Source organism: Piliocolobus tephrosceles, chromosome 6 (assembly GCF_002776525.5).
Source record: "Piliocolobus tephrosceles isolate RC106 chromosome 6, ASM277652v3, whole genome shotgun sequence".
NCBI lineage: Eukaryota > Metazoa > Chordata > Mammalia > Primates > Cercopithecidae > Piliocolobus > Piliocolobus tephrosceles.
In genome coordinates this window covers 157,399,965-157,535,086 of record NC_045439.1, presented here as the reverse complement: position 1 = coordinate 157,535,086, position 135,122 = coordinate 157,399,965, and the positions used below count along the sequence as shown (strand labels likewise).

At 51.4% G+C, this 135,122-nt stretch overlaps 1 protein-coding gene and 2 long non-coding RNA genes across 3 annotated transcripts; all 3 read right to left on the bottom strand.

The window, feature by feature from the left end:
- Positions 1 to 13,439: 13,439 nt before the first annotated feature.
- KLF13 (Kruppel like factor 13) lies at positions 13,440 to 63,782 on the bottom strand. The gene is made up of 2 exons (XM_023195664.1): positions 62,840 to 63,782; positions 13,440 to 19,234 (listed from the first exon to the last, which is right to left on the bottom strand). Exons 1-2 carry the CDS (start codon positions 63,414 to 63,416, stop codon positions 18,945 to 18,947), a joined length of 867 nt encoding a protein of 288 aa, XP_023051432.1. The 5' UTR covers positions 63,417 to 63,782; the 3' UTR covers positions 13,440 to 18,944.
- LOC111528823 lies at positions 39,917 to 46,134 on the bottom strand. Its single transcript, XR_002727167.1, has 2 exons — positions 45,482 to 46,134; positions 39,917 to 44,414 (listed from the first exon to the last, which is right to left on the bottom strand). It is a non-coding gene; the product is annotated as an uncharacterized LOC111528823 (long non-coding RNA).
- Positions 63,783 to 110,611: 46,829 nt separating the features above from the next.
- Positions 110,612 to 126,036, bottom strand: LOC111528826. Its single transcript, XR_002727168.1, has 6 exons — positions 125,862 to 126,036; positions 122,821 to 123,134; positions 118,762 to 119,767; positions 118,270 to 118,453; positions 113,897 to 113,974; positions 110,612 to 111,097 (listed from the first exon to the last, which is right to left on the bottom strand). It is a non-coding gene; the product is annotated as an uncharacterized LOC111528826 (long non-coding RNA).
- Between the last annotated feature and the right edge of the window lie 9,086 nt (positions 126,037 to 135,122).

Below are 135,122 nucleotides of genomic sequence, written 5' to 3'. Positions count from 1 at the left end.
GTCCCCTCACAGACCTGCAGCCCCACACAGACCCCACAGTCCCCCACAGACCCCACACCCAGGCCCCCACAGTCAGTCCCCCACATCCTCCCTCAGCCCCCCACAGCCCAACACCCAGCACCACCCCCACAGCCTCCTCAGTCCTATTCCCAGCCCCTCCACAGCACCACACAGCCCCCACCAGAGGCCCACACAGCCCCCTCAGCCCTATAGAGTCCCCCAGAGCCCCTCACAGCCCCCTCAACCCCACACAGCCTCCCACACTCACCCATAGTCCCCCACATTATCCCTCCCCTCTGCCCCATAGTCCCCACAGCCCTCCAACCCATAGAGAAGGCCCATGCAGTTGAGAATGTACATCCTTTCCTGACTCAACAGCCTAGTAAGGGTCAGGACAAAATGCCATGGCCAAGAGTGCCACGAACAATGCCTGGGGACAGGATGGCCAGAAAGGCTCCCACAGGACATGACCTGTGGTCTGGGTCTTAGGGGATGAGTGAGATTTGAATAAGCAAGCCTGTTTCAGCTCAGGGAGCAGACCAGAAGAAAAGAAGGAAAATAAACACAGAGCTAATACTGAACACAGAGATAAGGGACACAGAAGCCTGATTCAGTAAATCCACCTTCAACTAATAGGAATTCCAAAAGAAAAGAATGTAGAGGGAGGGCAATTAACAATACAAGATTGGAGGCAAGCATTGCAGACCTAAGGAACAGACCTAAGGAGACATGGGTCTGCAGATGGAGTGCTCCATGGAATGCAGGATCAAGGAAAAAATAACCTGCCTCTAGAAATATCTGAACAAAAGTGCCGAGCGACAGGGAGTAAGATTGGCTGATAGATTTCAAAGATGGTAAAAATAAAATGTTCACTGCAAGGGCTGAGAACTGCAGTGCATCAGATCCCCATCAGTAGCAATAGTTGTAAGAAGATGATTGGGAAGTAATTTTGAACCTTGTTTTCTACACTAGGCCAAATTATGAATCAAGCATGGGGTAGAAAAAAAGATACTGTTAGACCTCCAAGGACTCTAAAAAACAGAAACCCATCCTCCCATGCATCCTTTCTTGGATAGTTACTTGAGGATGTATTCCAGCAAAGTGAGAAGGAAAGCTAAGAGAAAGACCTGGGATTGACTCTTGAGTGATCCACCAGGGGGTGGTAAAGGGAGTCCGGGACTGTGCTCCTACCCAGGGACAAGGAGTTGGGGTGGGGATCCATGGGGTAGGAGAGGGAAGGGGAGGTCTTGAGAACAAAAAGGTGGCAAAACTGAGGCCATGTCAGAGGCACATTATTATTCTGTTATTAATATTATGTGTTAATAAGGAAGAAAGGCAATTTAAAGCTCTAGGGAAAATGTATATAACAAAATTCAGCTTCAACTATAAAGCAAACTAACATAGGATAGGATTTTCAGTTTCTGAGGGAAGGCAAAATGAGTTTGCCCCATTTGCTCTGGATGCTAAGAATACCTTCCTTGTGTGGTTGGACAGGGTGGTGATGGTGGTGATGACTTTAGGCCCATAGAGAAAGAAATGTCCCCCTGGCCCAGCAGGTAGCTGTGCAGTGAGTAACGTGTAACAGTGATATGCCCACCTGCCCATGAGTGTAGAGGCTCCCACTGTTGCAGTTTGAATCCACTGGGCTCAACTTTTATTATAGACAAAGCTGCAGAAGTAAAGGCTGAGGAGGATGGTGTTGTGGGACCTAGAGAGAGTGGATAGCACAGGCCATCCTACTATCACCTTCCATGAAGGGGAGTTAAGACACAGACCAAAGGTATGGTAGTAAACACAGGGGAGTAAGAGCTAATGTAAAGTTTCAGAGATAACCTGCAGAAGGTTAAAACACTCCTCTAATGTAAACACAGGGGGAGGAGGGAGAAGGTACAGAGGGCAGAGGGGACTGGAGGTAATTATAGTTGATGCTTGAACGACACAGGGGTTGGGACCGTTGATCCCCTCCCCCATGAAGTCAAGAATCCACATAAAACTTTTGACTCGTCAAACATTTAACTACTGATAGCCTGTTGACCAGAAGAAGCCTTGCCGATCACATAAACAGTTAATTAACACATCTTTTGTATGTGAGATATGTTATATTCTGCATTCTTACAATACAGTAAGCTAGAGAAAATAAAATGTTATTAAGAAAATATAAGAAAGAGAAAATATATTTAGTATTTATTAAGTGGAAGTGGATCATTATAAAGGTGTACATTCTCACTGTCTTCATGCTGAGTAGGCTGAGGAGGAGGAGGAAGAGGAGAAAATGGTCTTGCTGTTTCAGGGGTGGCAGAGGCAGGAGAAAATTTACATGGAAGTGGACCCACGCAGTTCCAACTCGTGTTGTTGAAGGGTCAACGGTATTCATCTTTCATATTAGGAAGCCAGTATATTTTGTCAAATACTCATAAATCACAAAGTAGGAGGACAAGTATTTTATTGAAGCTGAAGGGAATAATGACAAAAACAAATTAAAAACAGAAGCAATAAAGTTTAGTCCCAAGGTGGTAGAACTGGTGTGTGTGTGGGATGGGTAAAGAGACATTCTATCATTTGTGCTTTCTTTTTGTTTTTTGTTTTTTTTTGGTATTTTTTAACCTTGTTCATATGTGTGATTAGAATTCCTGAATTTAAAAAATAAAACCAACAGTCAAATTACTTCCAAAGTCCTTGAACATCATGACTCAATACTCCATAAAATAAACATATTTTACTGTTCCTTTTTCTTTTTTTCTTTTTTTTTTTTTTGAGACAGAGTTTCGCTCTTGTCGCCCAGCCTGAAATCTTGGCTCACCACAACCTCCACCTCCCGGGTTCAAGTGATTCTCCTGCCTCAGCCTCCTGAGTAGCTGCGAGGGATTACAGCCATGCACTACCGCACCCGGCTAATTTTGTATTTTCAGTAGAGATGGGGTTTCTCCATGTTGGTCAGGGTGGTCTCGAACTCCTGACCTCAGGTGATCCGCCCGCCTCAGCCTCCCAAAGTGCTGGGATTACAGGTATGAGCCACCATGCCCAGCCTTACTGTTTCATTTTTTAAATCATTTTCACTGGCTCTTTCTCAGTTTTACAACTGTCAGCAACTGTATACAGAGCGTGCATTCTTTACCTAGACATGAAGGGAAAACAAACAAAAACAGTTTCTAATGCTTTCTTAAAGGACAGTGCCAGCTGATAAGAAGAAAAATAACCACCCAGCCCCATCATGTTCAGACACTTCCAGGTACCAGGGCAGATGACTTCGACTCCAGGTACCAGGGCAGATGACTTTGACTCCAGGTACCAGGGCAGATGACTCGAGGCAGCATCCTTACCTAGTCTCAGATCAGTGAAACCTGCTCTTGTTTTAAAGGCCTCCCAGCAGGGAGCTCAGCCTGTCTCCTCTCCAGCTGAAGCAGTTCTATTTTTATTCCACGCTGTTGGATGGCTCGTGTCCAAGCCAGTGGCTGTGCTCCAGGTGCCAGACTCCCTGGCAGCACCCCTATTATGGGACAAAGCTCTGCCTGGTCCAGACAGCAGCCTGGCCACAGCCTGATCACAGGCTAGTCACAGCCCTGTCACAGACATCTGTGCACACTTCAATCTGCCCATTGTGGGGACAGCCTGCAGGCCTGCCTGAACCTGGCCAAGCCCTGATAACAGGCAGGAACCACATCTGTGAACCATGTCACAGATTGTCAAACTGTCAAACATTTCACACCTAAAGTGAATACAGAGAAAGGAAAAACAAGCCCCACTTTCCCCACCACCCAGTTCTAGTACAGGCAGACCTCAAGATATTGTGGGTTTGGTTCCAGACCACTGCAATAAGCAAATATCACAATAAAGAGAGTCAAACACATTTTCTGGTTTCCCAGTGCATATAAAAGTTATGTTTAAACTATACTGTAGCCTATTAAGTGTGCAACAGCATTCTGTCTATAAAAGCAATGTACATACCTTAATTTAAAAATACTTTTTTGCTAACAAATGCTAACAATCATCTAAGCCTTCAGCAAGTTTTGGTCTTTTTCCTGCTGGAAGGTCTTGATTCAATGTTGATGGTTGCAGACTGATCAGGGTGGTGGTTGCTGAGGGTTGTGGGGGGAGCTGTGGCAATTTCTTCAAATAAGACAACAATGAAGTTTGCCACACCAATTGACTAGTCTTTTAGTGATGGACTTCTTCGTAGTGTGCAATGCTGATAGCATTTTACCCATGGTAAAACTTCCTCCGAAATTGCAGCCTGTCCTCTCAAACCCTGACACTGCTTTATCAACTAAGTTTATGGAATATTCTAAATCCTTTGTTGTCATTTCAACAATGTTCACAGCGTCTTCACAAGGAGTAGATTCCATCTTAAGAAATCACTGTTTTTCCTCATCCATAAGAAGCAACTCCTCATTCATTCAAGTTTTCAAGTTTCATCAGAAAGGACTCTATTTTCCTGAGCAGTAGGTCTCAAAGTGGGCTTCAAAATGTTCAGTAAGCCATGCTGTAAATAGGTGTGCTGTCTTCCAGGCTTTGTTCTTCCATTTCTAGAGCATAGGCAGAGTAGATTTAGCGTATTTTTAATGGTCCCAGGATTTTCCGAATGGTAAATGAGCACTGGTTTTAACTCAAAGTCATCAACTGCCTTAGCCTCTAACAAGAAAGCCAGCCTGTCCTTTAAAGCCAGCCATTGACTTATCTTTAGCTTTGAAAGTCCTAGATGGGATCTTCCTCACATAAAAGTCAGTTTCATTTACATTGAAAATCTGTTGTGTAGTGAAGCCACCTTCATCAATGATCTTGGCTAAGATCTTCTGGATAACTTGCCGCAGCTTCTATAGCAGCACTTGCTGCTTTGCCTTGCACTTTCATGTTGTGCAGATGCCTTCTTTCTTTTTTCTTTTATTTAAGATGGAGTTTCACTCTTCTTGCCTAAGGTGGAGTGCGATGGTGCGATCTCGGCTCACGGCAACCTCCGCCCCCCAGGTTCAAGCAATTCTCCTGCTTCAGCCTCTCAAGTAGCTGGGATTACAGGTGCACACCACCACACCCGGCTAATTTTTTGTATTTTTAGTAGAAACGGGGTTTCACCATGTTAGCCAGGCTGGTCTCGAACTCCTGACCTCAGGCGATCTGTCTGCCTCGGCCTCCCAAAATGCTGGGATTATAGGCGTGAGCCACTGCGCCCATCCTAATACCTTCTTTCTTTAAACCTCATGAACAAACCTCTGCTAGCTTCCAACTTTTCTTCTGTAGCTTTGTAGCTTCTCTTAGCCTTCGTAGAATTGAAAGAAAGTTAGGGGCCTTGCTCTGAATTAGGCTTTGACTAAAGGGAATGTTGTGGCTGGTTTGATCTTCTATCCAAGCCACTGAAACTTTCTCCATATCAGCAATAAGCCCATTTCACTTTTGTGTCATTCATGTGTTCACTGGAGTAGCCCTTTTAAAAGTTTCTTTGAGAACATTTCCTTTACATTCACAACGTGGTTAACTACTTGGCACAGGGTGCCTAGCTTTCAGCCTACCTCACCTTTTGAAGCTTCCTCGCATGGCTTCCTAAGCTTAACCATTTCTAGCTTTTGATTTAAAGTGAGAGACCTATGACTTCCTTTCACTTGAACACTTAGAGGCAATTGTAGGGTTATTAATTGGCCTAATTTCAATATTGTGTTTCAGGGAATAGGGAGGCCTGAGGAGAGAGGGAGAGACAGGGAAAGGCAGGTTGATGGAGCGGTGAGAACACACACATTTATCAATTAAATTTGCCACCTTATATGGAAGTGGTTCATGGCACTCCAATTGTAAGAGTAACATCAAAGATCACTGATCACAGATCACCATAACAGATGTAATAATAATAAAAATATTTGAAATATTTTGAGAAATACCAAAATGTGAAAATGTGACCAAGACATAAAGTGAGCATGTGCTGTTGGAAAAATTGCACCGATAGACTTGCTCAAGGTAGATTTGCCACAAATCTTTAATTTCTAAAAAACACAATATTTGCAAAGTGCAATAAAATGGTGTGCACTAGAACAAGGTATACCTGTAAATCCTAAATAAATCTAATGTTGCAACCCCCTTGGGCCCCTCTCAGTCATCTTGTCCTGACTTTGGGATTTACCTTCATCATGTGGTTTCATACTCTTGGTCTATAGATACTCATCAGTTCAGGCTGCTAAAACTAATTATTATAGACTGGATGACTTAAGCAACAAACATTTACTTTTCATAGTTCTAGAGGCAGGGAAGTCCAAGATCAAGGTGCCAACAGATCCAGCGTCTGGTGAGGGCTCTCCTCCTTGTTTGCAGACGGCCACCACCTCCTTGTATCCTCATATGGCTGAGAGAGAGATCATCCCTCTCACATCTCTTCTTGTGAAGGCATCAATCCCATTCATGAGGATTATGAAATCATGAGATCCACCCTCATGGTCTAATCTCCTCCCAAAGGCCTCACCTCCTAATGCCATCCTAGTGAGGGTTAGAGTTTAACATGTGAGTTTGTCAGGGACACAGACACTTAGTCCATAGCAGGTATGGATGCATGAGCAGCACACGGCATTGCTTCGTGTGTTTGGTGCTCCTTTAGCAGCCTGCTTTTGTGGTAAAGCATTGTTTTTGGTGACTTTGGGATGACGCCCTCAGTTCTACATCATCCCTTTGCACCAATGTGTGGACAGCCATTGGCGTGTCTGTCCTTGTGTAGACATGTTGAGGGCATTTGGGGTGTGTCCAAAAGTACGGTCATGAATGTTGGTGGACGTCTTTTGGGGGATGGAGTGGGGACACCCTGCACCAGCTTACCTTTGGCAAGCTCTTAGCCTCACAAAAGTGCTATTGTGAGTTTTAATGACAAAAGTGATAGCTGAGTAGTTTTGAGAATTTGGAGAGCACACAAAAATAAGTAAATACAAGTCCTCTGTTATCTTCTACCTAAAGGTAACAATTGCTTGAGTTTGTTCTGTCTCTTACCTGTCCTTATGTTTTTGAGAAGGAGCCTCACTCTGTTGCCCAGGCTGGAGTGCAGTGGCGCGATCTCAGCTCACTACAACCTCCACCTCCCGGGTTCAAGCCATTCTCCTGCCTCAGCCTCCTGAGTAGCTGGGATTACAGGCACCACCATCGCACCCGGCTAATTTTTGTATTTTTAGGAGAGGCGGGGTTTCACCATGTTGGCCAGGATGGTCTTGAGCTCCTGAGCTCAGATGATCTGCCCACCTCAGCCTTCCAAAGTACTGGGATTACAGGAATGAGCCACCTCACCTGGCCTACCTACCCTTTTTCTATGCATTTAAACATGTAAACACAATATAGCTATAGAGAAAATTTTTTTTAATAAATCGTGATCATGCTTCTATACTGTTTTGCAACCTACCTCTTTCACTTAATAATAGATTGGGTATTGGTGATTATGGAGGTTATGTGGTTCATTGAATTAATCTCGTATTCCTGGACATTTAACCTATTTGAAACATCTTGATATTTTATTTTTAACAGATAACTTTCTTTTAATGTTGCTCTTATGTGATATTCGCTGCATTCACAAGAACATATGCAGTGAAAGTGTAAGTGCGGCCCTATCCTCAGCACTAGGCTGCTCGTCATCGCTGACGCTCCTGTGTGTGCCTCTCCTGGCCCTGTGACCCTCACTGCAGAGGCACCTGAGTTCTCTCGGAGTTAGAGTTTGTGTTTCCATTGTAATCCGGGTTCCGCAGACTAGCAGCTGGTCTTCCCAAAGTGGAAGGTTCATGTACAAAGTCCACTGGGCCATGGTGGAAGAGCCCTGCAGAGCCCGGGAAGGAGGCCATCCTCCCTGCTCTGAGCGTGTCCAGTCCCCACAGGCCAACAGTCAATCTCAGAAAACCCACCGGAGTGTGTTTATGGTGAAAAGACCAGGAGACAGATAAGAGACAAGGAGTAGCTGTGTTCAGGGTAAGCATGCAATAACCACTTTCCCAAAATACAATCGGTCAGTGACCCTTGTGTCGCTGGTGTTGAGATGAGGACTCCTCTTAGGAGGTGCAGAGGAAGTCTGCTGATTATGCAGGCCATCTCGATATTTACTGTCAATTCATGAGTGAATGATTACCCAATTGTGAGGCTGGGGAAGACATTATGATGGGGTCAAGAATGAGCCCTGGAGCTGGGGTCAGGACAGAGCTCCTCAGGCCTATCATGTGTTTGCAAATAAGGGCAACGCTCATCACCACTTGGTACTCTCTGTCTCTAAGTTCCAAGAGGTCTGAGTGAGTGGATGTGACATCTACACACATTGGCAGCCTGGGCACGGGGAGTCGCACAGCTATGCAGGAGAAAAGGCTTTGCCTGGTTGCTTGGCGGGCCCTAAAGGGAGGTCTGAACCTCACAGTGACTGGGACTGGGCCCCCTGAGGGCAACTTGCTCATCTTCTTAGAGGACATTGCATTGTACACGAGGCTGCCAGGTACAGGCACACAGACTGGCCAGTGTTCAGGCCCCAGAAATGCAGCAGCCAGAAAAATGCTAAGTCACCAGCCCTGTGTCATGGGGCCCGCCAGTCTTCTGGGCCTGGCCCACAATGCCACGGAATAGACAAAGGCACCCCTAGACAAGTTAGAAGCCTTTAGAACTCAGAGCTTAAAAGGCAGCTGTGGCTGGTGGTCCAATCAGATCAGGATCCCCCCGTGACTTTTGCCAGCTGTGTGACCTTGAGAAGGCCATTTTACCCCTCTGAGCCTCGTACCCTCTGCAGCCCTAAGTTGGGACTACTCACACCTCCCTCTGCGGGTGCTCAGAGGGCACAGCTCAGCAAGCAAGCACCTGGCCCAGGACCGGCCGGCCAAGTGGCTGCTGCCTGGCAGGCATCTGGGACAGGGAGTGCAGTGTGGGACAGCCTTCCTCTGTGCCCCCGGTCAGTCCCAGTCTCCATCCACAGGGATCACTTCCCAGTGGCATGTGAGAGTGGACGCCTGGCCTGGGGGCCTGAGTATCTGGCATGGGCACAGTTCCCAGCATCTGACATCTCGCAGCCCACCGTGAACTTCACCATGACCCTACACAGACCATGCCAAGCTTGCTTCCCAGGTGAAGGCAAGGCAAGGCTTAGGGAAAGCTGCGTGGCAGCTGCTCAGAGCGGAGACACCAGACCGTTCTCCAACACTGTGTGGTCACCGCCCTGAGCAACGGCTGTGCGGGCAGCAGCAGGTGAGCTGGGGTGCAGGCCTTCAAGAACGAATCGGCTTTTCAGAACTGTAGTGAAGTGACAGTTATTTTGATTATTACTCCTTCTTTTTAAAGCTGAATAATTGATGGGGAATACTATGAAGGACAACAAAACACAGGTGGAAGAGATACTCAGTCCAGTTTAATTCAACTGTGTTTTGTGGCCCTTGCTAGGGCCGTGGAGAGTGGGATGCAGGCTCCTTCCACTATGCAGGAGTTCATCAAGCCCTGCAGCCTAAGCCACCACTTTGCTCTCCCCAGCCCAGGGGAGTGCAGGAAGGACATGAAGGCTGGGACGGATAGGGGGGCTCATCCTGGACTAGCTGGGGGTTGGGGGTGGCCTAATGTGTAGCCACATCTCAGCCTCACAGGGTCATCACAGAGGCCCTTATAAGAGGGAGGTCAGCAGATCAGAGAGGAGATGCTACTCTGCTGGATTAGAAGATAGTGAAGGAGGGCACAAGCCAAGGAATGTAGGTGACCTTTACAAGCTGGAAAGGAAAACAGACTCCAGAAGGAAGCAGCCCTGATGACACCTGGATTTTAGCCCTGTAAGACTTGTTTTGCACTTCTGACCTCCAGAGCTATAAGAGAATAAAAGAATAAACTTGTGTTGCTTTAAGCCACTGCTTATGGTAATTTGTTACAGAAGCAACAGGCGATTCTTTTTTTTTTTTTCTTTTTTTGTGAGACAGTCTTGCACTGTTGCCTAGGCTGGAGTGCAATGGCACAATCTCACCTCACTGCAACCTCCGGCTCCTGGGTTCAAGTCATTCTCCTGCCTCAGCCTCCGGAGTAGCTGGGATTACAGGCACCCGCCACCACTCCAGGCTAATTTTTGTATTTTTAGTAGAGACAGGGTTTCACCATGTTAGCCAGGAGGGTCTCTATCTCCTGACCTCGTGATCCACCCACCTCGGCCTCCCAAAGTGCTGGGATTACAGGCATAAGCCACCGCGCCCGGCCAGCAACTGGCAATTAATACAGACCTTGTGTTTCCAACACTGTCTTCTGTTCAAACCTGCCTGTCCTATGTACCATTGGAATGCTGGTCTCTGATGCGTAACAGTGCAGGAAAGTTGGTGCAGAGATAGCAGCCCTACCAGGAGTAGCCGCATCTTTACTGCTTTGCACATAGGAGACCTTTCAGGAAGGGTGCTCATGGCAGGAATTTTATCATGGCCTAGATGAGGTTTGATTGGGGGTGACTGAGCCACCCATGTCCCCAGAATAAGCTACACATTGCCTTATCTGTTAGTCAAGGCCTTCTGCAGCCAAACCCAATCCAGAAAAGGCTAGCCCACACCCCAACATGACCGACAAGGCTAGGAGCAAGTGTCAGAGGGTCTTGATGATCACACCCCAGTGAGTCCCCTTGGAAAATACTGTGGCCCTTCCTCCGAATGCTAACCAGGCCCCCTTCCAGAACACCAGTCCCTTCATGGAATTCCTGGCAAGCAGCGTGTCAGCTCCTGCTTGAATGCCTCCAGTGACAGGGTGCTCACTGCCTACAGGCCAGCACCAAGGGATGGAAAGTCCTTTATTTATTTTTTTACTTGTTTTTTTTTTTTTTTTTTTGAGACGGAGTCTCGCTCTGTCGCCCAGGCTGGAGTGCAGTGGCCGGATCTCAGCTCACTGCAAGCTCCGCCTCCTGGGTTCACGCCATTCTCCTGCCTCAGCCTCCCGAGCAGCTGGGACTACAGGCGCCCACCACCACGCCCGGCTAGTTTTTTGTATTTTTTAGTAGAGACGGGGTTTCACCGTGTTAGCCAGGATGGTCTCGATCTCCTGACCTCGTGATCCGCCCGTCTCAGCCTCCCAGAGTGCTGGGATTACAGGCTTGAGCCACCGCGCCCGGCCTTACTTGTTTTTGAGACAGCGTTTTGCTCTTGTTGTCCATGCTGAAGTGCAGTGGCGTGATCTCGGCTCACTGCAACCTCTGCCTCCTGGGTTCAAACGATTCTCCTGCCTCAGCCTCCCGAGCAGCTGAGACTATAGGAACATGCCACATTTTTGAATTTTTAGTAGACACAGGGCTTCTCCATGTTGGTCAGGCTGGTTTTTGAACTCGAACTCCTGACCTCAGGTGATCCGCCTGCTTGGCCTCCCGAAGTGCTGGGATTACAGGCGTGAACCACTGCGCTGGGCCGGAAGTCCTTCTTTAGAGGGGCAGATGTCACTGTGAGCCTTCGCCAGGCTCTGCCCTCTTGGGGAGTGCACCCCCGCCCTCCACCAGATGCTTCTCCTCACCTGGTCACTATGCAGCCAGACACAGCACTTCACCTAACTGTCACAAACTGACTTCTAATCCAAGTCTTGAGAAATATGGAAAAAGGGTCAGAGCCAGGAGTGTCCTGAGGCTGACCCCTCAGGCCTGCCTCCAGGATGCTGTCATCTCTGACAGGATCTGTCAGCCACAGACCCTCTCTGCCACCCAAAACTGCTCTGTGACCTGGTCCAAAAAGAAAGTGTGAGAAGAAAATGTGCTATGCGCACGCCACAGACACTCATACATTTGTTCTTTGAACGCCAGGAAAATCTATTGCTTGCTTTTTTTCTCCCTCTTACATTACTGGGGGCCTCTGAAGGCCTTAGGAGACCCCTCACTCCTGGGATGGGGGCTCCATGAATGGTGGGGACCCCAGTCTTCTGGAAAGAAACCCCAGGAGGGGTTTCAAATCTTGGCAGTGACATCATAACTGACAGGCTTTTTTTTTTTTTTTTTTCTGTCAATATTTTTTAAGCATCTGGGATCCTCTCGACACAAACCTATTTATGGAAGCGGTTCCACCCTGCAGTTGCTGCTATCTGGGGAAGTTCCTGAGCAATAAATGGCTCTGAGAAGGCGGAACAGTGGCTGTCCTGGGAAAATACTCCAACCAAGAATGGGCTCCAAATGTCTCAGTACCAAAAAGACTTTTGTTTGAAAAATGTGTGCTTGTTTTTATGACTGTTCAGTATGTGCCTGGGTGCATTCATTTCACGCCTCCCTGCCCCCAATCTGATACAGAAAACAAACGTTCATCAGGCAATGCCAGCTGGTGTCGGGGTAGCTTCGGGAAAAACCATGTCTGATCAACTGCAATGCCTGCATTTGTTAGTAACACTTCACATTTTGTGGTGGTTTTCATTTACCCTATGAGCCGGTAATCACAGGCCGGGTATGGTGGCTCAATCCTGTAATCCCAGCACTTTGGGAGGCTGAGCGGGTGGATCACCTGAGGTCAAGAGTTCGAGACCAGCCTGGCCGACATGGTGAACCGTCGTTTCTACTGAAAATACACATATTACCTGGGCGTGGTGGCAGACGTCTGTAATCCCAGCTACTCAGGAAGCTGAGGCAGGAGAATCGCTTGAACCTGGGAGGCAGAGGTTGCAGTGAGCTGAGACTGCACCACTGCACTCCAGCCTCCGTGACAGCGAAGAGTGAGGCTACAGAGCGAGACTCTGTCTCAAAAAAAAAACAGGTAATCATGCACAAACAACGTACGGCCCAGATGCAGCGCTGGTCTACCCCTGGGTGACCCTGAGATGTGGCTGCACCAGCACCTCCCTTCCACATGCTGTAGCTAGAACAGGGTTCAGGCCAGACCTCCACCCCAGCAGCCACCTCCTCCACTAGCTGCAGGCTTCCAATTGCCTCCGATGATGTACTCTGGGACAGCCAGGGGCAGTTAGTGTTCCTTCGGGACTTCAACCGGCTCTGCTATCAACAGCTGCCTTCCTACTCCCCAGACTCCTAGGGCCCTGGGATCTGTCCTCGCTGCAGCACACTTTGGGGTCTGTGCCCATGGTAGGTTGTAAAAACTTTGGTAGCTAGAAACAGGTGTGTTTTCTAGACTCCAGGCTGAGGGGTAAGGCAAGCAGGGCACATGGGATTGAAAGAAGCGCTGGCTGCTGCCCAGGAAAAAGAAGTCCAGGTGTTCTGGGGGGACTTTGAGGGAAAGGCGCTGTGCCCTTTGAGGGAATCTGCCATTGCCACATCCCTTTCTCCTCCATGCTCTTTCGGATGGACGGAGGGGTGGGAATGTGATGAGCTGAAATAGCCTCCCATGGGCAGGAGGGAAGCCAGAAGAGCACCCACTCCCTGCAAGAGCTCTTCTGCAAAGCCTTCCTTCCAAAACAGGACCCGCCAAGTTCCAGGCAAGCTTCAGTCCCTCAGTCAATTGCGACTGCTTGATTTTGTCCATTTCGGTTCCCTTCCCATCCCAGAGCCTCTGCAAGACATGCTCTTCACACAAACTAGCTCCAGCAAATAAAATAATGAATCATAAATTTTATTTCAAAATGTAAACGTCACTAAACATGCATACACGTTAAAACAATAAAATTTACAATTTCGTTAATTTTTCTTTTTGCATAGGACATCATTACAATATAGAATCTATGCCATACAAAATACATACAAAGTTTTATCCGAGCAAGCCAAGGCCAGACTGGGAACTGTACAACTGTAATACTTCACTGTAGTGATCCAGGAAGATGAAACATGGCCTTCAGAATTATGGTGGGTGCTGGTTAAAAAAAAGTTCCTACAGAAAAGAAAAACATGAGCTCCGTGGAAATGGTCTTGGACCCTTGGATTCTGCCTTGGGCTTTTGGCAAACGATTCCAGAGAAGCTCCACCAATGGCTTTGGATGGGAACGGGTTGCCTGTGTGGGCCTGAGGCAGCTGAGGCCCGGAAGCATGCACCCAACACATGCACACAAGCAATTCCCAGTCACCAAGGAACCACCGCAAGCCCCAAACCCGACAATGACAATGCATAGTTGCTCAGTAGTGCCTCCTTTCTGCTGAGGCTGACCAGCCCCCGAGACCCCAGCACTCGGCACCAGGGGTGGAACCCGCACAGACGCTGGCGCTGATGAGCCCGTGGGGTGTCTGGAGCCACATGGGAGGTGGCCCCTTGCTCCTCTCAGGGCAGCCAGATACAGGGGCTCCTGTGCTGTGTGTGGCCTCGCAGGCATTCGGCTCACACACCTGGTTTCCAAATAAGCACGCGCTGAGGCCTGTCCACAGGCCCTCCAGGAGAGGCCAGAGAAAACAGGACCCTGAGGCCCGGAGAAAGCTGTTCTCGCGCCCCCGCCCCACCCCCGGGACTTCCTGCCTCCACCCCCCACCCCTCTCAGGAATGTGTGACTTGTAGGGTAGGGGAAGCTACTTCTCTCCCATCCAGTTCATTTTTAAATAAAAGTAGTAAAGTTTTAAAGCTGTATGAGAAAGAGAGAGGCAGGGCAGGGCCAGGTAGCCGCACTGCAAGTCCGAAATCCGTAGAAACCAAGCGCGGTCCCTCTTCCCTCATGGACACCGGGCTCCCGTCTCCGGCCGAATTCAACTCTTCTGGTGCTGAGGGACACGACGGCAGGCAGGAGGCGGCACCTCGCCCTAAAGGGTACTCAGGTGTGTGTCAGTAGTAAGCTGGACTGTGCATCCAAGTTCTGGTACAAAGGTCTCTGGAATGTGTCTCAGACAAGTCTTCAGAGCCTCAGAATCAGGAAAATTAGTAATAGGACCTGGTTCTCCCTGGGGTAATCCTGATCTCAAAAACCATCAGCCCACGCCTCAGATTTTAGCTTTGGAAAATATGGTGACCAGAATTGTATATGGAAACAGTCAGCAAAAGATGTGGATAACCTACAAAGCGTTTCTTACTGGTTGTGATGTGACCAACACATCACACTCTTTAAACCTTCTAGCACTGTGTCTTTGACTAAATGACCTTTTTTAAATGGGGGAAAGAAAATCAGTGACACCTGTCAGAGGTCAAAATCGTCAGGTAGCCCTGTAAACACAGCCACAACCAGAAGTGGAGAAGCAAGGCCACACTATTGCTCAGATCATATCTTCCAGTTGGGTGGCACCCCTGCCCAGCTGAGCGCCTCAATGGGTCCCTAGGGAGTACCAGGGCCCTGTGCAGTCCATCTTAGCACTTGCTTCTGGCAAGAAAGAGGGTGGTCTTCTGGACACACCAGGTCAGGAGACAGAAGACTTGAGGTCAAGTCTTGAGGCAGAGTGGCCAGCCCTCTCTGCCCATCCCCGCCTCTGAATCACCCCTCACCGGTCTGAGCTGTGGGCAGGGTGCGGCAAGGCCTGGGATCGCCATTGCCTCAGATCTTTGTACCTGGAGGCTGCACCATGGCGAATCCTGCACCTGCCTCGGTGTAGGGCCTGGGAATAAAGTCAGGATTAGGAGTGAGGCAATCTTGCACTCCAGTGTCGTGGGTAGGGGTGCAGCAGGATGAAGGGAGGGCACCTCCAGGACGATGTTCCCATCCAGGACATCTCTGCTCGTTCCTACGCAGCACCCTGCAGGATAGGGTCCCAGGGCTCTTTGAGGAAAGGGCTGTGTCCTTCTGTTTTCCTGTATGGCTGTAGGATCCAGTAGGCATTTGGGGAGCTGACAAACATTCCCCTAATATGGCTGATGTAAAGAGGGGCTTCCTTGTCTGGGACATGAGCAACACCAGCCCCTTGATGGCTGAGCCCAAAATCAATTTTAGGCCTTTTATAGGGGAACTCTCCCTTCACTCAGGCAACCTTCATTCTGAGATCTCTGCCCCTATGGACCACTAGAACTGAAGTCCCAAAGTAAGGGTTTGAGTTTTCACTCTTATTTATGTGAGTCCTGTGGGTTCCTCGACCCCACCAAAACTGGCAAGCATGGCCATAAACCACAAAAATGGAAGACCCTGAAATAGATGCAGTCTGGGAAAACATTCTGCATGTTTGAAGAAAACGAAGGCTGTTTCAGGAGGGTCCGCCTTGTGTGCCCACTTCACCGGAGGCAGCGCTCCAAGGCCCACCACCCTCTTCCACAGGAATCCCTCACTTCACGATGAGCTGCACATCCGCCCTCGAGGACCCGTGAACTGTGCCTGAGATTCACGGGTTTCTCCCCGCCCTTCAAGTGAGGTGAGTTTAAAACCCCAGAAGCTTCAGGAGGGTCTGGCCAGGAGTACCCAGCAGGATTTCTCTCCTGGTGCCCTACCCACCCCCATTTCCCAGTCCAGGCCGGGGCCTACGGACCACACCCTGCCATTAAACGAGAACCACTTTGGGAAAGAAGACACACTCTTATGCCAAAAATAGCCAACGCCTGCATATTTCTGTTTTAAGGCAATGTTACCCTTCCATCTATCAGACGGAACAGCCCTGGGTCATTTAAAGGAAAAATTAAATTAAGTGCTCTCTTTGGAAACAGCCACCACCCGCTTCCCTCCCCCACCCCCCGCCCTGCTCTAAAACAAACCAGCTCTTCTTTTTATTCCAAGATGACTAGGTGTAGAGTCCTATCTTTTCCTTCCGATGTGCAGACAGATGTGGAGCTAGAAAATCTCCTTCCATGACTCCCTGGGCAGATCACAAGGACGCCCGGCCCCGCCCTGGAGAGCGCCGCGCCAGCCTCGCAGGGGTGAGCCGCTCCCCCTCCCTGCCTTGGGGAACGGTGGACGGTGAGTGCACCAAAGGACTTTGGAATAAAATTCCTGAACCTGGAATGTGAATTCCTGAGACATAAAATGTAGTCAGAGTGTGGCTTTCTCTGCCTCACACAAAAACAACTTTGGGAGGGACCTCACTTTGGAACTGGGCCTGAAGATCCTTGCACCACAAGCACCCAGGGCTCTCTTCTGTCAAGGTCCCTACCGGATATTCCACTCTCTCTCCCAGACCCGATGCAAGCAGGGCTGTCAGGGAGCCCAAACACAGCATGGCAGCCAGGGTGGCCAGTTCCGCATCCAGTGTGGGGGTGACCCTCTCCCTGCCAGTTCCCACCGCAGCAGAAACAATGCTACTGCCCAATTTAGGGCCCATCACTCTATCTAGAAAACACTACCATGCTGTCGGCCAATCCCAGCTGACACACAGTGGTGAGAAACGGGCACCTGACAGCGTACTGTGCCTGAGCAGACTGAGGGTACCTGTCCACTCTGGAGCCAGCCAAAACAGTGGCCAGCAGCTGTGGGCAGTGGCTAGGCCTGGGTCCCGGGTTTGTGCTGCACCCCATACCATGGTAGGACTGAGTAGAAGCAGGATGGCCACAACCAAGGCACGCTGGGCCCAGGAAGCCCATCTGCGGCCCTCTGAGGTCCCAGAGCCGCTCCTTTGCATCAAAATAGGTACTCATCAAAACAGGTATCTCTGGCAAGACACCCTGAGTCCACCCCAATCCCCCCACCCCCCAACACACACGCGTGTGTGCTCACACGCGCGCACACACACACGCACGCACGCACACACTCTGTCCTGGGCCCTTGTATTTACAGGCCCCAACTCTCAGGAGGAAGGGAAGGTGGTACCTGGGCCACAAGCCTGGGGTCGACACTCCAGCCATCTGCAGAGGAGTGTGCTGGACCACAGCCTGACTGACCCGGCCCAGAGCTCCAATCCCAGCCCAGGACCCAGCTCTCTGCTCCTCCTCTCCTGCCAGGAGAAGGCTGGTGATGGGGCGCTGGAGCAGCCCCACCGGCTGGGTATGGCCTGGAGCCTCCAGGCAGGACAAGGAGAAGCAGGAGGAAAAGGAAGGAGAAGTCCGGGGACACGGAGAGGCTGGAGGTTTGCTAAGTCTGAGGTGGGGACATGGTGGGTCTGAGAAAAGAGTTGCCCACAACTTTCCATCTGGCATTCCCCGGGGAAGAAACAGCATGCGCGCCCTCCGACAGATTTCCTGTCACAACCGCGCCACTCCTGAAAAGGTCCAAGTCACAATGTTCCGGTCTCTTGCTACAGAAGTCTCTGTGAAGCACGGTGCGCTGCCACAGGCACAGCCGCTCACACAGGCCATCTGACGAGGGGGCCCATGACCTGCCCACTGTTTCCAACAAACGTGCCCACGCCGGAGAACTCCGGAACCGGATGTGCCACCAGGAATTTCGAACATCTTTTTACAAGACCAGAATTCCCCATCAGAGGCCCAGGTATAATAGTGACAGGGTCCTGCGTGCCTTCTGCAGGGACACGGAGAAGCGGAGTCCTGGCAGGTGTGACCCCGGCCCCTGACTCGGAGGTTGGACGGTGCAGTGCCACGCTCAGCCAGGGCCGGCACCCTCTGCTTCCAGTGCTCCCTAGCGCCGTAGGAGAGGGCTCCCGGAGGCAGAGTGTGAGGCAGGCAGGGTGCAGAGGGCTGAAGGCCCCCTCCACTGTCCTCAAGGTGGAGTGCTCCTCCAGCCGGGGACAGCTTTAAGGCATCCCTCTGCAGGGGCCTGTCTCAGAATCAGCTGCGTTGCAAGCCCGGCCAGGCTTGTTGGGCAGAGGCCAGAGGCTGGGTGGGGGGCCAGGGAGGAAGAGGTCAGGCCCGCTGCTTAGGAATCTGCCATGGAGGCACAAACGTCAGTGACCACATCTGCTCCCAACAGACCCACAGGCTGGCCAGCCAGCCAGACGCTGAGCTCCACCAGACTGGCTGGCCTGCTCTGTCCCCAGCGTGTTCCCAAACCTAACAGAAAACTCCAGAGTGCAAATCTATGTACAGAGTAAGGCGGCAGGAAGGGGTGTCCTCACTGACCTCGTGGAACGTGTCCATCCCTGAGAAAGGGGGTTCAATACCGCTGAATCTCAACTTTGTGGGTATATCTGTTGTGCAATTGGTGGGTGGTGTTTTTTGAAATTTTTTTTTTTTTTTTTTTTAACAAATTTGACACCTGAGGTGAAAAAAATTGTTTTTTCGTGGACTTCACATCAAGTTCTCTCTCTTCTTTCTTACAAAAGGAAAGGCCAGGGACTCACGAGGGGGTGGGAGCGGCTGCTCATGGCTGTGGCGGGCTCAGGGCGAGCTGGCCGGGCTGATGGTGGGGCTGCTGGCGTCGGAGCGGCTGTAGTCGCTGAGGGAGCCGGTCCGCGAGCCCCCGCCGCGCCGCTGCAGCATCCCCGGGTGGAAGTTGGCGTGGCGGCGCGCGTGCTTGGTCAGGTGGTCGCTGCGCATGAAGCGCTTCTCGCAGATGGGGCAGCTGAACTTCTTCTCGCCCGTGTGGGTGCGATAGTGCCGCGCCAGCTCGTCGGAGCGCGCGAACTTCTTGTTGCAGTCCTGCCAGCTGCAGGCGAACGGCCTCTCACCTGTGGACACAGGGGCAGAGCGTCAGTATCCGCACCTGGCCCCGCTGTCACACCCTCTCTGGGAAAGGACCCGCAACACCCAACACCCCGATCTCTATCACCCCTCCCATGTGCCCCACCTCCAAGGGCTCCTGTGACAAATCCATCAGGGCAGAGATGAAGGTGGCCCCTGCCCTCCCACCCACGCCTGGGATGGAGGCAGAGGACACGGCCTAGGATAAAACAGCATTTCAGGTGCTGAAGCTGCAGGGCCCATGGGTAGGAACGGGTCAGGGCCCCACGCTCCTGGCAGTGGACCCCCTAGGTACACCACAAAGCAGGCTGCACTACGCACCCATGCAGGGCCAGCGGTCTCCAATGCATGGGGGTTGCAGGCCCATGCCCTGGCTTCACAGGCCTCCAGGAGCCCAGCCGCCCATGTTGCTCCGTGGGAGCCACACTCTGGACCCCGCAGGACAGGAAGGCAATTCCCATTCTGACCCTCCTCAGTCTAGTCTGTAACATGAGAGGGTCAGCCTAGGTGAGTTCCTGGGCCTGGAATTCTACGAACAGTCTGCTGCTCCTTCTCTCACAGAAGTCCCAAAGTGGCCAACCAGGGATGGCTGGCAGAGCAGGAGAATGAGGCAGGCTCTTGCATCCCAAGCGTGGTGACATACAAGGGCTTGGGAGCAGCCCAGAGCACCCCATTAGGGGCCTATGCAGGTGGGGTGGGAGGTAATCAAGGTAGGCTACGGTCTGGATGCTGCTCCCTCCTTCCCATCCCTCACTCAGACTGGGAAACAGGCCAGCGTTTACCCAGGCAAACTCTTAACACACAGAACTCTCAATCACAAAAATGACATCAACTGCTCAGGAAGAACCAGGCTTGGGGGGGGGGGCTCTGGCACCCCAGAAAAGAGCCCTTCTGGTATTAGGGGTGGCCGCAGGGCTGCCGTTCCTACCTGGTCACTTCCCCTCTCACCCCCACACAGACCCTAAAGTGACTGCCAGTCATTGAAGCTGGTCTACCCATGTTCAACAGAGGAAACCCACTCACCCACCCACCTTAAACACAAGCAGATACCCAGGGATGGCCAGACAGCCAAGGAGAACCAGCAGCATGGAAGAGAAAGGCCAAGCGCAATGCAACCACCTACTCTAGAGGAAAAGAGTGAAGCCAGGAAACAGAAGACAATTTTAACTTGAAACTTCTGCATTCTCTGAGGAATCTGAGGCAAAATTTGATGCAAAAGCAAAGAGGATACAATACAAAGGAAGTTCAAAGAGCAAAAACGACCAGGCACGGTGGCTCATGCCTATAATCTCAGCACTTTGGGAGGCTGGGGCGGGTGGATCACTTGAGATCAGGGGTTTGAGACCAGCCTGGACAAAATGGTGAAACCCCGTGTCTACTAAAAATACAAAAATTAGCCAGGTGTGGTGGTGTGTGCCTGCAATTCCAGCTACTTGGGAGGCTGAAGCAGGAGAATTATTTGAACCTGGGAGGTGGAAGCTGCAGAGTCCAGACTGCACCACTGCACTCTAGCCTGGGCAAGAGAGTGAGGGTCCATCTAAAAAAAACAAAAAAAGAAAAAACAACAAAAAAAACCAGCAAAACAACAGCATTCAGAAATTGAAAACAGCATTGTGTCCACATAAAACCTTCATATAAAAGCTGGAAATATACTCAAAGCAAATATATGAGAAAAAAACAACAAAAAACAGTTCTGGAAAAGATGTGGATGTTGCAGTGTTCCGTCTCCTGGCACTGCTGAAGCAGGGGCCATGTGTGGGTGCACTTGTTCTTTTTATTGATTTTACATTTTGGGGGAAAAGGTGTTGGGGGGATTCAAAATCAAGTAGCACCACGATTTCCCAAATACATGACAATTACAATCAAGTGAGAAAACAGAAAATACGGAGAAGAAATTACAAAAGAAATAACAACAGTCTCTGTCAAAGAGTACAAAAAAAAAAAAAAAAAAAGAAGAAAAAAAAAAGGAGACAGGAGACTAACAGGAGACAGGCTGCACTGAGGTGGACCAGGTAAGTGAGTTAAGATCTCTGCCGCGAGAAGCTCTGCAATGTCAGAACACTGAGTAAAAACAGGAGCGCTCTCAGCTTAATAGAGAGGGGGAAGAAACAAACACCAGGTCATCCACAAAGGAACAAGGCTGGGACAGACACCAGACTTTTCCTAAGTCACAGTGGATCCTGAAGACAAAGGAACAGGGTCTTCCAAGTTAATGTCTCACACACTCCAGATAAAATGAGATAAGACCAAGGAGCTAGGGACATGACTGTATAGTAAAGGGCCACCTCCTGACAAGAGCGAGGCAGAGACCTGGGAGGTCACTGGAGCACAGGACCAGGACTCACGGGGGAAAATTCCGGGAGGAAAGTGAGTTTTGTGCACCACAGAGTACCATCAAAAGGCTGGATAAACTTCAGGATACAGTAAAGACACATCACTCTTCTTTGTTTAAAAGAAAAAAGAGAGGCAATTAGAAACTCCAGGAAAAATAAAAGACATACAAAAAAACTGTGGTTCAAATTAGATGTAAACAAAAATGCCTCATGATTATGGGTCAAGAGCTCCGAGCCAAGCTCGGTTCTAGGGATTTTTCCTATGCTCTATTATTTATTCTTCACAACTCCATGAGGTGGTGGCACGAAATGTAATCCCAGCACAGGCCCTGCTGATGGAAGCAAACTTTACACAGCTGTGGTCATGCTAACCTTAGCACTAGCTGTCAGTGTTTCAGAACCAATCCTATAAACAAAGGCCATACAGCTGACCTGTAGGCCCAGCAGAGAACATGGATTTAAGGGAAAAGTCGGAATGCACAGAATGTGCAAAGAACATACTTAAATGAAACACAGAGTTTTAAAATTACAAAGATAGTCAAAATAAGTAAGATAATACATCCATCAATTTAGGAAGAGTTGGAGGGGAGGGATAGGAGTGAGGTAAATCCTTAAATTTCATGGCAGGGGGGATAACAGAGAATATCTAAATTTGATAAATCAAGAAACAGCAATAAGATACAGTTCATTTATAGCAGTAACCATCAAGACAACTAAAATCAGAAAAGAAATGCTCTCGAGGGAGTGGGGCTGGACTAGTGAGAGGATTTTTGTTGTTGCAAGCTCCTCTGTGTTATGGGTATCTCTATCTATTTATCTATCTATCTAATCTGAGCCAGTCTTGCTCTGACACTGCAACCTCCACCTCCCGGGTTCAAGTGATTCTTCTGCCTCAGCCTCCCAACTAGCTGGGATTACAGGCGCCCACCCACGCCCAGCTAGTCTAGTTTTTATATTTTTAGTAGAGACAGGGTTTCACCGTTGGCTAGGCTGCTCTTGAACTCCTGACCTCAAGTGATCCGTCTTCCTCAGCCTCCCAAAGTGCTGGGATTATAGGTATGAGCCACACACCTGCCCTGGGTCTTAAAAAAAAAAAAAAAAATCCTATGTATTTGTTTCTTCCATAACAATAAGAAGAAATGTTTAAATATAGTTCCTTAAATATCTAGTCCAGTATTTCCCAAAACATGTTCAAAGAAATGTTATCATTGTATAAAACTATTTATTGCTTCCAGAATAAAAAATTTTCTCAACCAAAGAGTGAAAATGTTGCACGGTAATTCCACTCTTGGAGATTCACGTCGCACACTATTCATCAAAAGCTTGGGAAAGGCCAGCATTAAATGGTTTAGCATTAACCATGTCAGGTCTGACAGATGAGGTTTCGACCCTGTGCCCTGAGCTGTGACACTATGGCCTCGAACAAGCTCCTTGCTGCCTGTAGTAGGGTGGATAATGGTCCCCAGAAAGATAGAGCCAAGTCATAATCCCCAGAACCTGTGCATGTGATCTTATCTGGAAAAAGGGTCTTTGCAGATGTAATCAGGTAAGGATCTGGAGATGAGCTCCCAAGTGTGGAGGGTGGGGAGGAGGGGGAAGGGAGCAAGTGAGAAGAGGGAGAAAGGGGGCAGGGGAAGGAAGGGGAGGCATGGAGCAGATTCTCCCTCAGAGCCTCCAGAAGGAATTAACCCTGCCAACACCTTGGTTTCTGGAACTGTGAGACAGTGAGTTTCAGTTGCTTTTCAGCCACCCAGTTTGGTAATGTGTGACAGCAGCCACAGGAAGTGAGCACACCGCCCCATCCTCACAGGGCGGTCCAGACAGTGATCCCGAGGGGCGGTGCATGACTGGCCTCAGCACAGTGCCTGGCACGTTCCAAAGGTCCACTCCTGAAATCTCAGCTGTTACTGTTGCTCTTGGTCATTAGCCCTGTCAAGTGAGTCTCCCCAGATTTGGGCCTGTTGGTGTGGGGGGAAGCCACACTCAGCCTTGCTTCCTAACAGCTCTTGTGAGGAGCCTTGTCCTTTAGCTCCTTCTGCCTGCAGGCCGGAGAAGCATGTGAGGTACACAGAGCTACAGATGGGCACATGATGTTGGGGCCGCAGAGAAATGCAGCATCCAATGGATTGGGCGCTGGTGCCAGGCAGCCTGGAGTGGAGGAAGGCGGGTGTCTGGTGCAGCCACTCTACCAGCACAGCTCTTGGCCTCCCTGCACATCAGGAGCTTTATGCTTTGACAGGGGACATACTGGGTGCCTGGCCCAGAGACACGGTACTGACCCAGGCAGATGCAGGCCCCACGGCTCCATTCTCTGCTCCTCCCTCAGCCTGCTGCAGAGAGGTGACAGCCAGTGAACTGGCCCACAACAGGAGTTATGGCTCAGGCCAGCAAGGAGCAGCAGCACCAGGTCTGGCTGGGTCCCCTGGTAGTGACACTCAGGCAGCACCCAGGAGGCTGACAAGGAACAGCTCAGAGAAGGGAGAACAGGCTGGGGCGGGAACAGGGAGCAACATGCCCCAGGCCACTTTCACCCACAGGGTCCGCAAGGAGCCCCAGGAGCTTTCGTGTATGTGGGCGAGAGCCACCGCTATTCATCATATTAGAAATTAGAAATTAAAATGGAAACAAAGTCTTCAATCCAAGCATGCATTCCAGTCACTGCAGAGGGACAGTGCTGTCACACATCTTGTAGCATCTGCAACAGCTACGGTACTCTTTTGGGAGAATGAGGCAAACAGTGCTATTGTTATGAAAACAGTTTTGATCTCATGGCCCCTGTGAAGGGTCTGAGGCACCTGCGGTGTCTTCCAGCTTCACTCTAAAAACTGCTGTTCTGGGGACAGACTCCAGGGGGGCTGTGTGCAGCCAAGTGCAGTGAGCACAGGGGGGCACCCAGTGAGGCGAGGGGCCAGCCAGGCCTGGCACTTCAGGGAGTGAGCCCACCTCTCATTCTACGCAAAGGGAGCCCATCGGACTAAACAAACCCAAGCACCCTCCTTGCTGGGCTCAAACCCTTCATCTGCCTCCACCCGGGCATGTCATATGGAGACAGCAACAGCAGGACAGGGACTCAACAGGGCAGAGCTCCCTCTAGCTCCAAAATGACAAGATAAAGGGTAGGAGATTCTAGACTCTTGCAGAGGAGCTCCTAGCCTTCCAGCCGGATCCCAGAGCCACTCCAGCTCCCCCGGTGGGAGGCCGCAGGGGTTCTGGCTGTGTGTGCCTGCGCCTGTGCACGGGGTGGGGGTCCTGAGACAAGGTGGGATTAGGCCTTGTGAGGAGGCTGGGTGAGAGGAAGGGGGCTGGGGTCGAGCCTGGAGGGCCGCTAGGTGCCCTGGAGCCTGGAAGGGAGGCTGTAAGAGGACCGGGGGAACTGTGGGGAGCTGGGGGAGGGGCTACGCCATGCCGGGGTTTGGGGGTCCTATGGGTGCCCGGTAGTGGGGGACTCTTCGGGTACCAGGCTGCATGGCGGGGGGATGCAGGGTGGGGGGCCGCGCGGAGTTGCGGGTAGAGTGGGGGGGGGGGGATTGGAGTAAGGTTGGGCGGGGCAGCTGCTCAGGGCTGCGCGTTACATAAACGTTCCCTGGCGCCACAGCGAGGCCGCGAGCGGAGCAGCGCCGAGTGAGAGCAATTGCCTCATCTTATCAGGGAACACGGCGTCCCACATGCTGCTCTTGCCCAAGCCGCAGGCCCAGGCGGGGACGCGGGGACAGCGTGTTCCCTCAGAGAGCCAGGCGGGAGGGGAGCGCAGGGGCTTTCTCTCCTTCAGCTGAGCCCCCATCCACCTCCCCCTCCCCCACAGCAGCCACGTGCAAATGCAGCCAGCTCAGGAGTGCGCCTGCTCCAGCTCAAAGCCTGAGCTCAGACTGGGGCTGTGGCGCGGACTCCACTCTGCTCTGCCCACCTACGCAAAGGGCACGCTCCAAGTTATCTCCTGCGATCCAGCCTCAGCCAAACTCCTACCCACCACCCACAGGTGAGTGGGCGCCCCGCCCTCCACCCGGCTCCGGCTGCACCTGTATGAACCACACTGCAGATCTTTCTGTCTGTGAACCTCCTGTGGGAAGCCTGTCGAGGGGTCATTTTTCCAATGTTCCCAATGCCCAGCACCAAGCTAGGGCCAGAGCAGCATCTGCCGCAAGGGCCTCTTCTTCTGGCCTCCTGCTGGGTCTTCTCTGGGAAGCCTCACTGAGCTCCCCTTCGTGGAAGGGAGAAGGGAAGAAATGCAACTCCTACCGGGAGGTCCTGGGAAGGCAGATGAGCTGGCACCCTCACAGGGATGTCTTGGATACAACAGCAGACCTCTGCAGCGCAAAGGCCCATGTGGGTGTGTATCTGGGGGCAATGGCAGGGGCAGGGCTGGTCAGACCCAAAGGGAGCCATGGGGAGAGCGTTCCAAAGAGAAACTGCTTCCCCTCAGGCTCCCAGGCCACTGCCCCCAGTCTCCAGCTACTCCCCACCAGTGAGTGGGCTGTCATTCACCGATGGACAGCTTTGCCCTGTGGGCACCGGTCTGGGGCCACTTCTAGCTCCCAACCTCAAGACTGCCATGTTTTTCACTCCAGGGAAGCCTGTTCACCCTCCTGCTGGAGCAGCTCGGCACACAGCCAAACACAGGGGTTGATCAACTGCTGGCCTCCGGTGAAACTCAGGCACACGGCCTCGGGGGTGGCAGAAAGAAAGGTCTGGCGTCTGTGGTGGGAGGTGGACTTCCTGACTCCTTTGGAGGCCATTTGGCTGCCCTGCTGGTCTCTAGAAGTGTTAGTAGTGGTTTATGAAGCCACATGGAGCTGACATGCACATGGCCTCCCAGGAAGTCCAGGCTGGAAGCTCTTACCCACCCACTGAGCAGGTAAGGGAAGTGAGGCCCGAGAGGAGACAGTGAGCTGTCACTCAGCTGGCTGGCGCCGGAGCGAGAGCCACAGCTGGGATCTGCCTGTGGCAAGGAAGCAGCCTGCCCCACCCCGACTCCCTTGTCGATGCCTCAGGGACTGTCGTCCAGCCTGTTTCTGTCACCGTGAGGGTGAAGTGGAGAATACACGGGACACATGCCTGCTGCACAGTGGTGCCTGGACGAGATAACAGTGTTATCACCTATGGGCCAAGGGGCCCCAGGAAGCATGTCTGTGAGCCGCGCAGTAAAAAGGACATGGGGGGCACGTGTGCCCCGTCCCAGGAAGCTCTAGTCACACACTACTATCCGATCTTCACATGCAAGAGCTGGCAGGGTGCTGAAGCCTGGCTGGAGACTGCCACAGTGTCGGAGGGAACGCTGCTTCAACAAGAGAATCCTTCTTGGGCAAATGTGTGTCTCTACATTTCTACAATGCATGTGAAGGTATTTTTTAAAGTAGGCATTTTTCTGGTGGCTTTGCTTTGTTTTCGAATAGGATAGCTTGATCCTAAAAATTCATACAGAAAAACACACAGGAATAGCCAGAAAAAATCCTGCAAAACAATGACGTGGGGGAAACGAGACCACCAGGATTCAACACAGTTTTGTAAGATGATCACTGGCCAGTGAAGCCCAGAAGAAATGGCAGAATTAGAACGAAAGGCAGTGATAACTGCATAGGATGGAGTGACATTTCCAACCCCTAGGGCAGGGAGCAGTCAATATAAGGGAGGAGACCACCCCTCATATTGTCTTATGCCCAATTTCTGCCTCCAAAGAAAGAAGTAAAAACTAAAAGGCAGAAATGAAATCCACAGGCAGGCAGCCCGGGGCCACACGCTGGGCCTGGTAGTTAAAGTTCGACCCCTGACCTAATCGGTTCTGTTATCTACAGATTACAGACATTGTATAGAAAACCACTGTGAACATCCCTGTCCTATTCTGTTCCATTCTAATTACCGCTGCATGCAGCCCCCAGTCACACACCCCCTGCTTGCTCAACTGATCACGACCCTCTCACGTGGACTCCCTTAGAGTTGTGAGCCCTTAAAAGGGACAGGAATTACTCCGGGAGCTCGGCTGTTGGGAGACGTGAGTCTTGCCAAAGCTCCCGGCCGAATAAAGCCCTTCCTTCTTTAACTCGGTGTCTGAGGAGTTTTGTCTGTGGCTTCTCCTGCTACAAATACACGTATCAGGACGCTTCGGTAGCATCTGGAAAGGTTGGGTTCATTATACCGGCATAAATTCTAAATGGGTCAAAGATTCAAATGTGAAAAATAAAACCACAAACATTCCAGGAGAAAACTGTAAGACAGAAGTTGCTTCTATGAATCAAAGTCCACAAACCATAAAAGAAAAGACTAAAGGCCGGGCGCGGTGGCTCATGCCTGTAATCCCAGCACTTTGGGAGGCTGAGGCAGGAGGATCACCTGAGGTCAGGAGTTCAAGACCAACCTGGCCAACATGGTGAAACTCTGTCTCTACTAAAAATACAAAATCAGCTAGGTGTGGTGGCGGGTGCCTGTAATCGCAGCTACTCAGGAGGCTGAGACAGGAGAATCACTTGAGCGTGGGAGGCAGAGGTTGCAGTGAGCTGAGATCACACCACTGAATTCCAGCCTGGGTGACAGAGCGAGACTCAGAATCAATCAATCAATCAATCAATCAATCAACCAACTGCACAAAAAAGTATACTATACTTTTCCATGAACAAAGTCGTCATAAACAAAGGCAAGAGATAACTGACAAAACTGAGAGAAAAAATATTTGCAGCTCCTATCACAAATGGCTAATCTCCAAACCAGAAAGAACTCACAGGAATTTTAAAAAGAAAAATATCCAGCAGAAAAATGGGCAAAGCCAATTCATAAAAAAGGAAATACAAATGGCTCTCAAGTGCCTGAAAAGATGCTCCACCTCATCCATCAGGAGCTAACGGCAAATGAAACACACTGAAATGCAGCTTGGTAGCCATCACCTTGGTGAGGCTGCAGGTAAGCAGGCATTCTTTGCTGATGGGAGTACAAACTGCTACAACCTCCATGGAGGGCGATTTGGCAATACCTGTTAAAATTAGCAACGGGCACACCCTTTTATCCCACATCTGAACTTTTGACATCCTAGCCTACAAACGCATCTGCACATCTCCAAAATGGAATATGGTCCTGATTAGTCAATGCAGCAGGAACCTGAAAACAACTCATGTCCTTCCACTGGGGCCTGTCAAATAAATTATGGAACGCCCATATAACAGAATACTATCGCAAAGAAGTAGAACGAGTTCTTCACAAACTGCTGTGGAAAGATTTCCAAGCTGAGTGAAGAAAACAAGGTTGAGGAGAGATGACCAGCGAGGATCTACGTGCGTCTTGGCCTCTACGTGCAGAGGGAGGGTCCCTAGGAAAGTAAGAACAGAGATCACCCAGGGGAACACTGAGCAGATGGAAGACGAGGAAAGTTGACAGAATTTTCCCTGGGGAAACTACTGAAATCTTTTAGAATCTGAAACACATAAATGCATTTCCTATTCAAAAAGTTAAATTCAAAACAAAAAATCCATAGCAAACTAGAAAGCGCTAGCCATCAATAATGCCCATTTAAAAAGCAGACACTCAACACTCTGGGCACGTCACTGGCCCCATTCTGTATTCCCTGTTTCAAAGCACATCTCCTCATATTACCCCAAGAGCTCTCTTAAAATAACAATGGTCGCCCAGGCAGATTCTCCTCAGAATGTGCTGGGCAGTGTCTTCCAGGATGAGAAACTCAAAAATAGCAATAAAGTCCAATCTAGCTTTGTAGGAGATGCTCCCAGGGCAGGGCTCCAGGGCTTTAGAGCCCCTGGGTTACACTGCAAACTGTCCTATTGGAGGAGGGTGCTCCCTGATAAATTCTTTGACAGGCCTAGCAGTTTAGAACGGGTCAGACTTAAAAGGCTATGGGTGACAAATATTCAGCAAAGGATTTAAACAGAAGCAGTTCCAGGGTTGTAATTACACGTCAGAAGCTCCCTTCAGGCTTCTGAATATCACACTCCTGCCATAAGACCACTTTGTGACACCACTGTGGGCTGAGTATTAGCCCAGGTGGGTGGGGCAGGCACTGGCAGCTAGGACAGCCAAGTCCATCTGGCCACTAGGATGCAGACCCCAAGCGCCGCTGCAGGGGCTCGTGAGGAGTGGGAAGCAGGGCATCTGCGGACTCCTGGGAAGGGAGTTTCTCTTGCACCAAAAGAGAAAAGGAAGGCAGGAGGGGGGGGGGGAAGAAAGGGGCAGGGCATGGGGGGGGGGGGTAAAGGGACACAGTCTGGAAAGGCCTCTCGGGCCTGCCTCTGGCTGTGACGTCTGGGCAGGGGTGGGGGGCACCAGCCTCGGCAGTCACACAGGAGATCTGCAGAACGTCACAGAGAAGTCCAGCTGCTCCTTGACATGAACAAGCACCTGCACAGCCAGCCCCAGCTCTGCACTCCAGGGCCCGTGCTCCCGGCCGGCTCTCTAGGCAACCGAGGGAGGGGCCCCTGTCTGCAGAGCCTTCGGCAACCATCGTGGCCCACTTCCTCTTCCTGTGTCTCCCCTCCCCCAGCCTTCATTTCCTCCCCCTGCCCTCTCCTTCTGTGTCTCCTGGGCTGGGGGGACCTTGCTGGCCGGGACCCCACCCTGCTAAGCTCTGCTGTAGACACTCAATGGCACAAACAGCTGCATGCACACTCTTTACAGGGGCGCAGCTTTGACTTTTGGCCTGCACTGGGCTCACCTGACTCTACCAACCCGGAGAGACGGGGAAGTGTTGATGTGAAACCCACGTCAGAGGTAAGGCACCAAGTGACCTCACCAAGGTAACACAGCCAGAAGAGTGGGGCCTGAGGCTAGGCTCCACCAGGAAGACGGACATTCTCACAGCCCCTCCCCAGCATGGAACAGGAACACTGCTGCCCACGTTCACAGTCCAGGAGGAGCAGGCAGGGGCACCCACCCACTGTGCGGTGAGGCCACCCTCTACCCCCCGGGGTCCCTGCGGCCCCCACAGTCAGCTTCTACTGGGCCTATTTCACTGCAGGCTTGCCCAGGCTGGGGGCATGTGGGCCTGAGGACCTATGGGGGACCTCCACGGTCCCCAGTTCCCCTGCAGCAGGAAACCACAGCTGAGGAACGAGCCGGGCAGTTCCCTGGGAAGGGCCGAGGGCCACCAGGCAGCGCACTCAAAACAATGGCACTCAGAAGCCCTGGAGAGGCCTCGGCGGGCTCCTCTTCCAGGCCCAGCACCTGCCACCTGGCCGGCTCCAGGTGCACAGCAGGCTCAGTTTTCTCAGGAAAATGTGGCAAGGTTTCCAGCAGAATATAACAAAACGATATATTCTTCAGGGTTGGTTCCACAAAGCAAATACATTCCAATTAAAATGAGCTTGTAATTTGGACGATGGGCCTAAAAAATGCCTTTGGTTTTTTGAGGGAGCTGAGGCAAAACAACAACAACAAATGAGATAATGATCTGTTTTTCTCTGGAACAGGTGAACAGTGCCAGGGGCTTCTGCTAGGAACTTCCAGATCCCCAGGAAGGAGCCAGAAAGCCCCCAGGCCTCTCCCGCAGCAGCCCAGGCCCATGGAGCCACCAGGGGCTCTCTCGGTCTTGCCCACCGGGAGCAAGTTGCCCCCTATCTTTTGGGAAAGCCCTTGTGTCCAAAAACCCTCTAGCAGAGAATAAGTGACCTGGCAGACCCAGGCCCTGTCCCTCAGCCCTGCCCACAGGTCTAGTAGCCCCCTCCATCCTGCTCAGGCTTGTCGCAGCCTAAGTGCATTGGAGAGAGGGCCGGTCTGAAACAGAGCCCCACTGCCTGCCATGTGGGGAGACCAGTGCTCTGGGGGCCACCTCTCGTCGGGAGACAAAGCTCACCCTCTTCCCGGAACAGGCCTGCCCACCGCGTGTCTGTGCCCATACCTTCCTCCCTGCATCCTGCTGGCCCTTTTTCCTATGCCCTTCCCTGTCCTAGCCTAGAACAGGGCCCTAACCTTAAGGGAGCTGACCCCAGGGACACCAGCCAAGAAGAAAAGCAGTGCCACACTCTGCACTATCCCATGGCTAGGCCCCCAGAAGCTTCAAGGTTGGAGTGACCCCCTCTGCAACAGCTCTGTATGGGACTCCAAGACCTGAGGCTACCTAGGTCTGCCTGATGCCAAGGGAGGACTAGCAAGAGCTGGGAGGAGCCACTGGGGCAGGAACACTGTCCTGTGTCCTGCCTGCCTCCCTCCCCCAGGACCACAACATGGTGGGCAGGGGGCTCAGCGCTCCTCGAGGTTGTCCCCAAGGTCACTGGAACCAGGCTTCACAATCTGTTGAATGGGGTGGACGAGGGAGAGGAAGGCCATGGAGACAGCCCAGCTCTCTTTCTCAAATGTTCTTCTGAACCACTGATGTGAGCCGCTCATAAACAGCCCCCAGGAACGTGGACAGGGAAGAAAACAGACTACCAAGTGGCTGAGCCCCACCCTCAAATGCACACATGAAATGCATATGCCAGAGCTCTCATTGCAGGAAGGAAACAGAGGTTACCTCAGGAAGATGGAATTTGTGTGTGACTCTCCTTTCTGCATTTCTGTCTTCATCAAATGAATCAATTTGGACAGCTGGAATTAATGCAACAACACTATATAACAAAGTGGTGTATGTACACACACATACCTTTTACCCAAGCTCCAGCTCACAACTGGGACTGCTTCCACAGAATCCAGCACCCCAGCTCCTAAGAAGGGAATAGCGCTAGTTTGCATGCACCAGTACACTGCCTGGAAAGGTTAAAAGGACCACATGCCAGAATTTCATAAAGGTGTTTGCTCTCCTTTTGCTAAGGGTTACAAAACACATTTGTAAATTTCCGTTCTCAAGGTCCGTTTTAAACACAGCACTAATAGAATACCAGTGGTTTCTGCCAACAGAAGGCCAGAAGCCACCTGAGACAAGGGCTCTGGAGTTTCTCTTCTTCACACACACCCCTGAGTCACAACTCTTGTTGCTCCTGAAGGAATATGTAGGGAGAGGTATATCTGTCCCTTGCCCCAGAAGCTTCCAGACCATGGATTGCTGCAAGTGAAGGCCTTCTCCAGATGAATGTGCTACCTCTGGACTCATGAGAGCTGAACCCAAGGAACAGACATTTCCATTTCCTTTGCACCGTGAGAGCCTCATCACTAACTGCCTCCCAAGGGGAGCCAGGAGCATCTTCCCTGAGCGCAGTGGGGTGACGCACGTCCAGCTGACCCCTACTGCCCCCACCTTTCCTCTGCCATCTTGAAGGGAACGTTTCCTGGCTTCAGGAGCCAGTGTGCGGTTAGCACCCTTGTTCTGGGCATCGGGAGGCAATGTGACGGCTTGCACACCAACACAGCCTTGATGGCTGGTGATAGCCCAGGGATGACATTGCTATCCACCTCTTCAGAGATTTTCTGAAACACCAAGGCAAGACAGGAACATGAGGCTGGAATCCACAATTACAGAGCCAGGTTTATTTAGCTGATAAAAATGCTCTTCATTTGAGGCTGATCAAAAGTAAAGGCAACTTGCATCTAAAATACATAAAGAACTCAATCTCAACAATAAGCAAACGCCCAATTTAAAAAATGAACAAAAGATCTGAACACTCAATCAAAGAAGATAGATGGTAAACAACTGTGTGAAGAAGTGCTCAGTGTCATTTGTTATTATGAAAGTTCAAATTACAGCAAAGAGGTATCACTATACACATTTACGAGAATGGGTAAAATCCAAAACACTGACAATACTAAATGCTGGTGGAGCAACTGGAGCTCCCATCCACTGCTGCAAGCATGTTAACCACGGGGGAGCTGAGCAGCCACTCGAGGAAACGCTGTTTTGATGGAAACTGTAGGAATGCAGACAATCGTGACTGTACTATAGTCAACCTGCCAACCTTAGGTTTGGACTCTCTCCTTCCTCTGCACAACTGTCGTCTTGTGAGCTGCCTTCAGTTGCTTCCAGGATAGTGCTGGGTGTATCTCTGGCAAACTCCTGGATAACACCACTGGGCAAGACCCCTGCCTAGTGCTCCCCTTATCCTCCCATCTCTCCCCAGACCTCCTGCACTGGACCAAAGGCCTCACAGGAACTCTGGATAAAGATGGCAGGTCAGGCACAGGCACCCACCACCTTTCCAGCCCCAGATCCCACTACAATGAAAGAAAGTGGATTTTAGCAGACAACAAAACATAAAGAGAACAACAACAATAATCTGGAAGCAAGAAATTAGAAAGACAGCAGAGAAGGCAAGAAAGCAATCCACATTTCCCCATAAAGGCTCAGGAGTCTCTGGTGGGGGTGGGGGTGCAGCTAGTGGGGGGCACCTGGACACCAGATAAAGCAGCTGTGGACACAAGGTCTTTCCCCACCCTACAGATGGCTGCCTGCCCTTCCTGCACCTGCCAGGGACCCGACGCTGACTTTCTGGGAGGGTCCACACAGGAGGGAGCTCTGGACCGAGGACTCCAGACCCAGCTCAGAGTGGGGCAGCCTCCCGAACCGGGGTGTGAGGAACAGCCCGCTCACTGAGTACTGCCTCCCAGCTTCTCTCCCGTTGCGGCAGCAGGAGCACCTTCCCTCCCCCAGGCAGGAGCAGAACACTCATCTCGGGGGAAAACGCTGAAGGAGATGGCCCAATAGACCACCCACAGGAGGTCACCATCGCTGAGCCCGCTGGGCACCCAGGAGCCCCCACTCAGCTCAAGGGTCTCTGGGCTATGTCACCAGACATCGGGGATCAGCAGACAACGCAGAAGAGCCTGACGTGGGTGGGCGAGAGACCCAGACCAAGGAGCAGAGACAGGTGATGCGGAGGGAGCAGAGGCCACGCAACGGGAAGACCTCCAGAGCTGTCACTAATATCCTCACCGCACAGAGGGCCTGGTGGAAGCAAGAACTGCATGCGCCTTTAAAAGGGAGGCCCAGAAACCCGAGTTCAAAAGTAAAGATACTGAAGGAAAAATGTGGCAGAAATAAAAATCCCAATAGCGGGGTTTGGGAGAGAACACTGAGAGAATTTCACAGAAAACAGAGCAAAAATACAAATGGATGGGTAAGAGAGAAAAAATACGAAAATGTAAGGATCAGTCCAACAGCTCCAAATAAAAGAAACTGCAGGCAGCCCTGAGAACACAGGAGGTGAGGTGGGCCGTGAAGAAAATGGCAAGAATGTTTTCCAGATGCCACCCAAAGGGCCCGCTGCAGAGGACAGAGCTTGGCCGAGCACCTCCATGTATGTGCACACCTCCAAGCCCTGGGTAAAGGCACAAGCCCAAAAGGCCCTGAGAGGCAAAGAGACCAGCAGGTGCACACAGCCAGAATCAGAACAGCTTCAGTCTTCTCCACAGCAACATCAGAGCTCAGAGACTGCAGCAAAGCCTTCCAAACCCCACGAGTAAACCATTCTCACCTATGATTCAACCCAGAGAAACGTGAATCAACCTCAGACCAGGATCAAGACATTTCCAGACATATAAGCCTTAAAACAATAGCCTCCCATTCTCCTGAGTGAATTAACGCAGGAACAGAAAACCAAACACTGTATGTTCTCACTTACTTTTTGAGACGGAGGCTCGCTCTGTCGCCTGGGCTGGAGTGCAGTGGCGCGATCTTGGCTCACTGCAACCTCTGTCTCCCAGGTTCAAGCAAGTCTCCTGCCTCAGTCTCCTGAGTAGCTGGGAATACAGGCGCCCGCCACCACACCGGGCTAATTTTTGTATTTTTAGTAGAGACGGGGTTTCACCATGTTGGTCAGGCTGGTCTTGAACTCCTGACCTCAGATGATCCACACGCCTTGGCCTCCCGAAGTGCTAGGGTTATAGGTGTGAGCCACCGTGCCTGGCCCGTTCTCACTTATAAGTGGGAGCTACACACTGAGTACACAGGGACACAAAGGAGGGAACAGCAGACACCAGGTCCTACTTGAGTGGGGAGGGAGGAGGGTAAAAGATTGAAAAACTACCTATCGGGCACTATGTTTATTACCCGAGTGAGGAAATAATAACATCAAACCCTGTGGCATGTAATTTACCCATGTAACAAACCTATACATGTAACCCCGAACCTAAAATAAAAGTCAGAAGGAAAGGAAAAATGGCCTCCAGTGCACCCCTTCCAGGAGGCTATGCAGCAGGAGCTCCACCAAGCAGCAGACGGCAGGGGCTCCAGGAAATGGGGCCCAGATGGTAGGGAGGGGTCCCAGGATGACAGCCAACCCCCGCAGAGATGTTACCCAGGCCACACAGAACAGGCCACACTGGGTGTGTGGGGACACCTGGAGGGCTAGGGGTGTGGGGACAACAGCACTGGAAAAATCAAGCAGAAATGGCAACTATTGAGCCTCAGGGAAAGAAACACGCGTAATGTATGGGTCACCTGCAACTAGCATTTACTGTCATGATTCCCAAAATACTGCATGCTGGCTCCATCCTAAGTATCTAATTATCACGTGTGGGGGAAGGGTGCCTGCAGGCACTCATGTGCCATCATGGGAAGTCAGGAGATAACGCCCAACACTCTTCTACCATCAAGAAGAGCCCCTCTGAGCATGTTATCGAGCTGGGAAAGGTAAATACCAAAGGCAGTAGCTGAAGAAGCTGGCAGAGGGTGGGGGTGACCTGCTTATCACAGTGAGCGTACAGAATGACTGGATCCTTAAGCTATGTGTATTACCACATGCACTACTATAATACAATGTCTAACATAATTTACAAAATGGGATGGGTGTAGCATTCTCGCCAGTCCAGCCTTTCCTTAGAGCATCACTTTCTTCTCCTAGTAGCTCCTCTTCAGAAGCCATTAGAGGGTGCTGGCCCTGCCATCTCCCCAAGGCATGTGGAGATGACACCCTGCCCTTCTGCTCAGGGGAGATGAGGGACCGTCCACAGGAGACACTGAGCACCTGGCCTCTTCCTCACTATCTGTGTTACCTCAGTAGCACTGTTGATTGTTTCGGTTGTTGCTGCTTTTGATCTCATAAACACCTGTGTCCTGGTTGCCTTCTTTTTACCTACGGACTAGTTTTAACTCCAGGCTGAGGGATGGCGAGATGAGCTCTATCACTTCTTTAAATGGTGGCTCCAACCCCAAGCTAGGGGGTTTTAGGGCTGGACCCATACAATTCCCAATACCAAGTCATGTGGGGTGACTTCAGGCTTTGGATTCTTCACTCCACACTATTAGCCCAGTATCAAAATTAGATGTATCAGGCTTTCATTTGAAGATGTAAGGCACTAAAATATTTATGGACAAACTGATACCGCATCTGGGATTTCCTTCAAAACAACTGGAGGGGCGGTGGCGGGGGGGGGGGGGCAGAGATAAGACTGCAGGGGGCTAGCAGGTGCTTAAAATGTGGGTGTCCTGAAGATGTGGGCATCTGTCTGAAGTTCTCCAAACAGAAGTTTAAAAACTATTAATATGACCGGGTGCAGTGGCTCACATCTATAATCCCAGCACTTTGGGAGGCCAAGGTGGGTGGAACACTTGAGGTCAAGAGTTTGAGACCAGCCTGGCCAACATTTCGGTGAAACCCCATCTCTATTAAAAATACAAAAAATTGTCTGGGTGTGATGGCGGGTGCCTGTAATCCCAGCTACTTGAGAGGCTGAGGCAGGAGAATTGCTTGAACCCGGGAGGCAGAGCTTGCAGAGATCGCACCATTGCACTCCAGCCTGGGCAACAGGAGTGAAACTCGTCTCAAAAACAAAAACAAAAAACAAAAAACTATTAATATATGGACAGAGATTGCAACGGTAGGCCCTGCCCGGAGGCCACTCCTCCTAGCTGGATTTCAGCCCATCCCTCCTCTGGCTCTCCCCAGGCCTGCTCACCAGCACACCATGGTTTGGGGTTTGGTCAGCTGCTTCCCTGCCTGCCCCTGGCAAGCAAAGTCCCATCCTGCAGGCCTGGGCTGATGTCCCGGATTGGACGTTGCTCTCAGTCAACCGCAGCCTGACACTCACTGGGAGGGCAGAGTTGCGCCAGGCTCCGGGGCCATGCTGGGTAGACTGGACAGGCCCGAGGCCTCCACACTGACACTGTCTCCAGGGCCTGGCTGTAGTCAAGTGCCACATCTGACCCCACGCTACCACCTGGGTCCTGGAGTCGGAAGGGCTCAGGGGAGTCAGGGACTCTCAGGCAGGGCCATGGGGGTGTACTTTTTTCCCCAGAAGCAGCCTGGTTTCTGTTTAAAAGAAGGAACTGCGAAATCCTCTTCTCCTCTGAGGCCCATGCCTGCAATACAGGGTCCTCGGTTAGAGAAGGGAAGGGTGGGGGGCTGCCTGCCGAGAGCCCCCTGCCCCAGGCTTGGCCACAGTGAGCCACCCACAGCCCTGCCAGCTCACTGTTGGAACTCTGGCCACAGCCACCGCAGCCCCCCTTCCCAGCAGCTATTCTTGGTCTGTGTCTCCCTTTGGGGGGAGGATAAGGGTGGAAATGATCAGCAGCTAAAATTAGCAAGAGGCAAACAATTGAGGCCAGGAATCTGAGGTCAGCTGAGGACAACAGTTTGTTCTCTGCAGCCCCGAGGTGGTTTTAGCAATAAAGGGAATCGAAAATGAAAACAGATCTGGAAGCACCCCAAGCCCTGGTGGGACCAGGCCCAACATGGCCAGCCCCAGGTGGGCAGGCCAGATGGCAGGGACTTTGCCCAGTCCAGACCCCCCAACCTGGGGCTCCCCTCTTCACAAGGGGGCCCTCTACAGCCGGGAGGCAACCCCCAGAGCACCTGCAGCTATGGTTACAGCATGCCTGGGACAGGTTTCCGATGCACTTAACGTGGGTGTGACTTCCTCTCCAGGGGAGGCCCAGCACAGGTGGCTGTAAACACCCCCAGTAACTGCTGGATGACCAGGGCCACAAGCCCTTGCTTTGATACCTCCAGGCACTCCCCCTTTAACAGGCCCCAGCAAAACTCCCTAAGTGACAGACCAGGAAATCAGGCCACAAAGTCAGCAGATGTGGAGCCACCCTTGAGACCAGGCCCCTGGCCCACGGTCTCTTCCCTGTCACCACCTCTGCAGTCCCTCCTCCCCTGGAAGGCCCACCCAGAGCAAGCTGCACACTCCGAGGTGGCACCGACAGAGCCCACAGTCTAGGTGGGCTGCATGGTGGCTGCAGACAGACGGGGAGGTGGGTCTGGCCTCGTCATGCTCCACAGTCAAGAAACTGCCCTCCCCACAAAAACTCCAAGTAGCCACCCTGGAGGTCCCAAAGCTAGTGGTCTCTGGGTTCTATCTGGTGATGCTCAGTCCTAAGGGAACTTGGCTCAGCCTAGGATGCATGGGATTAAATATAGCCTTTTATTAAGTTTTTATTCACTGATCTCTGCCACCTAACAGTTTGCAAATGTCAGAAGAAATAAATCAGCACAGTGGTCATAATTCAGAGCTGGGAAGCACACAGGAGGCTGGAAATGCACAGACCAGGTCGCTGGACCCACAGCCCTGAAGATACTGCTCCTGTCCCCAGGACAGAGTAGATGCTGACAGGCCCTTCCATGGGGCCACCATAGGGCCAGGAGCCAGAGGCACACCAAGTGGCACCACCTTACAGACACTAATCTCAGCAGCTGCTGAGGCTGCTGGTCGACCTCATGGCTCATGGAGAAGGCAGGCATGGAGCCCATGGCCAGCCCACACCTGGGCCAGGCAGAGCTCACACAGCCTGTCCTCACTGGTGCCGTCAGGTCTGTGCATTCTGAGCGGGACCAAGGGAGCCTGTAGGGCAGACACTGGGACTGAGGGAGGTAGAAACCCCTGAGCGTGGCCTGCAGCAGGCCAGGCCTCCGCTGTGAGACAATCTCACCTTTCCCTGAACTGCAAGATCTCAGGACCCAGCGTCCAAGGCTGGAACACAAAGCCTCCAAGATCTGAGGGTCCAGGGGAGGCCTATTTGGAAGAGTCTGAAGCTCCCAGGTACAGGGCAGCCTGGGGACCCCTGTTGTGTAAACTCTACTTAAACAGTGACTTCTGTTCCGTTCACAGCAAAACCCTTTTTTTTTTGAGACGGAGTCTCACTCTGCAACCTCCACCTCCCGGGTTCAAGCAATTCTCTGCCTCAGCCTCCTGAGTAGCTGGGGTTACAGGCGTCCGCCACCACACCCAGCTAATTTTTGTATTTTTAGTAGAGATGGGGTTTCACCATATTGGCCAGGCCAGTAGTCTTAAACTCCTGACCTCATGATCCACCCACCTCAGCCTCCCAAAGTGCTGGGATTACAGGCATGAGCCACTGCACCCAGCGTGCAAAACCCTTTTAACAGTGTTGACTTGTGAGTGGAGGGATTAAAGTTAATGATTTTCCTTTTTATTAATGTTTCTTGATACTTTCCTGTTTCCCAAATCATCCTTAATTAACATGTTCCACTTTCACAAGTAGAAATAAAAACAAGTGCCAGGCACTCCAATGATGACCTTTTGGCAAGGCAACTTCTTACAACAACAGGAACACACTTACATCTCACCCCAGCCCAGGGCACCAAAAGCAAGTCCACGATATGGGCTAAGCAAAGACTTTCCAACGCAGGTTTCCCAGGCCGTGGCCCAACTCAGAGTCTGCGCCAGGTCCAGGGATGGTGGATTTGGGTCATTTTACAAAGCAAGTGGTTCCTGGAGACACTGGGGAACTCTTACTCGGAAGTCCATCCACACTCCCTCCTAGCCTCCCTGCTGTCACCGTCATTATCATGTTCTGACACAAAGGCCATTAAACATTAAGCTCCTTACTTACTCCAAACTGCTGCTGGGCAAAGAGTGCCAGGCCTGCATTTGGCCTGGCCATGGGCGACCTCACGAGCTTGCTTAGCCTCACCTTCTCCACTGGCATGGCCACCTCTAAGGTGCTTCTCAAGGGCTGTACCCAGACCAAAGCTTCCTTGCGGATCCTTCAAGGTCTGAAAGCTGAGCCAAAGAGCCAGTCCTTGTGTAAGTCCCAGACTTCACCAAAAAAAGAGGGTGAAGTTGGGCCAGAGACCACCCTACATGCCAAGCTGCTTTCTCTAAATACCCAGTGGATGGAACAGGTACAAAGAACCAAGACTTGGGTGTCATTTCCTTTATCCTGAACCCTGCAGGGGCATAACTTCCTACATTTCAAATTTTAAGAGTTTGGTGAAGACAGAAGCGAAGTGGAGCATCCTTGCCCAGAACCACAGACTCCCTCCTTTGAGATCTGTAATGAGATGACGTTCACAGGTGTCCACCTGCTCAGCCGAGAGACCACTGTTCTCATTAGGCCCAGGCAGAGGAGAGCTAGGGCGAGGTTCCGAACAATGGACCCATGTGGTCGGCATCCAGGTGCCCTGCACCCTTGGGGGCCTGCTTGGCCCATCCCCTCCCTCCCCAATCCCAGAGCTTCATCTTTCTGTCCAGGATCCGTGGGTCCAGGCTGCCCAATATCCTACCACGACTGGGGCAGACCCTGGCCCCTTCCTGTCCGAGCATATTGGCTTAAAAACAGGGGCCGCATGCTATACCACTCTCTAAGTCTGGAATGGCCGAGAGTTAGGGGTCATTTTCTCTAGGGTTTCACTCGGTGGAGAAAAGCACATCATCTCATGAAATGGGATTCATCCCATGAATCACAAATTCGGCAAAGGCTAGGCTACTCTGAGGACTTGGCAGCTTCAGCAACACTCTGAGTACTTTTGGTTCCGCCAAGAACACATGGCTGGTTACATTATACCATTCAACTTCATGTGGAATTCCAGGGACATTTGAGCTCATCTGCTTTTCATTAATTCACACCCAAGTTCACACTGGCGGGAGGGGACCTGGAAGCTGTGAACCCTCTCCCCCAGGAAGCCCTCCGGGCCCAGGAGAAACAGGCTTAAAGCAGCCTGAGGACCTGAAGCCCCCTGCTCCCAGCATGGGTCACAGGCGCAGGGGCACAACAGGCTTGGCCCATACCGACCTCACATGGGCCCGGAGGACTTCTCCTGCAGACACCAGCCTACTTCCTCCCCACTGCATGCTAGGCACTAAGAGCAGAGCACTGCCCTTGCACTCATGTAGCCAGGACAGTGAAGTATCAGAGGCAAGGTGGCTAACCACAGGCTGGCACCAGCTGGAGCAGACTGGGTCCCAGAGACTCACGTTGAGAGTCAGTGCAGAATGAGGCAAGCGCCCTCCGGATCCCCAGGTCCTCGGCACGGTGGCCGTTCCATCGAGGAAAGCGCTGCTGTACCACTGCCGCCTGACAGGGCACCTGCCTCTCACACGGCCCGCCAGTGTCAGTCCATCCCAGGCTCTGGGGAAACACGTCATAATCTGCACAGGTGGCTCACAGGGAAAGCAGCGTCAGCCTCCCCTCCCTAAATGGGCAGCAGCATTGCCCTGGGTCCTGGGATTCCCCCAGATGAAGTGACAGTCACAGCCTGTGGCCCTACAAAGTTAAGGGGCAAAAAAGCTGCCATGAATGGGGGGAGTAGGCCTGCAGAGGATACCGTACCCCACCGCACCTCGCCATCTGCACTCCGTGGTCAGGCAAGAACGCTGAGCACGATAGGCTGAATGTCCGTGCCTCCTGAAACCCGCACCCTGCGGCCCTAACTCCCGGGGTGACGGGTGGCCTTAGGAAGTGGGGCCTTGGGAATGTGATAAGGTCATGAGGACGGGGCCCTCCTTATGGGATTAGTACCCTTAGAAAGGAGACCCCAGAGAATCCCGTCGTCCCCTCTACCATGCGACGTTATAGTAAGAAAACAGCTGTCTACGAACCAGGAAGTGGTTCCTCACCAGATACAGAATCTGCCAGCACCTTCATCTTGGACTTCCAGCCTCCAGAACTATGAAAATAAACTTGTTGTTTATTTGCCACCCATCTCCAGTATTTCTGTTACAGCAGCACACTGGGCCTCCGCCACGGCCCCGGGGTGGTGCTTCAACTCTACAATGCCAGCACCGAGACACCCCGCTGGAGCCCAAGGCACTGTGGCCTGAGATGCAGTCAGGACTCCAGGGTCTAAAAAATGCGGACATCGGTGGCGAGAGCAGGCAGGCTGCCGTGACTACAGGGCCACACCCTTGGCTACCAGGAGGGGCTTCCTGGGCTCCATGTTGGCAGGTTTTCAGTGAGAACAGGGCCAAGCGACAGTCCTGTCTGGGAAGGAAAACTGTGGGTGCCACTTAATTTCTTCTTTTAGCTTTTCTGTACTTAAATGGTCTGTAGCACATGTATACTTCAATAAAAAGTACGTGGTGCGGCGTGCGCGTGTGCCTATGTACCACGCATGGTTTTTTCCTTTCGGAAGGCACTGGAGGCTGGGCTGACATAGCCAGGCCCTCTGGGTTCTGCCGCCCCTTTAGTGCAAACCAAGATGAAGAGGGGCGCCTGTGCTCCTGTGTACTGCTCCCTCTTCCAGGCATCACCCTCCAGTCACCCTCCGCAGTCGTTCTGACAAGAGTAGCAAGCTTCCTGTCCCAGCTCCACAGGCAATCCACGGGAGGAGGAATGGCGTCCTGTCTTCCCACAAAGCCTGTGTGTTTTCCACTTTCCTCCACCAGCAAGTGCACCTGGGGTTCGAGGCCTGCCTCCCGCCTTCAGAAATAAAGGTCCCAGAAAGTGCAGGAAGAAGCCTCCACACTGAGGGAGCCTCACGTGGCGTGGCCAAGAAGGCCAGGCTGGAGACAATGAAGCCTGAGATGTGGAACGCACTGAGAAGCGCAGCGCTCTCCCTCGTGTTGGGAGGTGTCATCCTCAGGGGGTGTGGTCCAGGAGAAGCCAACAACACACCTTCCTGTTCCACCAGCCTTGCAGCCACTACAACAGAGGCAGCCCCCAACCCCTGCAGCCTATATGCCGCCCCAGGGCCCCAGAGGCTGGAGGGCGTGGGAGGGCAGACATAAGAGGTTGGGCCCCCCTCAAGCTGCTGCCACAGGATGGCAGGATGGGGGCCTTTGGGCCCAGCCACTGAGACACCCGCTTCTCCTTTAGCCATTTCTTGCCTTGACTTCCCAAGTCACACTGCCCCTGCCTCTCCCCTACCCTGCGGCTCCGCTGGCTAAGGGCCTGCTATAGGAAGCCCCATCCCTCATGAGCAGCACTTCCAAGGCAGAGTCACCCCCTGGGCCCCACATCCTGCCTCTCATCACCACAGTCAAGGTGGGGCCCCTCCCAGCCCAGCCTGAGGGTCCCCTCTGACGCTAGCACACACAGGTTCTAGAAGGCTTGCCACCCACGCGCCGCAAAGCCTGGGTAGGTCCTCTCTGCCTCCAGTCTCCACTGCCCAGCCCCAGCCTCACCTTGGGGGAAGCCTTGTTCACAGCTCCCCTTCCCCACCAGGAGAACCAAGGACAGCCTCTTCCTGAGGTGTGATGTCCTGGTGGGGCTCAGCAACGAAGCTGGTCGCCCTGATCCCTCCAGGGGGTTCCCAGGCCCTGCCAAAGAAGCCTTTGTCTGAGAAGGCTGGTGCTACCAGCGGAGCAATGAAGGGCGAACGCCTGCTGATCCCAGGAGGGTGTCCCAACCCTGAATTCCCTGCTTGACCTTCTAGCTTCACAGGTCCTCAAATCCTCCTACCTGCTTGGACTTGGTGCCACGCCCTGTCACAGACCTGACCTCGTCCCAGCCCCGATGACAGCCAGCAGGTGGGGGAACCAAGGTCCTCACCCATGCTTGCTAACACAGTCTGCTCCTGCCCCCAGACTCAGGACCCTACGCTGCCCCTCTCCCCTGCTGGCCCATCCAAGCCACACGTCCAGTCTGCGTCTTCCCAGACCGTCCCTGATGCCGCCAGCACAGAGGGTGCGGAGTGGTGGCAGGCAGGAGCCTGGCCTGCAGGCCAACAGCCCTCCTACGGCAAGCAGGAGCCCTGGCCCCACCACCAAGTGCCTGGGATGTCCCTGTCTAGAAACAGAAAGATTTCGAGGCACAGATGGTATTTTCATTTCTTCTTCCAGTTGAAGGTGATGCCTTTAAAAGAGAAAGAAAGATACGGAAGTGAAGGCTGCTGTGTGGACACAGAAGTCAGCCTGCAGGGCCTGCAAGGAGGGGACGCCCCATTTCCTGAGAAAGCGGGGGCAGGGGGCAGCAAGAGGCCTTGGGGCTCTGGCCTGGGGGCTTTCTACAGCTGTGTGGGTGGCCACAGTTCCAGGGCGGCTGCATACTGGTAACGGGTGGGGGGTCCATCATACTCTTTACCAAAGAGGATGGGTCAGGTTAGAGTGGACCAGTCGAGAAGGGGAAGGACAGCAGCTGCTGTGCAGGAGCTCAGGCCTGTGGCCAGGGTGAGGGGCCCATGTGGAAATCTCTCCTTCTGGCCTCAGAGAAAAGCAGAGGACAGGAGGTCAGGGGAGAAGGCTGTGAGTTTCGGAAGAAACGAAGAGGTGTTTTCTGGAAGCCACAGATGGGTAATCTTCCCAGAAACAGGGTCAAGATCATTGGCCTGGTGTTCTGTGCACAACAGCTCTGGGTTCCCGTCAGGGTGCGCGGGGGCTCCTCAGAGAAATGCCTGGGCTGTGGGCCTCTCAGCATGAGGCAGGCATCTGTACAGAGGGGCTCACGCACGCCTGTGCCAGATGCTGGCACACAGGGGCACACTCGTGGAGCCGCACTCCCTCTGAGCTCAGACACTCTCCCTCTAGAACCAGAACCCCTAATAGTGCCTACACACGGCACCCTCCAGGCAAAAGAGACAACCAGGGGTGAGAGGTGGGGAGCAGTTGCAGCCCTCCCCAGCAAGTCATTTGCCCCCGGTAAACTGACGGTGCAAATATGACCTCGTGTGGCCCACCGCATCTGACGACTTTACATCAGGCTGGCAGGGCAGACGCCCGGGTCAGAACTAAGCACACTAAGCCCTGGCGTGGTCAGTCTCAGGCTGCGGCCTCACAACTGCAACAGCCAGGAACCATGCTGCCCACGTAGGGCCGGCCACTGGGAGACAAGAGCAGGGCAGGGTCCCCTGGTGAGGGGTCTGGGGGCCAAAGGAAGGGTGCACCTCCTGGGCTTTCTCCACCCCACCCAATCCTCACACTCACGGATTTCCTGTCAGTTTCAGGAGGGGACCCTGCCACACTCCTGGAGATCCTCTGCTGCTCGCTGCTGGGCACGTGGTGGTCACTCAAGGCAGGATCTGCCCCCAACTCCAGTGCTTTCCAGGCAGGTACTCAAAGGGGCAAGACACAGGCCAGAGGTACAGGAGGGCAAAGGCAGGCTGGGGTGGGGACACAGGCCTCCAGGCCCCCAGAGCAGCACACAGGGCAGGGCCATAAGCCCTGCCCTCAGACACCACGCCCTCAAGGGACAGAAACACCAGCCAAGGCCAGGCCCCTCATGACACTCAGGCAATAAGTGAGGAACGCCCAAGACCCTGCTCCACCCCTGTCCGCCGACACCCCACAGTCCCAGCCCGATGCAGCACGCCTGCCTGTCATCTGTTCTGCTCTTCTCCTGGCTCTGTCTGGGATCTCACAGCTGCCTCCTCCTGACCAGCCCTATGGAGCCCAGACCCACCCCCTGACCTGCTCAAAGGTGGGGAGGCCAGGGTGGCACCCTCAGAAGGGCCAGGAGCGGACCCTGACTCACACAGCCTGGAAGGCACCTGCCCCAAACTGCAACAGCTCAGACTCGCTGGCCTGTCCCCAGGGTTGGCGTGCACCTAGCCTGGCTGTCCTGGGCTGAACCTGGGAACCTTGGCCTGCTCCTGGTTACTTGCAGCCCCTCCCTCCCCACTCAGGCGGCTTCCTTGGGGAACCCAGGGAGGATCCCGCACAGCCCCAGGACAAAGTCAAAACTCCTCCCATCCCCATCCTGCCCCACCGGCAATCCTCCCAGCTCTTTCTGCACCGGATTCCAGGAGATTTTGTAAAAAGAAAAGTTCCATTATGTTTCGAATGAAAATCTGAAAATCTGTAAACCCAAGGACCAGAACTCCTTCTCCACATTCCTACAGCAAATTCTATAATGGTCCCTTGGGGGATCTCTCCCTCCCCATTGGCCCAAACCCCCACAACCCAGAAGAGAAACAGGGCCCTTGGCCTGGCCCAGCCCAGTCTCAGCTTCTAAGCAGCAGGTGACCCTTTTTGCCGTGGGCCAGCCATGACAGTGGGGTGAAGTCACCCCCAAAGGCCACCAGCCAAGGCACTGAGAAGCCAAGCTTGGCAAATGCCTGCGGTGGCTGGGGATTCCTGGTCTTGGTGCCTGGCACCCCTGCCACCTCCCCTGGAGCCCCTGCCAGCCAGACACATGAAAACGTCCAGCCATGGCATGTTTTCAGAGTATACCCTGGCTTAAAAGGCAGGTGAAGGAGGCCACTCTCTGCTGACACTCCTTCAGTCCTGCCCCAAAGAGGGGCAAGCCTAGGTGCCCACTATCCTCCTGACACAGGCTGGAGGGGCGAATCTGGGATGTCTCCATCTGCACAGAGATGAGTACGGGTGTGGGGAGAGCCTCACCTCTGGAGCTGGAGTGACAGGCCCCGGGTGGTATGGGTACCCAGAGCCAGCAAGAGGTAACTGCTAAGTATTGGCAGGTGTTTGTCCCAGGGGGTTGGAGAACACCCCCCAGGGCCAAAGTCGCCCGAGAGCCAGGCCATTTGTGCAGAGTAAGTATTTAGGGCAGCAACCAGGCATGGGTGACCTGCAATGTGTGGCTCTCCTGTCTCTGCTGTGGTCTCACAGGGAGAAACACTGAACACATTATACAAAGACTGACAAGTGACCAAAAGTATGGGTGGGGACGGGGGATTAAGAGGTCTCCCAGGGAAGACTAAGGAGCAGGTTAATTCGTACACCACAGCCTCAGACCTCTCCAAGGAGACCTTCCCTGTGGAGTCACAGTGACCCGCAGTCAGTGGGAATATCCCCACACCCAGTGGGAATATCCCCACGCCAGGACTCAGCTTGGCCTGAGGGCTGTGTGCGCTGTTGGAAAGCCAGAGCTGACCAGCTCTTAACGACAACAGGCAGTTTAAGTAGAAAACTTTTCCAGGTCATTTCTTGAAGCTGGAAATTATCACCTAACGTGAAATCCAGTTCTTGCTACTGTGGTTCAGGAGACTGACAGCAAGGGTGTGCACACAGACTCTGCCAGGGCCCGTCAGCACCCAGGCCCCTGTGAATTCCCACTGAAGGCTGGATGCACCCCTCGTGCCTCCGTGCCTTCTCCCTTCAGGTGAGCAGCCTGAAGGCTGGTCTCCTTCCCACTGCTGCGGGCCGACACCTGGTGGGAGGTGTGCCGACTTAAGACTGCAGGAGGCTGTTTGGGAGGCCGTGTGCACCCAGCCTGTCTGTGGGCACTGCGTCCCGCCTTAGGGATGGGGACAAGTCTGAAGTCCCCAAGGCATCTGCCTCTGCAGAACATTCAAATGTGGCCACCCCAGACCCTGCCACTGTTTCTCCCAGGATGGTGTCTGCTGCACACCTGAGCCGGCGGGCCCTGTGCAAGGGTGCAGGACAGTCCCCAGCACAGGCGCCACTCTACACCCAGTCACTCAGAGCAGAAGAGAGAAGAGGCCACTCACGACCACAAGAGCAGAGCACGAGACAGTATGTGCCTCAGCGTCCTCCTTTCCCCAAGCACAGGAGCCTGGCCAGCAGGCGGATGTGGAAACCGCACGGCCAGGAGAGGCCCCAGCCCCTCAGCAGGCTGGCCCTGCCTGGGGAACACGCACGAGTGTCCGCAGAGCAATCAGGTGCCGGGAGATCGAGGAAGGCCATGCTCTCCTTACTCACTCCAAATGTTCACCCCCGACCACAGGAAGCACTTCCATACCAAACACACTCACAGGAAGACGGAAATAAAGCAGGAAAGGGGTGCAAAGGCCCGGTTCAGCAGCCATGAGGCCAGCCTCAAGAAGGCCTCGTGCTTCCCTTTAGGAAACAATCCTCATATTTGCAAACACAGAACTGCTGCCCCAAAAAAGAAAGAAAATAAAGAAAAAAATACATATATCCGCAGATGGCCCAAAGCTCATGAAGGCAATTACTCCCGTAAACAAGAAGTGGAATGCCTGTGGAAACGAGCGAAGCCCAGGCGAGACACAAAAATAGCAAACCTAAGTCCTGAGTGGGATTCTCTGGGCTGCTGATGGCTGAGATGCCGACGGCAGCGATGAGCTTGCCCCACTTGAAGGAGCTGTGTTATACAGTGGTCGAGTGAGGCAAGTTTTGCTGCAAACAAGATTTCTGTTGTTCTCTACTGAAGAGCTGTCAGTTAAGAAAGCCATCATGGTGCCTGGGCCTCGGGAGGGGAGGCGGGCCACCCAGCAGGGCACTGCGTCCCTGGGAGGGCAGCCGGCATTGTCACCCAAGACTGCCTGGTCTCAGAAAGTCCCTCCGTTGGGGTGGGGTCGCTCGGCAGGACTAGCATGGCCACCTGCAGGCACAGTCTCTTCTGTCCCTGGGAGACTGCCCAAGACTACGGACACAGGGTGCAGGGCAGCCTTCAAGGCCACCTCAGACAGGTGGACTTGTCCAGAACTGTTCTGACTTCTGGGAACTCAGTCTTCCACCTTGAGGTTGAGGTTTCAGTTCAGCTACTTCTGCTGATTAAAGAGTTTGGCCAGGTACAGCTTGTTGGTACCCGAGAGGGGTTGGTTACCTGGTAACACGTGAGGCTCACCTGAGACGGGGTCACCACTCCCTAGTCTGAGCATGCCTGATGCCTAGCAACAGGGTCTCCATAGCAACAACAGGATGCTCACAGCAGCTCACAGACTGTACCACTTTTCTGCAACCAGTTTGGGTTTATCCAGGAGGATACAGACACAGAAGCGGAGGCTGGAGATGCCGGGAGCTTCACCCCACATGCTGTGTCACAGGGTGACTCTGGGAAGTGGGGCTCGGGCAGGCTGTGAGGATCCTGGAAAGTGACCCAGCACCTGCTTTAACACAGTAGTTCTGGGCTGGGTGTGGTGGCTCACACCTGGAGTCCCGGCACTTTGGCAGGCTGAGGTAGGAGGATAGTGTGAGCCCAGGAGTTTGGGGCTGTGGTGAGCCAAGATCGTACCACTTCACTCCAGCGTGGGTGACAGACTGAGACCCAGCCTCAAAAAAAAAAAAAAAAAAAAAAAAAAGTTCTGAATTGTCCCAGCCTCAAAAGAAAAAAAAAAGTTCCAAATTGTCTGAGAAGACAGCAAACCTGTCTGTTCATTCAGGTGCCCATGAACAATACTGCAGGGGGTGAAATTCTGTTCTTGCAAGTTAATCACCACTTACCTCACCCGACACACACATGAACACACACGCACACATCCCTCCTACTGGGTGCCTCACCCACGTTCTACCCCTCTGCTCCTAGAGGCAGCATGACCAGACCCACTTCCCAGTGAAAACCCAGAGCTGGGTCCAGCCTGCCCCACTCCGAGGCCAGGGCTCTTCATCACTACGCCACAGTGCCTCTGTTCAGATCACAAAGAACGATCAGACAAGAAGGCCTTTCTCTGATGAAAAATAAAACACCGAGAGGCTCCCAAGGAAGGCCACGCAAACACAACATCTGTGGAGTCAAACTTCCACGAGGTGGTCCAATAAGACAGACACAGCAATGACTTGGGGCTCCAGGTCCAGAGCCCAAACTGTCGGGATGAACACAGAGCACAGGGGCGCTGGATCTCCCGAGAAACTCCCAAGTGTGCTCATGTTTTGGACTCCTTTAATACGTTCCAATACTATTTCAATACCTTCGACTTGAGATCTTTTTGTTTTGTTTTTAACACAGGATCTCCCCGTGTCGCCCAGGCTTGAGTGCAGTGGCAAGATCGTGGCTCACTGCAGCTGCCACCTCCTGGGCTCGAGTGATCCTCCTGCCCGCAGGCTCCTGAGCAGCTGGGACTACAGGTGTGTGCACCACCATGCCTAGTGGAGTCTCATTACGTTGCCCAAGCTGGTCTCGAACTTTTGGGTTCAAGCAATTCTCTGGCCTCAGCCTCCTAAAGTGCTGGGATTACAGGCATGAGCCACCATGCCCAGCACGAGTTTTTTCTTAAATACTATAAAAAGTATATTCTCCAGGAAAAAAAAATCAAATTCTGCATACATCTTTGAAAGGGGTGATGTTAGCAGGACTGTTTCTGCTTTACAAAGAGAGAAAAGATGACAAGAAAGTGAGCACCCAGGTGAGGAGGGATGCTGGGGCCCTCGCCACAGCCCTGTGCCACCCAACTGCAGGAGAGTTGCCTGTTCAACAGGGAAGCCTGGAAAGGCCAGGAGGCTTGGGGTGTGCACAAGCAACACCAGGGACTCATGCTAAAACAAATGCAGCAAATCTGAACTTTTCTTTGTAGTGCTGAGCTCCCTTGGCAACTGCCACGGCAGCTGCTGCAGAGAGAGAATTTTTGGGCAGGTTCATGCCTGAGGATGGCCGTGAGGGCAGTGGAGAGAGGACCCAGGAGCAGCCCAGCCCAACTCAGCACATCCTCAGCCTGCCTCAGTCGTGAGAAGGGACCCAAATAGACCTGCAGGTCTACAATGAAGACGAGACCCTGGAAACAGGCCTAGAGGCAGAGAGGCTCACAGGACACACCACCCACCAGGGCAACCTGGGGCAGCCCTACTGATAGTAAAATAAACAAAGCCACTTCCCTGGATCCTCACCTGGCTCCTCCATGGGGCGGGTGACTCTGTACAAGATAATCCATGGGTGGGCAAAGCAGGGAAGCCCAGTGAAATCTAAGGTGCAGGGTCAGGCCTGTGTGAGAGCCTGCGGCTGCATCTCCCACAGCAAAGTGCCACCTGGGGCACTCCCACGAGACAGCAGGCGGGGGGGCGGGAGGCCATCCACTGGGCGCAGCCAGCCCAGGCTACCTACGTGAGCAGTTAGAATTTAACAGCAATCACCAACAAGGTATAAACAAGCACATGCCCTGACCTGCAGGGAGGGGGCCAGGCCTCTGGCAGGAGAGTCCAGCACTGGGTGGGAGGGTGCTCCTCGGGCTCAGTCAGACTCATCAGCCTTCAGACAGCTCCTGGAAGCACCAGTGATGGGTATCTGAACACCCAACAGGGGAAAGGCAACTCCCCAAAATTTTCCATGGAACTTAATTAGCCTCAAAGCCAATAAAATCCTGGTGTGGTGTTTACGTAAGAACGCCTGGTCCCTGGATTGTGGCCAGTGCTCTCCCAGCCTCCCGTGCCAGCTGTCGGCAGCGGGGGGCCCTCTTTGCTGCCCCCGCACTGCCTCACCAGGGCCTCGCCACCGTCTAAAAGAAAAATCAATGAATCACTAAAACATTCCTCCTATAAAGGGAAGACAAATGTTTATTAAGAAATTATAGAAACCAGGTCAGACATTTTGGTATCTTAGTCATTCTTGCTAATTAAAAAAAAAAGAAAAAAAAAAAATCAAAATAGAAACCCATCCTGGAAACTTGAGACAATGGGAACGTCTCTAGTCAGGAGCACTTGGAGCTGCGGTGCAGCCCAGTTGCCAAGGCAACCCAGTGTTTACCTCCAGTTCTGCTGTGTAGGAGGACCCTGACCGTGAGCAGGGACAGTCAGCCAAGCTACCTCCTCCCGACACCCCAAGGGACAGGCCGCCAGGGCATCCCCAGAGGGCGGAAGGAGGAAGCCACAGCCTCCCCCACAGTGTCTCCCAGGCTGAGCAGCTACAGACAGCACAAAGGAGGGGTACCTTCCCCCTCTCTCCTCAGGCCCCCTGGGGTCTGCTCCCCTGCATACCCACCCACCTGCTTGTCCTGACGGCTGGAAATCCCTCGAGACTCTTAAAGAAATACTGAGATCCCAGAGTACAAGGGGGAGTAGAGGAAGTGAGAATGGGGCCACACTGAACCTCAGCTGGGCAGCCAAGGAGCTCAGTTCCCATCCATGAATCCGGCCAGGGCCAGGATCCCAACAGGTTGCTGGCCCCCCCGGTTTGCAGAGGAGGAGCAGAGAGACCAGGGGGCAGAATGGCCCAGGATGGAGTGCCCCATCAGGGACTAATGGCACACACACTCGGGCATGGCTCCAGGGTCCCACCCTCCATCCTGAAGGCTGATTCTGCCTACACAGCCACGGCTGGGCATCACTGCTGCTTCCTACCCTGCTCTTGTAGAGACCAGCCCCACTGGGGTTCATGGGGCTGGGAGAAACAAACATCGTGCTGCAGACCGCACCAGCTGGCCAGACGCCTCCAGACTGGGTTACTTCCAGTGGAACGATTGGTCTGAGACTTGGCTGCATGGCTGACCACATGTGCATGTGCATACACAAGTGCACACACACACACACACACGCATGCAAATACGGGCATATACACACACGCGCACACATGCACACACTCACATAAGTATACATCTTCCAAGGTCATGTGCAGTGCTACACCTGCAAAGGGATTCAAATGCTTGGCTCATAATCCAGGGCAACTAGGAAGATCAGGGAAACAAACTTTGAAGTTTCTCAAAGGCTAAAGTGAGTGAGCTTAAGAATGATACAATTTGTCCAAAGCAAACTGCTAAAGTGTACCACCCAGCCCATCATTAGGGAAACTTCAAATCACAAGCTCTAAGTAGCCAAGGCTGTATTTCCTGTAAGACTCTAAAGCCTGACAGTAATTCAGGACAACCACCCACCTGCTCGCCAACACAGCAGCTCTACACCTGTGACAGTAGACACTGAAGGGCTCCTGCTCTGTTAGCCGCAAAGGGGACACGGTGTAAAGTGCTACAACGAATTTCAACCTTGATAAAACACGGTATCCTGCAAAGTCCCTCAGGCTTACCCAGAGAATGCCCTGGCACCTTAGGCCAAGCGGCAAAATACAGCCATGCACCACATAATGACGTTTCAAACAATGACAGTCCACGTGGGATGAGAGGCTGGTCCCATAAGATGATACCCCGTTTTAATTGTACCTTTTCCATATTTAGATACAAAATGCTCACCACTGTGTTACGTTGCCCACAGTATTCAGGACAGTACCATGTGGTACAGGCTTGTAGCCTAGAAGCAATAGGCTACACCATACAGCCTAGGTGTGCAGTAGGCTACGCCGTCTAGGTATGCATAATAAGTACATTCTATGATGTTCACATGAGGACGAAACTGCCTAACGACGCATTTCTCAGAACGCACCCCTGTCATTAAGCAACCTATGGCTATAATTTTAGAAAGGGCCTGCCATGCAAGCAGGAAAAAAGGGCACTCTGGAAAAGATAATAAAACCTTGGGCATCTTCCCTCTGAACGTACAGCTGCAAGCGGCCAGAGTCCCCGTGGGTCCTCACGTGCTGCTGTGTGAGGCGTCCTCCTGCCCCCATCCCTGCTAAGAGACAAAAACGACAACTGGTGGACGAGCACAGCAGAATCTTTCCACGTGTAAGGCGGGCGGAGGAAGGAAGTGAGATCCCAGCAATGGGATGGAGGGAATCTGAGTCCCTGCCTGCCCTGCCCCGGGCCACTTAGCATGCCTAGCAGGAAAGGGACATGGGGGCAGATGGCACCCTATAGATGCCTTCAATGACCAGTAGGCAAACCAGATATAGCCAGTCATGCAGGTGAGGACAACGGGCAGTAAGTCGGGAGAGCAGACAGGCCAAAATACGCAAAGCAAGACCATGGAGAGCCTGCCAAACCCTCAGACTGTGTGTCACATTTACATATCCCAGATTCAGATGTGTGGCAACCATGTCATTAACTCCCATTTATCTGCCCTGGTCCATGAAAATGTGTTGGGGTTTGTTGTTGCTATGATGCCCGGGTGCACCCCAAGGTGCTGACTCTGGCTCCCAGATCCTGGCTTTGAGCAGCACCCCCAGCCAATGGCCCGGGTGAATAGCCTTCACCTTTCTGGTAACCCGAGACCAATGACCTGCTGGACCCATGCCCTCTACCCCACTCCCAGTCGACAAAGGAGTCAGGTTCTGAACTTACATATGCCTTTGCTCTATTTCCAATCCCCTTTCTAACAATTCCTTGCAGACACCCCATTCATGCTCCGCCATTAACTTTAACTTCCACCCATAGCCCTAAACCAAGTTCCCTTTCTTCTTCTTCTTTACAGTGAGCATTTAGACAATAAAAGAGTTAAAGACAAGTAGAAAGTCTCAGAGAGGGAGTTTATTAGAGGAGGAAATTCTGGCTGTATCACAGGCCCTGCACATACTTAGGTGTGGCCCAAGGACTCTCAGATCTCGCTAACCCATGCATACCTGTTAGATCTCCAGGGAGCACCTGACCACCTCCCACATACCAGGACATTTGGCCTCCCCATCCACAGCTTGGACCCACATATGGAAGCACAACGCCCCTGCCATGCCCGGTGGCCATAGGCCTTGGGGTCACTGCTTTGTTCACAGCCTCTCCTTACTCCAGGAGGAAGGCAGATGAGTCCTCCAACGAGGCCAGACCAGGAAAGGATGGTAGACGCCCAAGGATTAGCTGCCAGTGCTCCAAAAGGGAGTGAGGAGGCCCCAACCAGGGCCCTGGCCACTCGCCAGGCTGCTTAGGCATCACCTCATCTCCCATGTGTGTCTAGTGGACGCTGGAGTCAGGGGAGAAGTCCGTGGTTCCTCTGAGCCCACATCATCTTCTCCCCACTCCCAAGCTTCCTCCCACCTGGCCTGTGCTCACAGGAGCCAGGCACGTGCCACAACTCCACCCTTAGAAGCTTCTCCTGAGACAGGAGGCCGAGGTAGGCTCTGAGCCACATGCTCTTTGGTGAGTGATTTTTGCTTTGGGCCTTCAATTCATGCAGAGCTCTTTCATGATGCAGTGTGGGCTCCAGCTTCAAGGAGACAAGCCTGTGCCCTGTGCCTGGGGACCCAGGGTCACCCATCCATGCAGAGTAGGCCACACCCCTGTGGCACCAGCACAAGGACATTTAATCTGAGGCATCAAGCCTCAGTGCTTCTCCAAACAAGTCACCTTGGGACAGACTGGCCAATGGCCACGGAGTGTAGCCAAGTTTCTGGTTAGCAAGTGTTTTTGTGATGAACTTCAAAAACGGAGAACAATAAACAGAATCCTCCCCCTGCCAAACGCTCTCTCTGTCTTGTTTGTCCAGAATGATGTTGGTAAAAACCAGGGACTGATCAAGGCTGAGTTTCTGGTGCTTGGTGCCATGCCGTGCCCTCCCCCCGCCCCATCCCTGCCACCACACACACACACACACACACACGCACGCACACACACAATGCCCAACAGCAAATGGTGATCACGGCCTGGCCCCGCATCAGGAGGGGAACTGAAGCAGTGTGGAGGACACAGGAGCCCGGTCCCTCTGCTGGGTGGGGCAGCAGGGTGCGACGGCACAGCCCCTTCACCACAGCCCCAGTTTGAACTGAGCAAACTCCATGTCTCACCCAAGAGCCTGACTCACAAACAGCTGATCCACATTGGCTGGGGGTGAAGACGGACCTAAGATCTAAAACTGAACTAGATATCAGAGGTTCCACATAGCCACTATGCTCCAGGCGTGCATGCTCCTCCGTTCAGCAAGCATGAGCAGGGTGCCACATCCACTCACACACACACCCACATGTGTTTATACACACGCACGTGGATATGGAGGCATACGTGTGTGTTCACGGCCAAATGGCAGAGCTTTTGGTTGGGTGAGGATTTCTTCCGTGCCCAGCGCCCAATTGATGCCAAGAGTAAAACAAGTTCAAGTTCCCGTCATATTGGCCCAGAAAAGTGTCCAAAGCCTTCTGAACTCAGGATCTCCCACCCCAAGGGCTGCACTGGTGGCTGTCTCCATGACCCCAACCCCAGCCACACAGCACAGTGGCTGCTTTTGAATCGCCAAGCTGGAGAGTCTATTCCCATCTCGACCGGAAGTTGACTTCTCAAGAAAATAATCCCATTTGGGGCTTTGAAAAGAAAGAAAAACAGGCTCAGGTGTGTGGACTTAGGACAATTTTTGTTTACTTCTTGAAAGCACATAAAGACCCGGACTTTGAAGGTGTCACCCGTCGTAGGGCCTCCCCAGCCCTGGGAGACAGGCTGCCTGTGGCCACAGGGCCAGCATTCAGGCGGGCTGACCAAGAACACTCTCACAGCTACCCTTGAGCTGGCTATTCATACCACCTGGAGCCACTTTCATTCAAAGGAAAATCAAGGTGCCCTGCTTGTTTGGGGAAAGGAGCCCCCAGGCCTCCTCCAGTCGGTCCTTTGACTTCGAAAGCCTTCCAAAGCTGAATCCAACCCCCAACATCTGTCCAGTCAAGGAAGTCGGAAGATGGAGTAGAAACCAACCAGCTGGATGGAACGGGCTGAGCCCGGTCGCCCACCTTAACCATGTGATCCTGCAGTGGGACAGGCTAATATCCCATGCCCCCGCCCCCATGATGCAATGGAAGTGCCCAACATCACCTGTGCCATATTTTGGACCAAAATTTGTTTAAACCAGACCTGATCACGGGAAACAATCAGACCAATCCAGATTGTGAGTTGCTCTATAAGACAACTGGATTCGCGCCTTCAAATGCCAGTGTAATATAATAAAAGACCAAAAGACGGGAAACTATCCTAAGCGAAGAGAAACTAAATAGGATGACCAAACACAACGTGTGATTGACTGGATCCTGAATCCTATAATGGACATTTTAGGAATCACCAGGGGAAGTGAATATGGACTGTATATCAGATAATATATAAGTTAAAGAGAGAGGTGAGATGGAAAAGGGAAAAAAATATAGACAAAAAATTAATTTTTCTTTCTTTAGAAAGAAAAAGGGAAGGAAGGAGAAAAATGTGGCAAAATATGATCCAATGACCCTATGGGAAGCGTACTGGAGTGTTCACCGTACTACTCCCTCAATCTTTAAGCAGCAGCAAAAATCTGTGCGGGAAGCCGTGTACCGGGGACTCCCAGGTTTCTGCTACCACAGGGCCCTGCTCACCTGCAGTCACCTGAAACACTGATCCAGACAGGAGTGGCGTAGGACACAGTAGGTACACCCACCTCAGGAGCGCCTGCCCAGGCGCAAGCCCCAGTTCCGATCCCAGTTCCACCCTCACTTACGGTGTGACCTTAGGCATGATTCCTAAGGCATGGAGGCCTTAGCTTATTTGAAATTTAGTAATAATAAAAGAGCCTACTTCACAGGGTCCTTGTGAAGATTAGATAGCTTGATGTAAACTAATACAAACAGAACGATGCCTAGCCCCTAGAGCAAACAGTCTGGAAGTCTTAGGATTGTGAGGGCTGAGTGCACCATTCTAGAAGCTTTTATTTTTAAAACTATTTTAACTGCTTCCTGAAATCACAAACTGAACACACTTCACAGTGCCTTGGTATCAAGATCCCTGCTAGAGCGTTAGTTATTCCAGGGTCTCTCATGCAGACCTCAGGGACTGCTGTGGAGACACATGTGCCCCTCCACAAATGGCCCCACGCTTGTTCCAGCGCTGGTTGACTGCAGGGCTTCTTCATGACCCATTTAAACACACAGACTTACACACACATATGTTAACAACCTGCTGGTTTGTTTCCTCCCCTGCCTTTAGCTGCTATCCATGTCTTTCGCCCTTCCCCAGTCACCAATCAGATTAAAACTACGTGTAAAGTGGGAGCCAACAGGACCTAAGGGCAGGAGGCTGTCAGAGCTTGAGAAGTGGGCTTCATGGCACCTACTCAGAAGGATTGGGCCCCCATCTCTGCTGTGTTCCAGACATGTGAAGCCCCAGACACAGGCTACTAGTTTAGTGAACTGCCTCCTATCAGTTGGCTCAGGCAGCACGGCCTCCAGCCCACTTTCAGCGGAGCGGGGAGAGGGGGCAGACAAACACCACACCAGCCCCCAACCAACTGCTCCGGGGCTGAGAGCCCACCACACACTCTCCAATCTCTGTAAAACCAGAACTGAAGATGGCCAGGAGAGCCAGCCACCAGGCGTGCGGGAGTGACAGTAGTTTTGCTGGTACTGTTTTAAATGTTCTCAATGTTCTCACACATAAAAAAGGAGAACGGGGAGAAGTAAACATTTTCAAGAAGGTGGAGTGGTGACACAATAGGTCTCTCCCTCGGGGGGGGGGGGGGGGGGACCAACAACTGCAGTCTACTTCCTTTAAAAACATAACATAGTAACTCCACAACAAATTTCACCAACGCTTATCAACCCTGTTAATACCACCCCTAGGTCTCAATCCCACAGTAATGCCAGCTCCCCTGCACCAAGACACACACACACCAGAGTCCACTGAAACACAACTTGTGATAGCGAAAAACAAAAAAAGCAATGTAGCTGTCCTGTCCATAAGTGAAGGGTAAATCAGTTACAATACAGCCATATAACCACATCTTGGAATACCACGTGGCTGGGAAAAAGAATGAAGATGCCTCATTTAAGCACACACACAGAACAAAATGCCAGCAGTGGGATGTTTGCTAGGATCCTGTTTATGCATGATTCAAAATGTCCATGGGGATACACACGTATGCATACGTGCAAATCCATCTAGAAGGTCTGTAAAGAAAAACACCAATGTGGAGTAACAGTGGTTTGGTGGTGGTGCAGGCTGGCACCTCCCATGCTGCATACACTTCTGCACTGTTTCAGGAGTTTCACAACTAGGGCCACTGGCAACCTGGGACTGCGAAGGTGTGAGAGGGAGGGGTGGAAGTGCTGAGCCACTGGCCTGTGTGGTCTCTGAACAAGGCACGGGCCACCAACAAGCCTGGCTTTACCCTGGGTAAAGGAGATCCCACCCAGATGTCCTCTGCTCTGCTTTCCGAGGCAGCATTAGGGAGCATCTGCAGGGTGCTCAGGCAACAGTGTACTTGGAAACAAGCCTCTAAAGCCAGAGTGTGCCTTGGGGGAGGGGTCGCGATAATCTGTCAGGATCAAATCCCTGCTTCAGTGGGTAAAGATAAATTTCAGGTTAACCCCACCCAAATTATCACAGGAAATGGCTGACAGAATGTGATCTTACTCTACTTCCCTCCTCCACCCCAAACAGGGCCAGGTGACCACAAATATGCCTGGGGTTCTGCAGGAGGGAAGGCTGTGTAGGCCACTATGCTCACCTTTCCGTGGAACCCCCAGAACCCAGAGAGGGCCCAGCATGCAGAGAGACGTTTTTGGCTCCAGTGCTGGAGGGAAAACAGGGCACAGAGCAGTTTTGAAAACAATTATTTTTGGGAACAAATAGGTAGAAATGTATTCAGGGTTTCTTTGCCAAGAAAGACCAAGTGGCCATTCTGCTGGGGGCCTGCCAAGTCTCCCCATTCAGGACAACAGGCAGGACCTCTCCAGAGGCAGGATCTGGGGAGCCAGTCTGCCCTCAAGAGGGCCCCAGCCTGACCTATCCGAAGGTAAGTCCTTGAATTTCTGCATCAAAGCACCTCAGTCTCCAAGAAAATCTGCTCCTGGTCTTGCTACTCCCCTACGCCCCTTTTAGCAAACTTTCCAGATCTGGACTGGGAAGTTCTAACTGGCCAAATAATAAAGTAGCACAAGCTGCAAAGACGCTTTTCTAGGTTTGGTGTTATGCATTCGTTATAACATCAACAATAACCTAAACGTGACAGAGACCAATGTGTCCACAGAATAACGCCTGGGAGAGTGGGAGTGGGAGATCACACTGCTACACAGCTAACCAAGACAGAAAGCTCTCAGCATGCAACTGTTCAGACAGTGGCGGTGGAAAATCAGAGCTGAGCCGCGGCCAAGGGACCACAAGTGCCTCCAGAGTCAAGGCTGACCCTTGCATTTCCCAAAGGGTCTTCACATACTTGACCTCATTTCCCTGAAGACTTTGCAGGTGGTCAGGGCAGACATCACTAAGTTGCAGGGAAATCCGGGAACCGGTCCCTGGTCACAGAGGAACAGCACAGAGCAGCTGGCTACCTTCCTGGGTTTGATATTCACCCTCTGCCATGAAATTACTGTGGATCCTGGAGATGCGGGAAGCGGGGCGGGGGCACCTTCCCGCACCTAATAGAGCACAGGGTTCGGCATGACCTCCGTCACTGACTGCAGAGACCCCACAATGCTGCTACAGGCCCACAAACCACGGACACCTCAGAGCCCATGGCTGCAGCAAAGCTATCCCCTCGTGGCCCGCCTTCTCAGTCATCCCTGAGGCCTGCCTGGGTTTCTTCCTTGTGGAAGATGCTCCTCTTCTCCCTTGAGGAACACCAGTTACTTATGCTCTGTACACCTGGGCAGGAGCTGGAAATGGGCTTCCCAGGGGTGCCCTCCGCCAGGTGCTAAACCAGACTCCCTCCAGGGGCAGGTTTCTGGGCAGTGCAACCCTCATAATGGGTCACCTGGGGTACCGGTAACACGCATTCCCAGCTGCAGGCTGGAACTGTGTGTATTAGGTCGGCATCAGGGGCCTGGAAATCCGCATTCTTCCCAACTCCCCGCCACCCGGCTGCCGGAGCCCTGTACACTCCCGACTTGGAGGCCAGTTTCCACCCTGGAGATAGCACTTCTGATGTCTGCACACCTGAAGGGTGGAACAGTTTCTCTGCTTCAAGAATGGACACTGTAGCACACTGCAAACGCTCAAACGGTTGGTTCCATTCTCTTTTGCCTGCCTTCGGTTTTCAGGAGCTCCGAGGAAACTGGCCCCACCTACGGCGGGAGGCCCGAGTCTCCAGCGCCCCTGCACCAATATTCTAGTCAAGGGGCTCACGCGGGGCCAGAGCCTGAAGCAGGAGGTGAACCCACCAGGAAGACATCCCAGGGCTGAGGCCCTGACGAGCCGGCCCCGCCCACCACGGCGAGCCCCTCCCCTCGGCCACCCCCCTCCTCAATTCCCAGCTACCGGTGCTGCCGAGCGGCAGGCCACCCCGACAGGGGCTGTAGAAAAATTTCCCGAACATTAAGTATCCCGCCCAACACGGGCATCGTCACCCAAAGCGGATCTCAACCCCAGCCACGCCCCAAGCGCTGCCCCCCCCCCATACTCAGGGTCCACCTGGAGCGGAGCCCAGCCTAGCCTTGCCTGGCCCCTCCCCCAGGGCCACACCCACTCTGCAGTCGCGTCCCGAGCTGAACTCGGAGTCCACACTGATCCCCACCCCCAACCTGAGCCCCCACACCCTTAACTGACCCCGAATGCCTAGAAACGGCCCCGCTCTCACTCTCTATCCCATCACTTGCCACGCGGTTTGGGGCGGCCACAACAGCCTCCCGAGTGAAAGTTAGTCCGAAATTCGAAAGCCTCACCTGCAGACCTCGGGCCCTTTCAGTTCCAAATGTACCGGGAAAAAGGGGGGCCTTCAACTCTATGGTCTCCAAGGCTGCAGGTTCTTTTTATGCCTTTTAATCACTACGTGAACTATTTTACAAATAAGAGACCACCACCGTTGGTCACAAGGCAACAATATTCAGCACATGGGTTTTGAGCCTGCCCCCAGAAGAGGTGGGTGTCACAGAAGAAGTCACGTGAGCTCAGGGGAAGCATATAATTCTTCACACCAAAATGGGGGAGGATTGCCGTCCATTAAAACGTTTTCATCTTTGTGTTAAAAACGAAACAAAAAGGGGGGGAAGGAACCGCCACAGATGAATCAAGTACAAAGTATCGGGCAGGGCGTGGGAACTGCTGCCGCTGGGCTGGCGGGGGCGGGCGGTGATCCCCAGGCTGGAGGCTCAGCGCCCGCCCTGGCGCAGGTGCCGCCCGCCGCGCACCGGCCCAGAACAGGTAAGAGGTGGGCAGGCGAGAGGTCAGCACAGAGGACAGGCAGCAGCCAGGGCATTCCTTTCCAGAGGGAGCTGCGAGGCCGAAGAGCCCTAAGGCCGGGCGCGTCCCCGCCGGCCGGCTGGGCGGGGGCTCCCACAAAGAGCCGCAGGCGGGGAGCGGGAGCCGGGACCGCCCCCCGCATCGCCCAGCGCCGCCGCTGACTCTGGTTACGACAAATTAAACCTTAGAGCGCTGGAAAAATTACAAGAAGAAGAGAGCGGAGAATGTGCCGAGTGGCGAAGGAAGCCTTGTCCCTACGTGAACTTCGCCCGCCGCGCGCCGGGGGCCGGCCCCTCCCCTCCTGAGCGCGCGCCCGGGCGGCGAGGGAGGAGACTAGGAGGGACCCCGGAGAGCGTCCCCTGCCCCCGCTACCGGGCGCCCCACCGTCACGAGTGCCGCCTGCGGTCCACACCCAGGCTGTCCGCACCTGCCAGCACCGCCCCCCGGCCGGGCGGGGTCCCCGCCCCCGACCCAGATGACTACATCCGCCCCCGCGGCCCCACCCGAGCGCGCCCGGGGAGGGGGCGTGCCCGGCGGGGGCGCGGTCGCCTGGCGGGCGCCGGCTCCAAGAGCCAGGACCCGCCTCGCAAGGCGCGCGGGGCCAGCCGCGGGTTGGAGCGGCGGGGGAAAGGGCGAAGCCCCGGGCGTCCCGGCCCGCCCGGCCCCTACCTCGCGCCCCGCCGGCGGCTCCGGGGGCGTGGTCGGGCAGCTCGCGCCGACCCCGTCCGCGCGAACCGGGCGCCCGCGCCGCCCCACTGACCTGTGTGAGTTCTCAGGTGCGCCTTGAGGTGCGAGGATTTCCCGTAAACTTTCTCGCAGCCCGCGTAGTGGCACTTGTGCTTCCTCTGCGGGGACTCGAGGTCGGCGCGACTTCGGCCCCGCCGGCCCCTTTGTCTGAGGCCGGGCTCGCCGCTCCCCGCGGGCCCCGGCTCCCGCTCGGGCTCCAGCCCCGCCTCGGGCTCTGGCTCGCTCCACGCCGGGCTGGGGGGCGCGGCCGCCGCGCCTTCGGCGCCGGGGGAGGCGGGCTCGGGGGCGGGCGGCGGCAGGCGGCAGGGGGTCCTCGCCTTCCGGGCCGCGGCGCCCTCCCTGCGCTCCGCCGGGACGGGCGCCGGTGCTTGCTGGTTGAGGTCCGCTAGGATCCGCGCCACCACGAAGAGCGAGGCGCTGTCCTTACCGTCGCGGCGCTCCTCCACGCGGGGCAGCGTGGGGGTGGCGACCGCGGCCGCGCCCTCGGGCCGGGACTCCGGCCCCTCACGCGGCCCGTGCACGACCGCGCGGCTCGACATGGACACGAGGCACTCGGCGGCGAAGTGGTCCACATAGGCGGCGGCTGCCATGCTGCGGGCTGGGGCCGGCGGCGGTGCTCTTGCTGCGAGGCGTCAGCCGCGCATCCGCACCCACGGCCTCGGGAGAGCGGGCGGGGGGCGGGGGCGCGGCGCGCCCTCTCCTCGGGCTGGGCTGGGCTGGGCGCGCAGCCGCCTCTGCCGTCACCCGCGCGGCTCCGCGTCTGCGAGGCGCCGGCCCGGCCGGGCACCGAAGAGCGAGCGCATGGGGGGCGCGGACGACTGGGGTCCCCGCGCGTCCTCAGGGGCGGCCGGTTCTAGGGATGCCGAGCGGCGACGTTAGGGACCACCACGCCAAGTTGCGGCCGCAGCTTCGCCGCGCATTGTGGCAGGCGGGACAGCTGCCGAGCGCGCCGCGGCTCGGTGTGGGCGGCCCGGCCCCGGGGGTGGGCGGGGCCGGGGCCACATCTGGACCCGACGTCAGCCCCCAGCCACATCCTGGCGGCGCAGGTTACAGGCGGCGGCGGCGGCCGCGAGGAGCTGCGCGCGCGGAGGGGGCGGGGAGCCCAGAGCGCGCACCGGAGGAACGGAGCGGTCGCGTGCCCGCGCCTGGGGAAGGGGGCGTGACCGTGGGCCGGGACGGACGCCATTGGCCCGTGAGTGCACGGCCAGGCCAATCCGGGCCGTCAGAGGGGCGTGCCCGGTCCCGGGGCCTGCGCGCGCCAGTGGGCGTGTCCCCTGGGCCGGTGGGAGGAGGGGCGGAAACTGGAGCGGGGCGCGGTGACGCATGACGTCCGGGGGCGGTGGGCCGGCTAGTCGCGGCGCGGAGCGGCTGCCCGTACCCCCCGCGGTGGGGACACAGCGGGCACTTCCCTGCCGGAGCTTTTGTGTGGTGGACAGCCTTCGCCCCCGGCGTGGAGGGGAGTGCTTTCTGGAGGGCGCCATTTGTTCCTCCCGCGATGGGCGCCGGCGGGGAGGCGTGTCTGCTCGGCCGGGCGCGGGGCTGCCTGGGGGCGGAAAGCACTCGCGCCGCGCCCTCAGCCGCCAGCTTGCCGGGTGGCGGCGCCTAGAGCCTCAGGCCGCTCGCCCGCTCCACGCCCTTGCCCTGCAGAGCTCCGGGAGTCCGGGCGGGGCAGTTCCTGCGGGAGGGACAGACTCCTCGGGCTCGTTCCTGGCGGCCGGGGTCCAGTGTGCGGCCGCGCTGCCCTTGAGCTCGGGTCAGCCCGAGCAGGACTGGTCTCGGCTGGCGGTGAGCCTGGCAGCCCGGGTGGCGCGCCCACCGCGGCCTGTGCCTCCAGAAGCGAACTACGTGCCAGGGCGGCCGGCGCCGCTGCTGAGGGAACGCGGGGCCCCTTCCTCCCCCTCTCGCCCCAGGCCCGCTGCCAACTCTTCTAGGCTGCCCCTCTCCCACCGCGGTCGGGGGGGCTTCAAACGCCACCAGCTGCGAGGACCCCGCCCACCGCGCCCCACCCACCCGCTGTCTGGGCCTCTTGGAGGAAATGCTCGGCTGCGTCCTGCCCTCGCCTCCCCGGCCCGGGCCTGGCCAACTTGCCCTTGACTCTCACCGGTAACCCCTACTCCAGCCCGCGGCCCCAGCCATTCTCCAGGCCTGGGCTGTCCTCGGAGACGACGGTGAATAACTTCCCACTGCCTCGGAAGCGGGCTCAGCAAACCGCCTACTGCCTCACCCCGGTGCATCGTGCTTAATGGACATTGGAAGGAGTCGGCCACCCTTGCTGTGTTCTGACAGGAGCCTGGAGAATGAAGGAGCCCGGGCACTCACCCTCAGTGAACCCCAGCAGTGGGAGGGGGGTGCCATTCTTCTCCCAGAATTAAGGTTAATAGCGGAGTTCAGGTTCTCACCAAATTGATTTGGGGTTGGGGCCCCGTAAGACTGCTTTTCAGGTAACCGACGGGGGACCGAAACAGCCATTCCGGGTTGCGTGTTATGGTGAACAGCAAATTGCATGGATGTTTGAGCACCCTCAGTATCTGTAACTAAAACCCTAAAATGCGGTCTCGCTGATTGAGTTGCTCCCTTCTGGGTTGACTAAAGGTGCTGGGCTGGGTCTGGGCCCTCTAGGAGGGTCTGTGCTTGGCAGAAATCACGTTTCTTCCAGGCAGATTGTGTTGATGACATTTAAGAGACGTGTGTCCTGACCAAATAATGATTCGGAATGTTCCTCCATTCCCACCACATGTCACAGTCAGTCACTTCTTAAGGAAGGAGTGGTCCTACACCAGCTTATCAGCCACCCATACCCTCCTGGCCCATTTCCAGCCAGCAGAATTCTCCCCAATCTTCAAGGTGGCACGTCTCTCCACTGGGTCACCCCAGCCAGCATACACAGTGGTAGGCCTACTAGAGTGTGCACAATTCTAGGTATTGGACTACTATAGCCATGAACAAAACAGGCCTGCCTTGGGTGAGGGGATGCCCTGCGTGGCCAAGGGTCCTCGGCACTGATGCACCACCTCCAAGAGTTTCCCAAGAATGTGGGTGCCAAAGAATTTTGACTGTATTCTGTGGCATTCTGGATAGAAAACTGAGCCCCCTGGCCGGTTTCTCAAAAATCCACCCAAGCGTTTGATGATTGTCGTGGTGTTCACTGACTTTTTCCCAAACCTGCATGGAAGTGTCTTCCGGACAGACACAGCTCTTCCCCAGAGAAAATCTCGTAGCTAAGAGTCCATGTTTTTTTTGCTAAGTAAGATTTTGACAGAGATGGCCTATGTATATGTGAGGACTGGGCCGTCTCATTTCAAATGGAAGCAACAGAAAAGCAGAGCAGATGTGTTTGGGGAGTACAGAGACTAAAGACGGAAAGGGTGGTTGAGTTTCTGGGTAAAGTTGGTGGATGGTTAGTATGTGTTGACTTTAACTTCCTTCTGGAGCATTTGTTAGAAGGCAGAAATCCACAAAGAGAGAACAAGAGAGGAAGTAACAGCAACACAGTTTTTGAAGCTAAAATACTTAGCAGATTCAAGAAAATGAAACCCTGAGATAGTAGCTAGGAAGGAAAGCTAAGAATATACTCCATGGAATCACCCAGAAGGTTCACTAATGGGTGGCACTACGTACCTCAGAATGTGAGAGTAAACTGGGGTGAAAGTAAGGTTGGCAGAACGTCTGCTTGAGGAACACTCAGATGCCCATATTTGCACCCCAATTTCATGCAGCCTGACAAGTGCCCCTTCCTTGTTCTGACAAAAGGCTGGATATTTATGACCTGAAAAAAGTAAAAGGCAGCGTCTGGGGTGGGTGGACACCAGGCACAATTAAGGACAGACATACAGTAATAGGATCAGGCGATTAAATGCACACATGGATACTGGATGCTGAGACCCACAAGCCCCTTTCTGGGATTTCAGAATGCAAGCAGCCAGGAGACTAGACGGGTCTTTCCTGGGGGAGCCAACCATGCCAAGGGGAAACACCCAGACGTTCTGACATTTGTGGCTGCCCGACTACCCGATAGGGAAGGCCACAGTTAACACCGCCACTCATGTGCACAGAAGTTCTTGTCAGTCTCTCAGTCCCTCCCAGGCAAAATACAAGCAGGCAGCCAGAGCTGACCGGCATCTCAGGAAACCCTATGTCATGAAATACAAAGTTAGGATAGAGTTTTAAAAAAGCAAGTTGGAAGAAACAGTCCATGCAGAAGGAAGTAAACATCAACAAAACCACCAATAATGTCATTAAATTTTAAAAGACATACAACCTGTGAAGGAAGAACATATATACAGAAACATTCAGGGAAAGAAAAGTGTTCTTGAGATGTTTACAAGGTAGCAGAAATGTAAAAGTGAAAAATCTCCCTGAAAGTAGAACCGAAATTAAAAAAAAAAAAAAAAAAAAAAAAAAAAAACGGAAAATAGAGAAAAGCTAAATGAGTGGACCAACCAAAAAATTTCATTGATCAATGAATAGGGACCCCACAGGTGATCAGGGAAAACACAAGAGAGAAAATCATCAATGAATTATTAATTCAAGAGAGGTCTTCATGGATGTAAGCTGAAAGGGAGAGAACCCTACACAGTGGGAAAAAATAGCTCTATGCCAAGACATATCATTGGTGAATTTCAGAGTGCAGGGAACAAAAGTGTCCTGATATTAAAACAAGTCACATACGGATAGTCGGGTCAGAATGACCGTGGGCCTTTCCACGACAACCAGTTGAAGTTAGAAGGAAGGGAACAAAGCCGTGGGAAATAAATGAAAAGGAAAATTATTTTCCAACCTTCACCCAGCCAAACTATAAACCAAGTATTTTCAGATGCATGAGATTTCAAAAACTTTATCTCCCATGCATCCTTTCTCACAGTAGGAAGTCACCAGAGGTTACACTTCATCAAAACAAAGATGTAAACCAAGAAAGCGGGAGACATGTGATCCGGAAAGCAGGGAAGTCACTGCAGGATGGAAGGGAAAGGAAGTCCCAGGTGACAGCTGCCCAGCCAGGTGCAGAGGGTCAGCAGCCCAGGCTGGAGCAGATCGGCAGCTCCAGGAACAGTTTCAAGAGAGAGGATGAACAGAGTCCCTGTATCAGTCGGGAGAGGCTGGGCCACACTGCAAAGCTCAAAGGTTTATTTCTGGCCATGCTGCGTGTCCATAGGGAGGCACCTGGGGACAGCAGGTTGATGGAGCAGCCTCTGTGTAGAATGTGCTGGTTGCCACACAGAAGACAAGGGATAGCATGGACCCCAGGTTGTTAGCTATCCCTTCTTTCCCACACACGAAATACATTTTACCCCTCCCCAGGTAGGCCTGACCCATCTCACATGCCTTTTTAGTCCGGGTCTAGAGGCCGGAGACAGGATAACAGGAATTTGAGGTGACGGACATTCTGTGGCAGCCAGTTCAAAGCCCAGGACCCCTGTGGGAGGAACAGTGGCTTCTCCATGTGGCTCATGTGGTTCCTCTTGGTCTAGAGACCTATGGCCTAAAGATGAATTGTCTGGGCCCCCGCTGCTCATATGCACACCCAATGCTGGAAGTACAGAGAGATGGAATAACACAACAAACAGCCTAATTCAGAAAAGGGAGGAGGGGGAGCCATGCAGTAGACAGTATCCGTAGCAATCCTGAAACCCTGCTGGGCAGATATGGCCCCTGCTCTAAAGTGAGACTAGTCCTTGAATAGTCTCAAATCTGCTTGCTGTGGAGTTTGGGGATGGGGCAACCAGGGGCTTTGCTCCGCCCTCGGGAAGTTCTTCCCTTTGCAGTTATCCTCCTTGGCTGCACGTGACGTGGACATTGGGGAAATATGTCCTTTTGCTTTTGTGGGCTGAGCAGTTTTCTCAGCCCATTTTCTGCCTGTAGAAGGTTGGAGACCAAGAGTTATTTTAAGTTCCAGCCACAGGTTGTATTACTCCTAATTTTGGGCACTGCTAAGTTTCTTGAAAATGTAGTTAACATCTTACCTAGTCTCTTTGCTTCCACTTGGTTTCATTGTCAGTATCCACTCACAGTACTTTTCAAGACATGCCTCTCTCTCAACTTGATTGCAGATCCTCTGAGCCTCTCAGTCTTTGATGGTAGAGTAACACCCTTAGTCTCTTTTCCCTGAAGCTTTTAAGTTATCCAGTGTGACAATTTACCAAATATTATGCCATTCAATACATGGATGGCCATGCTTCCAGCCTTCAGAATCCATTTTCCCACTACCTGCTTGATCAGCCACATACCTTGGTTTCTGTTGCAGCAGTGCCCCATTCCTGGTTACTATTCTCTGAATCAGTCACGATCAGCTAAGTTATGTTACAGTAACAAATAGTTCCTGAAGCTCAGTGGCTTAAAATAGCAAAAGCCTAATTCTCAGTACATTGAGGGTTGGATGGAGACTTTGCTCTCTGTCACTATCATCCTTACCCCACCACTCAGATCAACAAAGCAGCCACTCTCTGACAGTCACCATGGCAGAGGAAAAAGGGACTTTCTGTAAGGTCTTGCATTGGCCCAGAAGTAACACACATCATTTCTGCTCGTAACTGCTCACATGGACCGTCTACTAAAGACTGAATGTGTTTCTCCAGGATTCATATGTTGAAATCTTAATCCCAATGTAACGATAGTTAGAGGAGAGATCTTTGAGAGGTAATTAGGTCATGAGAGCAGAGCCCTCATGAGTGGAATTAGTGTCCTCAGAAAAGAGACCCCAGGCAGGGCGCAGTGGCTCTCGCCTATAATACCAGCAACTTTGGGATGCCGAGGCAGGTGGATGACTCGAGGTCAGGAGTTCAAGACTAGCCTGGCCAACATGGTGAAACCCTGTCTCTACTAAAAAAATGTACAAAAATTAGCCAGACTTGGTGGTGCACATCTGTAATCCCAGCTACTTGGGAGGCTGAGGCAGGAGAATCACTTGGACCTAGGAGGCAGAGGTTGCAGTTAGCTGAGATCGTTCCACTGCACTCCAGCCTAGGTGAGCAAGACTGTCTGTAAATAAATAAATAAATAAATAAGACCCTAGAGTACTCCCAGGGTACTCCCTGGCCCTTCCACCATGTGAGGTTATAGTAAGGAGATGGCCTTCTATGAACCAGAAAGCAGGGCTTTACCAGACACCGGATCTGCCAGCTCCTTGTTCTTGGACTTTCCGGCCTCCAGAACTGTGAGATATAAATTTTTGTTGTTCATAAGCCTCCCAGTTTGTGGTGATTTTGTAATAGCAGCCTGAACAGACTAAGACGCCATCTTATTCACAGGGTGCCAGCAGTAGACCCATGATGTCCCCAGAAGGCAAGGAACTGAGCTATTCAGGGACACATCAAGAGTTTCTCCAATACCCAATCTGACTTGAGAAGATTGAGAAAACTGGTGAAGGGTTTTGGATTGAAATAATAAGTAGATAGAAAACTAAATGAAGAGAAAAGACAATAAAGAGCTCCAAAGAAGAGAAAAGGAAAGTCCGTTATAGTTGACTACTTGGCACAGTTGCAAATAGTGTTTTCGTAATGGTAATGATGAATACTGAACACTGATCTAGTAAGCTTTTCTGCATGGATCTGGTAGGGGAATGGGGCACTCAGGTGTACACATAGCAGAGGGGTGGGAGGGAAGTCCCTATCTACATACATAATGGGAAGTCAACAGACACAGCTCCAAGGAAGTCAACCGACACGGCTCCAAACTGAAGCAGTGATGCAATCGTGCTGTGGTTGGCAGAATTCTAAGATGGTGCCAGCATCCTGCCTGTGGTCTGTGCTCACCTTCTTTCTCCCAAACACTCGGTGTTTCTGTGAGGGGTTTTGCAGATGTGATCAAGGTCCCAAATCAGTTGACTGGAAGATAGGGAGACAGTATCTGGGTGGGCCTGTGATAATCCCATGAGCCCTTTCAATCTGGGGCAAAGGTCAGAGACAGGAAGCTCAGAGAGAGTAGAAGCCTGACAGTGATTTGAGGTGAGGAAGAGTCTATTGCTGGCTTTAAAGACAAAGGGGCCACACAGCAAGGAGCTCCGGCAGCCTCTGGTAGTTGACACTGGCCCCCGGATGGCAGTCAACTGAAATGGAGACCTCAGCCCTCTAGCCACAAAGAAGACTCCTACCATATGGAGCTTGCACAAGGACCCAAGCTGCAGAGAACACAGCCTGGGTAATAGGCTTGATTTTAGCTTCATGAGACCCTGAGCAGAAAACCCAGCTGCACCATGCCCAGGCTTCTGATCACAGACCCTCGAGAGACTAAACCGTTGCTGTCTCCAGCCATTAAGCTTGTGCTGTTCTGTTATGCAGCAGTGGAAAACGAATACCCATGCTGTTTGAGTCATGGAAATAATTAAGTAAAAGAGAAAAAAGAGATCATTTCTGGGGAGGGAAAGGGGAGGAAAAGAGGGAAGGACTGTTGTGTTTCCTAACAAACCTGGTAGAACTATCTGACTCTTCAAGTAATGTGCATGTTTAACTTAGATGTAAGGAAAAACGAAAATCAGAAGATGGGATCAGAGAGCACTAGCTGCTCAGTGAAATCTCTCCTCTCTTTCCACAGTTGCGACTCAGTTCACTTCCCAGACACTTTTTTTTCAGACGGAGCCTCGCTCTGTTGCTCAGGCTGGAGTACTGTGGCACAATTTCTGCTCACTGCAGCCTTTGCCTCCTGGGTTCAAGTGATTCTCCTGCCTCAGCTTCCTGAGTAGCTAGGATTACAGGTGACCACCACCACGCCCGGCTAATTTTTGTATTTTTAGGAGAGATGGGGTTTCACCATGTTAGCCTGCCCAGGCCTCCCAAAGTGCTGGGATTACAGCTGTGAGCCACAGCACCCGGCCTTCCCAGACACCTTGTCGTTAGGTGTGACCAGGTGACTAAGTCTCAACATGGGAGTATGGGTGGAGGGGCTGCCTGTCACCTCTGCACTGGGGCTTTTAAGAGAGCAGGTCTCTATGCTGCAGCTTCCCTTCCCCACCTGCCATCTGCATGCTTATGGCAACAAAGCTCTAGGGGATGATGGAGCCACCAAATAGAACGAGCCTGGGCCCAAAAGTCTTTTGGTCAAGAACATGCTTCCGAACCATCACTGTGTTTGAGCCGCAGTAGACATTGGGGTCCACCTGTTACTGGGACTTAGCCTCCCGGAATCAATGTGGAAACTGGGATGGAAGAAAAACAACAGGTACCAGGTAGAATGGGGCTGGACATTTTTCTGGAGTGTTGCTCTCTAGGCTTCCTGGTGACAGCCAGGCTGTGAGATGCCCAGTCTGGGCACTGTCCTCCCTTCTTCCCAGGGCAGCCATTGCCTGCAAGCCCTGCTTCCGCTCACAGAGTCCAGCCTGGAGCTGAGGGTAGTTTGGTTTATCCAGGATGTCTCATAATGTCAGCGCTCAGTGCCCCCCAACTCAGAAGGCAGGCAATGTCCTCCTCAGCCCAGGAGTCATGTGTAAGCGCTTAAGCCCCGCCCCGCCCGACTCTCCTCTCTGCTTTTGACCTGTGTCCTGACGTACTTATAATGTCACCAAGGAAGCCTTCCATCCAAGGAGGGCTTAGACCCCAAAGTTTTTACAGCCCTCAAGCCTGACCGTGTCGGAATGGGGTTGTTGGATGAGGAATTTCTGATCAAAAACCTCATCTCAGTCGCTTACAGTTTGGCGTTTTACAAAGGACAAGCCATTTTCTGTCGTATGACATGGGGTTGGTGTAGAAAACTGTGTTTTTATGCCCTGTCTCCCAGTAGTCCAGAGTGCAAAATAATTGATCAAGTTGTAAAGGACAAAAGCCAACTTCGCATCTGGTGCACATTTACACAGGGAAAGATTAAAACCAGCAATGCTTCTGAATCTGAGCCATAGAAACACCCGAGGGGTATTTACAGCGTCTGCAACAAATGTACGAGGGAAGCATGTTAAAATGACGGACGATCCCTTCTAGGCTTGCCAGAGCAGATGGCTCCCGCTCCTAAACATGACAACTGACATGGGATCCCTGCCCTCCCTCCTGATCTGGGAAGATCTCCAGGCTTGATGACAATTGTCCATTCTACGTGACCCCTCCCACTCTCACTCCTTGGTTGTCTGCCATTCGTAACTGGTGATCCACTCCCCGCTTGGGTCTCAGGGTCAAATGCTGCATTTTATCCCATTGACTCTGAGATTCCTGCCAAGCTTCTGGTCAATAGCAATAAGCCCCCAGCCATCAGTGTTCACCAGGCACACTGACACACACACAGGAACTCTACACGGAAGGTGCCACTCATTCCCATTTCCAGGTGAGAAAACCAAGCCTCAGTCAGGCCAAGAGACTTCTAGAGCTACATGAAGCAAGATGCAGAGCCCAGGCTCTCGGCCTAGAATCCTTTCACCTCACACTGGTGCCCCTACCGCCAGCCTACAGGAAGCTGGCCAATTAGTGCAGGGACTTACCAGATCAATTCAGGGAGAGCCAGGCTGGTTCATTCTGGGCTGTCATGGGAATCCTGTCTAATGAGTGTTCTCATTAATGGGATTGGGAGGATTTATCATGAACAATGTAGGCTATGACTGCCTTGAATTCTGGGCTGTTTGCATCTAGAGCTGAAAGATGGCAAGGGTTAGCTGCTCTGATACACATGAAGTGGTTTTTTCTTTTGTTACTGCTAAAGTGAGTACCAGTCGGTAGCATCTAGGCTCGGTCAAGGGCAACAGAAGAGTGAGCCGGAGAAGAGATCTTTGTTGATAGGAGGGCATTTGACCCTAGCTGATAACCTTCATTTTCTTCAGGAAAGAACCATTTCTTTGCTCTTTTCTGCCATCAACAGACTAGTTTTCTCTTTTTGTAGATTATGACGGCCACTGCTCATTGTTTACTGTTAGGCAGCTATTGCTGCGTAACCAAATACACCAAAACTTAGTGGCTCAAAGTAACAATAAACATTTACTACCATGCTTGCAGTTTCTGTGGATTTGGGAGTGGCTACATTGGGGGATGCTGACTTGGGGTTTCTCATGAGATTATAGTCATGACATTGACTGGGGCTGCAGTTGCCCCAAATTGGGGTTGGAGAATCTGCTTCCATGACAGTAACTCACACGACTGGAAAGTTGGCATTGGCTGTTAATGGGAAACCTCAGTTCCTTCTCACTTGGACTTTTCCACAGAGCTGCTTGAGCATCCTCATAACATGGCAGCTGGCTTTCCTGACCTAGAGCAAGTGATCAAGAGGGAGAACCAGGGGACAACTGTTCTTTTTATGGCCTAGCTTCAGACACCACAGAGCATCACTTTTCCCCTATTTATTAGTTGGCTCTTCTGAGTTACTAAGTCTGGCCCAGATTCAAAGGGAGGGAAATTCGGCTCTGCCTTTTGAAGGGAGAAACTTCCACACATTTGGAAACATGTTTCAAAACCACCACACCTACCCAGTATCTGTTACTCCTTTCCTTCTGTAACTGTTTTCTAAGCAGCAAAGTACCTGGCTAAAAACCTACATTCCCCAGCCTCCCTTGAAAGAACTGGAGGTTACTGAGAAGGTGTTAGGTAACGCTTGCCAAAAACTTTTTAAAAATGGGAACAAGTAGCTAAAATGCGCCCTTTGCCTCTTCCTGTTACTGGCTGTTTGGAATGCAGATGTGATAGCTGGTACTCCAGCAGCCATTTCGTGAGTATGAAGCAACTCTGAGTCTGGAAATCATATGCTAAAAATCAAAGGGAAAGCTGAATGAAGCCTGGGTCCCTGGTGACATTATGGAGCCTCCCATAACTTACTTAAACTGCCTAACACTGAGTTTCTTTTATTGAGGGGGTTGGGGAACTCACATTTCTTGATATTTAAGCCAAGGTTATTTCCAGATAAACACAGATCCTGGCCGAGCACGGTGGCTCACTCCTATAATCTCAGTGCTTTGGGAGGCTGAGGTGGGTGGATCACCTGAGGTCAGGAGTTCGAGACCAGCCTGGCCAATATGGTGAAACCCTGTCTCTACTAAAATTACAAAAAATTAGCTGGGCATGGTGACAGGCACCTGTAATCCCAGCTACTTAGGAGCCTGAGGCAGGAGAATTGCTTGAATCTGGGAGGCGGAGGTTGCAGTGAGCTGAGATCGCACCATTGCACTCCAGCCTGGGCAACAAGAGCAAAACTCCATCTCAAAACAACAACAACAAAAACAAACAAACAACACCCCACAGATCCTAAAAGATAAGCTCACCATAGTTCTTTTTTTCACAACTGGCTTATGTAGACTCCATCATGGTATTTCTAGGCCCTCTTCCTTCATCATGTCCTTCTGCAAATGACCTAGTTTTCTTGGTATCTATAAATTAAGTTGCTGAAGAAAACTGACCCATATAATCATAATAATCCATTTTGGCATAACCTCTTCTGCCAGACTAAGTCACAGGCCACCTAAAGATGGGCCAACTTTGAGGTCTGGGGCCCACCCCAGTCCAATCAGCTGTGGCCATTGGGTATACAGAACTTACATATACTCTAAGATCATTGATATCTGCCTGGAGACAGGGCTGGGTGAGGCAGGGAGGGGCTCTGCTCTAGGATGTGAGAGAGGGAATGGATAGAACAGCTCTTAGCCCAGTCCTGACTCCAAGTTTGTCATTTTGGAAGAAGTCCAGGCCTGCCCTGAAGGACCCTCAGGTAATTAGCAGACCAGAACACCTTCATTGGCATACAGCCCCCTCTGATCTCTGAGGGCTCATCTCCAGAAGAGTTAGGTGGTCTTTGATCCTCTCCACCAGCAGCCAGAATACATATTTCTCTCCTGCCCGGCCATCCTGGAGCACCAGAACTGCAGTCCAGGGTCCTGGAGCCATGTGTCTGCCACCACCCCTCTGTGGAAATGCATGCAAATCACCTCTGCTTTCTACAGCTCAGTTTCCTCATTTGAAATGGCTTACCATTGCTGCGTAAGATCCACTACACACCTAGTGGCTTGAAACAACAACTGCCATTTATTTATTTTTTTCATTTTTTTTTTTAAACTAGAGATGGGGTCACACTATTTTGCCCAGGCTGGTATCAAACTCCTGGACTCAAGCGATCCACCCACCTCAACTTCCCAAAGTACTGGGATAACAGGCATGAGCCACCATGCCTGGCCTACTTCTATTTTTACTTTTTTGAGACGAGGTCTTTTTCTGTTGCCCAGGCTGGAGTGCACAGTCACAGCTCACTGGAGCCTCAACCTCCCAGACTCAAATGATCCTCCTGCCTTGGCCTCTCAAAGTGCTGAGATTATTTGCATGAGCCACCGCGCCCAGCTATGACTGCCGTTTATTTTGCTCACAGCTCTGCTATTTGGACAAGGCTTAGAGAGGATGGCTCATCTTGGTTCCATGCAGAGTCAGTTGGGATGGCTTAGCTGGGACAGGAAGACTCTCTTTCATGATGGTGGGTTCACACTGGTCCTAGTTGTTTAACAGGAGATCAGCCACATCTGTGAGATTGGGCATTTTGTCCTTAACCTCTAGATAGGCTGCTTGCACTTCCTCACAGTATAGGTGGGCTGTGTTCTAAGAGCAGGTGTCTCAAGAGATCAAGGCAGAAGTGCATGACATTTTTACAACCTGGCATTCAGAAGTCACGTGGGTTAGGCAGATACAGTGATCCACCTAAGTTCAAGGGAATGGGGATGTAGATTCCACCTCTTGGTGGAAGAATTACAAGGGACTAGAGGAGCCTGTGGAACTGGAGACAGCAGTGTGGCATTCTTTAGGAAGCACAGTCTGTCACAGAGAGCTGACAGGGCTGAGCCCTCTCCATGCTGACGTTTGATGGTGTCTGATTCATAAGGACTTTGGGGAAGCCCAAGACACCACAACCCAGTCTCCCTACCTCCTTCCAGGAAACCAAATTTCTTTATGAGAATAGAGATTTTTCTTTTAAAAAATAAGCTGTAATTTCACAAGTGCCAAGGTGAGATGTATCTTTTCTTTAGAACCCTGCATGCTGTGGAATTTGCCCTGGCAGAGGAGGAATTTCTGTGATTCAGGAGTCAGCTCCAGAGATTGCAACCAAAGGCCACTTCCCAGAGGGACACATCGAGGATGACCGCTCCTGAGAGCCTTGCTTCACTGCGGGTGTATCTTCCCAAGGGCCTCTGAGCAGAGACAAGGGGGAAACAAATAAAAATCCCTGACTCGCCAACCTCCCTGGCAGCTGGGTGTGCCACGAGACCACATTTGGGTCCGTCCGTAGGATCTAAGGGCCCAGCACAATATCTATCATTTCCAAGGGAGGAGGTCTTGCTGCCTTCTGTTCTCCCTCCACCCACTGCCCGGGACCCAGAACCTTGCTGGTGGTCCAGGAGCCCCCCACAGGCAGAGGAGATGCTGCACCCACCCTGCTGCATCCTCCAGCTGCATTATGAGAGAGAAGAAGGAGGTCCTCTTTTCCTGCGGCAGGGCTGCCCCTCGCACATACAGCCCTCTCCAGTGCCACGTCTGGACCCAGCGCAGCTCCTTGCAAGTATGCAGTGAGCAGAGCTCACTGGTGGACTTTGGGAGTTCTGCTGGAGGGACCTGCAGGAACAAGGCCTGGGAAAGGACAACTGGATGCTTGGACAGGAAGACCACCTGGCAGTGACTGCCATGGGCAGCCCCCTTTCCTGGCTCCCATCCTTTCTCCTGCAGATGCTGTGGCTGCCCATCTCTGCTGGCTTTGCCCCTTTGGCTCTTAGCACCCCAGAGCTTCCTCTCCCAGCAGCCTCACGGCTCAGCTTCAGCACCCTCTGCTGACTCTCTGAGTCTTCAGGGACAGACCTCTTGGGGGAGACCTGGTGGGCAGCTGGCGGCCCTGCCATTGGTTCTCGCAGCAGGCCACCTTGCAGCCCTGGTCAACAGAGTGGGCTGCCCCGGGGAAGATCTCAGGTCCGGTGTGTCAGGGGAACATGGTGAGAAGCATGCAGCTGCAGTCAAGGAGCTTCTGTGGCCCCCAGGGGCTGCCCAAGGGGCGCCGTGCCGGGGGAGAGGCTGGGCTGGAGTCCTGGCTGCACTGCCCCAAATGCCTGGCGCCCTCATCCTAAAGTGCGAAGCAGCCTCCTGCCTCTCATGGGGCTGCCACATAAACACCTCCTGGGTGCTGAAGAGGGCTCTGCAAGGCACTTGATCCACAGGAGACGCCCACCCGGGACTGGAGCAGGGTGGGAGGGCAGTGCCCAGAACGCCAGGACTGTCCAGGACACATGCCTTCAAAGTCAGGGGCTGCAGCAGAGGGCCTAGCAGCTCCTGCTTTTCTCCTCAACATTCTGTCTCAAAACTTTTCAGCTGGGCGCAGTGGCTCACATCTGTAATCCCAGCACTTTGGGAGGCCGAGGCAGGTGGATCATGAGGCCAGGAGTTCAAAACCAACCTGACCAACATGGTGAAACCCCGTCTCTACTAAAAATACAGAAATTTGCCAGGCCTGGTGGTGCGCACCTGTAATCCCAGCTACTTAGGTGGCTGAGGCAGGAGAATCTCTTGAACCCGGGAGTCGGGGGTTGCAGTGAGCCGAGATCGCACCACTGCACTCCAACCTGGGCAACAGGAGGAGATTTTGTCTCAAAAATAATAGTAATAGTAATAATAGCAATAATTCAACCAGAAGCCAAAAGAGTAGTGCAATAAACACACTTTACTCTGATTCGCCAACTCTTCAGTGATTGTCATGTTCATTTCATTTCTCTTTCCATCTCTCTGTCTATATCTCTATATTTTTTTGAAATGATTTGAAAGCAAGCTGCTGACCTCACAACACTTTGCCCTACATATTTGCAAAAAGGAGGACTTGCTCTTGGATAGCCACAGAGCCTGTATTGGACTGAATAACTTTATTATTCGTCTATGAATATTGTATAATATGCAGACCATATTTACATTTTTGCAGTGGACTCCTAATCTCTTTTCTAGCCAAATATCTCTCCTTTTTTATGAGATAGAGTCTCGCTCTGTTGCCCAGGCTGGAGTGGAGTGGTTCGATCTTGGCTCACTGCAACCTCTGCCTCCCGGGTTCAAGCAATTCTCCCACCTCAGCCTTCCGAGAAGCTAGGATTACTGGCACCTGCCACCACTCCTGGCTAATTTTTGTATTTTTAGTAGAGACGGGGTTTCACCATATTGGCCAGGCTGGTCTTGAACTCCTGATTTCCAGTGATCTGCCTGCATTGGCCTCCCAGATTGTTGGGATTACAGACATGAGCCCCTGCACCCGGCTTAAATATCTCTTTTTTATCAACCAAACTGAGATCTCTGTCTTCAGAATGCTGCACTCTCACCCTGGTCATACTCCACGTTAGGGCTTTTCTAGAGCCTGTTCACCTCTGCAGGGGGTGTTGGGAGTGCCAGTGAGGGTGGAGCAGGGAGCTGCAGGGACTAGAACGTTTCATCCCCTCACTACCACTGTTATCTGTAAAGATACAGCTAAGCTCTGATAAAGGCACCATTGGTTTTCCTGCCTTTAAGAAGTTTGCTTCCAAACTCTACAAGCCAGAAGAGAGTGGGGGCCAATATTCAACATTCTTAAAGAAAAGAATTTTCAACCCAGAATTTCATATCTAGCCAAACTAAGCTTCATAAGTGAAGGAGAAACAAAATCCTTTACAGACAAGCAAATGCTGAGAGATTTTGTCACCACCAGGTCTGCCCTGCAGGAGCTCCTGAAGGAAGCACTAAACATGGAAAGGAACAACTGGTACCAGTCACTGCAAAAACATGCCAAATTGTAAAGACCATCGATGCTAGGAAGAAACTGCATCAACAAATGAGCAAAATAACCAGCTAACATCATAATGACAGGATCAAATTCACACATAACAATATCAACCTTAAATGTAAATGGGCTAAATGCTCCAATTAAAAGACACAGACTAGCAAATTGGATAAAGAGTCAAGACCCATCAGTATGCTGTATTCAGGAGATGCATCTCATGTGCAGAGACACACATAGGCAAAAAATAAAAGGATGGAGGAAGATCTACCAAGCAAATGGAAAATAAAAAAGGCAGCGGTTCCAATCCTAGTCTCTGATAAAACAGACTTTAAACCAACAAAGAGCAAAAGAGACAAAGAAGGCCATTACATAATGGTAAAGGGATCAATTCAACAAGAAGAGCTAACTGTCCCAAATATATATGCACCCAATACAGGAGCACCCACATTTATAAAGCAAGTCCTTAGAGACTTACAAAGAGACTTAGACTCCCACACAATAATAATGGGAGACTTTAACACCCCACTGTCAAATTAGACAGATCAATGAGACAGAAAGTTAACAAGGATATCTAGGAATTGAACTGAACTCTGTACCAAGCAGACCTAACAAACATCTACAGAACTCTCCACCCCAAAGCAACAGAATATACATTCTTCTCAGCACCACATCACACTTATTCCAAAATTGACCACATAGTTGGAAGTAAAGCACTCCTCAGCAAATGTAAAAGAACAGAAATTGTAACAAACTGTCTCTCAGACCACAGTGCAATCAAACTAGAACTCAGGATTAAGAAGCTCACTCAATACTGCTCAACTACATGGAAACTGAACAATCTGCTCCTCAATGACTGCCGGGTACATAACAAAATGAAGGCAGAAATAAAGATGTTCTTTGAAAACAATGAGAACAAAGACACAACATAGCGGAATCTCTGGGACACATTTAAAGGAGTGTGTAGAGGGAAATTTATAACCCTAAATGCCCACAAGAGAAAGCAGGAAAGATCTAAAATTGACACCCTAACATCACAATGAAAAGAACTAGAGAAGCAAGAGCAAACACATTCAAAAGCTATCAGAAGGCAAGAAATAACTAAGATCAGAGCAGAACTGAAGGAGATAGAGACACAAAAAACCCTTCAAAAAATCAATGAATCTCGGAGCTGGTTTTTTGAAAAGATCAACAAAATTGATAGACTGCTAGCAAGACTAATAAAGAAGAAAAGAGAGAAAAATCAAATAGACGCAACAAAAAATGATAAAGGGGATATGACCACTGATCCCACAGAAATACAAACTACCATCAGAGAATAATATCAACACCTCTACGCAAATAAACTAGAAAATCTAGAAGAAATGGAGAAATTCCTGGACGCACACACCCTCCCAAGACTAAACCAGGAAGAAGTTGAATCTCTGAATAGACCAATACCAGGCTCTGAAATTGAGGCAATAATTAATAGCCTACCAACCAAAAAAAGTTCAGGACCAGACAGATTCACAGGTGAATTCTACCAGAGGTACAAGGAGGAGCTGGTGCTATTCCTTCTGAAACTATTACAACCAATAGAAAAAGAGGGAATCCTCCTTAACTCATTTTATGAGGCCAACATCATCCTGATACCAAAGCCTGGCAGAGACACAACAAAAAAGAATTTTAGACCAATATCCCTGATGAACATCGTTGCAAAAATCCTCAATAAAACACTGGCAAACCGAATCCAGCAGCACATCGAAAAGCTTATGCACCCTGATCAAGTGGGCTTCATCCCTGGGATACAAGGCTGGTTCAACATACACAAATCAATAAACGTAATCTAGCATATAAACAGAACCAAAGACAAAAACCACATGATTATCTCAATAGATGCAGAAAAGGCCTTTGACAAAATTCAACAGCCTTTCATGCTAAAAACTCTCAATAAATTAGGTATTGACGGGATGTATCTCAAAATAATAAGAGCTATTTATGACAAACCTACAGCCAATATCATACTGAATGGGCAAAAACTGGAAGCATTCCCTTTGAAAACTGGCATAAGACAGGGATGCCCTCTCTCACCACTCCTATTCAACATGGTGTTGGAAGTTCTGGCTAGGTCAGTCAGTCAGGAGAAAGAAATAAAGGGTATTCAATTAGGAAAAGAGGAAGTAAAATTGTCCCTGTTTGCAGATGACATGATTGTATATTTAGAAAACCCCATCATCTTAGCAAAGTCTCAGGATACAAAATTAGCGTGCAAAAATCACAAGCATTCTTATACACCAATAACAGCCAAATCATGAGTGAACTCCCATTCACAATTGCTTCAATGAGAATAAAATACCTAGGAATCCAACTTACAAGGGATGTGAAGGACCTCTTCAAGGAGAACTACAAACCACTGCTCAATGAAATAAAAGAGGACACAAACAAATGGAAGAACTTTCCATGCTCATGGATAGGAAGAACGAATATCATGAAAATGGCCGTACTGCCCAAGGTAATTTATAGATTCAATGCCATCCCCATCAAGTTACCAATGACTTTCTTCACATAATTGAAAAAAACTACTTTAAAGTTCACTTGGAACCAAAAAAGAGCCCGCATTGCCAAGTCAATCCTAAGCAAAAAGAACAAAGCTGGAGGCATCATGCTACCTGACTTCAAACTATACTACACGGCTACAGTAACCAAAACAGCATGGTACTGATACCAAAACAGAGATATAGACCAATGGAACAGAACAGAGCCCTCAGAAGTAATACCACACATCCACAAACATCTGATTTTTGACAAACCTGACAAAAACAAGAAATAGGGAAAGGATTCCCTATTTAATAAATGGTACTGGGAAAACTGGCTAGCCATATGTAGAAAACTGAAACTGGATCCCTTCCTTACACCTTATACAAAAATTAATTCAAGATGGATTAAAGACTTAAACGTTAGACCTAAAACCATAAAAACCCTAGAAGAAAACCTAGGCAATACCATTCACGACATAGACATGAGCAAAGACTTGTGTCTAAAACACCAAAGGCAATGGCAACAAAAGCCAAAATTGACAAATGGGATCTAATTAAACTAAAGAACTTCTGCACAGCAAAAGAAACTATGATCAGAGTGAACAGGCAACCTAGAGAATGGGAGAAAATTTTTGCAATCTACTCATCTGACAAAGGGCTAATATTCAGAATCTACAAAGAACTCAAACAAATTTACAAGAAAAAACAACCCCATCAAAAAGTTGATGAAGGATATGAACAGACACATCTCAAAAGAAGACATTTATGAAGCCAACAGACACATGAAAAAATGCTCATCATCACTGGCCATCAGAGAAATGCAAATCAAAACCACAATGAGATACCATCTCACACCAATTAGAATGGTGATCATTAAAAAGTCAGGAAACAACAGGTGCTGCAGAGGATGTGGAGAAATACGAACACTTTTACACTGTTGGTGGGACTGTAAACTAGTTCAACCATTGTGGAAGAAAGTGTGGCGATTCCTCAAGGATCTAGAACTAGAAATACCATTTGACCCAGCCATCCCATTACTGGGTATATGCCCAAAGGATTATAAATCATGCTGCTATAAAGACATGCACACGTATGTTTATTGCAGCACTATTCACGATAGCAAAGACTTGGAACCAACCCGAATGTCCATCAATGATAGACTGGATTAAGAAAATGTGGCACATATACACCATGGAATACTATGCAGCCATATGAAAGGATGAGTTCATGTCCTTTGTAGGGACATGGATGAAGCTAGAAACCATCATTCTCAGCAAACTATCGCAAGGACAAAAAACCAAACACCGCATGTTCTCACTCATAGGTGGGAATTGAACAATGAGAACACTTGGACACAGGAAAGGGAACATCACACACTGGGGCCTGTTGTGGGTGGGGGGAGGGGGGAGGGACAGCATTAGGAGATATACGTAATGTAAATGACAAGTTAATGGGAGCAGCACACCAACATGGCACATGTATACATATGTAACAAACCTGCACGTTGTGCACATGTACCCTAGAATGTAAAGTATAATAATAAAAAAAAAAAAACAGAAGTTTGCTTCTGAGACCACAGACCTCCAGTCCCACTCTCAGCGACCCTAGGCCATGCGGCTGTTCTCAGGCCCTTCCTCCCTTCCTCCCTTCCTTCCTTCCTTCCTTCCCTTTTTTTTTTTGTTTGGAGTCTTGCTCTGTCACCCAGACTGGAGTGCAGTGGCACAATCTCGGCTCACTGCAAGCTCCAGCTCCCGGGTTCACTCCATTCTTCTGCCTCAGCCTCCTGAGTAACTGGGACTATAGGCGCCCACCACCACATCTGGCTAATTTTTTTGTATTTTTGGTAGACACGGAGTTTCACTGTGTTAGCCAGGATGATCTTGATCTCCTGACCTCGTGATCCACCTGCCTCAGCCTCAGCCAGTGCTGGGATTACAGGTATGAGCCACTGCGCCCACCCCATCCCATCCTTTCTTAGAGATAAGACAAAAAAAAAAAAAAGAGTACTCCTCGTCTTCCCCCAATGTGCTATCCAGAAGGCAGGGGGTTATGTCTGGAAGAAATTGGTGATTACTAGGAAATCATCTACATTTATCCACCCATCATGACACCAAGCACTCACGCTTCTCGGTCTCCTGTCTGATCTCCACAGACTGAATTTAGTCCCCACATCCCCAAATTTATATGTTGAGGCCCAACCCCCAACACGATGGTAGGAAGAAGTGTGGCCTTTGGGAGGCGATTAGGTCATAAGTGGGGAGCCTCCACGATAGGATTAGTAACCTTTTTGTTTTGAGATGGAGTCTCGCTCTGTCACCCAGGCTGGAGTGCAGTGGCACAATCACAGCTCAATGAAACCTCTACCTCCTGGGTTCAAGCGATTCTCCTGCCTCAGCCTCCCACGTAGCTGGGACTGCAGGTGCTCACCACCACACCCGGCTAATTTTTGTGATTTTAGTAGAGTTGGGGTTTCACCATGTTGGCCAGGCTGGTCTCGAACTCCTGACCTCTGGTGATCCGTCCACCTCGGTGTCCCAAAGTGCTGGGATTACAGGCCTGAGTCACGGCACCCAGCTGGATTTGTGACTTTTTAAGAAGAGAGAGAGGAGAGAGAAGAGAGAGAGAGAACATCTCCACCATGTGCAGAAACAGAAGGAAGACAGCCATCTCCACACCAGGGAGAAAGCCCGCTACTGGCACCCGGATCTTGGACTTCCCAGCCTCCAGAACTGTGAGAAATAAGCCACCCAGTCTGTGCTATTTTGTGATAGCCTCCTGAGCTGATAAGACACTCCATGATGCAGGAATCAGGCCCACTGCACAGGAGGGAAACCTGCTGTGAGAGACACAGTGGGCCACACAAAGCCACGCCTGGGGCCTACGTTGGAGTCTGTTCATCTGTTAGATCAGTCAACAGCCGGTTAAAAAAACAGGGGTCTCCCGTCATAAGAGGTTGGCAGGTGGGCACTTCCCAGGAAGTGGCTCAAGGGTGCCCACAGGGACCCGGCTCCTCTACCATCCTTAAAGTGTTGGCTTTCTGCTCCAGAGACATCTGCCACTGCTCCAGGTCTGCAACTGGAGTCAGAAGCCTGGGGAGGCTGGTAGAAGCCAGCGACCTGTGCCCTCCTTAAGAAGAAGATGCTTTTCCAGAAGACTTCTGGAAAAGTCTTTACTTTTCCACTTTACTGGCCACAGGGTGCTTGGCCCCGCCAGCACTGAGGGAGATGGGGGAAGCAAGTTTGTGACCTGGCAGCTCTTGTAGGGGAGGCAGCACGAGAGACGGGCTGGGCACGGCCATTGGATCAGCCCATCCAGTGTGGGCCACCCCCGGGGTCTTATTACAGACCCTGAATTCTGATTCAGTTGGATAACTTGGGACAATTTGGGGAACTCATTCAAATTCCAAGTGCCCTTTGAGGTTTAATTGGGTGCCCAGCAAATGCCCGTGCTCTGAGGAGTGGGTTTTCGCTTTCCCAGTAGAGGGGGAGCAGAGGATGAAATTTTCTAATTCCACATCTCCCTTCTGCCTCTCTGAGATCTCCCAGGGTTTCCTGATGAGGATGGTTAGCCTGTGTGTCTGAAGGTTTTCAAGCTCACCGTAAGCTTGATCAAGGCGGCTCTGACCCCCAGGAACTTCCTCGCAGGTGTGATGGGGGAGTCCCTGGGACCTAAAAGGAGGGCAAGCACAGGTCCTTTTTCCCGCAGCCTGCAGCTGGCTCTGTCTTCCCCCACAAGCTGAATAGTTGTGCAGCAGGGGTGCAGGCCGGGGAGGGTGGGGCCCAGGCAAGGGCTCAGCTCCTCCTGGGCTGTGACACTGAGGTCCCGCCCATAGCTCTCCTGCGGGCCAAGCCCACCTGCAGCCTCTCCTTGGGGTCTTCCCCACACCTCCCTTTCTTGTCGAGGCTGTGGGGTCTTTCTCCTCCTGAGCTCTGGCTTCTGCACCTGCTGCGTGTTGATCCTTCCCACGGCCCTGTCTTCCAGTCATGGTGTCACCTCCAGCTGGGCCAAGCTTTCCCCCGGGGGCTGTGCTCCTGGCTCCTCAGAGGACACACCTCTACCCCAGTCCACTGGGTGCATCATGGACTCCTTTGACCTCCCTCTGGTTGGTTTTGGACTTTGGGGAGTCCCAGCAGGAGATCCCCAGGAGAAAGAAGGAGGGAGCCTTCCCTGGACTCAGGGGGGCTGTGAGCAGGCGGTGGCTTTGAGGGCCCCTCGCCTCACGCTGTTTCCAGGTTTGCAGCAGAGCCTTCCCACCCCAGGGTGACTCAGTGGTGACGGCCCTTCCCTGCTCTGCTATCTGGAGGGGATGGCCCTCACCACAGCTTTTCCTACACAGTTCCTGTCTCTGTCAAGGCCTCAGGAAGGGCCGCTGCCTGCGGGTGTGCGGAGGCCTTTGCATCTGCGGCTGGCACCACCCTAGCCCCTTCAGGTGAGCCACAGGCAAGCACTAGTTAAGCCTTTCTCCTGTGAATCAGAGTAGCGAGGACATTTGCATTTGGAATACAGTTGTGAAGTTAATTTAGTTCCATGAGTGCTGGCTTATTGCGGGCACTAAGGTAGAGCTTCTGGGCTAGGTACCAGGTGCCAAAATGCAGGTTCTCACAGCCGGGACACAGGACCATGCATGGAGAGAAGGCAGCCGGGCTCAGGAGGGGCTTCTGGGGAAGAGGAGGAGTGCACAGGGGCTCGGCAGGCTAACAGGAGTTTGTGGATCCATAAACGACACAAGGGAGCGGTGTGTAATGGACACACCTCCCAGGACCAGCGAGGAAGAGGGCAGTGCTCCACAAGGAAGGGGATGCCGCTGACGGCAGGCACCCCAGGGGCGCGGCGAGGGCAGAGGGCCCTGTGCTTGCTGCCGAGGCAGCTGGATGCTGTGGCGAGGCCATTGAGGAGACAGAGAAAGTACTGAGAAGCTCAGAAGGGAAAGGGGAAAGGGCCAGGGGAAACTCTGGGACCGCTGTGAGGAGCATGCCCCGAGGGGCTGGGCCCTTCAAACCTGGGCACTGCTGTGTGATGCTGGGCTGGCTAGTGAACCTCTCTGATCCTGTTTCCCCATTTGAAGAGTAAGAAAAACACCTGTTGTGAGCGAAGCATCAAATAACGCAACACTGCAGCGTGGGCGCCGCACACGTGGGGTTTATGGTTTTCTTCTCTCTTCCAGCCTACACTGGTGACTTTGGAGTCCTCACCTTGCCACTGGCCAGCCCCGGGGCATCTCCCCAGGCCCTTTGGGAACCAGGCAAGGTTCTCCCACCACCCACCCCACCCCTCACGATGTGTTCTGGATGATGCCCAGGGCCTCCGCGTCTGCCCCTGGCTGTGTCCCTAGCAAAGGCATCAGGTGCCGTGCAGAGCCTCGAGGCAGCGGCGGTGCAGGGAGCAGGTGCTGGCAGCTGCCGTCAGCCCCACAATGTGGCTTTTGTCGGCCGGGGTAGCTGTGGAGCCCAGGAACTACCCCTGTCGGGGAACAATTCCCAAGGCTCAGCCTGAGCGAGGCTGCAGCTCTCAACAAAGCCGCCGCGAGCCGTTGGGCAGGCCCTTTTGTCATGCAAATACAGGCAGGGACCGGCGCGCTCCCCTGCATGCTAACCGCTTTCAGAGGAAGCCAGGGCCCTCCTGGGAAAGGCGGCGGCTCCTAGCTTCCCTGGGCCTGCCCTGCCTCTCCCATTGTCCTTTCCTGCACCCGGCTTGGTGAGCATCACGCTGGGCCCGGGACGCAGGCCCTGATTCTCAGAACTCACAGTCTGAGCAGGAGTTGACCAGACCCGAGGAAAGATGCAGAGGCCAGAGGACATCATCCCAAAGTGTCCAGCTGGCCTGGAAGAAGGAGACCAGGGAGCTGGGAGAGGGCTGGGCGGGGAGACCCCTCCGAGCAAGCCAAGCTCCCAAGTTCGGGCAAGCCAGCCCGGCTGAGGACAGCGTCTCATGGGGGAGAGCCTTGGGGGCAGAAGGTCTGTGCATCCTAAGGCCCCAGTGGCGTGGCTGGTGACTGGATCCAGGAGAGCCTGGCTGGTGTGAGAAGGGCCCGTCCGTGGGCTCCTGGCACACAAGCCTTGCATGCTTGAATGGGGCTTGGAGAACAGGTCAAGGGTCCAGGCCCCCTGGGCGGGGCAGGTGCCCCAGGGCTGGGCCTGCTTGTCCTTCGGAAAGGGCCTGACAAGGGCCTGAAGACTCAGGGTCCATCCCGACCCCACCCCACCAGCCCAGATGGCGATTTGGCATGTTGCTGAGTTTTTCTGAGCATCTGTGTGTTTATCTGTAAAACCAGCATCGGAATAACCTCCATTTTAGGGCCATGGTGAGATGAAATAAAATAATCCAGATAAAATGTTGAGTTCCGTTTTCAGCATGTACTGGGCTCACAATGGCTGATATCAACGAACAGCAATTTGCAAAAATTTCCAATCTTAGAAATGCATATACTAATTTCCCATTAACGCTACTTCTAGGAGTTTATTCTACACATATTTTCACATGTGCAAAATGACATATGTTCAAGGTTATTTTTCACAGATTTGTTTGTGACAACCAGAGATTGGAAACAGTCCAACTGTCCATCTAGAGAGCCTGGCTAAATAGATCATGGTCTGTCCATCCATGTCACAGAGTAGTCTGCAGACGAGACAAGAACGGGGTGCCCTTTGTGCACCGACACAGGGATCTGACCTCACAAGGAGGCACAAGGGAAGGCCCCCTGCACAGCCAGTGCCTGTGGCCCAGAGTCGGTGTCCCATGAAACGAATGGGGCCAGTATCTTGGGGACCCAGGCAGGCTCCTGGGCAGGGACAGAAGGTCCACTGGGCCCAGGGAAAAGGTGGGGGTGGCAGGAAGGGCAGTGTGCAGGGCCCATTTCTCTCTCCCTCTTTCTTCTCTCTCTCTCCTCTCTCTCTCTTTCAAACGCGCGCACGCGCGCACACACACGGACTTGGCGATAGAGACTTTCTCCTGCAAAAACAGACCGTCTTGGGTAAGGTGGGGCACACAGCTCTGTAGGATAGAATAACACAACCAGTCACCATAGCAACAACAGGGAGTTGTAATTTTCAGACTGTGAGCTGCGCCAGAGCCCAGGGAGAGGATGCAGGCCACCAGCAGGGCTCCCTCCGGGCAGGTGCCTCTGTAACCTGAGGAATGGAGGCCTCAGCCACCTCACCTGTAAAAGTAGGATCTGATCTGCACACCATTGCATGGTGATGCCTTGGAGGAGAAATTGAGAAAGGCTGGGAGGAGCTTTTAAGCAGGCAGAGGGCTCTGCAAAGTGTGAAGGCTGTCAGCCTCCCCCAGCGTGCCCAGGGGAGGTGCCTGGTCCCCTTCTCTGCTCCCAAATGCCCTCATTAGAGACGCCTATGTGCAGCCCTGAATTTCTATCATAAAAGCATCTTTCAGATAAATAGATAATGACTAGAGAAAAGGAAGAAAGCAGATTGCATTTCATTGGGCAGGAAAGCTGCTTGGCCTCTCGGGGCAATTTGGCCAAGCTGCCCACAGGTGCCCTCTGCAGGAACACAGGTGTGAGTCCCCACCAGGTGCTGCTCATTGCTTTGTAAGCACCCTTGCCCCCACCTCCACCCCAACCCCACCCCAGCCCTTCCAGCTTGCAAACTGTTTGCAAAGTCATTCTATCATGGCTGTCTCTCCAACAGAGAGCAGCTTCCCAGGAAGGCACCACCCTGATCACTGGCCTTGTCCCATGGCATGAAGGCAACCTCACTACCTCACTCTGGACATCACTAGCTGAGCTGGTTGGACTGTGACCGTGGTGGCCAGCACCTCCCAGGACTGACCCTGCAGAGAAAGGCCAAAGATGAACTCTGACGCTTGGGTGCAGCCACCCCAGCCAGCCCAGCCAGGCCCAGTGGGCAGCCCTCCTCTGTCCCCATGGGCCTGGGATGCAGCATCCCATTTTCCCTGGTGAGACTGGCCTTGTAGGCTATACAGGGGGAAGGAACTAGCAAGGCTATTCAGGGCCTTACCGAGGGGAAGGGTCGCTGTCTGTATGTCTGCCAGTTTCTGGAGACATCCCCGATGGTCTTCCTCCTGCAGGTTCTCAGGCGGTGCCCTCCCACTCCAGGCTGTGCATGGCTGGGGGGTGGTGTGCAAGCCAGGCTGGCCCCAGGCTCCCACTCACACTAGTGCTATGGGGCTATGGTCACATCCCTCAGCCGGGCTCGAAATGGAGACGGGCTAGGCTTGGGGCTTGGGGAAGGGTCCGTCTTCAATAGCTTAGTTCTCAAACTGTGTTCTGGGGTGGGCAGGGAGGGTGAGCCACACTCCAGAGGCAATGGTGAGTGCTTGAAAACGCCTTTTAAAAACCAGTGAAAGCAAACGCAGGAGTATGCTGAATACCACACAGCATCCCCATGACGTTTTAAGGCAGAGCAACATCTCATACAGGCAGCTCTGCAGGGAGCCCTCTTGGGCCTTATCACTCTCAGGTGGTGGTGGACAAAAGTCTGAGACCCCCATCGCGTGAATTTGTGTTCCTGTCACTTTTCACATGCATGATCTCTGGTGCGTGATCTCTAATCTTGATAGGAGTCATTTTCTCTCTTTTGGAGGGATTTGGGAGTGAGGAGTTGAGAGGCAAGGCTTTAAAGGAGCCTGAGGTCACCTCCCCTCACCCACTCCCAAGTGGAATCAGGCCCTGAAGCCCCTCTTCCAGCCAGGCTGGCTTGGGTGTGGCTCGGGGCTCTGGGACCAGAAGGCTCTGTGGGCAGGGTGGCTGTGTGGGCGGGGTGATTCCTCTTGGCTTGGCTCAGGGGCCCAGTGCTGTCCCAATCTTGTTCGGGGTGTGGTCTCTTTTATGCTGTATAATGACTCAATAATAATAATAAAAAAAAAGACCTTGTTCTTGAACAAACCAAGAATATCTGTCCCAGCATAATGACAGAAATATTGTGAGAAATTAAGCATCTGTCATTGAGCTATCAGGCTCTATTTTAAGTTACACCTGCTTAGAGATTACGCTCCTTTCAGCTCAGTGCTGCCTCTCACAGCACCCTGTAGGCACTCCGAGGTTCTGGGGACAATTTTGGGCCTCACCGGGCCCCAGTGGCCCCGTCTGAGGTTCAAGGGGGTGGGCTCAGCCCCTGCTCAGACACTCACTGCTTGGCACGTCCAGCCAGCTTAGTCCCCTTTCATTCATTTCTCCATAGTCCCCTTCCCCTCCTTGACACCCCCATCTCCCACCTAGGTCCTAATGGCATGTGGCACTCAGTGAGCTCCAACTCTCGCTAGACTGTGGGAGTTGTAAAGGGAACAAGGTGCCCCCTTGCTTGTCCCTGGCAGAGAGAGCCCAGGGACCCCACATGGGGTCTAGAGGTCTAGAAACAGGCATGCACCATCTCGTTTTTGGGCCAGGGCCAGAGGGACACACACGGCAGCTAAGGGGGCTGAGGTCACCTTCAGGCCTCCTGGGATGGTCTGGAGTGTGTCCTGCTGTGTCCCTCAGCCCCCTCCATGCCTGGAACTGCTCCCCCCCCGGAGAAACCCCCCATTCCTAGAGGAGATTCCAGTCACTCGATTTCCCCAGGGATCTCTGCATCTGCAGTGCTTGGCATTTATCTCCCCCACCGGTCTCAACTTCACAGAAGAGACAACTGCCTCAGAGAGGTGACCTGCGCGTGCTTCCCCAGCCACTTCTAACCTGCCAACTTCATGCCCTCTTCCCTAGCCTGCAGGTCCTCTGCCAGCCACACCTGGGGCCATGACGTCCCATCTCGGGGAAGAGCCAGAAGCTCATCCCTGGGTGACTTGGACTCAGAGCTGGGCCGGGGAGTGCGGAGTGGCCCTCCAGCCAGACGCTGCATTTTGCAGAATGCGCCGTTCAGCACGGCCCCCGCACACGCTGCTCCCTGGCCTGGAATACATCCCTGAGCATCCTTTTTCTGCTCTGGGAGCCTTCTCTGCCCACACACTCTCCTGGCAGCCTGGGCACTGTGCAGTTATTTAGGGCTGTTCCTGTTCGTTTGCCTCCTCGGCTTCCTACCAGACTGTGAGCTTCTTGGGGGGCTGGTCTGGACTCAGGGGACCCAGATGGGCCTCACGGAGTCCAGGGAGGGCGTGCAGACCACCCTCTGTCCCGCAGTTCCCACTGTCCCCTCTATGCATACAGAAAGGCCCAGATGGCGGAGAATGTTCCAAGCCCAGAAGCATCAATTCACTGATCCTCCCTGAGTAGGGGTGTCCATAAGGTGCTGTCCCCTAAGTTCCCAGAGCCCCTCAGGGCCGGGGCCTTTCTCCACTGGTCTGGGAAAGTCAGTCTCAGCAACCAATTGCACCTAATTATTTACAGGACTGAAATGGCTTAGAAATCTTGTAAGATTCAGGCCCAGTAGAAAGGCCCTTTTGCATTTTTTGAAAACCTCAATGCAAATTCAATGCAAAAAGGAAATAAAAATATCTGAGGGTGTTTCTTAAATTAAGTTCGACACGTTACTGTGTCATTCAAAAAAACAGGCCTTCCCTGGATTTGTTTCTTAAACATTTCTGTGAAAGAGAAGCAATTTCCCCGCCAGCGCCTCACTCCAGATGGCCTAATCCCCTGGGGACCTGCTTCAGGCCTGATAACGTCTCCTGGTGGGCTGGTCACAGTAAGGCCCTGTATTCACTTGGCGGCAGGGTCCCCAAGGGACCTCGCCACTGGGCAGCCGTGGCAGATGGGCTGTCCCCGCCTGCCCACACACAGCAGCCATCCCACAAGGCAGGGGATGGTCCCTGCTGGCCGAGGATGGCTGTTTTTCTTAGATCCAGGCCAAGTCACCGGGCAAAAGGTCTGTTTCTTCCTACAGAATGCTCTGTTTATAGCAATGCTAGGGCAACCCAAAGACGATGGACTGTGTAGGGAGCCCATTGACACCACCCTCATCTGCCAAGGGAAGAGCTGGGGAGGGGCTTGCTGCCCAGCATCGCCAAGGGGTGTTCCTGAGAGCCGGGCTGGACACCAGGGACCGGCCCTTGTCCCACACAGGCTGGAGGGGAGCCATGCAGGGTTGCACAGGTGTGCGTTCTTAAAGCGGACAAAGGCAGTGGGGTGGGGAGGGGCAGGGAAGGGAGGGTCAACGCCATCCCTGGTCCAGAGGGGAAAAGGTCCCAGCTCAGGAGAGCCTCCACCCCCACCCAGCTCTGGGCAACTCTGGGGCATCCCACACAGAGCCCTCCAGACGTGACTGCCTGGCTGCCGCCCGCCAACTGTTCCCCACAGCTGCCCAGCTGCGCCTGCACGAGGCGCCCAGCAGCCCGGCCAGCACCGAGGGGTCAATGTTTGGGGGCTTCAGGAGTCACGTTTTTATAAAGGCTGAAAATAGAGTTAGTGACTTTTAGTTTTGCTGATTAAGGATGTTGTCATAAAAACAATCTCTATGCACTATAATAATTTCATTTAAAAAGAATTTTTTAACATTTCAAAAAACTCATATTAAAAATAATAGAAACATTCAGCATTACAGACATGGGCAAAGCTGTCCTCTTTTTTCTCATTTCACCTGGGACCAGGGGGCTCTGTTGGGAATCCCAAGGCAGGCTGAGTTGGTCCAACCGGTGGCCTGGTGGTCCCAGGGTACCCCACAGGCCCTGCTAGTTGGGGACTAACAGCCAAGCCTCTGTTGAAAGTTTCCTATTCCCCAGACACAGCCTCCAGGGGTCCTGGGTGTCCCCTGAAGAAGCCTGGCCAGCCCAGGTGTTTCCTGGAGAGCGCCTGGCCCCAGGCCCTGGAGGGGTTGGGCAGGGTGGATCCTCCCTCCCCGGCCTGGCATCTCTGGCTTCCAGGGCTGGCACTGCTGGCCAGGACTGCCCCAGACACTCTGCGTGTGCTCAGAGCCAGCTGCTACACAAAGCTGCATTGTGGGCCTCCTCCTGGCGGGCAGACACGTGACAGCAGAGGGTGGGTGGTGGGCTGGGCGGGTGTGCCCCACCGCCTTCCTCCTGGTCAGGGCTCAGCATCCTCACATCTGACCCCACAGCGCAGGAGCCAGGCCAGGCAGGCTCTGGGGCCCGGCAGAGGCACGAACAAACGCCGAGTTGTGGTCATAGTGCCCTGGAGGAGGGCTATCATCCAGGGGCCCCTAACTGCACTCCTTCCAGGGGCAGCCAGCACCCAGGCCACAACTTCACCCAGACCTTGGTCCTTCTGTCTCTGCTCCAGCCCAGCGCCCCTACACTCTCCCTTTCTCTAGCAGTTGATGGATGGACGGCTCTGACTTAGAGCCTCAGCCTGGGCCACCTCATCTGTAAGGAGAAAAGGGAGCCCCTGAACTCAGGGCCTCCAGCCACCTAGAGGTCTGTCTCCAGGAGCACAGCTTTCACGCAAACAAAAATTGCAAGACTGCTCTGCCCATGCCATCCATGCCTTCCTATAAGACCCCGTCCTGCTCAGGGCTCCCACAAACCAGGAAACGAATCAACAAGAAACACCCCAAATGGAGAAGAGACAGCCCTCCCTTGCCCAGGTGTTGTTTGGAGCCTACCCTTGGGTTCCTCTCCTTTCCAAACCTCCCAACAGCACGGCCTGCACCCTGGGGTGACAAGGATGCCCGGGTGTGATGGGGCACCCTCTACACTGTGGAATATTATGCCATGAAAAAAATACCAAGACTCCACACTAACATGAAAAGAATGCGTGCCCAGCCATTTCCCTGGCAGGCCCCATGTTGGTGAGGGGGGTACCATGCTCCTCCTGGCCCAGGCTAGGTGCTGCGGTATCCCTCTAGAGTCCTCCCTCTCCTCCTTCCCTGCATCCCCCTGTCACCCCCTGGATGGAGGCCAGTGCCACCGTCAGAGCCGCTATTCCGGGCCCTCCTCCAGTGGTGCCCTCCCCACAGGCGAGGAGCCTGTGGGCCCAGGAGATCTGCCCACCCAGACCCGTGCCCCTGCTAGACCATGCAGCTGGCCCTGCGGCCTCGCATTCCCCCCAGACACCTCCACCTGGGCCTCGTGGGCCTCCCTGGGTCTCTTCCTGATAGGGGTGCACAGCTGTGGGCCTTGTGCCACAAGGGGCAGCTGTTTCCAGTGATAATCCCCATATGGGCTGGGCTGGGCTGGCCGCGCTGTGGGACGGACAAGGAGTGGGAGTCGAGGGGAACAGGCGGGGCCTTGGCCACATTTCTGTGCAGAATGGATTCCAGGATCCTACACTTGAGCCTGGCCTTCCGGTCATTGTGAAGACTTAGCTGTCAAGGTAAATGGATAGAAGGTACCCCATCAGCAGTGCCATAACTGAACCCACCACTTTCCTACATTAGGACATTGTGATTTTGTGCTATAATGAAGAATATGCATTTGGCCTTGTGTAGTCTCCCCGCCCTCTTTCCTGGCACACAGCTTCTAAAACTCTTGAATCTCCAAAGCCATAAGTGTCTTTGTGTGTGCTCATGAGAGGGACTGGTGGCTGGGGACTCCTGGGTAGACTCAGGAGTGGGGTTGGTTGCCAGGAGAACCAACCAGTAATTGGAGGGTTGGGATTTCAGCTCCACTACCCCGCTTCAGAGAGGGTAGAAGAGCCGAAGGTCAAGTTGATCTCCAAAGGCCAACGGTATAATCAATCAGTCTATGTAATGGAGCCTCCATAAAAACCCGAAATGACAGGTTGGTAGAACCCTGTGCTGAACACACAGAGGGGCTGGGAGGGTGGCACCCAGAGAGGCCTGGAAGCTCTGACCCCTTTCCACGTTGCCTGCCTGTGCATCTCTTCCATCTGGCTGTGTATCTGTATCTTTTATAAGATCCTTTAAAATAAACCGCTAAACGTAAGTAAAGGGTTTCCCTAAGTTCTGTGAGCCATTCTAGTAAATGATGGAACCCAGGGAGGGAGTCGTGGGAACCCCTGATTTACAGCTTGTTTGTCAGAAGCACACAGGTGACAACCTGGACCTGCAGTCAGCATGTGACGGGGCGGGGCAGCTCTGTGGGACAGAGCTCAGCCCTTAACCTGTGGGGTCTGATGCTATCTAGGTAGACCGAGTCAGAATTGAGTTACACCGTAGGACACCTGTTTGGCATCTGTAGGGAACTGGAGAACTGCATTGCTTGGTGTGGGAGAAGCAGCCCACACTTGCACACAGGTACAGAAGACACATGGCCCTTCCTGCACAGGTGTGGGGCCGGTGGGCTTTGGGGTGTGCTCAGCCCTGCAGCCCTGAAAGGTGCCTTGATCTGGCCCCTGCATCACTGCCTGAGCTGGGGCTCGGCCCCTCACTTCTGCTAGTCCCAAACCCACTGCTTTCCCAAGCCTTTCCATGCTGAAGGAGCAGCCCTGACCAGACTCACCCAGCCCCTTTTGGCCCCTTTCCCCACGAGCTCAAGGTCCGGGACTTCCCTTGGTTGTCATCACCAACGCCCTTCAACCCATCCCAGGGTTTCAAGGCTGACCTCCCACTAGCTCTGTCTTGTCCCCCCATACCTTCCTCCCCAACCCTGGTGAGCTCAATGGGTGGCCGGTCCACTGGCTGTGACCCTCCTTTCCCCGCTGTTTGAGGCTCACCTTGATGTGCCCCTCTCCTCTCTGCCAGTGACGTGGGGACTGTCCTGGCTGGCCACTACCGGCTGTTTGACTCTCTCCCCACTTGCTGGGGGACTGAGGACCCTGTCCTGCTGATAAGACATAAACAAAAGTCAGCTGGGAATTCCTGGCTAAGGTTTCCTCTCTGATAAAAGAGACCCACAGGAAGAAATAGTCTAGCATGTTCCACGGGACTTCTGCCATTGTCAGGATATCACATCTTTTACCAGCCAAGTGTGAGGCCACACCCTGAGGAGGGCTACACCCAGGGAGACACCCTGGAGCCTGGCATAGGGTGCCCACTGCCACCCTGCCTCTGCACTTTCTGCTATAAGATCCTCAGTCCCTGCTGCTCCTCCAGCTTGATCCTAGGTCTTTGTCACTTGTAGCCAAACAAACCCCCTACACCTGGTGCTGCCCTGCAGAGCCTCCTCTGATTCAGTCGCTGGCCTCCTCCCAGGACTCAGTCCCCACTGCCTTTGTGCTCTGGCCTCCTGAGGCAGCACACCACCCGCCAATGTGTACCTGAAGAGCAAAGGTCATCCCACATCCAGGGCTGCGTCCTGCCCTCTCCTGCCCCTCCCGGCATCCTGGTGACAGGCCAGATGCCCGTCCAATAGAGTTCAGTAGAGTTTGTTGACACAATGCATTTTTTTGGTATAACATCCACTGTGAACCTGCTCATTTTGTTGTGCAATATCTTTAAAGTCCACATGGTATTACATTTGTGAAGTAGGAAAACATTTCTCCCTCCCTAGAGATTAATTAACAGCTTCCATTACAGGTCTGCAGTCTCTAACACACCGTTCCAAAATCTAAATAATCCTGAAAACCAACACTTTTTCCATAAGTTCGTGGCAAACTCATTTGGTGGCAAAACCTGACTCGGTCAGATATAAGGATAGTTAAAGTCTTAATGTGAATATTTGCATATTTCACTGCAAAAATGTATGAATGCACTTGACAACGAGTTGCCACCCTAATCCTATTAGGGCGTTACTTAACATACATACGTAGTTTATTACTGGTGTAAAATCCAAATGTTCTGAATCAGAAAAGCATCCACCCCCAAGAGTTTCTAATAAAGAATCATGGAACTGTGTTAGATAGCAAGCACTTTGTAATGCTATTTTCCTTTTTTTTTTTTTTGCCTTGACTGCCAAGAAGGTCAAATTTAAATAATTAAGCTTATTCACAGCAACAAGCCTTTGTCTCAAGTTTCTTAGTACAATTATCCTGTCTTTTTATAACTTGCCTTTAAAAAAATCATTTCCACAACATAGCTTTCTTGAATTGGTGTCTTTTGTTTAATTCTGGTTTACTACATTATTTCTTAAATGAGATGAAGATAAACTTACAGCATATTTATGACTCCAGGAGGCCTCTATGGACTGTTGGGACAGATGGCCCATAAGTGTCTCTGTCTGCCATCCTACCTCCTAGGGGGAAGGAGGGGCAGGGCTGGTCTGATCGTGGATCGATTCTCCTTGTGCATCGATTCTCCCTGTTCATCTATTCTCCCTGTGCCTCACTGCATGTCCAGGGGAAACAAGCGACACTCCCTTGCCATCCCAGCAGCCGCAGCCCTTGGTGGCTTCTCAGTGAACTCGTCCATCCCACATCCATCCTACCACCATCCACATGCAACAACACGCCTACTTCAGGTCAGTGCAGCAAATAACTGGCTTGCAAATTTGCATCATTAACAACCTCCCCAATTCTTCCATCAGATCCACCCTGCTAGGGAGACTCAAATATATCATTTGTAGAAGTCATACATTATGAGTTAATTTTTTCATACAGACTATTTGTGTGGATATATTGGTAACAGAGTACAAATGTTTAGCTGCTATAATAAAAAGAGTGACAAGCACTAACTGATGGGGACTATGGTGATTCTTTTGGGGGACTTGCCATTACATTCTAAATTCTCAATGATGGGTAAGTATTACTTTTGCAGTAACAATCAGGAGTGCAAGTTTGTGTTCAATTGCTCTGCAAATACTATTATAGAACTGTTTCTTAGAGTATGGCAGCCCTTTTCTGAGAAACAGGCTTCCCTGGATCTCCCTAAGACACTTTCACGGGAATGTGTCAGAAATCTGAAAATGCAATCAGGCTGTACAATATTTACTTCAATTAAATTTCTGAGGCCATCTCTTTTATCAGGTAACAGTTTAATTTTATGTATTTTTTTAGAGACAGGGTCTCACTCTGCCACCTAGACTAGAGTGCAGCGGTGCAATCATAGCTCGCTCTAACCTTGAACTCCTGGGCTCAAGCGATTCTCCCTGCTCAGCCTCCCAAAGAGCTGGGATTACAGGTATAAGCCATCATGCTCCACCAGGTAACATATTTAAAAAGCTACTTAGAGCTTTGTCTGCATGATGTCAAAGCAGTCTAATAATTCAATAATTCTGATTAAAATAAGCAGACTTTCACTTCTAGTTAAGACAGAGCACTGGCATCAGACTAGCCTTCCTGCTGCAAACAAGTTGGAAACCAGACAAAATATATGAAAAAACAATTTGCAAATAACAGGCAGTACAGGCACATGATCCCTCAGAGCAGCCAGGCAGAGAGCATGAGCCCTCCAATCAACCTGGCTTCTTGCCTGCAGGCATTTCCCAGCCCTGGTGCAGAGAGAGGATCCAGCAGAGAACAATGGTCTTGCCAAGCTGAGGAAACAGCAACTGGAGTTTGGGGAGGCAGAAAAATGGGTTCATAGGCCAGGCATGGTGGCTTACACCTGTAATCCCAGCACTCTGGGAGGCCAAGGTGGGTGAATCACTTGAGGTCAGGAGTTCAAGACCAGCCTGGCCAACATGGCGAAACCCCATCTCTACTAAAATTACAAAAATTAACCAGGCATGGTGGTAAGTGCCTGTAGTCTCAGCTACTTGGAAGGCTGAGGCAGGAGAATTGCTTGAACCCAGGAGGCGGAGGTTGCAGTGAACCGGATCACACCAATTGCACTCCAGCCTTGGCAACAGAGCTAGACTCCACCTCAAAAAAAAAAAAAAGAAAAGAAAAAGAAAAAAAAGGGGGGTTCATGAATCTGCACGGGGTCACCCTGAGTCTCAGATGAAAACAGATGTGTACCTATATAGGGCAAGAGTCCATGGGGCTGGACACACAACCACAATGCACAGGTATAGGCAGCTGTAGGCATTGCAGTAACCAGAACTCGTACAAGTTGGGAGGCCTTTGTGTTCTGGTCAGCCAGAAGGGAGAGTCCTCACTGAATACCAAATTACAGTCATGCGCTACATGAAGATGTTTTTGGTCAACGATGGATCACATGTATGACAGGGGTCCCACAAGATTATAATGGAGCTAAAAAATTCCTCTCACCTAGTGACATCGTAGCCATGTAACATTATAATACAACACATTACCTTTACTATGTTTAGATATGTCTAGATACACAAATACTTACCATTGTATCACAGTTGCCTACAGTATTCACTAGCACGTTGCACAGGTTTGTAGCCTAAGAGCAATAGGCTGTACCACATAACCTAGGCATGTAGCAAGCTATACCATCTAGGTTTGTGTAAGCACACTCAACACTCTCTGTTGTTTGTACAACACAATTGCCTAATAATACATTTCTCACAATGTATCCCCCTTCTATAGTGGCATGTGCCTGTAGTCCAATAGAGAACACAGAAAGAAATGACCCTAGATAAAGCCCTAACAAAGTGTTAAAACAAGTCTTGAGAGTTTCAAGTTGATGCACAAAGAAATTAAGTGCCTATCAGAACAAAATGCAACACTTTCTAAAGGAAGACAACCAAATCCAGATATTCAACAATGCAATATTCTCAAGTCCAGCATTCCATAAAAATTATTATACATGCAAAAGGCAGGAAAATGTAACCCAAAACAAATAAACAAAAAGAGTCAGTAATAACAGGCCAAGAAAAAGCAGAGGTGATAGAACTAGTAATCATGGACTTTAAAACAACTATTATAGATATATTCAAGGATTTGTTTTAAAAAATGCAAACATAACAAGGAGAGACATTAAAATCACAAAAAGAAAAAAAAAAAAAACAAAAACAAAAAACAAATGGAAACTCTAGAGCTGGAAAAATACCCCATCTGAAATAAAAATTCACTAGATGGAGGTAGGTTCCTGATCTGGGCGAGATGAAATAAGCACCTTTTACCTGCCTTTCCACTGAGTGAAATGATGCTTCGTGGACAGAAGGCAAGGGGCAGCCGCCTGAGAACTCTAAAAAAGCAATGGTCAGCTGACAGGGGAATGAAGCCAGAAGCTGAAGGGCCACCAAATTAATGGTGTATTTCCCGTTTACCTTTCCTCCAGTATTACCCAGTCTGGACTCAGAGCCCCTTCCCCCAAAACCTGGGAGGGCACAATGGGTGTGGACAAAGAGCACTCCAAGAGAAGCCCTCTCTTTCTGCTCGAAGAGCAGGAAAGGGGACTCCTGAGAGTCAGAGAGTGAGAGGAATGCCCTGGTTATTTTTCCATCCTCTCCCTCCCAGCCTCAAGCAATCCCACAGCAGCAGGGGTGACAAGGGCAGTGGCTGTTGGCAGGGTGCCTAAAACTCTAATGGACAGGAATCCTTCTCTCTGACCAGAAGAGTCACGGTACCAGGAGTGTAAAACAATGTTTCATTGTTTCTTCTCTCCCTGGATTCTCCCACAGATTGACCCTGGATGCAGTCACAGTTGTGGGAAGTGTGCAGCAGAGTGAGAAACGAAAGCCTGGGCTTTCTGGCCACAGGATGAGAAAGGGAGGCTCCAGAGAGCAGGAGATAATGGAAAGAAAAGGTCTCAAGAGAGTAATCCCATAGAATTGTGTATGAATTTCTAGGCTCACTTCTGAGCTGCGTTTGCATGGATCTGTTCCTCATAGCACACCACAAGCTTTGAGAATGGAGCTTAAAGGTAGACCACAACCCCAGGTCCCAGACAAGCCCATGGAGAATGCACAGGCAGAGCAGATTCACGTAGTATTGCAAAGCCTTTGAAAACTGAATTGACATTGGAACCACAGCCCACAGATAGTCGGTCAGAACCTGTAGCTCGAACCTAATCAGGTCAATTGTGTATTAAAACAACAATGTCCACATTCTCTTTGGGATTTAGATAAGACACAGAGCCTTATAATATCCAAAAGGTCCAGATACAACCCCAAATGCCTCGTATTTAAAGAACCAGAAAAATCTCAAGCTAAAAGGAAAAAGATAATCAAAAGGCATCAACCCTGCAATGACACATGTTGGAATTTTTAAAGACTTAAAGCAGCTATTGTAGCCATGCTGCAATATGTAAGGGGAAACTTTTGAGATGAAAGGCTTCAAAATCTTAGCAAAGAAATAGAAAATACAAACAAGAACCAAATGAAAATTTTAGAACCGAAAGCTGCAACAAATGAAATTAAAAAATCCCTGGATGAACTCAGTAACAGAATGGAGAGCAGAGGAAAGAGTGAGTAAACTTGAAGCTAGAGCAATAGAAATTGAATAGTAGAAAGAAAGAAAATCAATGTACAGAGCATCAGGAACCTATGGAATAACATGAAATGATCTAATATTTGTATTATTGAAACACAGAAGAAGAAGAGAAAGACTGAGGTACTAGCATAATATGTGAAGAAATACTGGCTGAGGCTGGGTGTGGTGTCTCACACCTGTAATCCCAGTACTTTAGGAAACCAGTGCAGGCGGATCACATGAGGTCAGGAGTTCAAAAGCAGCCTAGACAACATGGTGAAACCCTGTCTCTACTAAAAATACAAAAATTAGCCGAGTATGGTGGCTCATGCCTGTCATCCCAGCTACTCAGGAGACTGAGGCATGAGAATTGCTTGAACCAGGGAGGCAGAGGTTGCAGTGAGCTGAGATCACACCACTGCACTCCAGCCTGGGCAACAGATAAAGACCCTGTCTCAAGAAAGAAAAAAGAAAAGGAAAGAAAAAGAAAAAAGAGAGAAAGAGAAAGAAAGGAAGGAAGGAGAAGGAAGGAAGGAAGGAAGGGAAAGAAAAAAGAAAAGAGACGAAAGAAAGAAACAAAGAAACAAAGAAAAAGAATGAAAAGAAAAGAAGGAAAGAAAGGAAGGAAGGAAAGAAGGAAGGAAGGAAAGGAAAGGAAGGAAGAAAGGGGAGGGGAGGGTAGGAAGAAAAGAAAGATATGTATGTAGGAAGGAAGGAAGGAAGGAAGGAAGGAAGGAAGGAAGGAAGGAAGGAAGGAAGGAAGGAAGGAAAGAGTCTGCTGGCTGAGAATTTCCCAATTTGGTGAAAGACATAAACTTACACATTCAAGAAGCTCAGTGCATCCCAAACAAGATAAACTTAAACAAATTAATGACTAGACACAGGATAATCAAATTGTTAAATACAACGACAAAGAAAAGAATCTTGAAAGCAGCCAAAGAGAAATGAAACATTAAATAGAGGATCAAGGATTTGTATGATGATGGATTTCTCATCAGAAATTATAGAGGATAGAAGAAAGTGGCACAGCATTTAAAAAATACTGAAAAAACCCCCAAAACTGTCTGCCCAGAGTTTTCTGTCCAGTGAAAATATTCTTCAGAAATGAAAATGGTATAAATACATTGTAAGATGAAGGAAAATTAAGACAATTCATTGCCAGTAGACCTCCTTTAAGAAAAAAAATCTGAAGGAAGTTTTTTTAGATAGGAAGAAAATGATGCCAGAGGCAAACTTGAAACATTGGGAATTAAAGAAGAAAAACAGAAATGGCAAATATATGGGTAAATACAACACACTACCTTTATACTCTTAAATTCATTAAAATATGTATGACCATTAATGTACAAAGTATAACACTGATGTGGTTTTCACTGTGGGTAGATGTAATATATACGGCAACTATATGATAAAGGGAAAAGGGTAAAGCATGACAGTAAGATATTAAAATTTCAGCCAGGTGTGGTGGCTCATGCCTGTAATCCCAGCACTTTGGGAGGCTGAGGCGGGCAGATCACTTGAGGTCAGGAGTTCAAGACCTATCTGGCCAACATGGTGAAACCCTGTCTCTATTAAAAATACAAAAATTAGCTGGGCATGGTGGCGTGTGCCCGTAGTCCCAGCTACTTGGGATGCAAAGGCAGCAGAATCACTTGAACCCAGGAGGTGGAGGTTGCAGAGAGCTGAGATTGTGCCACTGCACTCCAGCCTGGGCCATAGGGTAAGACTCTGTCTCAAAAAAAAAAAAAAAAAAAGATTTTAAAATTCCACCTGAAGTGGTAAAATACTAATTCTATGTAGATTACAAGAAAATATATCTAACAATGAATATTGTAATCTACAGTGTAACCACTTAAAAAAGTACAGAGATATTGTAAAAAAAAAAAAAAAAACAAACAAAAAAAAAAAACAAAAAAAAACTCAAGAATTAAATACAAATGAAATACTAAATGTATTTAAGTAATCCAAATAAAGAAGGGAGGGGAAAATACCAGAATAAAAAATCAAGGAACAAATGGGAAACCAACAAAGAAATTGTAAATCTAAACCAAACTTCAAAAATTACATTAAATGTAAGTGGTTTAAACATACAAATTAAAGGAGAGAGATTATAAGAATGGAGTTAGAAAACAAGAACCAATTATATGCTGTCTATAAGAAACCCATTTAGAATATTATTATATGGATAAGATAAAAGTAAAAGGATGCAAAATGATATACCATATAAATAGGTTGGAGTGGGTACGTAAATATTAGAAAAAGTAGACATCAGAGCAACGATATAAAGGTCAATTCACTAAGAACACATAAAAGTCCTAAATATTTACACAACTAACAACAGAGCTTCAAAATAAATGAAGCAAAAGCTCATAAAACTGTAAGAAAAAATGGAAAAACTTACAATTTTAGTTTGAAACTTTAATACTTTTCTCTCAATTACCAATAGAACAAGTAGACTGAAAATCAGTAAGGATTTAGAAGACCTGAACAAAACACCATCTACCGAAAGAATCCAAATGACACTTTTAGAATACTCGATCTGACAATAGCAGAGCACAGATTTTTTCTTTTCAAGTACATGTGGAATATTCAACAAGATGGATTATATCTTGTGTCATAAAACAACCTTAACTAATTTTTAAAAATTTAAATAATTCAAAGTATGTTCTCTGACAATAATGAAGTTAAATTAGAAATCAGTAACAGAAAGATAAGTGGGAAATCAGCAAACACTTATAAATTAACACATCTAAACAACTCATTGGACAAGAAGTCTCAAGGGGAATTAGAAAATATTTTTAACTAAATATAATTGAAAATATATCCAAGTTTGAGGGTATAGCTAAAGCATTGATTAGAAAATTTTTTTATCACTTAATGTTTTTATTAGAAAAAAATTCCAAATTATTAAATCTAAACTTCTACCTTAATAAAGTAAACAAAGGAAAGCATAATATACCCAAAGCAAGGAGAAGGAAGTAAATGATAAAAATGAGAGAAGAAATCAGTGGAACCAGAAAAATAATAGAGAAAATAAATGAAACAGAATAATTGTTCTTTGAAAAGATTAGTACAATTAACTAACTTCTAGTCAGACTGATGAAGAAAAAATAGAAAAGATACAAATTACCTATATCAGCAAAGAGGGGATATCACTACACACCATAAACATTAAACAGATAATAAGGGAGTTCCATGTACAACTTTATATACCTATATTTTAAATTTTAGACGAACCAACTTTTTTTTTTTTCTTTGATATGGAGTCTCACTCTGTCACCCAGGCTGGAGTGCAGTGGCATGCTCTCAGTTCACTGCAACCTCTGCCTCCTGGGTTCAAGTGATTCTCCTGCCTCAGCCTCCTGAGTAGCTGAGACTACAGGCTCATGCCACCACACCTGGCTAATTTTTGTATGTTTAGTAGAGACAGGTTTCACTATATTGGTGAGGCTGGTCTCGAACTCCTGACCTCATAATCTGCTCTCCTCGGCCTCCCAAAGTGCTGGAATTACAGGTGTGAGCCACCGCACCTGGCCAAACCAACTCTTTAAAAGCTACAAACTACCAAAACCCTCCCAGGAAGAAACAGACAACCTGAATGGTCCTATGTCATTTGAAGAAATTAAATTTGCAGTTGAAATTGTTCTGGAACAGAAATTTCTAGGCTCATTGGTGAATTCCACCAAACACTTACAGAATAAATAACATCAATTTGACACCATAAAACTATTCCAAAGTGCACAGTTCAGTTGTTTTTAGTATGTTCAGAAGACATGCAAACATACCCACTGCCTAGTTCCAGATCATTTCCGTCATTCCTAAGATTAAAAAAAAAAAACAACCTGTATTTATTACCAGTGACTCTCATTGTCCCTTCCTCTAGCCCTTGGAAACCACCAATTTGCTTTCTGTCTGTGGGGATTCACCTCTTCTGAACATTTTGTATAAGTGGAATCATATAATATGTGACTTTCTGTGTGTGGTTTCTTTCACTTAGCTAAATATTTTCAAGGTTCAGCTATGTTGTCACATTTCAGTACTTCCTTTCATGGCTGCAGAATGTTTTGTTATATGGGTATACCACATTGTGTTTATCCATTCATGAGTTGTTTCCACTTTTGGCTATTTGAGTAATGCTACTAGGAACATTTGTGTACAAGTTTTTGTGTGGCCATATGTTTTTATTTCTCTTGGGACTATACCTAGGAGTGGAATTACTGGGTCATGTGGTAACTCTATATTTAACTGTTTAAGGAACTGCTAGCCTGTTTTCTAAAGCAGCTGTACCATTTTACAGCCCCACTAGCAGTGTATGAAGGTGCTAATACCTCTGCATCCTTGCCACCACTTGCTCTTATCTGTCTGAGATATTTGATTATAGCCACCCTGGTGGGTGTGAACTGTTATCTCATCATTTTGATTTGCATTTCTCCTGATGGGTAATGACATTGAGAATCTTTTCATGTTCTTATTGATCATTTGTATATTTTCTCTGGAGAGATGTTTATTCGAAACCTTTGCTCATAATTTAGTTTTTTAAATTATTGTGCTGTAAGAGTTGTATATGTATATTATTTTCCTGGATATTTGACACTTGTCAAATATATTGTTTACAAGTATTTTCTCCCATTCCATTGGGCTGTTTTTTCTTTGCGATAGTGTCATTTAAAACACATAGGTTTTAGGGCCAGGCGCAGTGGCTCATGCCTGTAATTCCAGCACTTTGGGAGGCTGAAGTGGGCAGATCACCTGAGATTGGGAGTTCGAGACCAGCCTGACCAATATGGAGAAACCCTATCTCTACTAAAATTACAAAATTAGCCAGGCATAATGGCGCAGGCCTGCAGTCCCAGCTACTCGGGAGGCTGAGGCCGGAGAATCTCTTGAACCCGGGAAGCAGAGGTTGTGGTGAGCCGAGATTGCGCCATTGAACTCCAGCCTGGGCAACAGAATGAAACTCTGTCTCAAAAAACTAAATAAATAAAATAAAATAAAATAAAAATAAAAAATAAAACACATAAGTTTTAAATTTTGATGCCAATTTATCTATTTTTCTTTTAAGCCTTAGGTATAATATCTAAGAAACCACTGTCTAATCTAAAATGATGGAGATTTATGCCTATGCTTTTTTCTAAAATATCATAGTTTTAGCTCTTATATTTAGGTTTTTGAAACATTTTTAGTTAATTTTTGTAAATAGTATGAGCTAAGGATCCATCTTCATTCTTATGCCATGTGGGTAGCCAGTTGTCCCAGTACCACTTACTAAAGAAACTATTACTTCCTCCGTTGAATTGTCTTGGCATGCTTGTTGAAGACCAATTGCCCATAAATATGTGGATTTATTTGTGGACTCTCACTTCTGTTATATTGATCTATATGTCTATCACTATTTTACCCCCACATAGTGTTGATCACCGTGACTTTATAGTAAGTAAGTTTTGAAACTGGAAATTGTGAATCCCCAAATTTGTTATTTATCAATAATGCGTTGGCTATTTTGGGTTTCTTACGTTTTCCTATGAATTTTAGGATCAGCTTGTCAATTTTGATGCTACATCAAAAAAATAAAAGTTTATTGTACTGTACATTAATTTAAAAAAATAATGTAAGTCTGAAAAAACACCAGATAGGCTTAACAGAAGATGTGATATGACAAAAGAAAAGGCAGTAAAATGGAAGACAAGGTACTCGAACTATCCAAACTAAAGCACAGAGAGAAAAATGGCTGGAAAAAAAAAATGAACTTGTTAAGGAGCGTACTACCTCTAAAGATGAACAATGTCGAGGGGTGTAACTTATCTGTAATTGCAGTACTGGAAGTGGTCAAGGGCAGAGAAAATGGATGAAGAAACGATAACTGAAAATGTTCTAACATTTAATGAAAAATATAAACACACTATTCTAAAGAACGCATTGAAACGTAAGAAGAATTAATGCAAAAAGCATCATGGCCAAGATCATTATATTCAAATTGCTAAAAACCTGTGCTAAAGAGAAGATCTCAAAATCAGCCAGCAATAAGAGACACATTACGTCCCTCACCAAGGAAGAGGTACAGGTGGCAAATAGGCATACGAAAAGATGCTCCACATCACATGTCGTCAGGGAAATGCAAATTACAACAACAGGGAGCTACCACCACTGCACGCCTATCAGAATGGCCAAAACCCAGGAACTGACACCACCAAATGCTGATGAAGAGGGGGAGCAACAGGAACCCTCATTTATTGTTGGTGGGAACGCTAAATGCTACGGCCGTTTTGGAAGACAGTTTGTGGTTTCTCACAAAGCTAAACATACTCTTACCATACAATACAGCACTGTGCTTCTTGGTATTTACCCAAAGGAATCGAAAACTTTAGTTCACATGGATGTTCATTAGTGTGTGAAATACCTGCATGTGGATGTTTATAACAGCTTTATTCTTAGCAGCAATCATGATGCTCTTCAGTAGGTGAATTAATAAAATGTGGTACATCCCAACAATGAAACATTATTTGGTGATGAAAATAAATGAGATACCAAGCCATGAAAAGACATGGAAGAAACTTAAATGCATATTACCAAGTGAAAGAAGCTGATGTGAAAGGCTACAAACTGTAACTCCAACTATATGATACGCTGGAAAAGCAAAACTATGGAAACAGTAAAAAGATCAGTGGTTGTCAAGGGTTTCAGGGAGGGAGGATAGATAGGCAGAGCATAGATAATTTTTGTAGGGCAGTGAAACTACTCTGTATGATACTATCATTATACATTTGTCTAAACTCAGAAAATTAACGATGTCTAGAATAAAAACTAATGTAAACTGTGGACTCTGGGCGATAGTGATGTGTCAGTGTGGGCTGATCGGTTGTAACATATGCACCGCTCTGGCAGGGGATGTGTATGCTGAGGAGGTGATGCGTTACATGTAAAGGCAGGGAGCATTTGGGAAATCTCCGTGCCTTTCACTCCATTTTGCTGTGACCCCAAAAAGTAAAGTTTCTTTTTAAAAAAGGTACCTTATGTATAGAGAACAAAAATAATAACGACCATCAGAAACAATGCAGGGCAGGAGACAGTCAAGTGGATATTTTTCAAGTGCTGTGGAAGAAAACCTGTTAACTTTTCTCATTCAAAAAAATATAATTATTTACAACAATAATAATATTAATATGCTGTGGAATTTATTACATGTGTGGACATAATATATCCGATAACAGTGGGATGGAAGGCTAACAATGGGAAAACAAAGGATGAAAGAAATGAAAGTATATCACTTTAAGGTTTTCCACCTTACGTAAGCAAGTATACTGTTATTCGATTAGTTAATGACAGATCTTGTAAACTCTAAATTAACTAGTAAAAGAATAAAGATAATACGTATAGCTAATAAGCCAATGGAGGAAATAAAAATGGAATATTGAAAAATACACAATTCAAAAAAACAAAAAGAGAAAAAGGAACAGATAGACAGAAAGTAGACAAGTAGCAAGATGGCAAATTTAAAGCCAACTATTTCAATATCTAGAAAAAGAAGAACTAAACTAAAAGCAGCAACGGCCATATTGAATTAAAAAAAAAAAAAAAAAAAACTCCCGAATGCATGTTATTTATAGGAAATACACTTTCAATGTAAATCCCAGGGAGATAAACAGTAAAAGGATAAAAAAAAATGTATAATGTAAAAGCTAATCATAGATAGTAAAAATTGCTTCATTTATATCAAATAAAATAGACTTCAGAAAAAGGAATACTGCTAGAAATAAGGAGGAGTATTCATATTAGTAAAAGTGTCCATTCACCCAAAGGTATAACCATCTGCTGTAGATTGAACTGTGTCCCCAACAAATTTCTATGTTGAAGCCCTAACCTCTAAGGTGACTGTATTTGAAGGGCCTTTAGGAATTGATTAAAGTTAAATGAGGTTGTAAAAATGGCGCCCTGCTCTGAAAGGATTAGTGTATTTGTAAGAAGAGGAAGAGAGAGGCTGGGCGCGGTGGCTCACGCCTGTAATCCCAGCACTTTGGGAGGCTGAGTGGTGCGGATCACCTGAGATGGGGAGTTCAAAATCAGCCGGGCCAACATGGTGAAACCCCATCTCTACTAAAAATAAAAAAATTAGCTGGGCATGGTGGTGCACACCTGCTGTCTCAACTACTTGGGAGACTGAGGCAGGAGAATTGCTTGATCCTGGAAGACGGAGGTTGCAGTGAGCCGAGATCATGCCATTGCACTCCAGCCTGGGTTATGAAGTGAGACACCATCTCAAAAAAAAAAGAAGAGAGAGGGAGTCTCCTTGGGCTGTGCATGCATGTATGCACTGAGGAGAGGCCACTTCAGCACACAGTGAGAAGGCAGCTGTCTGCAAGCCAGGAAGAGAGCCCTCACCAGGACCTGACCATGCTGCCACCCTGATCTTGGACTTCCAGCCTCCAGAACTGTGAGAATACTTTTCTGTTATTTAAGCCACGCAGCCTATGGGATTTTGTTATGGTGGTTATATTTAACCATGTTAAACGTGCATGCACATAACAAGAGAGCTTCAAAATATATGAGGCAAAACCAGATAGAACTGAAAGGAGAAACAGACAACTCCACTATTACAGTGGGAGATTTCAACACCCAACAGACAGAAAATCAGCAAGGATCCAGAAGAATTGAACAACACCATCAACCAGCTTGACCGAATTGACATTTACACAATATTTCATCTCCCACTGCAGATGACACATTATTTCCATGCTGGATCATAAAACAAGTCTCAATACATTTTAAATGGCTGGAAATTATACCAAGAATATCCTCTGACCGCCATGGAATCAAAGGAGAAATAAATCACATAAAGATGTCTGGATATCCCCCAAATATTTGGAAGTCAAACAGAATACTTCTGAAAATTCCACAGGTCAAAGCAGAAATAACAAGAAGAATTACAAAGTCTTTCGAATTGAATGGTAGTGAAAATACAACCTGTCAAAATCTCTGGATACAGTTAAACAGTGCTTGGAGGGAAACGTGTGGCTCGAAACACTTACATTAGAAAGGAGAAAGGTGGGTGGCAGCCAGGACCACAGCAGTGTGTGAATGACGTTTTGGGAGGTGCTCCAGGACAGCACATGCGGGGCAGCTGGCCAGGCGAAGGATCAGGCTCAGGGTCCTAAGCAAACAGAGCCGGAGAAGTGTCAGTGCCTTTTGCACATGCACATACACACGTGTGTGTGTGTGTGTGTGTTTCGGGTTTGGGTGGAAGGTCGCTGAGTACCAGAGGATTCCTTCAATTGCACTTTCTGCCTGAAAATGGAGAAATGCCTTCTGGTGTTCAACACCACCCAAATACCTGGAAAGCAGTTTGGTCAGTGCGGATGGAGGAGGGTTAGACCTGGTGGGGGTTGGGCGGCTGAAACTTGAGGGCGTAAGTGTGGGGGCAGGGGGCTCAGGCGCCCCGCCCAGGAGTCTGTCTAAATTCCCACATCCTGGAACTGACTCCCCTGGCATTCTCATTCTCTCTGGGTGGGGACAGGACGGAGCTGCTGTGTTCTGACCTCACAGTGAAATCTGAATAATTGATGCCCAGTCTAATGTTTCGCCCAATTGTCATAAAGCAAGAAACACAAGCCCAGTGTGCGGCAGGGGAGGCCCTGGACAAAGAGCTGTTTTCATTGCCCCGTTCCCGGCCTCAGGTCTGCTCGGCTCTCCTCCCAGCACATGATCTGTGACAATCATCCTGTGTTCTCCCGTCCCTCCCCGGGCAGCCATGGGAGGGATTATCGGGAGGTGGCTCCCCCAGGGTAGGGGAGGGCTGTGCCCCCACCCCCGCATGTCATCTGGAGCGTGTGCCCAACCGTTGCTTGATACCCACTTGGCACGGCCTTCTCTCTGCCAAGGGCTGCAGGCAGAGCTGCTGTCAATACAGAGCTCTCACCCAAACAAACAGCGCAGATGGGTCCCCAGGGGCCTGCGAGCTCCCAGCTCCGGTTCCATGTGCTAGGGGGTGGGACATGAGGAGTGGGTGTTGGGGACAGCAGAGGGACTCCCTGAGCCCCAGGCAGATGGGATAGAGCCCAACCCTGTTTGGATTTCTGGCACTGTTGTCTGGGGGTAGGGCTCATTTGTCACACCCCAGGGGAAAATACACAGTAAATGAACTTCAAACACACTCAGCTCCATGAGCAGGGGACAGGTGACAGACCTCATTTAGCCTGGCACTCAAGGCCATGACAGCATGTCTGGGCCAGGACAGGGCAGTGGCACAGGGGTGTTGGTGCCAACCTGGTCACCATAGGCGCTACGGAAACCGGGCCTGCGGGCAGGATGTGGCTTGTGTTCCCTGCAAGTTTTCCTAAATCGGTCATATATGCAATCTTGGAAAATCACCGAAATCTTTGGTGAGCTCAAGTTTAACACTCCCACCCTCCCCAAGTTAATAGGGCCGGGCCCTGGAGTGTGGTTTTAGGTTTGGGCAGGGAGAAAGGGGCTGAGCCTCTTCCTGATGAAGGGAAGCTAGGAGAAGGTGGTGAGATTTGGGGACCAGTGTGTGGGCTGTGTGGGCCACAGTCAGCAGCTTCCAGGCCCTCCTGGTTTGTCTACTGAGAAGACACTCTGAGAGCAGGGCAGGTAGCAAATGAAAGTGTGGGTCCTTGTTCAGAAAGCAGGAGGGGTGTTTTTTTCTGCTATTTAAAATCAGCCCTGGGCTCAGGGATCCCTGTGGGGCCTGTGCAGACCTCCCAGGTGCCCAGGGCTCTGTCTCATCCGTGGAGTGCCTGTTGTGGACACCCTGGGCCTGCGGCAGGGCAGGGGGAGCCCAGAACGCCTAACGGGGTGGGAAGGAAGCAGGAAAAGGAGTCTTGGGGGACGCTCCATTGTCCCATTGACTTCACTTACAAACACACATTCAAGGATAAACTCATTAAGAATCCCGAGAGCGGAACCCCAGGGCATGGCCGAAGGGGTGGCACGCATGGGAGCCTTCCCTGCCCGTGAGGCCTGTGAAGCCTTCTTCCCATCCAGGGCAAACCGGCCTCCTGCTGGGGCAGGGTGGAGTGGGGACCATGCCAGGGACGGGGCACCATGGCGGGACTGGAGGTTTGGGACAAGCCTCAGCCCCAGGCAGCCCGAGGCAGCCACAGTGCAGAGGAGAGGGGAGACAGCCAGCCAGGGCTGCTGAATGGAGGGTGGGAGTGGACACCAGGCGCTCCACCCCATGCCTTCCTCAGAGCCCTCGTGCCCACCCCACCCACTGGGCAGAGACTGGTTCACAGCCTGTCCCTCCCCAGTAATTGTCCTTTGCCTCAGGGAAAGTCCCTCCTGAGACAATGCTGCCACCAGTGGGACAATGACCACCAATGTTGTTGGTGCAGAGGCCCAGCCCCTTCAGGGTGTGAGGGCATCACGAGCCTGTCTCTCTCTGCCCCCCGTCCCGCCCTCCTCACTGTATGGAGCATGGGCGGTGAACCAGTGGGACTTTACCCAGGGGAAGGGGTCCCACCAGCTGACGCAACATCCTGGTGGGCGAGGGACCTGGAACCGGAGGACGGGGCTGCTCTGAGCACCACTCGGAAGATGACGGAGAATGACAACCAATGAAATCAAAATGGGAAAGTCAGATGGCCTCCCTGGAGCATTCAGAGAAACTGATCTCCGGCATTTGGGAGACTGGGGGGATGGAAGCTAGAGGTGGATCACGCCGAGGCTCAGAAGTGACTGCTAGGCGTGGGGGAGCTCTCAGCCTCCAGGGGTGTCCCAAGCTAGGTCAGGACCTCAGTAGGGAAGGGATCCCGAGACCTCGGATGGAGAGTCTGGGGAGGTACAAGTGAGGACCTAGAGCTTCAGATTCCTATGTACATGGAAGTGACCACTCCCCTTAGGCAACAGTGTCCCTTCCCCCAGCCCGCTGGAAGACTGCACAGTGGCCCCAAGCTGGTGGTGTCTGACAAGACAGTGCTTCCTTCAGACCCACCTGCACCATTCCTCCAGGCAGCCAGACTGATGGGAAGGGTCAAACGCCACTGCAGCCCAACTGGAGAGGCTGGACCTGCTAAGGGAGTAGAGGCCTGCTTTTGCTTTTTAAAAGAATTTGGAGTGAAATGCATGTAACATAAAAGTTCTTATTTCTGGATGTAGAGCTCCGTGGCAGTAAGTACACCTGTCACCACATCCATCTCCAGAACTTTTTCATCTTCGCAAACTGAAACTCTTCCCCATTCATCACTAAGTCCTCATCGCCCCCTCCCCGCCCAGCCCTGGCAGCCACCATTCTACTCTCTGTCTCTGTGGATTTGGCTACTCTGGGCTCCTTATGTAAGTAGATTCATACAAGATTTGTCCTTTGGCTACTGGCTTCATCTCACTCAACGTAATGTCCTCAAGTTTCATCCAAATTGGGTTATGGGCAGGGAAGGCTTTTATGCCAAAGAAGCTGCAGGCCCAGGCTGGACCAGGAAGACCAGTAGAGTGTGCCTGGGCCTGGGCCTGAGGATGCCAGAGCACAGGATGAGGGAGAGCCTGTCAGTATGGGCACACCTGCCCGGAGGCAGAATTTCATTGCCAGCCAGGACCCCAGGAGATCCCGGATGCGGAACTTCACGGCCCAGCCAGGATCCCAGGAGATGGTGCTACCGTGAGCTAGAATGATTCTTGGAATGCCCAGGAGGGGTTAGCTCAGGACCAAAGGCTCTGAGTAAGGCTGGAAAACCCAGGAGGGCTGATGGACCCCCCCTACACCAATGTGACAAAGAGCACTGGGGAGAGGGTGGCTCGTGGTTGAGAAGCTCAGTGGTGCTGTCCTCTGAGGGTCAGGACTGACAGTAGAGGTTTCTAGAGGGATCTTAATAGCAACAGGGATGATGACAAGATCTCGATGGGATAGGGAACAGATGGTGCTGTTTAACCTTCAGAAGCAAGGTGGATGCAATTATCTCAGCAGGTGGCCACTCTGAGTAGCAGCTGGGGCCTATTGTGCAGAGAGCCGCAGAGGGGGTTCCTCAAACCCAGAGTCCACAGAGGCAAGCTGGGTAGGCGGTTACCAAGGGCATGGCTTAATTGTGTGATAAACAGTACCCAGGATGGATGACCAGGAGGCTGAGGGCAGCCACCTCCCACCCCCACATCATAATCCCGTGGCTGGTTTCTGGCCCCAAGCCAGTCCTCAGACCCAGAACCCAGACTGAAGGAGATACCAGATCTGTGAAGACTGAGCTGCAAACCCATGGCAAGTGTGGGCAGTAATGACTCCTCCAGGCCTTCCCCAAGGGGCTTCTCAGCCATGGATTTGCATCTCCATGCACAGGGGAAAGGGAGACATCCAGAAATTTGTGGGACTGCTGGGCGCAGGATCTGAGTTGACACTGATGAGTGGAGGTCCCAGTATCTCCACAGAACCCTGGTGGGGACGAGCATGAGGGACCAGGTCTCGGGTCTGGCTCACTGTGGTCGGGATCACCTCTCCACCACCTGCACATATGCTTAGGATGGAGATTCCCAGCAGTCAGTAAAACCCACACGGATTCCTCTACCCGTGGGGGAAGAGCCATCAGAACAGGAGGGGCCAAGTGGAAGCCTCTGGGTCTCCCCTCCCCGGCCAGGATTGCAAATCAAAAATGGTATCACATGGCAGGGGGGAAGCAGCAGAGATTAGTGCCACCCTACACAAATTCAGTAGTTCAGGGCTGGTGGTCCCTGTCATATTCCCATTTAATTTACAAGCCTAGTTTCTACAAAAACCAGATACATGGTGTCAGTGACAGTGGACCATCCAAACTGAAGCAAGTACTGCCCATTGCAGCTGAGGCATCAGAGGCAGTGTCTAGGGTGGAGCAGAAGAATGCAGCTCAGGAGCGTGGCATGTGCCCATCCATCTGGGACTGTCGTCCTTTCCATTCCCGTAAGAAGGGGACCAGAAGCAATTTGTACTCCCATTGGGTGGATAACAACACACCTTTATCGAGTGGAGCCCGGACCATCTGGTCATTCCATGAATGGATGATTCACGTCTATTGGGTTCTACCCGCAGATGGCTCATCCTCCAGGCTCACCACACACTGATGTGGTGATTTTTTGGCAAGTCCAAAAAATAAAATAAAAAATATCACTCGTGCCATGGTCATGGTGGGAGCCAGCTGAGGGGTGACGAGTCTAGCAGGCCTGGTCCCTAGACTCAGGGACTGGAGGTCAGCCCCAGGTTAGGGGAACCCGGCAAAGGAAGGGGTGCTGGAGAGTGTCACCATGCGTGTCAGAGGACAGGGCACCCGGAGCAGGGTGGGGTTTGTGTCTGACACGGGAGCGGGGCAGGCACTGTTCCAGGCCTAGGAGATGGGATCACTTTAGGCAGCAACTGGGCAGATGCCGGAGGGTCTCCGAGACAGGCTGGAGTAGTGCAGCATTGCACACAATAGCCTGGCGAAGCTCCCACAGCACATGTGGCCACTCTGCGATCCAATCAGAAATGGCCCCTGCCCTGGAGACTGAAGGGCAGGACTCTGAGTGGGACTCAGCCTGCACAGCAGCAGAGCCTGGGCCAAGCACCCAAGAGCCGACAGGCACCCGGAGCATGGCCTGGAGACCGCGACTCTGAGGCTTACGTTCCTCCAGCCCCTCTTCTGCCCTGTAAGTGTCCAGGCATGAGCCACTGCCCCTTTCCACACAGACCCTCATGTGCTGTCCCCAGTGGAGCAGATGCTACGGATGGGCCGGCCGCACACCCTCAGACATGCAGATGCCCACCTCAATCCTGCCCTGTGCTCGATCCTCTCCATTCTACTCTGTGAGCAGCTCAGGGCAGCAGAGCAGTCGGTTCCAACCAGGTGCCTGGGATCCTCCTTCCATCATGGGGGCTTATCCCGCCATTGCTCCTTCCAAATGGGAATTCCAGAGCCAAATAGCAGGATAATAAAAATGCTTCCACTTTTTCCTTTAAGAACCAACCAAGAGCAGGGAAGGAGCCTGTGGCGCTGTGAACTGGCCAGCGGGCAGAGGCATGAGTCTGTTCTCCCTGCATCTATAACCAGCCAGTCGCTACCCTTAGGCCTCGTGGTCTCTGAGAAGTATGGGTAATGAGGCCGACGGCGGACAGGCTCCTCCACCTTCCCCAACAGATGCATCATCCCCTTCTCCAGCTGTTCTGAGAGCTCAGGAAATGCCCCTTGATATGGGAGGGGGTGCCTGGGAAGGAGGGGTGCCCCTCCCACATGTGCCCACCTGCTTCCTGTGGGGCCCCTGACTGGAGCCCTGCCTGAAGAAAGGAGCAGTCCTTATGCCTCTGGCCCATGAGGGCACTCAGAAAGGGCCTCACATGCTCAAGGCTGGGTTAGGGTCTGCTGGAGCCTCACAGACACCAGGAACCAAGGGACACCCAGCAGGGGTGAACGAGGGCGGGTCCCAAGCCCTTAACAGCTGCCCTGCAAGTGGAGGACTCCAGGTTCTCGCAACCCTTGGCTGTGCCGTGCACCCAGGACACAATTCTGTTGCTTGTTTTCAAAGGAGATCTTATTGAAATTGTGAATAAAGATTATGAGAACAAATAGAGTCATGTTTCCTCAACATCAGCTGTTGCCCTTCTAAGTGTTGGTGTGAAGTTTATTTGTCCAAAAGGTTTAGGAGGCTAAGCCATGCTTTTTTTTTTTTCCTTCTTTCTATTTTCTTTTGAGACAGAGTCTCGCTCTGTCGCCCAGGCTGGAGTGCAGTGGCACAATCTGGGCTCACTGCAAGCTCCACCTCCCGGGTTCAGGCCATTCTCCGGCCTCAGCCTCCCGAGTAGCTGGGACTATAGGCACCCACCACCACGTCCAGCTAATTTTTTGTATTTTTTTTTTTAGTAGAGACGGGGTTTCACCATGTTGGCCAGGATGTCTCAATCTCCTGACCTCGTGATCCACCCGCCTCGGCCTCCCAAAGTGCTGGGATTACAGGCGTGAGCCACTGCGCCCGGCTCATGCTGTTTTCTTGACCGTGCCCCGGACACTTAAGACACGCAGTGGGTCACCTCCAGTAGAGAACATCCAGGTCACCTGTGTGCCTGAGCAACCCTGAGAACAGGGCTCTGTGCAGGAGGAGGAAGATGCCTGGGTGAGAGACACCGCACACATGGGAGGTTTCTGTCAAGAGGCTCCCCCAGCCTGGATGGCCGTGGGGGTGAAATTAGCGTCTTTAGGGAGAGTTGCAGAGCCTTTGAGGCTGCCCAAAGGACGGAAGTGCAGCCCACGACTGTGGGGGCAGAGCAGCACTTGTAACAGAGAAGGGTGCCCCACTCAGGCCCGCCAATCCACACGTGGGTGGAGGGTCCTCTTTCCCTTTGAGACTGCAGGCTTCAGGGTCGTGGGGTCCCCCTTCACTCACCTCTCCTCCAAAGTGTGCATTGGTGCATATCTGAATCCCGTCAGGCCTGCGAGGCAGTTCCTGGCCCCAGGGAAGCTCCGGATGGCAGCCCAGTCAACTGCACGGCGTCTGGGAGTCACAGCTCATGTCAAAATCCCTGTTCCACCGCCTGCTGGCCACATCCTCTGAGAGGATCCTGTCACTTCTGTAAATGGAAGTTTCCAGATTTATAAGATGAGATTAAAGTCGCACCTACTGCCCCCAGGGTCTTGTGACGATGAAGCAGGGTAACGAAGGTGAAGCTCTTGGCCTGGTATTGGCCACTGCGCAGGAGGCGGGAGACGCTGTCTCGGTGGCGCGGCCCAGGTCGGAGAGGGTCTGGGCCGTGCCGGAATTGGAATTTCTCTCCAATTCCAGCTGGAGTGTAGCAGGACAAGCCGCAGACAAAAGCCCTCAGACACCCGGTTAAGGAAGGAGTTGGCTTTATTTGGCCGGGAGCGCCAGCAGACTCACATCTCAAGAACCGAGCTCCCCCCGAAGGCAGCGTTCCTGGCCCTTTTAAGGGCTTACAACTCTAAGGGGTTCCACGTGAAAGGGTCATGATAGATTGAGAGCACTTGTGGTTAGAGTGGGGGTTAATCTTTTAACCTCAGGCCTGGTCATCAGTGGCACCGGCTGGTTTTGCCACTGACTTCATTCCTGCTGTTTTTCAACTTTTACTTCCTCCTTCTCTTCAGAGACGGGAGACAGTAAAAGAAATGGCCTCTATCCTCAGGAGGACGTGGTCAGAAGTGGCTCAGGCCCAGGCAGGCCTCCGCAGAGGGCCTGGGTTTTAAGGACCATCTGATGAAGCTCTCAACCTGTTCCCTGGAGCAGATGGAGCTCCCAGGGCTGCCGGCAGAAGAACAGAATTCATCCAGCCTGGTTCTGAACCCAAAATAGCCTCCCCGCTTAGGGCAGAGTGGCTTGCCCACTGTCCTCCACGGGTACAGGTTCCTTGGCCCAAGCTAAGCTCTCTCTCCCACAGGAGGCTCAGAGCTCCTCCACCTGTCAGGGCAGGGCCACGGTGGGGGTCTTGGGGCTTCTTTGGACCAGGGTGAGGTGGGTGTCAAGGGGAAAGAGGTGGGAGGCACCAAGAACAGGACGCACAGGATCTGGGCCTGCCCACGCCTGAGCCCAGCCACACGACCTGGATCCTGCCCGGCCTCTACCAAAGGCCACTCCTTGCCTTGCACTGTGGTCGATTTTTTTTCTTTTAATTGCCAATGACAGGCCAGTCTTCTGCAGAGGCTTCCTGAAGGGCTTTTAAATTTCCAAGTCCAAACTCCTCAGCCTGGCAGCCAGATCTCCTCCCATCTGGGCCTGCCTGGCCTCTGCCAAACTGTCTGCAGTCCCCAGAATGAAGAGCATGAGTCTCCCTTTGCCCCTGCTCCATGCTGGCCAGGCTCTGTGTGGAAAGCCCACCTGCTCCTCCACTGCACAGCCCAGTGGGTTCAGAACTTCTGCTCATGCCAGGCTCCTGCAAACAGAATGGGAATCATTGACGCAACCCAAGCCTTTTGGGCCACGCCTCCCCCCGGTGAAGTCCCCACCAGGGCCATATGCCATTTCGTCCTCCACCCTGGGTTTGGTGTTTTCATTAGCTCCCTTTTGCAATTGAGGGTTTTGAAGCCAAAGCCAAAAACCCAGGAGCTGGGACCGAAACCTTAGGCCATCCAGAGCCTTTCTGGTGGCCTAGGATCCCCTGAGGTGTCCATCACGTCCCTTTGTCCCAAGCTGGCCCAGATTCCACTTGGGCCTCCTGATCAAGCTTTATAAACAAGGGCCAGCCTGCCAGCATGCATCACTCCCTGCCAGACTCTGGGCTGGGCTGGGGCGGCAGAGATGGGCAGCTGTGGTCCTCCACCCCTCCTGGGAGCTGAAGGCCTACGCTGGGCAGAGGGCAGGGCAAGGGGCTCCAGAGGAGACACCATCACCTCCCAGAACAACAGATGCCACAGCCTGCACACAGTAGGCACCTTAATATCCATAGAGCAGATCAGCACCAGGGACGCATGCCCAAGCCTCAGCCCATGTGGCTCCAGAGAGTGAAGTATCAAGCCCTGGTCTAGAACTTTCTCTCCTGCATCCCTTCCACAGCCCCATGGCCTGAGCCTCAGCACCAGCTCTGCCCATGGAGATGCCTCAAACTCTGCCTGCTGGGTGCTTTCTGAGGTCACCTTTGGCCCCTACACTAAACATCAGCCTGAACTAGGCGTAGAGCAGGAGCAGCCTCAGATCTCTGTGTAACACCCTCTTGGCCCATTTGCTCCTCCAGCTTTTACAACATCTTTGTCATCAATTCCAGCACTAAATACCTTCTGCTTAAAATGCCTGGGATGGTTTCTGTTTTCCTGGCTAGAAATTAACTGGTTATAGAGTTGTTTGCCAAATAGATGTTTCCAGATCTGGGCATTAAACCAGTGCTCCCCTGGCTCTTCCAGAGGCCACCATATCCTGGGCCTTTCCTCTTTCCTATTCCTCCCGGACTTGCATCCAAAGGCCTCCTCTCTCACCCCAGTTGGAATCACTTTCTCTTAGTTCACCTTTACCCTTCTTGAAGCACGGACTCCCGCCTTCCTGGGGGTCCTGGTCAGTGGGGAAGAACACACAGTGCTTCAGGATCTTCTAGGACAGTTTCCCTGAGCCACTCTGGGCCTGAGGCCTCCATGTTTACACCTTTTCAGTTTCCTGTGGACTCCAGGATTCTCTTGGCTTCTACATGGAGTGAGCTGCTGTCATTCCAATCTTTTTCCCTAGGAGCTCGGGGTCCTAGCTTCTGGGGAACACACTTCCATTCCCCTGCTCGCTCTCCTTCTCTTTCCCCAGCTTACTCTTCTCCCTCACAGCTTATTTCTGATGATATATCCAGAAAACAAGATCACAATGTGGTCCTGAAAGCTGCCACATCATCCTCATTAATGACAGCATTCTCTGGAAGACGACATTCGCTGGGGTTCAGAGGACATATTGCTGCACCTCCCCAAACAGTGATCTATTACTTCTCATGATTATCTTGGCTACTATTGTCACACGGCATTGACTGGAGTCACATTTTTTGCTGTGCTCACTTGGCTACCAGGCTGGGTTGGAAGGTCCCCAAAGGCTTCCCCACCTGCTCAGTGCCTTGGTGGTCCTCCACATCACCTTTCTATGTGGTTAGCTTGGGATTCCACACAGCACTGTGTGCCCTGCAGAGCTGAAGGAGAGGGCAGCGCTTCAGGAAAACGGTGAAAGGGTTCCGGACTTCTTGAGAAACCATGACCCAGCATCAGGGCCCAGACTGCATTCTTCGGGGGCCCATCCAATGCATGTGCCCAGGATACGCTCTCTTAGCTCTCCCTTGACCACCATGGGCTCCTGTGCATGTTAACAATGCCTGATTAGGCATTGTTAGGCACAGCTGTGCCTAGAAGGTGACCAGGAGAGCCGAGGTGATGTCCCCTGGAGGGAAGGAGTCTACACATACAGCAGCAGCAGGAACTGGCAGAGTCTCTCCTTGACCAAACCAGTCAGCCCCTATTGAGCCCTCTTCTCCACTCAGCATCACCTTTGGTCTATAAAAACTGCCGGCTCAGCGCAAATGACTTTGTCCCCCTGCATCCCCCAACCATCACTAAGAGACTTATAAAAATACCAGCATAGTTGTTAACAGCCGTGTCCCTAGGATGATGCCCCCAGTCACCCTTAGGGGCCTGCCTGAGAGAGTGCAGTGCTGCCAGGAGAATTTACTCTTTGTCACAGCCACAACCTGGTGATGGGCGGATAGGCCCCGGACCCTCTCACTGAGCAGTCACTTCGGAAAGCTGGCAGCTGTGAATCCTTCCGCTGCCCCTTGAGAATCTGCCACCACCCAGAACTGTCTCCACAAGGACCTGGGAGCTGCCTCTGCAATGCGAACTTCCAGAGGCCCTCACTCTGGCTTCGCTCCCAGTCCCTGTGGGAGGCCACAGGGCTGACTTGGGTGGGCTTCTTGCTCTAACCTGTACCATTGTCATAAAGACACTCAAGGCCGGGCGCGGTGGCTCACACCTATAATCCCAGCACTTTGGGAGGCCGAGGCAGGCGGATCATGAGGTCAAGAGATTGAGACCATCCTGGTCAACATGGTGCAACCCCGTCTATATGAAAAACAAACAAACAAAAAAATAAAAAATTAGCTGGGCATAGTGGTAGGTGCCTGTAATCTCAGCTACTTGGGAGGCTGAGGCAGAAGAATTGCTTGAACCCGGGAGGTGGAGGTTGCGGTGAGCCGAGATCACGCCACTGCACTCCAGCCTGGCCACAAAGTGAGACCCTGTCTCAAAAAAAAAGGCACTAAAGACACAAAGAATTTGCTTCTCCTCCAGATGAGCCCAGTTATCACACCCAGGTGACTGAGTCTCATGGACCAACCCTCCTTAACACCCCCAGTGTCTTCTGAGAACATGCAGCCTTTACCCGCTGCCTTCTGTTTCGGGGAAGTTGAGCTCAGTTCACCCTGGCCCCTCTTCCCGATTGCAGCCATTCTTACTCAATAAAGTCTGTCCTCACCCTTTCATGAGTGCCCAGCTTCGTTGATCTTGGAGAGAGGCAAGAGGCCAGCACTGGCATCTCACCGTCGTTCCTACCACGGTGCGTCCCGGTGAGGCCTGGGCATCCCAGGCTGTGTGTAGATCCCCTCGTCTCTTCCATCTTTAAGGAGCCTCTCCAAGGATTAGTGATACATAAAGCAATGCCATTTTGTCCCCGGTGGCGGGACAAAACTTTTCCAGGACCTAACTCAGCTCCTCAGGACCTCCTCTGTCATGAAGCAGGCATTTGGTGACATTCTCCGGCTGCACTGGCATTGTTCCCCGGGTCTGCGACTGGCAGCATGTGTTAAGATTAAGGTCATAGGTACAGCAGCCAGACTCCAACGCTACCCTTGTCTGGGTGGATGGGCTGCTGCTGTCTCCACAGGGGCCTTCAGCCTTAAGGTGCCAAGTGTTGAAGGGAGCAGTGCAGGGGCAGGGGGGTCAGTCAGATCAGACTGGAGCCAGGAACCACAGGGCCACCACCCTTAGGGACACAGAACATACCACTAAGGTGTGGCCTTAAAGGACTTTGCTGGCACAAGCAGGATGAGACCATGTGAAGGGGAGCCTCCAGGAAGGGAGCTCCTGGTGTGGGTGTGTGCACGTGTGCGTGTGTGTGTGCCTGCATGTGTGTGTGCTTGTGTGCATACGTGTGTGTGCATGTGTATATTTGTGCACGTATGTGTATTTGTAGGTGAGTGTATATTTGTGCGTATGTATTTGTGTGTGTGTTTGCGTGTGTGTGTATTTGTGTGTCTGTGTTTGCGTGTGTATATTTGTACGTGAGTGTATATTTGTGCGTGTGTATTTGTGTGTGTGTTTGCATGTGTGTGTATGTGTGTGTGTTTGCGTGTGTGTATTTGTGTGTGTGTTTGCGTGTGTGTGTATTTGTGTGTGTTTGTGTGTGTGTATTTGTACGTGAGTGTATATTTGTGTGTATTTCTGTGTGTGTTTGCGTGTGTGTATTTGTGTGTGTTTGTGTGTGTGTATATTTGTGTGTGTGTTTGCGTGTGTGTGTATTTGTTTGCAGTGCAGCTTCTGCATGGCAGGTGGGCTCCAAGACTCAGGGGTTTGGGTGGGGCCTAGAAAGGAGATGTGCAGGCAGGCAGCAGCATGGGAGTGGGGCAGCTGGTCCGGCAGCCCCTGAGAGGGCAGCAGGGGACAGGAGGAGCCCTTGGGGCTGGGGTTTTGCTGGGAGGCACCTGGCTCCCACCCCAGTGATAGCTGGGGTTCACTTCCTGGTCCTGCCATGGAGGCTGGGCCCTAAGCATGCCTCTAGCCCCCAACCCAGCCCCCAACCCATGAGTGGCCCCAGGTCCCCAAAACTTTGCCTTCTGAGGAGAACAGGCAGATCTGAGCCTGGGCTGGGGGTGGGAGTGGGTGGGCCTGACCAGAGCACCTTCTGGAAGGAGGGGAGCCAGAGCAGGCCTCCGGTCAGTAGCCCCGGCCCTAGACGCCCGTGGGGGACCTGTGCATAAAGGATAAGGAATGGTGGACTCCAACCTGAGCTGCAAACTCATGACATGCACCTCTGCGGGATGAGAGCAGTTCCTTTCCAGCCCTCCTGATTTCTGGAGCCGCCTTTGCCTCTGCCCTGCCATCTGCCTTGGCACTTCGCTGTGTTTACCTCATTGCCCAGTTCTGCCCTGATGCCTGTGGGGGCTGCTCAGAGCAGGTCTCAGTGCACCCTGAGATCCCTTCGGCAATATAGCAGTGTCCCACGACTGGAGGGGGAGGGTGCAGGGTGTGGGGGAGCGTGCAAGGGGACAGGGACGTGCTGCTTTTCCAGCCCCAGCTCTGAACAAGTGGGGACCCCAGCGCAGGTGTGAAGCTCGGTCAGGGCTGCTCAGAGAGTGGAATTAACCCACTCAATGACAAAGAAACCAGGCCCCACTGTCCCTAAACAAACACCACTCATCCTCTGGCAGAAGGGTATCTTTTGGGGATTTGAACACGATCCCACTCTGCAAACCTTCTCTTTCTTGCCTTTAACACAAACAACACAACAGCTGCACCCGCCTTGCAGGCAGCAGGATCCAGGCTGAGCCCTCAGGCCCAGCTGCAGCTACAGTGCGTGTTTTTGTCTTTTTGTGGTTTCTCCCTGGGGTTAGGCAATGTTTCGTTTCTCAGCACAACGACCCACTGAGCAGGCCTCTCTCTCCGCGGTGTCAACAGTGTCATCAGTGGAGGGGGCTGGGGCGGGGCGTGGGGGGTGCTGCGCTGTGCCTGCCTCTGGACTCCCTGGGCTCCTTCTGAGCCGATTAACTCATTAGGAAGCCCCAGTGTTCCCCAGAGGTGCTGGGTGGAGGGAGAGGCTGGCCCAGGAGTGTTCTAGTAAGATTAGGACACAGCCAATGCCTAAGGCAGCGTGCACTGCTCTGGGACAGGGGCCACGTTTATCACCAGCCGCCCGGCACTGGCATCTCAACTGGAGAAGGCCCCGGGCTCTGAACCAGCAGCCCCTCTGACAGCTGGGCCAGGCTGAGCTGGGGCCCCATGATGTCCCGGCTTCCTGGAAGTCAGCCCCATCCCAGTTTCTCTTCTGTCTCACCCCTCCACGTCCCCAGCTGACCCTGTGGCCTCCTCTGAGGACGACCCAGGTGTCAGGTGTTTACCACACGTTGTCTCACTTCCAAGATGTGAGGGGTCACTGGAGGGCAACAGCAAGGCTGTAACGTCGGGCTGGAGCCCCAGCCTGGTGACTGCAAGACCACCCGGCTCTCTCCTTGCACCATCGAGGCACATCAAAGGGCTGCCTTCACACCTCTGTGCCCAGCCAACCTGAGCAGGCTCCCACACCCGGGTGTGGACACCCCCTCAGCCTAAGAAGGGACTCCTGATCCTGGGGCTTGGGACCTTCCCAGGGACTCCTCAGAGCTTCCACCCAGACAGGCCACCCCATGCCAGTCTCCAGGTCCCTGAGCCTCCTGCCCCACCACCAGACCCTGCCCTGTTTGGCAGCAGCCGCCAAGAGCCCTCACTGGGGAGCGCCCTCCAATATCCTAACATCCCGCCTACCCCTGCGTGTTGTTCAGTGGCCGTGGTCCAAGTCCATTTCGACAGTCCCGTTCGCTCCCCCAGCCTCGCTCACAGCTTGGGTGGCCTGAGACCCTAACCAAGGCCGCCTGGGAAACTCTATTCCTTCCCTGACATCAGCAGTGCCGCAGCAGGCAAGGCCTTTGCCTTCCTCACCCCTTGCTGGTGGCCCAGTGTCTAGAGCACCACACCAGGAGGGAGGCACCCGGAAGGCCCTTGAATAGCAGAGCTGAACATGCACAGCTGCCTGCCCCAAACCTCTTGCTGTGGCAGAAAACGAGCTGCTGCCCTAAGCCTCTGGGGTAGGCCCCTGTCCCTTGCAGCCAGACATTTTTCTAGCTGCTGCCCCAATGGACCCTGCAGACTGGGGGGCCCTAGGACCACCGAGTGCAGAGGTGGGGGCGGGTGTCCTCTGGCCCCCCCACTCCCTGGAGCCCAGCAGTCTGGGAAGTGGGGTTACCCCCTAAGGGATGCCACAGCCTACCAGCTCCCCATGGAGGCGGCGTCCCGAAGCCCCTCTGTCACACTCTCTTAGTCGTCCTCTCTGGCTCAGAGCGTGCACAGGGAAAGGCAGGAGGCAGGGGCAGGTCTGCAGGTGAGAACCACTGCAATGGACTCCGCCCGGGGATGATTTATGGCCAGCCCTGGTGAAGGTGCTTCCTGAAATGTCTTGTCTCTGTGCCCCTTTGACAGTCCCTACTCCCCCATGTCCCACAGTGTGGCCTCTCCTCCCAGTAGGCCCCTTCCAGTGCTCAGTCCAGGATGGAGAGGTGGGGGGTCACGGGGGGTGCCGGGGAGGGTTCGTGTGAGGCCTGGGGACCTTTGCATGGAGTCCCTAAAGCTGCCTCACTCCCTCCCTAGGGTCCCCAAGCCCAGGACATCACAGCTGCCTCTGTCCCCTGACCCTCATCCCCCTCCTCAAAGCCAAAAGGTTCTGGGTGCTGCTCCCCAGGGCTCCTCCTCTGGACCCTAAGTCCATAGCTGAGTTTAGGCCTCAGCCTGCTAAGTGCATGTTTCCTGAAGGCCACCCATAGCAGGAGACACAAGAAGGGTTGAGGGAGGGCTGCAGGGCAGCCTAGATGCCACTCAGATGGATGGCAGGGGTGTTGGGGCCGGTTCCCTGCCGCCCCCTGGAGCTGGCAGTCCATTTCAGAAGCAGAAACGGGAAGTCTTTCCTGACTGCCAAGCAGGGCAGGGCAGGTGGTCAGTGTGGCCCAGCTGCTCAGAGCAGGCTGCTGAGGCCCTGGCAGCAGGCACAGCAGGGTCCCGACAGCAGCACCCCCAGCCAAAAGACACTCTTTGGGCCACAGGAGAGGGAGCCTGGCCATAGGCTCGGCCTGCAGTTCGTGGCTGGGAGCTGGGCATGGGAACGAGAAGAAAGACCAGCTCAGGAACCGGCAACCACAGTGGGTTTCGGTTCAACCAGCATTTGTGGAACCCTGGCTTTGTGCCAGGCAGAAGACTCAGCCCTGGAAAGGGGCCAAGGGGAAGGTGGCGCAGGCCTGCCCGCCTCAGTTTCTGCTCTCAGCAGACGGGTCACCTAGGAAAGGGCTGCCGCAGAAGCACGTGACGGTCAGACCAGACGCAGCGGGGCTGGTCCCAGAAGCAGCAGTCCCCAGATGTCGGCTGGGTGGGGAGGGGAGAGTGGGGTTCCAGTCAGCTAGAGAAGGAACAGGGTGAGAGCAGGACAGGCCGGGCCTGGCTAGCGTGTGGCTGGCACATGGCTGAGGGCAAGACAGATGGCTGGGAGCAGGCACTGTGCTCAGTAGAACCTTTTCAGGACCCAAGCTGGGGAGAGACAAGTTGAGAGCAGAGGTTCGGGAAGATAGCACGGTGGAGGCGGCAGCATTGTGGAGGTGGGACTGTCCTGGCTTTCAGGGGGGCGCTACTTCAGGGCCTTTGAGCAGAGCTGTAGAGTCCAAGTGGCATAGGGAATTTCCCAGCTGAAGTCAAGAGAGCTAGGACATAGTCAAAACCTGGAAAGGACGTGCAGGTAGAAGTCCAATTCCAGGTTCAGCCTCCTTGGGTAGATGATGCATCGAAAACTATGCATGTGCTGTGGGATAAAGCATTTTCACAGTTTCCAGGGTCTGCGTGCTTAGGCCTGATTCTCTAGAGCAAGAGAGGGCCTGCAAGAAAGTCAGTGCATGATTCAGGTCTTTTGCAAGTCACCAATTCTAGCTGACTTTACACCGAAAGAGGAACTTGGGACAAGGAAGCCCCACTGGAGCTCCAAGCAGCCCAGGGGAGGGTGTGGCAGAATCACCTCAAACTCTCTGCATTGGCTCGGAGCTCCTTCCTCTGCAGACAGGTGCCCTGCGCTGCCCAGACCCTGCCATGGAAAATGACTGCCCCAAATCCCCCCAAGTTTATGTCTCCATAAAGTGAGCTAGGATCTCCTGGGGCCAGTTCCACGCTCCTGAGGAGGGGGCTTTGGTTGACCTGGCTTGGGTCAAGTGCACATCCCTGCGCTAATCCAATGTGGCTGGGGCAAAGTCACCTCATTTAGATCCGACAGAGCAGACCCCAGGAAAGTGCTGAGAGGCGCTGAAGGTGTGGGGCTCATATACAAGCGCCCCAGAACCCGATTTACTGTGTCCGGAGAAGATGGCATATGGCTGTGTGTTTGCCTTCCGGAATCTCAGTGCAGCCTTGTTTATATGTGATATGTGTGACACGGAAGAATAGCAACAGATTTAGGGCCAAATAAACTTCTTGATTTTTGTCGAATGTCTATAAGGCTGACCTGTAGTGTGACCCCTTCCGGTGTTCAGCTTGGACAGTAAACAGTTATCAAGGGCTTGCCTGCCACACCAGGCTGTGCCCTGAGGGTACAATGTAAAATAAGGTCCCTGTCCACAGGGATTACCTGGGATCCAGGGGGAGCTGCGGACAAGCCACTGTTATGTGCAGTAGAAAGAGAGCTTAGATATTAATTTGCCCCTGGTTGTTTTTGCATGTGTGTGTGTGTGTGTGTGTCTGTGTGTATGTGTTTATTGCAGAACATTTTTCCCCAAGCAAAATCCTACCTGAAACTCTTAACATGCCAGAGACATCCCCAAAGACGGGGGGGCTCCTCCCCTGGAGTAATTCCTGAACAAATCTTTGGAACCAGTTGGAAAAATGAACAGGTCTTCACACCCCCCATGCCGGGTTTTCCCTCCTCCCCCAGGCTGCCTCTGCCTCCTTCCTCTCCATAGCACACCTCTTTTGAGTCCCAGGGTGAGCCTCTCTGGGATCCGCAAAGACCTTGGGTGCCAGGAAGCAGAGCCTGGAAATCAGAAACGCCAGCTTTGGGCCATACATGGAGAAGCTGGGGATGAGCTGGTGAAGATGCCCCATGGTGCTGGCTCAGGGCTCCTGCAGCTCCCAACTCCAGACCCTCCTCTGCCTGGACTCCTGTGGGCAGCCCCTCAGACCACAGCCAGCCTATGATTCCCCCACTGGACTGGCCCATCCGAGTCCTCTTGCACCCCCCAGAAAATCTACGTGCCTACCTCATTTTACAGAGAAAACAACTTCCAGATAAGCCAAAGGAAGCCAAGGCGAACCGTGTCTACTCTGCCATATGTCACTTACATTACCTTATTAATCCCCACAATAACCTGTGTCTTTACACCTGAATAATCTGGAGCCTGAGCTCAGTCATGTCCCCAAGCTCACACAACTGGTATGGCTGAGCAGAGAGTTTAGACCAGATCCCCGAGGTTCCAAAGCCCTCACTCTGCAACAAAGGAGCATGGGTTGCCAGTGGCAAGCGGAGGACACAAATCCCAGGCCCCGTCTCCCGTCCATGCATCTTTGACAGAACATAGTGACTTCTCACCTTGTCCCTCCTGACTTAGAATCCTGAAAAGGACCCAGTGCCCATCAAACAACAGCTGGGAGGTTGGATCCCTGCCAGCCACAGGCGCTGCTGCTTGCAAAGCTCTGTCTTTCAGCTCCACTGACTTACCCCAAAGGTTCATGCCTTTTGCTGCTCCATGCCCTGAAACGTGCTGTTCCTGCTGCCTTGAGTGGCCTCTCCGATTCTCTACCTAGCAGACCCCCCCCCAGAGACTGTACTTCCCCACGCCTTCAGGGGCCTGCACCGTCTTCCCATCTCTACTGTCCCCCTCTGCAACCCCAGCTATGTCCTGGGCTTTCCTGGGCTAGCATGGTATTTAGGCCTCCGGCGGGCCAAACAGGTTGTTACAGGCTGAGTGTGTCCCCCCAAAATTGATATGCTGAAGTCCTAACCCCCCAGGCCTCCAGAACGTGGCTATATTTGGAAATAAAATATTTAAAGAGATAACTAAGCTAAAATAAGGTCTCTAGGGTAGGCCCAACTCCAATTTGACTGGATGTCCTTATAAGAGGAGGAGATTAGGACACGCAGAGAACTGGGGGCTCGCACACACAAGGAAAGGCCATAAAAAGGTGGCTGCCCGCAGGCCAAGGAGAGAGGCCTCACTAGAAACCAAACCTGCCAGCACCTTGATCTCTGACTTCCAGCCTCCAGACATACAGTTCTGCTGTTCAACTGTATCTGTGGGGCCAGTGCTGTCTCTGAACCAGCAAGAAGTGGATGGTGTTTTTCCCATGGCTGAATACACAGCTCCAGGAATCAAGGGGTGTGTGTGGGAGGGGCTCCTCTCGTAAGACCTAATAGCTCCCTTGCCCAGCTTTCACTTCCCACCTCTGCAACTTGGAGCTGTATTTGTCTGAAGGTTGAAGTCCCTAGGGAGGGACTGCTCCACCAGCACACACTGCCAATGTTCCCTGAATTGGAAGTGAGACTGACGCTTGGCCATCCTGAGAATCTCATGAGGCAAAAAGGGAGGCCCTTTACTGTCCAGGGTGGTCCACCCTGATTACCAAGGGGAAGCTGGGTGCTGCTATACAGCAAGGCAGAAGGAATGTCTAAAAGCCGGGGGGCCTCTGGGGTTCCTACAAGTACCTGCTGTCCAGTCATAAAGGTCAGTGAGGAAGTGCAGCAACAACCAAAGGCACAAATGAAGCCTCAATGATCCCACCAAGTAAAGAGCCCCCAACTAGCTGAGATGCAGGCAGAAGGCGAAGGAGAGCTACATTGGCTGGAGGGCACATGAAGCTGTAGGTGCCACCAGGTCTCACGACTACTTATAGGGGCTTGGCTCCGTGGTTCATACCTATAATTCCAGTGCTTCGGGAGGCTGAGGTGGGAGGATCACTTGAGGCCGGGAGTTCAAGACCAGCCTGGACAATCTAGTAAGACTCCATCTACTAAAAATACAAAAAAATTAGCCAGGCATGGTAGTGCATGCCTGTAATCCCAGCTACTCAGGAGGCTGAGGCACGAGAATAGCTTGAGCCCGGGAGGCGAAGGCTGCAGTGAACTGAGATGGCGCCACTGCACTCCAGCCTGGGCGATGGAGCGAGACTCTGCCCAAAAAAGTGAAAAAGTACACAAATTGTAAGTGTACAACCGGACATAAAGCACACATCTGTGTAACCGCATCCAGGCCAAAAGCACATGGCCAGCACCCTAGAGTTTCCTCTGAGCCCCTCCAAGGCCTACCCTCCACCCCCTAGAGTGACCAGCACCCTGACCCTAACACCAGGTAGCAGTTCTACCTATTTAACTTTGTATGAATGGACTCATATAGTCTGTACTTTAGGGCCTGGCTTCTTTCTCTCAACTCTCTGTGTCTAAGAGTCACAGAGATTCTGTGTGATTGTGCATGGTTGATACTCACAGCTATGAAGTTTTCACATACGAGGATAAAAGCAATTATTTGTCCATTCTACTGTTGATGAATATTTGGGTACTTTCCAATGTTTGTCTACTACAAAGTGTTGCTTTGATCTTTTTTTTTTTTTTTTTTTTTTTTTAGATAGAATCTCACTCTGTCGCCCAGGCTGGAGTACAGTGGCGCAATCTCGGCTCATCACAACCTCTGCCTCCCAGGTTCAAGTGATTCTTCTGCCTCAGCCTCCCGAGTAGCTGGGACTACAGGTGCACGCTACTAGACCAGCTGATTTTCGTATTTTTTTTCAGTAGAGACAGGGTTTCACCATATCGGCCAGGCTGGTCTCGAACTCCTGACCTCGTGATCCACCCACCTCAGCCTCCCAAAGTGCTGGGATTACAGGCATGACCCACTGCACCCGGCCTGCTTTGATCATTCTTAGGACCTATCTTTTGGTGAACACACACACACACACACACGTATTTCTGTTGGTTATATTCATAAGCGTGGAATTGCTGGGTCATAGGCAAGCACATGTTCAACTTTGGTCATACACCTGTCTTCCAAAGTGATAACGCCAAGCTACTCTCCCACTGCAGTATGGTTTCTCCCCATCCTCAACTATGTTTGGGATTCAGTCTTTTACATTTTAGCCTTTCTAGTGGGTAGGCGGTAGCATTGCATTTTCTTTTTTTTTTTTTTTTTGAGACGGAGTCTGGCTCTGTCGCCCAGGCTGGAGTGCAGTGGCGTGATCTTGGCTCACTGTAAGCTCCGCCTCCCGGGTTCACGCCATTCTCCTGCCTCAGCCTCCCAGGTAGCTGGGATTACAGGCGCCCCCGACCATGCCCAGCTAATTTTTTGTATTTTTAGTAGAGACGGGGTTTCACCATGTTAGCCAGGATGGTCTCGATCTCCTGACCTCGTGATCTGCCTGCCTTGGCCTCCCAAAGTGCTGGGATTACAGGCACAAGCCACCGCGCCCGGCCAGCATTGCATTTTCTCCCTTCCCTTCCTTCCCTTCCTTCCTCCCCTCCCCTTCTCTCCTCTCCTCCTTTCCTGCTTGCTTGCTTCCTTTCTTTTTTTCTTTCTCTCTCCTTCTCTCTCTCTGTCCCTCCCCTCCTCCTTCCTTCCTTCCCTCCTTCCCTTTTTCTTTCTTTCTTTCCTTTTTTCCCTTTCTTTGCTTTCTCTTTTTCTCTTTCTTTTCATTATTTCTTCCATCCTTTCTCTCTCTTTCTTTCTTCTTTCTTTTCTTTCTTTTCTTTCTTTCTCTCTCTCTTTCCCTTCTCCTTTCTTCCTTCCTTTCCTTTCTTCCTTTCTTTCCCTTTCCTTTTCTCTTTATTTTTCTTTATTACAGGTAAGCTCTAACACCCATCTGAAGTGTACAATTCAATGGATTTTAGTATATGCAGAGTCATACATCCATTTTAGAGCATTTTTATCACCCCCAAAAGTAACCTCATAACCTTTAGCTATCACCTCCAACACCCCATTCTCCCTATCCCTGGCACCACTAATCTATTTTCTGTCTCCATAGATTTGCCTATTCTGGACTCTTGTTTTCTTTTCTTTTCTTTTTTTCATACAGGGTCTCACTCTGTCACCTAGGCTGGAGTGCAGTGGCATGATCCCAGCTCACTGCAACCTCTGCCTCCTAGGCTCAAGCAATCCTCCCACCTGCTGAGTAGCTGGGACAACAGGTGCACCCCACCACACCTGGCTTTTTTTTTTTTTTTTTTTTTGTATTTTTGGTAGAGATGAGGTTTTGCCATGTTGCCCAGCCTGGTCTCAAGTTCCTGAGTTCAAGCCATCCACCTACCGCCATCTCCCAAAGTGCTTGGAACAGGTGTGAGACACAGCACCTGGTCTATTCTGGACATTTCATATGTATGGAATTAGGTCATATATGGTCTTTTGTGACTGGTTTCTTTTAATTAGCATGATGTTTTAAAGGTTCATTCATGTTGTGGCATGTGTACAATACTTCATTCCTCTTAATGGTCAAATACCATTTTATTGTACAGACACATCACATTTTGTTAATCCACTCATCAGTTGGTAGATATTTGGATTGTTTTCACTTTTTGGCTCCTGTGAACATTGCAGCCAATGAACATAGCAGCACATGACTAATGAACATAGCAGCACATTCATGCCCAGGTTCTTGAGTGAGCATATGTTTTCATTTCTCTTGGAAACTCTACCTAGGAGTGGAATTGCTGGGTCAAATGGTAACTCTAGGTTAGACTTTTGAGGAACTACCAGATTGCTTTCCAAAGTGTCTCTCTGCATCATTTAATATTCCTACTAGCAATGTATAAAGGTTCTGATTCCTCCACATTTTCACCAACACTTACATCCTTTTTTAAAAAGTATAACCATTCTTTTGTGTGTGAGGTGATATCTCATTGTGGTTTTGACACACTGTAGTTTTGATAGGTGTTTCCTTGATGACTAATGAGGTTGAGCACCTTCTCATATGTTTGTTGGCCACTAGGACACGCTCTCTTGTGAAGTGCTCACTCAAGCTCTTTCACCACTTTTTCTGTTGGATTGTCTTCTCTCTTCTTGTTGATTTCTAGAAGCTCTTTATATATTGTAGATGTAAGTCCTTTATCAAATATATGTGCCACATTCTTCCGGTTTGGTTTTTCTTTTTATTCTCTTAATAAATCTTTTGAAATTAGTTCTTCATTTTAATATAGTCCACTTTATCCATTTTCTTCCTCTCCTCTTCCTCATTCTATTCTTCTTCCTCATCTTTATCTTCATTGTCCTATTTGTAATCCCTTCAGTGACCTCAGAAGCCATCCACCCACAGTCCCTGTGGACAGCAGTTTTGCCATAAGGGTCAAGTATGGTGGCAACTTGCTGTCTCCAAGTCGTTTTTTGTTTTTTGTTTTTTGAGATGGAGTCTTGCTCCGTCACCCAGGCTGGAGTGCAGTGGTGCGATCTCAGCTCACTGCAAGCTCCACCTCTTGGGTTCATGCCATTCTCCTGTCTCAGTCTCCCGAGTAGCTGGGACTACAGGCGACTGCCACCACGCCCGGCTGATTTTTGGACTTTTAGTCAAGACGGGGTTTTACCATGTTGGCCAGGATGGTCTCGATCTCCTGACCTCATGATTCGCCCTTCTCGGCCTCCCAAAGTGTTGGGATTACAGGCATGAGCCACTGCGCCCGGCCGCTGTCCCCAAGTCTTATCTTCAGTAGATGCTCCCTTCCAAGCAACCACAGGTGACAATGAAGTAATTGCAGTGCCACAGGTCACCAGTGTCCTATTTTCCATGGGCAATGAGTTTATCTCTGCCTTCAAATTCTCATACTCACACAGGTCAACAACCCACCCACAGAGCCGCAACTTGGAGGGTCTGTTTCCTGAAGCAGTGCCGCCTCAGCCAGAAAGACAGAAACCATGCTGGGTATTTCACACATTGTGCAGAGAACTGATTACAAAGGTGTCGGAAGGATAAAGGAGTAGAAGGGAGGAGCAGGCCAGAAAACAAGAGGAAGAAGGGGAGGCACCCACAGATGAG

Bases quoted from the DNA above. Each gene is read 5' to 3' on its own strand.
- KLF13 (XM_023195664.1), bottom strand. From the start codon at position 63,416: ATGGCAGCCGCCGCCTATGTGGACCACTTCGCCGCCGAGTGCCTCGTG. The intron at 19,235-62,839 runs GTCAGTGGGGCG...CTGTGTCCACAG, and splicing joins GCACCTGAGAACTCACACAG to GTGAGAGGCCGTTCGCCTGC.